The sequence below is a fragment of the Meles meles genome, chromosome 18, assembly GCF_922984935.1.
Source record: "Meles meles chromosome 18, mMelMel3.1 paternal haplotype, whole genome shotgun sequence".
In the NCBI taxonomy this organism is placed as follows: Eukaryota; Metazoa; Chordata; class Mammalia; order Carnivora; family Mustelidae; genus Meles; species Meles meles.
This window is the reverse complement of record NC_060083.1, coordinates 30828152-30942887: the sequence shown is the minus strand read 5'-3', so window position 1 is coordinate 30942887 and position 114736 is coordinate 30828152. Positions and strand designations below refer to the sequence as shown.

General features: G+C 44.2%; 1 protein-coding gene across 2 annotated transcripts; it reads left to right on the top strand.

Moving 5' to 3' along the window:
* Nucleotides 1-34623: 34623 nt before the first annotated feature.
* Nucleotides 34624-99245, top strand: YPEL2 (yippee like 2). Of its 2 annotated transcripts, none has more exons than XM_045986105.1 (5): nucleotides 34624-34806; nucleotides 54937-55250; nucleotides 88777-88820; nucleotides 89844-89952; nucleotides 94469-99245. In XM_045986105.1, exons 2-5 carry the CDS (start codon nucleotides 55134-55136, stop codon nucleotides 94556-94558), a joined length of 360 nt encoding a protein of 119 aa, XP_045842061.1. In that variant the 5' UTR covers nucleotides 34624-34806; nucleotides 54937-55133; the 3' UTR covers nucleotides 94559-99245. The 2 variants fall into 2 exon arrangements, with proteins under 2 accessions (XP_045842061.1, XP_045842062.1); XM_045986106.1 differs by lacking the exon at nucleotides 34624-34806 and adding an exon at nucleotides 34847-35149.
* The last annotated feature ends 15491 nt before the right edge of the window (nucleotides 99246-114736 follow it).

Genomic DNA, 114736 nt, shown 5'->3' with positions numbered 1-114736 from the left:
CTAGTATAAATAATGCTGTGATGGACATTCTTAGGTACACCTTATTCATTCCCTCCCAATCATGAAATCCTAGATATCAAATCTATTCACTTCTTCCCAACCCCACTGCCACATCCTAGTACAAGCCACCATCATCTCTAGACTGAAACAGTACAACTGCTTTCTTCTTTCCAATTTTAATAAAATTTATTTTTGAATAGCTAACATAGTCACTGGTTCATACAGTACAAAAGGGTCTACAGTGATATTTCTCTTTCCTCCCATCCCCCAATCACTGAATTCCCTCTCGGACGACATAGGAAATTGATGTTGTCATTCATTTTTGCAGTAAATATTTACTGAGCACATCCTGTAGGTTAGTCACTTATTAGATCTGGGGTATGGTATAAGAGTAAGCAAGAGAGACATGGTATATAGGCTCATGGATCTTACATTCCGTTTGAGAATATAAACAAAAAGAGCGAACAAATATGATAACTTCAAGTTGAAGCAAATATTCTGAAAGACATAGTACAAGGACTGCGAAAAGAAAAAAGTTGAGCTTATTTCAGGTAAAGGGTCAAGATAGGCCTCTTTGAGGAGGTGGCATTTACACTGAAATCTAAAGAAGAAGAATGAACCATGCAAAGAAAATGAGGAAGAGTGTTCTAAGCAGCTGGAAGAGTAATGCAAAGGCCCTGAGACAGGAAAGAGCTTGGTGGGTACTAAGAATAAAAGGAAGAGAAAGAACATAAGTGGAGAGGTTAGCTTTTCATGAGAAGAAGGACTTTTCCACCATTGTAAATGAAAATAATCAAGGCACAAATAAAAACAGGGCTTTATAGTTTGGGTGGTAGGGAAATTAGAATTTTTATCCAGTGGTTTCTAATTTTTCCATGACAGCTGAGCCACGGTCTTTGCTAAAACTCAGAATGGAGAAAGAGGTAGAAAAGTTTTGAGGAAAGAGAAGGCTTTCTTTCATAGTCATCTTCAGGAGTGGGAACGTGTTCCTATTAGAGAAACATTGCGGGATTCCTGGGTTGTTCTGAGGGCTGATATGAGGCTTGAGATACTGTATTTGAAATAAAATCAATCAACCTGGCTGTAATTTCTGGAGTCATTAACAAAAGAGTTAACCAAGAGGAGAAAAAAAAACAAAAAACAAAAAACAACTCTTGAAGGAAGTGAGTAGGGAAAAAGAGAGCAGAGAGTTAAGCCTTAGGATATGCCCAAAAGAGACAGAGAAGGTGTGGTCTGAGGAACAGAAGTAGGAAAGTACAGTGTCCACAACCAGGTGATTCACAGACCTGTACCCCTGGGGATAAAAATACATTATATGTTTATAAAAAAATAAATAATTAGGGGCGCCTGGGTGGCTCAGTGGGTTAAAGCCTCTGCCTTCGGCTCGGGTCATGATCCCAGGGTCCTGGGATCGAGCCCCACATCGGGCTCTCTGCTCCGCGGGGAGCCTTCTTCCTCCTCTCTCTCTGCCTGCCTCTCTGCCTAGTTGTGATTTCTCTCTGTCGAATAAATAAAATATTAAAAAAAAAATAATAAAATAAATAATTAAATAATTAAATAATTTAAAAAAAAAAAGGACATCAGTCTATCTGATTAGGGCCCTACCTTTAGGGCCCCATTTATTTTAAAGATTTTTTTTTTTTAATTTATTTGACAGAGAGAGATCACAAGTAGGCAGAGAGGCAGGCAGAGAGAGGGGAAGGAAGCAGGCTCCCTGCTGAGCAGAAAGCCCGACGTGGGACTGGATCCCAGGACCCTGAGATCATGACCCGAGCCGAAGGCAGCGGCTTAACCACTGAGCCACCCAGGCGCCCATAGGGCCCCATTTAACCTTAATTATTAAAGGCTCTACCTCCAAATATAGTCACACTGAGGGCTAGGGCTTCAACATAGGAATATTGGGGGCACAATTTAGTCCCCCTAAAATTCAGGGAATCTGTAACATTTGGGGATGGGGCAAAGTGGGAGAGCTGGAGATCGATAATGTGTGGGACAAGGTAGAGATGAGAAGGGTAAATTGAGGAAATCTGAGCGATTTGGAGAAGGAAACACCGTGGCCACCTATGGTGGGGCTAGGTTAGACAAGAAATCTAGGATGGCCCAGAAGTATTAGAAAGAAGCTGATGTTTATTTCTTAGTTTTCTAGGATAACTAATTGGAGATTTACAGACAGCTGATACCAAACAAGCCCCTAGACTGCTAGAGGAAAACAAACACCTTTTCAAACATTTAAATTCAAAGTAAGATTCAAGTAACAGTTTGAAAATTTGGGTATAGCTGAATAATGGTAATATATTACATCTACATAAGTATTTAGGTTTTATTCATGTTTACATAAATTCTCATGTATTTTTTACAACAACCTGGCAGAGTAGTTGATCAACATTCCCATATTTTAGATGAAACTGAAATTAGGGAAATGACATAGTCACCTAACTAGAACCGGTGTAACTGCGTCTTCTTAACATTCCCTTTCACTCTTATTTTTCTAGTTTGTCTTCAATTCACCATTCAGTACTGCGAGAAACATAAAAAACGTGGTCTAGGGGAAGGTTATAATGGGATACTATGAAAAATGAACTTTCTAAATAAAAGCTACAAAGGAGAAAATCTCAGGTGCTTGGGTGGCTCGGTGGGTTAAGCAGTCAGGTCATGATCCTGGAGTCCTGGGTTTGAGTTCAGCATCAGGCTCTCTGCTCAGTGGGGAGTCTACTTCTCCCTCTGACCCTCCCCCACCCTCATGTTCTCATGCTCTCTCTCTCAAATAAATAAATAAAATCTCTTAAAAAAAGGAAACTCTCCACATGTCAAATGCATTTACTATTCTCTGACACGGCTTCAACAACATTGGTAGTACATGGAAATGGGAATCAATGGCCAATATTCCCAACAGTAACTGATCTATCAACAGCGTGAGCAGATGGAAAACTGTGCCACCACTTTTGAGAGAATTAAGAAATCACAGCTAAAAACAAAAAAGTAAGTTAATATTTGTGAGTCTAACATCCAGAACTGACAACCATTAATATATGATTACATGAGCCTTTGTTTTTTCTTTTTTTATGATTTTATTTTTTTCAGTAAACTCTATACCCAACCTGGGGCTCAAACTTACAACCCCAAGATGAAGAATCACATGCTCCACCAGCTGAGACTTTGTCTTTTCTAGCGGGGGAAAAAAAACCTTATAGACAAATGTTATCTAAGTCCTATTACCAGTCCCATTCTCCTTCCAGTTTCACCAATGGGAACCTACTATGAGATCAGAGAGAGAGAGACAGAGAGAGAAGAGAGATTGGTATTGATTTTCTCTATAAAATTGCTTTGGGAGGAGGTGGCTGGGTGGCTCAGTCAGTTGAATGTCTGCCTTCAGCTCAGGTCATGATCTCAAGGTCCTGGGATCCAGCCCCGCATCAAGCTCCCTGCTCACTAGGGAGGCTGCTTCTCCCTCTCCCTCTGCTGCTCTCGCCTGCTTGTGTTGTGCTCTCTTGCTCTCTCTCTGTCAAATAAATAAATCTTTTTTAAAAAATTGCTTTGGGCTGACTGAGTCCCTTGACTGAAGGGCAAGCTCATTTCAAGTTGGCTCTGTCTCCAGCAGGCTCTCCTTTTAAGTTCCAGTAACAGCTCCCAAGCTTTCTACATTTCATGGCTTGGAGAGCCTCGGGCATATCACTATCCTTATTTCCTCATACCTTTGTAAATGATCTCTTATTAAACAATACTCAAACTATCCTAAATTGAGTGTGCATCTATTTCCTGCTTGTTCCCTGGCCAATTCAATTCTTCTCTTTAGCTGATTCATTTCCCTTTTTTCTGGGTATTCCCAAAGTCATCATTTTTAGGTCATGTGATTATGAAATAAGAAGCATATAGGCAGCTTTGCAAAATGAAACAGGATACACCTGGCCCTATTAATCACTTGGCACAATCCAAATTTAACCTACCCAGAACTTAGATAAATGATATCATCATGGAAGAAATAACCTCTTAGCTCAGGTGGGAAATGCTAAGAAGAAGTATAGCAACATTTTTCTCAGGAAAAAAGATGTCTTTTTCTAAATTCATCAGTTTTTGGAATCTCTCCTAAATAATTTGTTTTCAAAATTTATGAAAACGGGCATCTGGGTGGCTCAATTGGTTAAGCATCTGCCTTGGGCTCAGGTTGTGAGCTAAGGGTCCTGGTATGGAGACATGTGTCAGGCTCCCTGCTCAGTGGGGAGTTTGCTTCTCCCTCACCCTTTGTCTCTCTCTCCCTGCTCCAGCTCACTCTCCGTCTCTCAAATAGATAAATAAAATCTTCTAAAAAAATAAAATTTAAAGGGCACATGGGTGGTTTAGTCAGTTAAGTGTCTGCCTTCAGCTCAGGTCATGATCCCAGCATCCTGGGATTGAGCCCTGTATCAGGCTTCCTGCTGAAGGAAGCCTGCTTCTCCCTCTCCCTCTGCCCCTCCCCTGTTTGTGTTCTCTCTCTCTCTCTGTCAAATAAATAAATAAATAATTTTTAAAAATTATGAGAACAACAACAACAAATTTATGAGAACCATCTCACAATCATTACAATGGCTACTACAAAATTTTTTTCAGAAAATAAGTGTTGGCAAGACTGTGAAGAAATTGGAACACTTGTGCACTGTTGGTGGGACTATAAAATGGTGCAGCTTGCTATAGAAAAATAGTAGGGCAATTCCTTAAAAAAATAAAAAAATGGAATTATCCTATAGCAATTCCACTCCTGGGTACATATACAAAAGAAATGAAAATAGGAATTTGTTGCCAAGATACTTATACACCTATGTTCATTCTTCACCACAGTCAACGGGCAGAAGCAACCTAAGTGTCCACTGACAGATGAATAAATACATATAATGGAATATTATTCAGCCTTGATAAAGAAGGAGAATTGGCAATATGCTATTACATGGATGAACTCTGAGGACATTACATTAAGTGAAATAAGGCAGTCACAAAAATACAAATATTATATGATTCCATGTATATGAAGTACCTAGAATAGTCAACTTCATACAGACAGAGAGTAAAATGGCAGATGCCAAGGACTAGGGCAGGGGGGAATGAGGAGTTTGCTTAATGGATAGAGTTTCAGTTTTATAAGATTTGAAGACTTCCAGAAATAAATGGTAGCGAGTGCACAACAATGTGAATATGTTTAATACCACTGAAATGTATACTTAAAAATGGTTAGGATGGGGGTACCTGGCTAGCTCAGTCAGCAGAGGGGGCTGCTCCTGATTTCTGGGATTGTGAGTTCGAGCCACACACTGGGTGTAGAGGTCACTAAAAAAAAAAAAAAAAAAAAAAAATCTTTAAAAAAATGGTTAAGACATTAAATAAAGGTATGGTTCAAAAAAACAAGCTCAAAATTAATTTTTAATACATTTTTGGTGGTGGATAATTAGGGCTTTCTATCTATAGAATCATACCAAAAGTTACAAGGGGGCCCGTAATTTTTGGCAAAGCATGCTACCTTACTCATTTAAAAACAAAATGTGAAAGTTTATCTGTGTAAAACTGGTCAGCTGACATTTACTAAAACTCCACCTAAAACTTAAAAAAATTAAGATGCTAAATTTTATGTTATGTATAATTTGCCACAATTAATTTTTTTAATTTTTTATTTAAATTCTAGTTAATATTGGCTTCAGGAGTAGAATTTAGTGATTCATCACTTACATATAACACCCGGTGCTCAACCCGGGTACTCTCCTTAATACCCGCACATATTTACCATATGCCTCCACCTACCTCCCCTCCAGCAACCCTGTTTTTTCTTTATAGTTAAAGTCTCTTATGGTTTGCTGCCCTCTCTTCCCCCACCCCTTCCCTTATGTTCATCTTTTCTTTTTCTTTTTAAAAGATTTTATTTATTTATTTGAGAGAGACAGAGATAAAGAGAGCAAGAGCACAGGAGAGGGAGAAGTAGGTTCCCCACTGAGCAGGAAGCCTGATGTGGGGCTAGATCCCAGGACCCTGGGATCATGACCTGAGCTGAAGACAGATGCTTAACTGACTGAGCCACACAGGCAACCCTGTATTGTTTCTTAAATTCGAAATATGTGTGAAATCATATGGTATCTGTCTTTCTCTGACCGACTTATTTCACTTAGCACAATGCGCGTGAGCTCCATTCATGTCATTGCAAATGGCAAGATTTCATTCTCGTTACTGGTAATATTCCATTCACATCTTCTTTATCCATTCATCAGTCAATGGACATTTGGTCTCTTTCCATAATTTGGCTATTGTTGATAATGCTGCTATAAACATGGGGGAGCACGTACCCCTTCAAATCAGTAATTTTGTATCCTTTGGATAAATTCCAAGTAGTGCAATTGCTGGGTCATAGGATAGTTCTATTTTTAACTTTCTGAGGAACCACTAAACTGTTTTTTCACAGTGGCTGCACCAGTTTGCGTTCCTGCCAACAGTGTTAAGAGGGTTCCCTTTTCTTCACATCCTTGCCAACATCTGTTGTTTCCTGTGTTGTTAATATCAGCCATTCTGACAGTTGTGAGGTGGTACCTCATCATGGTTTTGATTATATTTCCCTGGTGATGAATGATGCTGGGCATCTTTTAATGTATCTGTTGGCCACCTGGATGTCTTCTCTATAAAAACTGTCTATTCGTGTCTTCTGCCCATCTCTTAACTGGATTATTTGGTGTTTTGGGGTGTTGAGTTGATGAGTTCTTTATAGATTTTGGATACTAACTCTTTATCAGATATGTTATTTGCAAATATCTTCTCCCATGCCATAGGCTGACTTTTAGTTTTGTTGGTTGTTTCCTTTGCTGTGTAGAACCTTTTTATCTTGATGAAGTCCCAATAGTTCATTTTTGCTTTTGTTTTCCTGTCTCTGGCAACATGTCTAGTAAGAAGTTGTTATGGTCGAGGTCAAAAAGGTTGCTGTCTGTGCTCTCCTCTAGGATTTTTACTGTTTCTTATCTCATATTTAGGTCTTTCATCCATTTTGAATTTATTATTTTTTTAAAGATTTTATTTATTTAACTGAAAAGAGACAGAGAGAGAGCACAAGCAGGGGAGCAGCAAACAGAGAGAGAGAGAGAGAGAGAGAAGCAAGCTCCCTGCTGAGCAGGGAGCCTAATGTGGGGCTCAGTCCCAGGACTCCGGGATCATAACCTGAGCAGAAGGCAGATACTTAATTGACTGAGCCACCTAGGCACCCCTGAATTTATTTTTGTGTATAGTGTAAGAAAGTGGTCCAATTTCATTTTTTTAAAGATTTTATTTATTTATTTGAGAGACACAGAGAGTGAGCAAGAGAGAGCGTGAGCAGGCAGAGGAAGATGGTGAGGGAGAAGCAGGCTCCCCACTGAGCAGGGAGTCCAAAGCAGGGTCTATCCTAGGACCCTGGGATCATGATCTGAGCTGAAGGCAGACACTTAACCAACTGAGCCACTCAGGTGCCCTGAGAATGATGATCTTAAGCAGGTTCTGTGCCAGCAGGGAGCCCCGTGTGGGGCTTGATCTAATGACCCTGAGGACATGACCTGAGTGGAAATCAAGAGTCAAATGTGGGGCGCCTAGATGGCTCATTTTAAAAAAGTAATAATAAATAAATAAACATACCCAAATAGAAACACTTCTATCCCCGATAGAAGTATATTTATCCTCTAATTGTGCTCTTCCAATTATTGGGAGCTCTCACAGCCACGGACAACAGATTTTTGGCTCCTCGATGCCCACTTTGGTTTCCAACTCAAATTCTCTATGCTTTGCTACTTTGCCACCTTTAATCTTCAAGAAAAGTCCAATGAAATAGTCATCTTGGGGCGCCTGGGTGGCTCAGTGGGTTAAGCCTCTGCCTTCGGCTCGGGTCATGTTCTCAGGGTTCTGGGATCAAGGCCCGCATCGGGCTCTCTGCTCAATGGGAGGCTGCTTCCCTTCCTCTCTCTGCCTGCCTCTCTGCCTACTTGTGATCTCTCTCTCTGTCAAATAAATAAATAAAATAAAGTAAAGTAAAAAAGAAATAGTCATCTTGTTGCACCAGAGTCATTCCTATCCCGATACCAGCAATAAAATGATTACACTTTTTTTTTGAAGATTTCTATTTATTTATTTGACACAGAGAGAGACACAACGAGAGAGGGAACACAAGCAGGGGGAGGGTGGAGGAGGGAGAAGCAGGCTTCCCGCAGAGCAAGGAGCCGGATGCAGGGCTCAATCCCAGGACCCTGGGATCATGACCTGAACGGAAGGCAGATGCTTAACCGACTGAGTCAACCAGGCGCCCTGATTACACTTTGTTAATGAATGTGATTTTAGTGTCCATGTTCTAACTTACTCTGCTTTTTCAGTACATGTCTTCTGGTCTTCTGGAAACATCAGAGGGTAAAAATGTTCTATTTTTTAAATCTAAAAGTTATAGATACATGTAGAGGAAAATAATGGTTCTTTCATTCTTCATCCAGTTCCACATCGCAAAGATGACAACTGTTCATCATGTGTTCAGAATATTTTCAAGTATAAACAAATCATTGTTTTTATCACAAATGATATCATACTATTTATATTGTTCCATAGCTTCCTTTTCTCATTTTGCAATCTATTCTGTGTTGTTTAATTATCCAAAAATATTCTATTCACAGGACATTTTGAGGCATCGGTAAAAACAGTGAGGGTTTCAACAGTGGATTGTGGATTTTCACATTTTTGTCTTGCCACTTCCTTATCCAATTAAAACTTTCTCACAAACCAAAGATTTGATATGTATAATATCTAAACATGAGCTAAGGTAAAACAAACTTAAAATCTGGCAAATTGCTTTTGAAGAGCTCCATAGGAAATCATATAAGTTAATGACCTTTACCATATTTTGAATTTCTGTTATCTTTCTTTTGGGTTCTTGAAATGAATTATTAGCACTAATTCCTGAAAAATCCCTGACCAACAGAAGTCCTCACAAGTACCCTATTTCCATCTGGGGTCAATTGCTTCTTCTTGTAGGAACTTCTTTGTTCCACGTTCTTCCTTTTGTATTCCATTTGAAATGTTGTTTATATTTTACTACCTGACCTATACTCCCCTACGTAACTGGTATTTGGCTTAGGGTAAAGTCTGAGATTCTGCCAGCCTTTGTAAAAATAACTTCTGTGGGGCACCTGGCTGGCTCAGTCAGTGGAGCTTGCGATTCTTGATCTTGGAGTTGTGGGTTCGAGCCCCATGTTGGGTGTAGAGAGTACTTAAAAATAAAACCTTAGAAAAAGAAAAAAACAACTTCTATGATATTTCTGACATATAGCACTCAGATTCTAAGTGGAAATGTCTGTATGTACTCTATGAGCAAAATCTCAAGGACTGGAAGAGTAGTCCCAAGAACTTTACTGTAGAAAGATCTGCACTGTGTTTCTACTTCATCAGGATTAAAAGACTTACACAATCAGAGAAAGACAATTATCATATGATCTCACTGATACGAGGAATTTGAGAAACAAGACAGAGGATCATAAGGGAAGGGAGGGAAAAATAAAAGAAGATGAAACCACAGTGGGAGAGAAACGATAAGAGACTCTTAATCTCAGGAAACAAACTGAAGGTTGCTGGAGGGGAGGGGTGTGAGAGGGACAGGGTGGCTGGATGATGGACATCGAGGCAGGTATGTGCTGTGGGGAGTGCTGTGAATTGTGTAAGACTGATGAATTACAGATCTGTACCACTGAAACAAATAATACATTATATGTTAATGAAAAAAGATTAAGAGACTTATGAAACATAACAGCTAGATGCATCATTCTGGATTAAATTCTGGTTTTGATAAGCCAACTGTAAAGGCCATTTGGAGATTGTTGAAATTTGTATATGGGTGTTAAATGAGATGAACAATTACTGAAATGAATAGGTCAAGATCATTAAATTGAAGCAGGTTATAAAGTAACAAGTATACAATCTCATTTTGGTAAAAATGCATGTATCTATATATCTTACCACAGAAAAATATCTCAAAGGAATATACAGTAAGATAATCTTTGATTGTGTTAGTATGTTTTTGTATTTTCTAATTTTCTACAATGCTCACAAACTGATTTTATAATACTAAAAGCTAATTTTTTGTTTGGAAATAAAAACTACAGTTTGTAGAAAAATAGAAATTTGAATTAAGCTCATTATAAAGATAGTATTTCAAACCAGTTAGAAAATGGGATTATACATATGGTATGTGACACCTGCTAATCACCTGGGAAATAAAAAATAAGAATCCCTGCCACATATGTTATTACAAAACAAAATCAAAATGAAGTAAAGATTTAAGTTTTAGAATGAAACCATAAAAACTTTTTTTTATAAAAATAGGCTAAATTGGGGCCCCTGGGTGGCTCAGTCAGTTAAGCGTCTGCCTTCAGCTCAAGTCCTGATCCCAGGTCCACGTCAGGCTCCCTGCTCGGTGGGGAGTCTGCTTCTCCCTCTTCCTCTGCCCCTCCCCCCAACCCTGCTCATGCTCTCTTTCTCTCAAGTAAATGAAACCTTAAAAAAATAGGCTAAAACAATGTTATATTGTAAAAGCCTTTCCTAAAAACAAAATCCAAAACCATAGAAGGAAAATATATATACATTTGACTACATTAAAAAAATGAAATCTTCTGGATGTATGATGTATCAATTATATCCCAATGAGCTGTTGAAAATTTGGACCATATATCCAAAAGTACTCTAAAATCAAAAGAACTGGGAAAAATATTTGCAGCACATAGGGTAGTTGAAGGATTAAGTTCTTTATCTTATGTAGAGCTCACACAAATGAAGAAAGAAAAGATGAAAAACCCAAAAGAAATAGGGGCAAACAATATAAATAGGCAAGTTAGAGAAAAAAAAACAAAAAACAAAACCCCAAACAATTCTGATGTTTGTTGTTGCTTTAAACCAAAAGTTTTGAGGCCATGTGGTCTTTAGAATTCTTTTCATGGTGCTTCTCTTTCCCAGAGCCTGTGACCCTTAGTTAGCCTTTTGATTGCCTGATATCTTTGCATTTTATAGTCTGGTTAGTTTAATTAATGAGAACCTGAGTTAATGAGATACCCAGGAGACTTCTGACCCCCACTAGAATATATCGCTTCTGCCTGAGAGCCATTTCATGTCACTGAACCCAGGCAATCTGCCTCACGAATGTGTGCCATTATTCACAGGAAAACTGAGAGAAATGGTGTGGCTGGTTCATTGCGAACTATTGAGAAAACTTGAGGCACCATATCTGACTGATATTGTTAGTAAAATTATCTTCGTTTTTTAATAAAGATTTTATTCATTTATTTGACAGAGAGAGACACAGCGGGAGAGGGAACACAAGCAGGGGGAGCGGGAGAGGGAGAAGCAGGCTTTCCGCTGAGCAGCGAGCCCTATGTAGGGCTGGGTCCCAGGATCCTGGGATCATGACCTGAGCTAAAGGCAGATGCTTCACCAACTGAGCCACCCAGGCGTCCCTGTAAAATTATCTTCAAAATAAAAGGCATCAGCATTATCAGCCTTGGAGTGATTTTTTAGCTTAATATGCATATTCCATTTCTTTAGTTAATACACACCTATGGAGTGTCTAATGAGTAGAAAATTCTGTGGTTGGGTCCTACCACCAGGAAAATCATAGAGAAAGGACTTAGACTAAAAGCTTAATGGTTCAAGGACAGTTGCTAACTTGGCATCTTATATTCAGGTACTACCCTAATAATAATCTATAAATTTTGTAAAAGTTGCTATGGAACAGCTGATATTTCTATGGTAAAATATGCCTTCAATCAAAACTAAGCATCTTCTATGGACCAGATGTTGCAGATTTAATAAGGAATAAGATACAGTCCCTACTCTCGAGAGAGATTGGTGGGAATGTAATTGAAGCCCAGGGGTCCAAGAGCATCTGGCTCCCGCGATCCCAAACAGATCAGGTGCAGCCACTCACCACTGACAAAATCCAAAGGCAGAGAAACAAGTGACAGTGAGACAAGAAAGGAATTTATTTCAAGGAGACCAATACAGGAAAGACAGAGGACTAGTGTCTCAAAGACTGTCTCTAAAGTGTCCAAAAATACTTCTTGGTTTAGAGAAGGAAAATGTGGACCAAAGGCCAGTAGGTACAAGCAGGTGGGCAGTAAAGGTCAGGTCATCATTGTTTTGGGCTCAGTCATGCGGTCTTGCTGTTTCAGGCAATCCTTACTGCCTGAGAGGATTTCAATTCCAATCATGAGATGCTTTGCAGCAAGGTCTTTTGCCTGAGTTTAGAGATAAGCTAGAAAGAAGAACTCAATCAATTAGAAAAGTTAAAGATTTTATTTATTTATTTGACAGACAGAGATCACCAGTAGGCAGAGAGGCAGGCAGAGAGAGAGGAGGAAGCAGGCTCCCTGCAGAGCAGAGAGCTCGATGCGGGGCTTGATCCCAGCACCCCGGGATCATGACCTGAGCCCAAGGCAGAGGCTTTAACCCACTGAGCCACCCACGTGCCCCTCCTTCCATGATTCTTACAGAAGTTCTGTGAAGTAGTCATGAAGAGACAGAAGTTCAGAGCTCCAAGAATTGCGCATGGTTGATGATCAAGTAAATCCCAGAGTATTCAAACAGGTTTTCTGATTGCAGAAAATCTCATGATCTAATCAAAGATTAATATTTAGTATCTGAACTTGGAGAGAACCTGGAGATTTGACTTATGTCTCTCTATTTCTTTTCTTTTTTATAGTAGGCAAAAGGAAATTTTCATTCTTCACCTGTAATGCATTGGTACTTAATATTTCGGAGAACCATTCATGTTCTGGCTATTTACCTCTTGGGACCACTTGGGCAATAATCTTTAAAAGATCTTAAATGATAGCATAACAACTCCTAAGTGCTCTTGTTGGACTTTTTGTTTTTGTCATAAAACTAAGTAATTTCCAGTACAGCAGAGATTTCTTACATTTTTCTTTTTTGTCTGCAATGTGTAGTGTAGTTACATGAATTTCACTTTCCCTTCGGCTGTTAAAGTCATGTACAAAAATCTTTCATTACACTGAGATTCTGTTGTGAATGAAGCTCGTCTTACTCACCTCTGCTCTTACTCTCTTTCTTAACTTGGTGAAATGCACATGAGGTAAATGACAGATCCTCATTAAAACTTCAAGTTGAGGGGCGCCTGGGTGGCTCAGTGGGTTAAGCCGCTGCCTTTGGCTCAGGTCATGATCTCAGGGTCCTGGGATCGAGTCCCGCATTGGGCTCTCTGCTCAGCAGGGAGACTGCTTCCCTCTCTCTCTGCCTGCCTTTCTGCCTAATTGTGATTTCTCTCTGTCAAATAAATAAATAAAATCTTTAAAAAAAAAAACAAACAAAACTTCAAGTTGAAAAGAGCAAGAAAAGAGAAACTGAGTCATGAAAATTTTTGGATGGATAACAACAACATTCTTCAGGGTTCATATTTAAGATAATTTAATCTCATATTTGCAATTAGAAAAATCAGCTGGGACCTCTATGAACTTCTTTCAGTATTTAGTAAATGAAGGTAACATAAATTTCTTTGTGTAAATAAGAGCATTCTGGTTTGGAATTTGTTTTGTTTTGGTCAGCATTTCCTTCTGTAATCAGCAGTCTGACAAACAACTGAAGGGGAAAAAAGCTTTGACTGCAGAAGATGTGATCTGGAGGTTGAGCAAGGTTGTAAACACTGACTCTGCTCTTACTGTCTGATGTTGGCCAACCTGAAAGAGGACGTCAGTTAGCTCCATTTTGACCGCGAACTCTAATTGATAAAGTTCTTCTTTCCAGCTTATCTCCAAACTTAGGCAAAAGACCTTGCAGGCAAAGCATCCCTTACCCCCTCAAGCAGTAAGGACTGCCCTGAGCCAGCAATATCTCAACTGTGATTGACCCCAAGACAATGATGACCTGACCTTCACTGCCCACCTGCGTGTACCCACTGACATTTGTCCCACATTTTCCTTCTCTAAACCTGGACGTATTTTTGGCACTTTAGAGACAGTCTTTGAGATTCTAGTAAATTCCTTTCTTGTTTCATTACTGCCTGTCTCTTTGCTTTGGATTTTTGTCAGTGGTGAGTGGCTGCACCTGGTCTATTTGGGATCCTGGAAGCCAGGTACTCTTGCACCCCTGTGTCCCGGCTACAGTACCCAAAATTGTGTTCAATACCACAGACTGAGGAAAACATGAAATGTAATATATATATAGTTTTCTTCTTAAGTGCGAACAGAGTTTATTATAACGTATTCACTCAACAAACATTTGAGCATTCACATTGTAGAGAGTCTAGGGACACAGTAGCAAAACACACACACAAGGTCTCTGACCTGAAAACCCATTTTGAAAATGTTAATCCAAATGTGTGTGGGTTGACTGAATCCCCATTTTGTATTATTGAACCCTAAGCAACCTTTTCTCTTTTACTAACTCTCCATGAAAAAGGACAATGTAAGAGCAGAAAACATAAATGTCATCTGATTCTAGTTGACTAAAGGTATTAGTATCCCTTTTCTTTCTTGGAAAGGGATCACTCTCTACTGCCTAGAAAAAAGGAATGCCAAGTACTACAGGTAAAAGCTATATACGTGCAATATGAACCAGTTTCGTTTTTGTGCTTTTCCATTTCCAAGATGTGCCCTCAGCTGCATTTTGGAAATATAAGTTCCTTCAACTGTTATTCTTTTTTTTTCTTTTTAAAATTTATTTATTTATGAGAAGACAGAGAGAGGCAGAGGCAGGTTCCCCTGCAGAGCTGGGATCCTGATGTGGGACTCGAACCCAGGATCGTGGGATCATGACCTGAGCTGAAGGTGGACGCCCAACCAACTGAGCCACCCAGGTGCCCTCAACTGTTATTTTTATCTTTTATACTTCTGTGTGACATCAAGCAGAGAGTTGGAAAACTTTGGGAAGGACCAGACAGTAAATATTTTAGGCTTCTCAGGCTATAGGGTCTCTGTCACAACTACTCAAGGCAGCTGTTAAAATGCAAAAGCAATCACAGATTCTACCTAAATGGATAAGTGGGGCTGTGTTCCAATAAAAATTTACTTATGGGGGCGCCTGGTTGGCTCAGGGGGTTAACCCTCTGCCTTCAGCTCAAGTCATGATCTCCAGGGAGTCTGCTTTCCCCTCTCTCTCTGCCTGCCTCTCTGCCTACTTGTGATCTCTCTGTCAAATAAATAAATAAAATCTTAAAAAAATTAATTTATGGACACTGAAATTTACATTTCACGTATTTTTCACACATCATAAGATATTATTCTTATTTTTATTTTTTTCCCAACCATCTAAAAATGTAAAAACCATTCTTAGATTGTGGGCCATATAAAAGGTGAAATTTGACCCCTGCTTCACAGTTGGCCAAGCCTTCATAAGAAGGACTGTTTAGTTCAGTTAATTAGGACCTGGTGATGTTGCCAGGTCTGTGGATTTAATCCTCACATGAATGATTATATCAGCTTTGCACTGGTGAACCTCTGTAATTTCAAGTTCCACCCTCAATTCCAGACAGTGGCTGGAAGATGCGGGCCATCAGTTGTCACCAGTAGAAGTCAGTGAAAAATGCCACTTCCTCATGCTTTCATTTCTAGCAAAGCATTATTCTCGCTTTTTCTGTCACTTGAAAATTTCTGAATTCCACTTCCTCAAAGTAAGGTGACACAAATCGTTGTGTGTTCTCACCCTCTTATTAAAGTAGGAAATGCAGAAATCTATCTTGTCACGTAGAAAAACTGACCCGTAAGCATTTTGGATAATTTTCTGAGAAAGTGAAACAGCTATGTTGGGCATATTTAATATTAACTTCGAACTTTTTATTGACCAGGATCATTTCATTCTGTGAATGAAGAAATTCCCTTAGGAATTCCCTAAGCCACTCCCTTAGGTTTGCTCTCGTATTGGGAAATAAGAAGAATATTTTGCTTCCTGTTTAGGTCATTTCTAAGCACTCCTGTACGACTTAGAGCTCTGTTTACCTTAATTAAGCATTTCAGACAGCTTTGTGCTATGTTCTTATGAAAAAGCATTAGTTTTCCTGACCTAGATTCCCTTGCCTCTTTCACATCTCTTAATTCTCTGCTTTTGAAATGGCTTTGTTTTTGAGGTGAAGCCACTGGCCATGGGGCATTTGTAAAGTGTATAGAGCCTTTGGGGAAGATTTATAAACAAAGTCAATCTTTGTCAGTTATAATTGTAAATTGGCTTAAATTCTTCCAGTAGGAACAATTTCTTGATTACAATGTAAGCAGGTTCAAGGCTATTCCAGCAAAGCTTTGTCACACGAGCTTTTTCTTAAAACTTGATGTTACTACATTGAGGTTTGAAAGAGTGACCCCTGCTGGATTCTTTGTGTAATCAATCATACCCAAAAGTTTGTGTAAGACCCATCCTGCTCAAGCCTGAAAACCTAGAATCATGCGTGATACTCTTTTTCTTTTATCTCAGCCCCATCCAAGAATGCTGTTATGTTTACATTCAAAACGCTTCCCAAATCGGATCCCTTCTTATTTCTTCGTACAGCGCCACAACCCTGACCCAAGCCCGAACCAGCTCTCTCCTGGATTACTGCAAAAGCTCTCCCTCCTTTTCTCTGCTCTGCTTCTTCCCTTGGTCTTCTTTAGTCTACTCTTAACAAAGCAGCCAAAGTGGTCCAGTTAAAAACTCAAGTTAGGGGGTGCCTGGGTGGCTCAGTGGGTTAAAGCCTCTGCCTTCGACTCGGGTCATGATCCCAGGGTCCTGGGATCGAGCCCCGCATCGGGCTCTCTGCTCAGCGAGGAGCCTGCTTCCTCCTCTCTCTCTGCCTGCCTCTCTGCCTACTTGTAATCTCTGTCTGTCAAATAAATAAATAAAATCTTAAAAAAAAAAAAAAGCAAACAGCCTTTTCTACCTTCTCATCTCTTTTCCCTCTTATTCTTTTTTTACCCATAGAACGTATCACCAGCTGACATTTTTTATATAACTAATATACTGGCTTATTTATTATCCCTCTCTCCCACCAGGATGCAAGTTCCATGAGAGGGAGGACTGGGTTTCATTTATTGCTTTATCTTTGAGCTTAGAACAATGCTTGGCACATAGATCTCAATAAAGATTTGTTAAATAAATGAATTGCTATATTGTAGCTTCAGCTCTGGATGTACTTACAAATCAATTTTTGTCTGGAACAGGAGATACTCTTCTTTCCCTATAATCAGCACTATGACTAATTTACAAACTGCTTACAGATTGTGAAATGGGGCTTGGGGACAATGATGTCAATCTTTGGGTTGAGTTGCAGGTTTTATTGACAAAGACATTAGTTGGTTGACTTCTGGGCCCAAAGCTAAGAAGGCAGAAGAGTGGGGGACATTGGTTCATATTTCTCACTCTCCCAAGATTGTTGAGTTGTTCAGTATTATTTTCTCAGAAGCCAGAAAAGGAAAATAAATAAGCCATTGTCTCCCTAAGCAAAACTGTCTTTTCTATAGGCAAGATTTTTTTAAAAGGTTTTATTTATTTGAGAGAGAGAAAGATAGCGAGAGAGGGAATACAAGCAGGGAGAGTGGGAGAGGGAGAAGCAGGCTTCCCACTGAGCAGGGAGCCCGATGTGGGGCTTGATCCCAGGACCCTGGGATCATGACCTGAGCCGAAGGCAGACGCTTAATGACTGAGCCACCCAGGCACCCCTATAGTCAAGATTTTTAACCCTGGAATAAGGTAGAAAAAATTAGTGAAGCAAAGCTTAAGAAATATGATATAGTGAAAGGGGACAGGATGGAGGAGGTGGTGCCTCCAGACCTAGAATGGTGTTGTTGATTCGAAAGGTAAAATGCAGGGAGAGGATGAGGAACGTATAACAAAAAGGCATTTGTGTTAGGGTAGAAGTGCAAGAATGTAGACATGAGAAATGAAATGGGTAGAGGATTTTGAGAAGTACAGGAGCATGAAAACAGTAATAAGTAAAAGTTTCAACTTTTCAACTATAAGCTTAATCATAAAGGTAGGACCTGGCATGGTTGGAAATAACATTTATCAAGTACTCACTATGTGTTTAGCATTTAACAGATTTTTCTCACTTAGTTCCTGCAACAGGTATTTAGGTAGGTGTTATTAGCTTTGTTATTTTATTAGGGGTCAGGCAAATGAGGTTCGAAGAGCTACAAAATTTGTTCACAGATGATGAGTGGAAGAGCTGGAATTCCTACCCATGTCTGATTTCAGGGATAAGATCATCCTCTGAAGTATTAACTCCCTCCTCTCCATGCCCACAGTTATTACTATTTGTGCCATTCATCATCACTTTATTATTTATTTGATCTCATCACTCCATTGCCTGTAGGTTGAGCTCCCTATGGCACGCAACACCCTTCACAATCTGACTCCCCACGGTCTTTCCTGTCTACTCCCTTGCCATTCTAAGCCATCCTTGGTGATGGAATAGTTTTTGTTGGAAGCTAGTTCTTTTTTTCTTTAAAAAATTTTTAAATTGGGGTGCCTGGGTGGCTCAGTGGGTTAAAGCCTCTGCCTTGGGCTCAGGTCATGATCCCAGGGTCCTGGGGTCGAGTCCTGCATCGGGCTCTCTGCTCAGCAGGGAGCCTGCTTCCCCCTGCCTCTCTGCCTATTTGTGATCTTTGTCAAATAAATAAATAAAATCTTAAAAAAAGATTTTTTTAAAATTTATTTTTAATAAGATTTTTTTTAGGGACGTCTGAGCGGCTCAGTTAGTTAAGGTTCTGCCTTTGGCTCAGGTCATGATCCCGGGGTCCCAGAATCACGTCCCGCATCAAGACTTGCCTTTCCCTCTTCCCCTCCCCCTGCTTGTGCTTGTTCACACATGCTCGCTCTCTGTCTCTGACAAATAAATAGATAAAACAAACAAAATAAAAGGCGTCCCAAGAGAGGTGTACACCATGTGAAGACAGAAATGCACAGAGAAAAGAGAGCTGTGTGGCTGTGGAGGCAGAGATTGGAGTTATTTATCCGTCGTAGTTTCCCCTCTTATATCTTTGGGGGGGGGGTATGTTCCAAGAACCCCTCTGCATGCCTGAAACCATGGGTAGTATTGAACCCTATAAAAACGATGGTTTTTTTTCCTGTGTAATACATACCTTTATTAAACAATAAAGTTTAATTTATAAATTAGGCACAGTAGGAGATTAGCCACAAAGACTAATAATCATATAGAACAATTATAACAATGTACTGAAATAAAAGTTACGTGAATGTGGTCTCTCTTAAAAGTATCTTACGGTACTGTACTCACACTTCTGGTGATGTGAGACGACACCTCGCTGACGTAGTAAGACGAAGTGAGAGGACTGACGCAGGCATATGACGTAGTGCTGGGTGGTACGGACCTTCCCAGGATCCGTCAGGAAGATCATCTGCTTTCGGAAGGCAGCTGACCGTGGGTAACTAAAGCCACAGAAAGTGAAACCATGGATAAGGGGTCTCGTACCACTGTATAAACCAAGAAATACCAAGGATTGCCGGCAAACAACACAAGATAGAATAAAAAAGGAAGAATTTCAGAGGAATCGGGGCCCTGCTAACACCTTGGTTTTGAACTCCTTGTCTCCAGACTGTGAGGCAGTACATTTCTTACATTTTAAGCAACACACTTTGTGGTCGTTTGTTATGGCAGCCCTAGGAAAGTAATACACGATTCCTGGAGAATAATTAATATGAATAAAAATATATGTTCAAGGATACTCATCGAATTATTTATTTAATTTTATTTAAATTCAATTAATTAACAAATAGTGTATTCTTAGTTTCAGAGGTAGAGTTCAGTGATTCATCAGTTACATATAACACAGTACTCAGGGACACCTGGGTGGCTCAGTCAGTGAAGCACCTGCCTTGGGCACAGGGCATGATCCTGGGGTCCTGGGTTCCAGCCCCACATTGGGCTCCCTGCTCAGTGGGAAACCTGCTCCCTCTCCCACTCCCCCTGCTTGTATTCCCTCTTTCACTGTCTCTCTCTGTCAAATAAATAAAATCTTTAAAAAACCCCAACCAAACAGTACTCATTATATCACCTCCCTCTTTAATGTCCATCACCCAGTTACCCCAACCCCCACGCACCCCCCTTGAATTATTTATAATTATGAAATTTAGAAGCCACCAGAATGCTTAAGCAATAGTGGGAATCATTAAATGAAATATATTTATAAGGTGCCAATAAAAATCATATTTTTGAAAATCCAGGTAAATGTTTCACAATATAATAGTAAGTGAGAAAAGGCAGGAAATAACACTGTATATGCCATGTCATTCAAATTTCATATTAAAAATCATAAATCAGGGGCGCCTGGGTGGCTCAGTGGGTTAAACCTCTGCCTTCACCTCAGGTCATGATCTCAGGGTCCTGGGATCGAGCCCCGCATCCGGCTTTCTGCTCAGCAAGAAGCCTGCTTCCCGCCCCTCCCCCGCCTGCATCTCTCTGCCTACTTGTGATCTCTTTCTGTGTTAAATAAGTAATCATAAGTCATTACATATTTGTAGAAAAAGCTGACAGTAAACACTATTTATTTTAAGATTTTACTTATTTATTTGCCAGAGAGAGAGAGCACAAGCACAAGCAGGGGGAACCACAGAAGCAGAGGGAGAAGCAGGCTGAGCAGAGAAGAGAGCTCAATGCAGGACTTGAACCCAGGATCCCTGAGCTAAAGGCAGATGCTTAACTGAGTGAGCCACCCAGGTGCCCTTTGTGGTAAATTCTTTAAAGGGCTAATAGTGGTTAGATTTTTTTTTCTATAATTTTCTACAGTTATAGCAAAGTATAGATGTTGGAAACATCAGAAGGAGACAGTATATATAAATTTGATGGTCTCGAAGAAAAAGATACAAAGAAAAAAAAAGAAATTATATGTATCCAATTTATACTATTCATTTCTCCATACAGCTGAGACTTGTTTTACCCTGGAAATATGGACTATTAGCGCAGAAGGTGGCAAAGACTTTCAGGCCCAAGCCTTTGTTTCGTAATGCAAAACCAAAGGTAGAGGCTATCAATTGACTTATTACATATTTATTTCCTTTATAGCCTACGCAGCCTAAGAGAAAGCACTTAGAAGATTCTAATGAGAACCAGAGGGTATATGTTCTCAGCTGAAATGCTGTTATATTTTGGGATTACCCAAGTGTCCAGCAATAAATGAGAACTCACAGGTCTATGGGAAAGACAAGAAGGGCCAAATGGGGACATTTACAGGAGGGAAACGGGGTGCCATAGTTGCAAGGGCTGTGGGCACTCGCAGGGAAGCAAGGCCTAAGCCAACATCATGCAGTTGAAGACTCTGCATAATTGCCAGAAATATAAGGTACATTCCTTCACTGCAAATTCTCTGAGGAGTGATGAAATCCAAAGCCTTTTTGTGCCTCTCCTCCCATACACAAATTTTCCTGGTTAAAGTGATCTCAAAATATACTTTACCTACAGATATGCATTGTTAGGAAGACAATTTGCCCACGAAAGCAACATAACCTAATTAAAACTTATTCCTTGGGCACTTAGGTGGCTCAGGTTAAGTATCGGACTCTTGATTGCGGCTCAGGTCGTGATCTCGCCATGCTCAGCAGGAAGTCCCTCCCCCAATAATTCCGAATAATTAAGCTAACCTTAAAATGACTCATTGCGGGGCGCCTGGGTGGCTCAGTTGGTTAAGGGTCTGCCTTCAGCTCAGGTCATGATCCCAGGGCTCTGGGATCCAGTCCCTTATTTGGCTCCCTGCTCTTCCGGGGCCTACTTCTCCCTCTGCCCCTCCCCAACTCGTGGGCTCTCTCGTACTCTCTCATAAATAGATAAAATCTTACCAAAAAAATGACTCATGGGATTGTAATAAAAATCGTTGCTTTTTTTTTGAAAAAGATTTTATTTATTTACTTGACAGACAGAGATCACAAGTAGGAAGAGAGGCAGGCAGAGAGAGAGAGAGGAGGAAGCAGGCTCCCCGCTGAGCAGAGAGCCCGGTGTGGGACTCGATTCCAGGACCCTGGGATCATGACCTGAGCCCAAGGCACAGACTTTAACCCCCTGAGCCACCCAGGCGCCCCAGTAAATAAAATCTTTAAAGAAAAAAAAAAAAAGAAATACTTTAAAGAAAAATACTATATGTCAACATCAGAAAACAGAACAATTTGAAACAGTATAATTGTCTAACTAGAACCGCTATAGTATGGTTTACCTTCATAATGGATTATCACAGACTTTAGGAAAGGTAATGGGAACTCTAAGGATATGAAAAAACAATTCAGACACAATATTCAGTTTAAAAAAGTGGAACACAGGGGCGCCTGGGTGGCTCAGTGGATTAAGCCGCTGCCTTCGGCTCAGGTCATGATCTCAGGGTCCTGGGATCGAGCCCCGCATCGGGCTCTCTGCTCCGCGGGGAGTCTGCTTCCTCCTCTTTCTCTGCCTGCCTCTCTGCCTAATTGTGATCTCTCTCTCTGTCAAATAAATAAATAAAATCTAAAAAAAAAAAAAAAGTGGAATACAATAGCTTATATTCATGGCACAAACAAAAAAAATATATATAGGAGAGCAATCAAAAGTTTTAGATTGCAGTTGTAATAGACTGGGTGTAATTTTTTTCCCTCAAAATTTAAGTTTTTTTTTAAAAGATTTTATTTTATTTATTTGACAGACAGAGATCACAAGTAGGCAGAGAGACAGGCAGAGAGAAAGGAGGAAGCAGGCTTCCTGCTGAGCAGTGAGCCCGATGAGGGGCTCAATTCCAGGACCCTGGGATCATGACCTGAGCTGAAGGCAGAGGCTTTAACCCACGGAGCCACCCAAGCACCCCTCAAAATTTAGTTTATTATTTATTTCAGAGAGAGAGAGAGAGAGAAAGAACATGTGTGTGTGGGCAGAGGGGAAGGGCTGAGGGAGAGGGACAGAGAAACCTTAGCAGACTCCTCCAAACTGAGCAAAGAGCCTGACACAGTTCTGAGATCAAGACCTAAGCCAAAACCAGGAGTTGGACGCTTAGCTGATTGTGCCACTCCAAATTTAGTTTTTTAAAAATTATCTGAAATGAAGAGTTTTATCACATAATCATCTTCTCAAAATACTGGCCCCAGTTGAGTTTCTTTCTCTACCTGCTCCTCTTCTGCTCAGAACAGCTTTCCATTTATTGTCCTCTTCTGTTCGGCTCCACAGCATGAGCTCTTGCCACTCACATTCATGTGAACAAGGTTGACCCAAATAGAAATGGCACATTCCCAGAAGTCACTTGACCATTTCCTCTGTGCTGTGACAGTGTTGAGCCACACATTTTATTGAAGAATTTGTCCTCTTTTTTTCACAAAACAGGGTCTCTCCCCCGACCCCATTATAATGGTTTTCCTTTGAGCATAGCTGTAGCTGTGCACCTGTGCACTGCCTGGACCACAAGGCTTCTCAACCTCTGCATCCTTGGCCTCTTACTACTAGACACCAGTATCATCTCCTCCTAAAAGTCTGACTGCTAAAGACATCTCCAGATGTTGCCAAATGGTTTAAAGGGCTGGGGAGCAAAACCCTGTGGAGAAACACTGGACTGAAGGGATTGCCAGTGGCGGAAGGTGAGAACCTGTAGTTGGCCAGTTATGCCCTCATTTAACCACAAGAGGTCTCCCTAGACCTCATTATGGTTCTAATCTGGCAATTACGGGGCCATGGCCACCACCAAATAGGTTATTTGTGGTGACTGGGTGGGAGGTGACAGCAAAAGGTTTACAACAAAAGCATGAGATCAATCTCCTGTGCAGGAAAAATTCCAAATAAATTATGTAGTTATTCCATAGTAAAGTACAGGAGTATGAATCCCAAAAGTGTGCTGTATGCAGGGACTTCCTACCAAAGAATACAGTATTGAAAGGGGAGTTGGGGGGTGGGTGGCAGCTGGGTGGCTCAGTGGGTTAAAGCCTCTGCCTTGGGCTCAGGTCGTGATCCCAGAGTCCTGGGATCGACCCCCCAGCCCCGCATCAGGCTCTCTGCTCAGCAGGGAGCCTGTTTCCAAACCCCTCTCTGCTGCCTCTCTGCCTACTTGTGGTCTCTGTCTGTCAAATAAGTGAATAAAATCTTTTTAAAAAATAAAAAAATAAAAGGGGAGTGGGGAAGCTGACAAACAGGACCTCAGCCAGGTGTTGGAGGTCAACATCAACACTGATAAATCATATTGATAGTTTATGTCCCCTTGAAATGGTACTTTACCTCCACGATCTTCCTCCCCAAACCCCATAATCTCAGCCTGATTGTAAGAAAAATATCAGACAAGTTCCAGTTGAGAGGCAGCCTACAAATACGTGACCAGAACTCCTCAAAGCTGTTCATTAAACAAGGAAAGTCTGCCCCATGTGAGACTCCCTGCTCAGTGGGGGTCTGCTTCTCCAACTGCCCCTCACTCCGCTCTTGTGCTTTTTCTCTCTCAAATAAGTAAATAAATAAGTAAATAAAATCTTAAAAAAAATTAAAAGGAATCACTTGGTGACTATAATTAGAAATGCCACCATTATGAACCAATCAGTATCAGGCAAGAAAATCAATGATTGATACCAAAGACAACTTAATAGAATAAAGGAGCCCAAATACTTAAAAACAATCTTGGAGATCATTTCTATACTAACAAGTAGGTAAATGTGGCACGATCGTGTCATGAGAATATCCACTGTTAAATCTCACTGATACCCCCCTTGAAGCGGGTTCTATAGTCCAGTACTATATTCAGGTGAGGAAGATTGAGTCTCAAAGGGATAACATAGTTGCTCAAGATCATGGAGCTAGTAAGTAGCAAAACTAAAATTCAGATTTTTACATCTGATTGTAAAGTCTTCGCTTTTGACTCTTGCGCGTTATTTTTGGCCTATATTTGGCAGCCGAGGTTATTAACCTTCATCGTAGAGTTAAGTATTGCATAATTAAAAGGGTGCTGAGCAAAAAACAGAAGTCTGGGGCCTTGGTCAGCTCAGGATATCAATTTCCTTACCAGAAAATTGTGGATAATGATACCCTCACTGGGTTATTTAAAGAGTCAAATGAAAGAATATATAAGAAATTGTCTTGCAACCAGTGAAGTGTGGCATTATATCATTAACACGTTTCTACTTTCTCAGCGTTTTGCAAACATGTCTGTGAGCTAATTGCAAAACGGGATGTGAGCAGATGATTGAAGGGAGCTTCAGAGCAGGAGGCTTACAAGAGAATTGTGTCAGCTTCAAACCTTTGTAAGATCTCAAGTCTGTGGTCTTCATCACTGACTGCACGTATCACCTGGGGAACTTTCAAAGCCATCCGTGCCTAGGTCCTTGGGCCCCAGACCAATTAAATTCAATGGCTGGGAGTAGGGCACAGTCAGTGCTGTGTTTAAAAGGCTCTCCCCGTGATTCTAATATACAATGAAGAGAGAGAACTGCCATTCTAATTGCTCTAAAGTCCAGTTCCATGGGGCCCACCATACCCTTCCCTGCACAGGCTGCTCCTTACCCCTGGAAATTGCTGGAGTTGGAATATTACCATCAGGCAGTGAGGCTAAAATAAAAGTCTGGTCAGCCAAGCTGCTAGGACAGCTGATGATCTTGCCATTTGACTAAAGAAAATGGATCTATTTTGGTTTTATTCAAAGAAGGAAGAGTCCAGTCATGGGAAAGAAAATCCTACAGAGGCCAGCTATGCAATCAGTTAGCACTCTGCCACCATCACCGGCCAGGCTAGCAGAGAGGCCGTTCCCAAGTCTTTGCAAACTCTGCTCTGCAGGTTGATTCATCTGGGCTATCATGCAGTCTGAGAGCCTTTGTTGGGATCCTGGGCCTTGGTGCCAGGCAGACTAAAGCAACAATCAGCTTACAAATTAGCAAATCAACAGTATTCAAAACCTGAGGCCATAGAAGAAAAAAGCTGTTGAGCAAGAATGGCATTAGGTATGTTACAGATTAATGTAATTCAGAGCTAGAAAACCCCTTCTTTTAGAAATAGGCCCATCCAGTTTCCTAAATGTACCTTCCTTTAGGGTCTTTGGTGGAAGAGTTTAGGTTACTGCCAACCACCGCTAAGAGAGAGTACCGAGAAGTCATCTGGGGGAATTGAGGGTCCCTGCCGTGTAGGGTCTGGGCATCACCGTCACAAATCCAGGAACTTACTATGTCATAACTCTCAGAAGTGAGCAGTCTCCTGGGAATAAACCCACATTAACCAAGCTCACAAGAAGTCCAATGCTGAATTACACAATGACCAGACATTAACACCAGATGGTACATTCTCTCCTTGTAAGAATGACAACATTCAGAGCCACATTTGAACCATAAATTATACTTGAAAGTCAAGGATATAATTAAGAAATTAGTTGGGTGATCGTAAAAGATGGTACCATCAAGCTAGCTAGAGCAGCTGGATTCACTCTATCTCTCAGTAAGCGTAACCAGTGAAATAGAATGAAATACCTCAGACTCTGGCTGGGCACCCTCTGTCTGGATCACGCTGGAGAGTCACTGACAAATTCTTGCTCTCCAGGAGTCAGTTTTTCAAACCAGAGATCTCCAAACTTCTTTTCTGGTTGTGTGTGCCTAACAGAAAAAAAAATTATAATCCATTTTTCATACTATCTGTAGATAATTTTGATTTTTTTTTTTTTTTGGTATCATCTTCTTGTCAGACCTGACAAGAAGGTTACTGCTTTTATTGAATAATGTAGCTGACAGCTTATATTAAAGGCAATAGAAATGTCAACCCTACCATTTTACAGTTTGCTTGTGCTTTAATTATTAGTATCCTCTTTAATTTGTGGTTTCTCTGCAGGAATTTTGTTAAGCCCTTGCCCATTTCGTGAGAGTCAACTAAGGGAAAACCTGAGTACTACTGACAATATAATCTGTAAATCCGCTGAACAGGGCTTAGTAAACTGCAAGGTGTTACACGCTATGCTGAGAGGCAAGCAGTGAGTGAGGTACAACTGCCAACCCTCCCGTTGTGGAATTCCCATTCTTCACTGGGATACCTCGGGAATGAATGAGGCTGTTCTTCAGACAACGTATAATACAGTGCATTCACGCAGAGCCTAGAATAATTTGCAGCTTTAGATACAATAGCTATATATAGTCATCCTTAGAACAATAGTTTTAAGTTCTAGAACAATAGTTATAGAAATTATGCCCTAATCCTTAATTGAACAGTGGCACTCTTAAATCTCCATCTACGAGTCCCTGGATGACTCAAGTCAGTTAAGCGTCTGCCTTCGGCTCAGGTCATGATCCCAGGGTCCTGGAATTGAGCCCAGCATGGGGCTCCCTGCTCTGCAGAGAAGCCTGCTTCTCCTTCTCCCTCTGCAGCTCCCCTTCTTTCTTTCTCTGTCAAATAAATAAATAGATAAAATCTTAAAAAAAAAAAAAAACAACCAAACTCTACCTACTTGCTGACTAGGTGAGTCTTTTGTGTAGATGTTCAATATCTTTCATCATATTTTGATTCTGCTTATTGTTATGTCCTGAAGGAAACTTCATCTGAAGATTTGGGGGTGCCTATGGACTCTATTGCTTTGTAAGAACCACGAAATGAGTATGAGGGAGCCATCGTTATCACATTTTACTATTAGGAGAATAGTTTTGTTCAAGCTCAGAAGCAAAAGAGCTGAACAGAGAGTTAATTTGGTTGAAAGGATCAGGATGAACTAGTTTTATACCTCTGTCTTCAGAGATTTCACATACAGGGCTCCCCAGGAGTGGGAAGCCTTCTACAGGGTTTGAAAACTACAGCTCCAGAACATGAAAAAATTGGTTGAGATGGAATTTTGCTATAATTAGTGCTGTGTTATAAGTAAGTCTCCAGGAACTAGAGACAAAGGAGATCCCACGTACAGTTTGTTTGCAATGGATTAAGAACAACAACAAAATTCTGATCTATGTTTTATCCTAAAGATATTATAGCATAAAGTTTTAGAATTTGAACTCTATAGTCAGACAGTGTTGGGTTGTTATTTTTATTTCCTCCACAGAGAATTTAATTTTATTTTTTAATAGGTAATGCCCACACATGATACTAAATGGTAAGGCTCTCCCTCTCATTCCCAAGCTCCCCTCCTCTAGTTCTTCTCCACAGTGGCAACCACAGTTACAAACTTCTTGTGTATTTTCCTAGAGGTAGCAAAGGCATATCAAAACATAGTTGTATATATTACATGTAAATATGTATTTTAAAACAAATGGTGGCATGCTCTTGCTCTGTACAATTGCTCTGCACCATGCTTTTTTTAAAAAAACTTAATTCTTGGAATTTGTTCACTTTTTATTCAATATATATTTATTTATTTATTGAGCATTGTGATAGATTGCAATATTCTCTAGTCCTCATGATAGGGTTACACATCCTACTGACTTTGGAGGCTCTTCTAGTTAAGAAAAGTGTAATAAACTTCTCTCTTGACTTAGGGTTTGGCCATATTTTCTTTGGCCAATGGATTATAGGTAGAAGTGACAGTGTGTCATTCAAAGTAGAGGTTTTAAGGGGCATCATATGTTTTCATGTGCATCTTGTATAGCAGTGGCCCCTAAATGAGAAGATACTAGAAGCCAGTCTAAACCCAACGTGTGTGACCCTCAGCCTAGAGCAGTGCCCTGCATATCAATGATGGAAAAAGAAATGTTTTGGGGTTACTTGTTAATACAGCCAGAAGCAAATTAATGCTGCTATGTGCTTAGACAATTTTCTAGGTGTTTAAGTTCATTAGGGAACAAAAGATCCTCACCCTTATGGAATATACAGACCTACATATTTCTTCTTCTTCCTTTTTTTTTTTTTTTTAAGATTTTATTTATTTGAGAGAGAGAGAGAGGGAGCAAGCGCACAACTGGTGGGAAGACCAGAGGAAGAGAGAGAGAAGCAGACTCCCCACTGAGCAGGGAGCCTGACATTGGGCTTGACCCCAGGAACCCGAGATCATGACCTGAGCCAGAAGCAGATGTTTAACTCATTAAGCCACCTAGGTGCCCCTAGACCTTCCTCTTTTTAATGGCTGCATATTATTCCTTTGTATAAAGACACTGTGATTTATTTAACCAATCCTTTACTGATGGATTTAGGTTATCTCAAAGCATCAGTCTCAAAAGGTAAAAATCATATTTCTAATACAAATGCATAGAAAGCATATATTCAAGTTTTATTTAACCTATAATGAAGAACCCACCAGGATGACAAAGTTGGTTTGAAGGAGAATATGAGGGATACCTGGGGGGCTCAGTTAGCTGAGCATCTGAATCTTGATTTCAGCTCAGGTCATGATCCCAGGGTCATGAGATTGAGCCCTGAGTTGGGGTCTGTGTTGAGCATGGAACCCGCTTAAGATTCTCTCCCACTGCCCCTGCCCCCTTCCCCATGCACTCTTTCTCTCTCTCAAAGAAAAAAAAAGAGAGAGAGAGAGAGAGAAAGAAAGAAAGAAAGAACATCTGAAAATTGAAAATTGTAGTCAGTGGATAAAAAGAAATTCTGAAATAAAATTGTTAATTTTTCAAAAAGATTATTTATTTCATTTGAGAAAGAGCAAGCAAGCAGGGGGAGTGGCAGAGGGAAAGAATCCTCAAATAGACTCCCAGATGAGCAGGGAGCCCAAAGTGGGGCTTGATTCCAGGACCCTGAGAACAGGGCCTGAGCTGAATCAAGAGTCAGATGCTTAACTGACTGAGCCACTCAGGTGCCCCTGAAATTGTTAATTTTCATACAAAACTGGCTACTGGCCTACAGGCTAAAAATAATTTCTGAGATTTTTTTCTACAGGATAGAGGAAATAATCATCTCCCATTATCAGTTTTAGAGAGCTGTAAAATGTCTGGCCTTTCATCAACAGCAAAGTTAAATTCCCTGGAGAGAGTTTTTGCTAATACGAACCATGCTACAATATACTTTTATATTCATTTTTGTGCACATGTGTGAGTGTATCTTAAGGATAAGTCCCTCAAAGTGAACTTTCTGAGTATATTAATTTTTACTTTTGAGAGAGGTTACAAAATTCCCCTTCATAGAAATCATACCAATTTACCTCACTGCGAACATTTTAATGGCTGTTTCTTCATATCTTCTCCAACACAATGTTATCGAACATTTTACTACCTGCCAATCTGATAGGATAAAAATAGCACCTCTTTATAATTTCAATTTAAATTTTTTCTTATTACTATGATTGAATATTTTCTTCATATCTTTGTAAGTTATTTCTTTTTCCTCTACCATGAATTGTCACTTCAATCTTTGCCTTCAGAAAAATGAGCCCTTATCTATCATAGGTGTTCCAAATTTTGTTTTCACAGTTTTAGACAGATTTTTCATCATAGCTCTGTTGTTCACTAGCTGTGTGACCTTGGGCAAATTAATTAACATCTCTGAGCTTAAGTTTACTCATCTGTTAAACAGGGATAATGACATAGTCCTTGATCTCATATTTGGAATCCTGAGAGAGAGGTTTTAAATTCCAGGAGCTTTCAGCACATACACTATATATCACACAAAACCCTAGGGAGCGTGAGCTCTTCAAGCATTAATATTCCCACAAGAAACATATGAATATACTAGATGGGATTAATAAAGCCTACAAATGATCTCATATCAGTTGAAGTTTGCCATCAAATGAGCTGCATCAATTTTTTTTCTTGAAAAGTGGTGCATGGAAAAATCTTCCATGGTTTATTATATTAGTTTGTTGAAAGTTAAAAACTGTGCAAAAGAAAGACATCTTCAACGGTATTGTAACTGATTGGGAGATACAACCTATTGATTAGACAAATATTGAGATGAGTCCACGTGGGAAGGACTGGGAATGAAAAGAAGCTCCATGAGAGTGCTATTAGCAGCTTATGAAAATAAAGGAAGAAAAAAATAATTGCTTGTATCCTGTCAAGTGTTTTTTTACCCTACAGATTTTACTTAATGAATACTAGTGTTCTGTTATTGTTCCATATGACCTCTGCCGAACTCACTTTTTGATTTTCAGAGCTTTTTGGATTTTGAACAGTGCTTAAGGTATAGACAACTGTGGTACCTTGTTGTGAAGATTGGATTAAATGAAACAAGGCATGTAAAGTGTCTAAAGTAGCTTCTAGAACATAGGAAGAATAAGATAAATATTATTGTTCCTGTTGTTTTTAAGATGGAAGTGTTATACCCCTAAACTCCTGTTTCTAGGCCCTTTAGCTTGGCATAGGGTTTTGCTTTGTCGGTAGTTTGATGTTCAGATGAGTTTCCTTGTAAAGGTGACTAAGATATTTGAAGAGGAGAGAAGCATTTTTATTCTTTGTTGGTGTGGAAGAAAGAAAGTGAATGGACTTGGAAGCTAGATAGATCAGGGTTCAAATTCCATAAGATCAGCTTTAAAGAGAGAGAGAGAAGAAATTACCTATCTTCCAGGTTGCTTTGAGGATTAAATACAACTAGATAGACTAGAAACTGCTCAGTGCACAATACATACTCACTAAATGATGGCAGCTTTTTTGTTGGAGTATGTTCCGGAGGACTTAGGTACAACACTTAACCCATTTACAGTCTGAAAAGCATTTAATCAGCCACTTTCGTGACTGAAAATGAGGGACTTGGACAAGGATCAGAGAAAGCATTTATTGTACATAAAGAAACAAAGCACTGTTACCAAGATCTGTCCACAGGAAGATGGCACCAGGCCCTCCTCTGTGATGTAATGTCATGGGATTTTACTTGTTGGGGGAGGAGGGGGTACAATGAAGCCCAGGAGGAATAACTTCCCCACCTCACACAGGCAGAAGGGAATGTTTCCCAGGTGATATAGTAGTGTGAGAGCCTGTAGCCTTTAGCCTCCAGGAACTTTCTATTGTACTGTGATTTTAAAATGCAGGCTGCCCTTTTATTATAGAATATCCTTCAAGTTTCAGGTTTAATGTCATACTGCAAAGTAAGACTGCTATCTGTTGATCAGTATACTCTGAGGACAGACCCTATCTTCTTCTGTTTGGATCCCTACTGGATTCAATTCAGATACAAACCTTGAGAAGGGGCCTGCCATGTGTCAGCTGCTGAAAACATAAAGACATCCGATAAGGTTCCAGCCCAGGAGGGACTGGCAGGAGGATGGATAACTGATAACTGAGTGATATAATGGGGCTATGGATAAAATACTATGAGGGTACTGAGGAGAAAAAATTAATTTCTCTAGGGAGGTTAAGGGAAACTCCTCCAAAGAAGTGACATTTGATCTGATTTTTGGTCTGAGTCATTCAGCAAAAGGCTTTGAGATGGAAGGATGAGAGGAAGAAGCGGTGGGGGAAGGTTGGGGGGGGGGTGTTAAGGAGAGAATAACATTCCAAGTGAAGGAAACTGTGGGGTTAAGGGTGTGAGGCTGTAGGCATATTTATTTATTTGTTCAGTTATTTATTGAACAAACAAATACTGGTTGAATGTCAGATCCTCTTGGCACAGGGAAAACAACAGGAAGCAAGATAGACAAGGTCTCTGATGCTCTCATATAGTTGACACTTGAGAGCTGGATGGGATAGAAACAGAAAACAAATAAATAAGTGTATACAGGAATTTCAGAGAGTGATATGTGTTATGATGAAAAGAAGGTGGGAGAAGGGGATAAATATTGGTCTGTTCTCACACAGTCTCCATTGGTCCCAGCTTCTCTCCTCAGCAGATTCTTTAGAATACTACCATGCAGGTAGGAAATTCGGCACATAATAGGCACTAAGAACGTATGTACTCAGGGGAAATTAGAGGTGCTTGCTTTCAGAGAGACAGAAGTTGCTTCTACTACTTTGTTCCACTTCTACCTTCATGCTTAGCAGCTCACCATACTTGGCTCTTTTTACTGGGAGTAGGCACGATCAGGCTTATTAAATTTTTTTGTTGTTGTCCTTGGCTGGCTGGCTGGTTCTATTGTCTCCTGGTCCTACCCTCCTATTCCCTTCTCCAGTCCCCTGCATATACACTGCAGGCCTGCAGGGGTCCTCAGATCTCCCTCTGAACCGCTGCACCAGGCTTGTCCTCCTTAGCTAACATTATCTTTTATTTAAACAGAAACAGTAGCCACCAATCTTGTTACATAACATCCCAGTATCCTAGGGTGTTAAACTAATGCAGCATCTACTGTTGGGGAGTGTTGATCTGGCAACACAAATATTCACTAGGAGAATATTGCTGAAATGTGTAACAAGTTTAACTTCTTGGCCTGCCTTAGAATTTTGGGGGGGAAAGGACTTTAGAAATCATGCTATCTCAATCTTCGTTTTCAACTGTAAAAATGAAGGCCTAGAGAGACAAAGAAATTTGCCCAGAAGGCACATCAGAGCTAGATAGAAATCAACCTCTTGATCCTCTAGAAAGAGATCATCGCATTTCAGCTAAAGGAATGTTAAACCTTTCTTTCCAAGTTTGTCAAATGCGAACAGTGACAGTGACATGGTGCTCCTGCTTACACCCGGATTGCAAATTTGAGGCTGATACGTAAGTAATGAATGAATTTGAGGCACTTTTGTTGTTTATACAAACATTTTACTGACATTAGGACTGGATTCACATCCAACCATGCAAGGTATATTAACTGAACTCGATGTGAATGCAATGTATAGTAACTGAATCAGATATAGTTTAAAGACAGTTGGCTAGAGCTGCAGGTGAAGTTAGAGCCACATGGGGGTCTACTCCAGTAACATTTTCAGTTTATGTGCAAATGGCTATATGGAAGGAGTGGAGTCAGCTGTACCTCCAGGGGCATCTCACATCCTGAGAGCTGTTCAATAAAACATGGGGTTTCTTACCGCTCTCTGAGGAACTGCAGAACCTTGGTGGTGAAGTGAAAAGGCTGGGATCCTCTCTTCCCCTCACCCCTGCCAGCATTCTTTCTCAAATTGACCTGTTTTCCTGCAGGGAGACTACCCCACTCCACCCACCTGGTGCCTTCCTGGATTTCCTGACTGCCTGGGCTTATTTTTTAACCTTCTCTTCCTTGAAAAGCACTGATCCAGAACGTGGGCTCCTCCCCTCTGGTCACTGACCATCTTACTTTTCTAGGCTAACCATCCACATTTCCCTGCTAAAGCTTTGGAAAATCAGCAGCAATAGGAGGCTGGACGCCTTCCAATTCCCCTACCACATCTTTCCTACTTATACTCTCTGAAATTATTGGCGGAACACCGAGAAGTGGAGAAGTGCCTTGCTTCGGGCTAGGGCCTGCGTTGGTTTGGCATTATCTTACTAAATTCTGCTGGCCGGGGTCCTGAGACCCTCTTCAGGTAACTTAGGCTCTGAGTTAGAAATGGCTAAGGTGTAAGGAGGGAGTTGCTGTCTTGGCCCTACAAGTCTAAGTACTGTACAGACTCCCCACTCCTAACCCTAGGTTCCAGGAATCCCAGCCTTGACCTGGGGACAAAACCCAAACGCAAATAAACGGTCTCTTCCCAAGCACCGAAAGCCAACCATCCTCATCACTGTCTCTCTGTTCCTTCAGCCGGTAGCCCTGCTTAGCCGAGCTTCGCCGGCAGAGCCGCGGCGGGCCAGACCAAGCTCTGGAAGCACTCCCCGCACCCGAGCCGGCCCAGGACAGGGGTGGGGGGGTGGGAGGTTGGGGAAGCGGGGGGCGGAGTTCCGTCCTTCGCTGATTGGCTTGGGGCGGATGGGCTGCGGCCGAGCCGAGCCAACCCGCGGCGTGTTGCTATGTGCTGAGGCGAGGGGATAGGCGCGGGGGCGCGTCCGTCACAGGGCAGCCCCCGGCCCCGACCCGGAGGGATGCGGAGTGGCGGCGGCGGCAGTGGCGGAGACTGTGGCTTTAAGAGCGCGCCCGGAGCCCGGGAGCCAGCAGGGCGGTCCTTCGCTGCTGCGCACCCCGGCGGAGCCGAGCCCAGCGCTGGCCGGACGGGGCAGCCTGCTGCCGGGTAAGCAGCCCTGGCGCGCGGCGCGGACCGGGCGCGCGTGGGCGTGGGGCGCGCTGTCAGCGCGGACGCCTCGCACCCGGCGCCGGGCTCCGGTCCCGAAGCCCCTCCGGCCGGCCCGGGCGGAGCGCGCGGCGCCCCCTGCGCTGCGCCGCCGAGGCGGGGTTCGGCGTGGGGTCCCCGTGGGGGCCGCGGGCGCGCGAGGCGGGAAGCGGGCCGCCGGGGCCACGTGACCGGTTTGTTTACAAACACTGCCGGCCCGGCGGCTGGCTGCGGAGGGACCCGTGGCGGCGTGGGTTCCCAGGTCGGGGTCGGGGACTTGTGCGAGGAGCCGGGCAAGTCTAGGGTGAGTGCTTTGGCGGGTGGGACTTGGACACCGGGTCGCTGCTGCTTCTCAGCATAGTTTCTGCGGGTTCGGGCTCCGTGGGGGTCGGCAGGGGTGCTTCAGGCGTTTTCTGTCCCCGGGGACGCTGGGCCTCCGCTGGAGACACTGGGTTCGGGGCCGCCGCCCTCGGGGCCCCCAGCCTGTGGGGGACTGGCAGCCCACGAAACTCCCAGGAGCGCTTGGCCGGCCCTGGGCCGAGGTAACCGCAGCCGAGTTCCTGCCTGGCCGCTTCCCGGCGCCTCCCCACTGCCCTTGCCAAGGGGGTGGGCGCCGAGTTCTCTCCTGCCCGATGGAATGTAGGGGCCTCTCCAGCGAGTACCTCCCAGGAACTGGCGCAGAGGGGCAGCCCCGACCTCTCACTGCTTCAAGTTCACCCTCCTTGGCCGCTGATCTCCTCTGGGTGTCTTGATTCAAGTGGTGGCTTTTCTCCCGTTGGGGGTTGGGGTAGCCACCTGTTCTTTTGGACGAAGCCCAGGAGACTGCCACCTCTGACTTCACTCTCAGCTTACAAGCACTTAAAAAGCCAAGTGAGTGAGTGTCCTCCGTTTGTCTCTGTTGCAAGTTAGCAGACCCTCCCATAGTCCCACCGCCATGAACGGCACACGAAACTGCACCTGGGTTTGCTGGGGTTTTTGCTTTTTGGCCTTGTCAGTTTGCTGTCTTGGAGTTACAAGGCTCTTTTAAGTGAGTCCTTGCTTCTGGTGAATCTAAGCGCTAACAAGACCTCTAGCTATTTATCTATTCTTTGCCCTTCCCCTGTTGTCCTCTTTTGGTCCAGCAAGATGGGGTTCCCTATCCTAGAGCGTTGGACAAGCAGGGAAGTTGTCTGCTTCCCTGTATCCCATTTGGTGACTGAACATGGGGGAGCAAGGAGCTTGGGGTTAGAGCTTAAGTGACTTGCCAGAGGTAACTCCTGTCACCCACTGGCTCTGGGGAGGGACTTGATCTCACGGGCTTGATGCTCTTCAGTACTCTCCTGGTTGTGAGAAATCCCAGGCTTGTAATCAGTGGGCTTGGATGACCACTCCCTAGCTTTCCTTTGACTTCTGGCCACAGGATGCAAGGATGGGCCTAATCTGAGTTCTATTCCTCTCCGCATTTCCTTAGCACTTATACTAAGGGTGAGTCTTGCCCCTGATGAGGAACATTTTAATTCCTCTGAACTGTGATACAAGTGGCTATAAGTTCTTTACCAGGGAACAGGTCCAGCCTGATGAGAGTTGCACCAGCTTCCCTTTGGCACCATCCCTTATCCCCAGCTTCATGGTAAGGATCTCAGGCAAGAGTGGGGGCCTTGAGGTTCACACCTCTTCTTAACTTATTTACCTTATTGGTTTAGGATTTGATAATAGAATTTTTGGGATCTGTCTTGGTATCTTGTGCTTGAACTAAAATAAAAAAACTTGAAGTTAGGGGTGGAAAATGGGAAATAAACATCATGTACAAGCGTACCGTTTTCCTTTTTCCCTCAACGAGAGTGGTGTCAAACTTTGGGATTCAAAGTAAGGAATACCTTTTACATCACTGCACTGAGGTCCACAACTGTGATAAATTCCAGGAAACAAATGTTCTCGCGACCTGCAGTGTGCTATTTTTTTCTCCTCCATTAAAAAACAAACAAAAAACCCAATTGCTGGTCATGGCCTGTTAATTTGATTTTTTTACCAAATGGGTGAATGGGTGATGACCCACCGTTTAAGAAACATTGCTCGACAGAGGTCCTCCAACTTGAATGTGCACAAAGATGACCTGAAAATTGTTTAAAAATGCAGTCTGTCAGTCAACTCTGGAGATGTTTATTCTCAGTGGGGTCCATTTTTATTAAGTGGACCATGAGATTGTGATGCAGGTGGTCAATGAGAAACCCACATCTAATGGGAATTGGGCGCAATGAACAATGAAAGGCATTATTAACTGGATATGAAGCATGCAAAGCCTTAGTCACGTATGTAACCTATTCTGTGCAAACTCTGTCACTCATCTGCTGGTCACACTAGCCTAGGCTTTGAAAAGTCCAAGAGTGTGTTTGCTTTTAGCTGCTGTGAAGCCTTGGCCATAGGAACCCCCCATCCCTCCCACACCACCCTGCTCAGTCCATCTGGGGACTGCTGTTTGGTGTTCTGTATGGCTGGATGTTTCTAGGTGTGTGGGATTGGGGTTGTGAGTAGTGCTGATGAGTATGCTATACTATTCATAGATTATTAAAATCATTAAAACAGGGGTGCCTGGGTGGCTCAGTGGGTAAAGCCTCTGCCTTCGGCTCAGGTCATGATCCCAGCATCCTGGGATAGAGCCCCTGCATCTGCTTCGAGCTCTTTGCTCAGCAGGGAGCCTGCTTCCCTCTCTCTCTCTGCCTGCCTCTCTGCCTACTTGTAATCTCTGTCAAACAAATAAATAAATAAAATCTTAAAAAAAATAAAATCATTAAAACAGTGAAAAATCAGATAGTTTTGAGGCAGTGACATAGTTATTATGCCTGGGGTATTAACAATTGGCCAGTAGAAAATGTCAGTGTTGTTTAATAGCTGGGTATTCCAAGCCATGTGGCCTGGGGGAAGGGCAGGCAGGCTTTTGTTTTTGTTTGGGAGTATGGGGGAGTCAGGGGTTTGTCAACAGTTGTTAATGATATTAGCATAAGTTATTAATAAGATGAGTTTTAATAAGTTTCCCTGACCTCCTTGCCTACCTCAGCCCTGGTTCGTTCCTGTGATGACATCTCTGCCCCTATGTGCAGGTGAATCTTGTTATCTGTCTCTACCTTCAGGCACAAACATACCCACACCTGATGCATCCCCGTGTTAGTTTTCCTCTTATTGAGTCCAGACATGTTGGTAAAAGAAATTTCCTTGAATTAATCAAAGCTGCATTTAGCTTCAAATAGAACTCTGTCCCAGTTCAAATTCAACAGTGGTCCTTCCTGCCAAAGGTATGCTTAATATGGGAATACTAACTGTAGGATTTTTGAAATGAATGATGTTCAGTATGGTCAAGCCACTCATATTTAGGATGTCTGTTTTTAAGCCTGTAATAAAGAAGAAAGCAACAAATGGATGGCAGAGGATAGGATGTCCTAGTATAGAAAAGGAGAGGGAAGAGATGTCCAGGTAGGACTCAAATGGAGGATCAGTGTCAGTTTCCTTTGTCAGTTATCTTGGCATTTCCCTAGGGTCCATCAACAAACCACTAGGTGCTCTGTTACATTCCCTTAGCCCAAAGGGGTCTAAAACTGTGGAAAGGGAGTCATCTTTTTTAAACTTGAGCCTCCCAATTGTGGAAAGCCAGGGCCTGCAGGCTAACGGTATTTTGTTAGAGTAGATAGCTTTTAATGATCTTTTCCTTAACAAAAGATGAGCCAGGCATCTTTAAAGGACCACACCTACCCGAATTTCCCTGAGATTTGGGAATAGAGCCCCTGGAGGGTTTAAAATAAAATCGGATTATGCTATTCCCCTGGTTAAAGTTTTCCAGAGGCTTCCTATTATCCAGCGCCCTTCCCTGTGGGCATTGTACGTCTTGTCTACTTCCTCCAGCCTCTTTCCCCTCATCTCCTACAGGTCCTTACCAGGTCCATGTGTGCCAGCTTTCCTCAGGTTTCTAAAATGTTGAAGGTTTGTTTTTGTCGTTGGGCCTTTCTACTGGTAGTTATTCTTTCCAGAATGCAATTCTCTATAAATTTTTACGTGATTGGCTCTTGGGTCTTGGGAGAGCCTCTCTCAGATCAATTATCTAGAGCAACAACTCCCATCCCTGCCCCTCTTAATCCCCTTAATTTTACTTTTTTCGAGGGACTTTAATACCATCTGGAAATACATTATCTGCTTGATGGCTACATGATTCTGTCACTGCTGACAGTACCTGGCCTGGGTAGCTCTGGATAAGTATCTACCCATCAGTGGAATGAATGAATACCTAAAGAGAGCCAAGGTTTTGAGTCTCTAAGAGTAGGAAGTAATACTTTCATTTTCAAGAGGAGAAGAGGAAAATAATTTTTCTCTCCCTTTTTCTGGAGTGTGATAGTGTTCCCTTGGAATTTATTTCAGGATTTCTGCTTTTCACAATATTTTTCACCCTTTTACACTTTTTAATAAGTCTCTAAAAGTTCTGTTGTCATTTTGTTGTGTTAATAAACAGCTCCTGCCTCCCCCAGTAGCTTTATTTTGTTTTCACTTTTCCTGACAAACAAGCATTTCTACCAGTAATCACACTTCATTAATACTAGGAGGCACTATTAAGTAGGGCTAAGAACCTGGGCTTTGGAACCAAAAGACCCGGATAATTAGCTTTGTGACCTTGGGCAATTTGCTAAAAATCTCTAAATCTCTGTTCTTTATTTGTAAAATAGGACTAATAATAATAGTTATTGTCTCACAGAATTGATAAGACAAAATGAGAGGATGTATAGGAACCCAGGCACAGAGCCTGGCACATAAACACTTGCTGTTAGCTTTTATTTATTTATTTTAAAGAGAAAGCGAGTGCATGATCTGGAGGGGGAGAGGGGCAGAGGGAGAGAATCTCAAGCCCCTTTTGGCCCACGTGTTCAGCCTGATTTGGATTTTCATTTCGTGACCCTGAGATCATGACCCTAGCCGAAACCAAGAGCCCCACACTTAACCGACTGAGCTACCCAGGCTCCCTGTTAGCTTTTAATAATACCACTCATAATTAGATTTCCCTCCTCTCTTTGGCGGGAATTCCCATCCCATTGATTTGGGAGTATGCAGTAAGAGGGAAAACCACCAGATCTTAAATTAGTGCCAGTAAATGAAGACCAAACATGTCACTGACATCTATCAAGACTAGAGTGGAAGTTAGGAATCCTCTAATCACAGGTTGTTGCCCAACTTTTGATAACACCTATGTGAAAGAAGTCATGGAAGTTTTTGGAAGGACACGTCGTCTGCCTGTTCCTCTGGCCATTCTTAGTTTATCCTTCGATTAAGCTAGGCTGACTGAAAGCTGCATATTTGGTCCATATTACCTCAGCCCCTCCAGAATTATTTTCACTGAGATGAACTTCGGTGTCCTGCCCTTTGCTTTCATGGAGGGACACAGTCTAAACAGCTTTATAACTCTAGTATATTTCTCATAAGGGATGATGTTGCTGCTCCCTTAAGCTACAGTTTCACTTAGTATCCCCTTTAAGTAGTTAATGGGAGAAATTTCGTTCAGGGGCAAGTGCCAGAAAAAGCTTTGCCTCTCCTGAGGAATGGGCATGATATTTCTTTGTGGACAATTGGAAATGTATAACTGATCATGTTTCTCTTTTCGCTTTGGGTGCCAGGAAGCACAGAGCCAAATCTGTGACCTGACTTCAGTAACCTTAGGGCCCCTCATCCTAATTTTTTCCTTGTAATTTGTATTTTCTCTAAAGTTAATGATTTATCATTCTTTTTTTAATTGGATAGCTGCTGATTTGGGTATTAAAATCATTTCAGATTTTACATTTTAGAGATACAAACATTGAGGCTCAAGTAGGCAAAAAGGACTTGGTTAAGACAGAGCTAATTAAGGCAAAACAGAGACTGTAAACCATACCTTTCATTTCCAGGCCCAGGGTTCTTTCTATTCCTGTACGTTCTTGAAGTATGTCAACTTCTGAATAACCCCCCAGATAACCCATAATGTCCTGATCCTAGGGAAGGCCTACCTCCTTTCTGTGATGAAGCAAAGGAACCTTCTGCCTGTGAGGTAAGAACACTGCCACTCACATTCCTGGTTGGGTCCGCAGCCCTGTGCTCTCCTGTTTCCTGAGCTACCGCCTTCCCCTGTGGTCTTGAGAATGTGGTATGTCCAGATTTGGTGGTTTTGATCTGAAACTAGATTGCCAGCTCAGAATGAAATTTGTCTCTAGTGTCTGGAGTTCCCTTGTCTATTTCTTACTAGGGAAGGAAGGCTTGATTTCCAGATGGCCGATGGGTGTCACTAAGGCAGAAACAGGGTCTTGTCATGAACAGGAGCTGAGTTTGATTCTGCTGAAGAAAGTGGCATTATTTTATCTGATAAGAAATGTAATAATACGAAATACTGACCTTACCAATGATTTGTTTTGTTTTCCCTGCTGTTTGGTTGTGAGTACCTGGGGCAAGAGAGGATAGGCTTGGAGCATATCCTGCCTGAGTCAGTAGAATTTTGATTTCTATTTTGGGCTGCTTAGAAGAGGAACCTCTGGCCTAGGGCTGAAAATGAACCTTGGTTTTACTTTATTTTCCCGGCTAATAACAATTCAACAGATAATGTAAGACCTTTGGGAGATGAAGATGGGATAAGCAATGGCCCCTGCCCCTAAGAGCATATACTCAAGTAGGAGAGATTAAGGCATATGTGTCAATAACCAGAGTATAAGGTACAAAAAGCTTAAAGTCATTATGGAGCTACAGAAAGAAGGGTGGGCATTTGGAGATGGAGGTGTGAAGAATGATGAGGATTTAAACATGCAGAAATGCTCGGAGGGAACAGTGTGTGCAAAGGCACAGAGGTATGAACATTAAAGGTAATGTATGGTGAATGTTCAGTAGGCACATGAGATGTTGGAAAGAGAACATTGGGATTTTGCTTGGGCTGCTATTGCTACAGTTTACTTATTTTTCCCCCAAAGTTTATTTTTTTAGCAGTCTCTACACCCAGCACGGGGCTCGAACCCACGACCCCGAGACCAAGAGTCCCATGCTCTACTGAGCCAGCCAGACACTCCACTATTGCTACAGTTTAGAATAACTCCATGGAAATGGACTGTTGGCTTCTATTCACAGAAATCTGTGGACAATGGTTAGTTGACATAGATAATAGACATCTTCAAAAATGGGACTATCCCTCGAGATTCCCAAACCTGGCTGCCATAAGAATTTCTGGTCCAACCACAGGCCTACAAAATGAGAATTTTCAGCTAGGGAATCTAATAAAAGCAAGCAAATTATAGTCCCCCCTACAGTTTTCCCAAGTTTTTTTTTTCTGATGTAGTCCCCCTAAATGACTGAGGCCTGGGAATCATGGAGGTAGTTGATTTCCTTAGCAGAAACCATCCATGCAGCATCTTTGACCTTTGGCCTCCTTCCCCTCACTGTATTTTGCCACTTCCTTTCCTTCACTTGTTTGTATCTCCTGCATGTGTCATCCATTATATTTGCCTCCTGTTTATCTCTTCTTTTACTGCTTTGGTCTTTTGTCTCTTGGGGGTCCCTCCCTAAATTGATCCACAGCCAAGTGGACTGTCAAGTAGCAATGAATTCCCTTTCAGTATTTGTTGTATTAATGGTATAAGCATGTGTACTGTGTATAAATGCAAATTAAATAGGGCATTTGGTTAGTTTTCCTTACATGATTCTTTCTTTTTTCCCCTCAAATCCTAAAGGAAACAAACGATCCCTATGTATGACTGCTGCCTTAAAGCTAAAAGTCCCTTAGGAAGATCTGACAGGAACTGAAAACTGTTTTTTTCTTGTGCCTGCTCTGTTGTCCTGCTTTCTGGTTGAGGTTATTCCCTTCCCTCATTTGTTGTCTCATATTTCTATAATTAAAAGTTGAAGTGGTGAGCCAGCCCTGAGAGTTTGAAGATGTTCTAAGAGCACTTGGCTCTTCCTCTGGAAGGTGTTCTGCTTCTTGCTGTAATAAGGGCTTAAGGACCAATGATGCCCATCTTCCCTGGCTCATCTGGGTTGAAGGATCCATGTGGGGTAGGGGTAGAGGTTTGTCCAAGGATTCAAATCCTGGTCCTGGTACTTTCTAGTGGAGTGATCTTGGGCAAAATGTTTAATTTCTTGAACTTTTCCCTCACCTTTCAAATAAGAGTAATCATCATAATTCCTGCCTCTGGGTTGTTCTGAGGATTACTTGAGATCGTCTATATCAAGTACTTGGCCCCTCATGGAACCAAGATAGGAAATTATTGTTATGAACTGTAGAGTCCTGGAGGCTTACTGACAGCAGATGACTACTCCTCCTACCTCCTCCCCTCACTTGCTACATTCCTTTGACCAACGAGTCTGCGCTCTTACTGTAAGCCAGGCTTTGGCCTGGGTAGGAAGGATGATTAACCAGAAGTGGTCTTGGGCCAGGAATGGCTCACAATCGGAGGGGGGGGGCAGGGACTTACCATAAACAACCAGCTTTGTGGGTGTTTCTTGAATTATATGAAAAGCTGCACTGGCAGCATCCGTGGTGCCCCTTGATGTGCCAGGCCTGAAAGGAAAAGAAGCTCTCATTCTTCCTAACATCTGTCTGCCGTTCCCATAACAGGAGAAATCCAGAAAGCTGCTCTAGAATCACTCTCTCTCCCATCCTCCTCCTCTTCTCTTCTTCAGTAGATGCCAATACTAGATGGCAGTTTAAGGATTCTTAGGACAGTATACATCCATCTTTGAGCTGGTGAAGCTTGGGACTTTAGACATACAGGCCTCCCTTTGAAAGTGCTTCTGCCTCCCCCCGCCCCTCGAGTTTTAAGTTCAGTTTCCAAATTCCAATTGTGGAGAGGCGGGGAGCCCAGCCACAGATGTCAGAGTCTAGAGTTTTGGATTTATTTGAATTGGGAGATTAAAGTGAGGACGCCAAAGGCATGCTGACAGCTGAACAACAGAATTGTATTGGCAGATTGGGGATGGATCGTTTGTAACTAATTGGGGCCCCAGCTGTGCCCTGGGGAGCAGCAGTTAAAGAGAAATCAAGGTCACGCAGTGCCCAGGGTCCAAAGAAGTTCATTTATTCAGTAAATAATATTTGACCTTTGAGAGTGTGAGATACAGATGACAGTCAGATAATCTCCCCAGTAAAAGCTGCAGCTGTGAAGAGTGTTCCGCCTGTGGGAGAGGAACCCGGGCAGTGGGCGTTGGTGGAGGCTAAGGGGACGGGTCCCCGTGAAGTCACTTCCAAAGATTGTCTGCCATCTCTTACGCTACTTTCCAGAATGTTGTTTTCTTGATAGATCTTCTTCTTCTTCCTTTTTTTAAAATATTTTATTTATTTATTTGAGAGAGACAGTGAGAGAGGGCATGAGCAACGAGAAGGTCAGAGAGAGAAGCAGACTCCCTGTGGAGCTCGGAGCCCAATGCGGGACTCAATCCCGGCACTCCAGGATCATGACCTGAGCCGAAGGCAGTCATCCAACCAACTGAGCCACCCAGGCGTCCCTCTTGATAGATCTTCTAAGTGACTGCTTTACACTGTGGTTCAAGTGTAGCCCTGTCTGGGGGCAGAGGGATGGACCCAGCCCCACTCTGGGTCCCAAATCATGAGAAAAAGGTATTTATTTTGTTTTCACTAGGATTGTCTTCTCTGAGCCTGTACAATGCAAGGACTGATGCTTAGGGCAGCAGTCTCTGGGGAACTGGAGGAAAAGGGCAGATAGATCTAGCCTTGTTTTGAACATAGAATCCAGGGGCAGGGTTTAGGGACCCCTTTCCTTGCTGACCTGAACTGTATCTGACAGTTCATTTTTCTCCTCCTCAGAGTGTCCCAGGGAGGTCCTGTGGGGACCACCCTGGGAGAAAGAACCTTTGTGGGTTGGAAGTCTGAGGGTTTCTCTGGGGGTCAGAAGTCCATGCCAGTCTGGGGAGGGTCCCTTGGGAAGTTACCTGGTGGCACTCAGATGGTGTGAAGGGCCAGGGGAGGTGGAATGGGAAGTATTTCTGCCATCGGACAGCACAGATAAAGGCATCAGACGGTCTTGTCATGTGTTGTGTTGGAGCCATGGCTCCACAGTTCTGAGTTTCATGCTCCATCTGCCAGCCCAAGCGAGTTGACATCACAGGGGTTTGCTGGCTTTTCAACTTTGTGGAGCTCTAATGGCATGCGAGTCCCGTGCAATGGCCAGAATTAGATATTTTAAATGCACTGGATAGTGTTTAAGTAAGATTAAAAATACCAGGTTTACAGGGCAACACAGTTTCACTGATGGTCACTCATTTTACTCAGTTAATTACCATTTATCAAGATTCTCTGGGGCGGGGAGGGGCGGGGAGACTCTGATATGCCTGAGACTAGGAGTCCTGGGGAAACCAAGGGGCGTTAAAGACTGGACTTGAGCTGCAGGAAGCTCCCATTCTGGGAGACAGATGGGAGCAGTGTGATGGAGTGCCATTCAGGCAAAAAGAGTGTTTTGCATGCTGGGAAAAGGGAAGCCACCACCTCAGCTTAGGGTCTCATTTGGGTATTAAGGGATGATCAGGCATTTACCAGGTGGCGAAGTTAGGTTAGGGCTTTGCAAGAGGCTGAACCAGCTTGGGAAAGGGTAGTGAACAAGCTTGGTCCACTGGGAAACAGGTTTGCAGGGAGGTGGGAAGGTGATAGTGAAGAGAGATAAGGAGAATAAGGAGAATCAGCCCAGTTTCTTAGCCCACTGGAGGGGTTGGACCTTGTCCTATAGGCTGCTAGGAAACCACTGGAGGTTTTGAAACATGAGCGATGTGATCAGATTGTGTTGTATAAATAGAATTCTAGAATGGGCTGGAGAGGTAGGAGCTGAGTCAGGGAGACCAGTTTAGGAAGCTGTCACATGAGTTCAGGATGAGGGAGGGGAGGGCTCACACAGTGCTGCTGGCCATAGATATGAAGATGGCTGTGGGATACTGGATTACAGAACCAACTGTCTAGGGGACTGAAGGAATACGACATAGAAGGGAGAGAAAGAGTAAAGGGTCTTGACTGCTTTGGCAACTTGGCCTTCAGGAGAAAGGAACAGGATTAGGATGAGGGTGATAGGACCCAGGGGTAGGGGAAGAAGGGTGCTGGTTTTGGAGGCATTTGGTTTGAAATGCCTTCCTAGGAGCCAGTTAGAGGCCTCCTTTAGAAAGGAATCCAGGCTTCAGGGGCAGGAGGCAGAGGTTTAGAAGACTTGGGTGTGGCTAAGCATGTACATGGGGAGCAGGCAGTCAGGCACATGGTAGAAGCACCTCCAAGGAGGAGGAGGAGGAGGAAGGAATAGTGGCCAGAGAGGTGGAGGCTTAGAGAAAGAGAAGCAGCAGGAGAGGCATGAGGTGCAGAAGGAGAGAGTTTGAGGGAAGAGTAGGCTGAACCAACCACAAGACAACTAACTGAATGCAACACCAGAGCCAAATGGTGTTAGCGTTCAAAAGTATTAGTGTTTGGACTTGGCATGCTGGCGGCTACCCATGTTTTTGTAACTCAAAAGCCTGGTTGTGATAAATGATATTCATGGAGCTTTGCCAGAAGGCTCTGTAGCTCTTCCATTCCTCTGGAGAGTCTGTATCAGTGGATCTAGCCAGATCATCAGAAAGCTTGTTTCTTGGGCTGCCCTGACTTGACCCCCATGTAGAATCCCTTTTACTGAATTGCCCTTTGGTGTTGACTTAGCTGTGCATTTTCATGGAGGGACCTCTGAGAAAGAATCTTGGAAGAGTTTTATGGTAGGAACTATCGGTGTGTGCTGAGGATCTTGTCCACTGGGTTCTTGCTCATGGTTCCCTCTGCAACCACCCACAAGAGAAATGTCTCTTAGAAGATCTGTAGCTTGAGGGCCGTTTGGGTGGCTCAGCTGGTTAAGTGACTGCCTTTGGCTCAGGTCATGATCCTGGAGTTCCAGGATCAAGTCCCGCATCAGGCTCCCCACTCAGTGGGGAGTCTGCTTCTCCCCCTGACCCTCTCCCCTCTCATGCTCACACACTCGAGCGCTCTCTCTCTCCCAAGTAAATAAATAAATACTTTAAAAAAATCTGTAGCTTGAACAACCAGTATTTATAGGAACTGTAAACATTATTAACTACTGATTTTTCTTTTCTGCCTTGCTTACTACAGAGCTCAAAGCCAAATATGCAATTGAAATTCAGTAAATATTTAGCAGCTTAATATAAGCATGCATTTCTCTGTCCTAACTCACCTTGTGTTCTTCTGCTTTTCTTACCCTAATTTAATCTATTTTAAAAGTATTGTTTGGGGGCGCCTGGGTGGCTCAGTGGGTTAAACCTCTGCCTTCAGCTCAGGTCATGATCTCGGGGTCCTGGGATCAAGCCCCTCATCGGGCTTTCTGCTCAGCGGGGAGCCTGCTACCCCCACCCCCCGCCTGCCAACTTGTGATCTCTGTCTGTTAAATAAATGGATAAAATCTTTTAAAAAAATATTGTTTGTTTTTGTAAGTTACCTTAAATCCTCTTTTTGGAGTTGGGAGTTGTATAAGAAAAAGGAGGAAACCATTGATGAACTTTAGTCAGGTGTCCTTGGTAATGAATCTTCAGACAGATCATTTGGGTTTTTAACATTATTTTTTATTGAAATTGTAACAATGCAAAGTAATACCTGAACTCTTCATAGCCAGCTAGTAGCAGCTACTTCTGTCTGATACCTGGTGAATTCCATGCCAGTGTCTGGATGTTCAAGGGGAACCACCTCCCCTCTCTGCAGATCTTCTGACAGATGCAGGCCTCATGTGGGGACCTTCCCAGGTCCCCACAGTGTTGAACTGAGGGCCATATAGTAGTATATTGCTCTGCCAACAGATGTTGCAGGCACATTTCTGAGTGGGCTCTGCATGACTGACCTGTTCTGTGACCTCGCTGAAATCAAGATCTTAGCACAGTGAAGGCTGGTGGATGGCTACGGGGCTCTGGGGCAGGATTTGGCTGGCAGAGACATCCTTACAGCATGGAATCAGGACTTAAAGAGCTGAAGGAATCTTAGAGCTCATGCAGGATTACCATCTGACAGATAAGCCCTGTGAAATCAAGACTAGGCCCTGTGTCCGGGGTAGAGATGAATGGTTGGCTTTGTTTATGAAAGACCATGGTTCCTTGACTGTCCAAGCTGACTTTTATTATCATCGGGACGAATTTGAAATGAAGTACCACCTGGGTCCGGTGCTATACAGTGGGTAACTATGAAATGATGACAGTGATTTTCCTGTGTGCTTTGCTCATCAGCTCTACGGTCGTTATAATAGGGGCATTTCAGTAACGTTGTTAGTAGTGGCCTCATGAGTCAATGTGGGCTGCCAGGGTAACTTTTCCAAGGCGGTAAGTGATGGATTGGTCTGTTGTTTGGAATGATACAGCAATAATGTAAGATCCCCAGCTAAGCCACAAGAACCTGCTTAAAACCACAGTGTACCTTTAAGTGGATTAATTTAGGCCCTAACCCTCTAACCACCATGAATCAACATGGGAGACAGAGACACTGCTCGTTTGGGTCATGTGAATAGGAACAGTTCCCACACTTTTTCTTCGTTGTTGGTGAGTACGATTGTAGCTAATTAGCAGTACTGAATACAAACGCAGGTGCCGGGTGCTGTGCTGAGTACTCTACTTGCAATGTCTCATTTGATTTCTTTTGTCTCCTCCACAAGGTAGGCAGTGTTGTTGGTCCTTTTCAGGCAACTTGCCCAGTGGTGAGGCAGTTAGTGAGTGAGAAGAAGCGAGACTGGACCCAGGTCCATTGACCTGAGCCATCCATAGTATATGAGCCATATAGTAGTATATTGCTCTTCTAGATCCTGTAAGCCCTCACTTATTTGATGGTGCAAGAAAATTGGGTCTCTGCTCCCTGGTCCGGGTTCAGGATTCTGGTGAGGTTAGGAATGGGGAAGGAGGACCTTCCTCCTGGGATAGAGGCCTTCCATGGACATTGTCTCTTTTTTCTGCCTCCCAGTCCTAGAAATGGCTCACCAGGTCCTTTTCCACTGTTGACTTTTATTGCCTCTAATCAGGACTTCTCCATTTCCCAATACAGGTATATATTTAACCTAGGCCCCACAAAAGCAAAGAATGGACCTGGATGTCAATGACGGGCCTTTGGTTCATACCCAGGACTTAGAACATCTGTAGTCCTGAGGAACCATAGTTCTGGGCATCTTGGCACAGGATCTGAGTGGGGGAAGTCAGGGAAGAATAGTATTTCATGGGCCTTGGGGACCCAGAGTAACTTTGCCTCCTTCCTCATTACTAGAGGGAGAAGGGAGGGGCCTCAGTCATGTCCGCTACCCACATGCGTGGGTGGACTGGTCTAGTCAGCAACCCGATGGGACACAGAGGGAGTTTAGTTCAATAATGGCTGCTACTGTGTGCTGCTGAGTCCAGGGAGTACAAGAATGTGGTCCCTACTCTTGGAGCTTACCTCTAGCAGAAGATACAGAGGCAGAAAAGGATAATTTTAGTTTTGATATAGTAAGTGTTTCAGTAGAGGTGAGCCCAGTGGAAGGACCAATAAACCCCATGTGGAGGTGAGTGGTGTTTTGTTTTTTCCCCTTAAGACTTTTAAAAAATTCTATTTATTTGAGAGAGAGCATGAGCAGGGGAGAGAGTGAGGGAGAAGCAGACTCCCCTCCGAGCAGGGAGACTGAAGCAGGACTTGATCCCAGGACCCCGGGATCATGATCTGAGCCAAAAACAGACACTCAGATCATGATCTGAACTGAAAGCACCCCCTGAGCTGAGTCTTAATGGACAAGTTAAAGGGCCTGGTGAGGGGCGCCTGGATGGCTCAGGTCAAGATCCTGGGGGTCCTGGGATCAAGCCCCACATTGGGCTTGGCTCCCTGATCAGTGGGGAGCCTCCTGCTTGTGCTCTTCCCTCTCTCTCTGTCAAATAAATAAAGTATTTAAAAAAAGTAAAAGAAAATAAAAGAAGTAACACCTCCAGCCACAGGAGAACACCATCCCATAGTTGTTTTTGCTGGGTGTTTGGTGGAGTGTGGGCAAAGACTGCCTGGAAGAGAAGTGGGGTGCGGAATCACAAACGACTTCTACTCCTTTCTAGCTCAGTGACTTTTGGCAAGTTATTCAGCCACTGGACCCTCAGCTTCCCCTACTGATACCAACATCCACAGGGTTATGAGCAGCAAACGAGAGGATGCCCGAGCATACACAGTGTTGGCACACAATACACACCACAATTACATAACTATTATTACTCTTAGTGGTCAGTTAAAAAAAATGCTGCTTAAAAAAAGAAGAAAAAGAAAAAGGAGACCTGAGAGTTACATTGCCACTTCTGTGAGGACACTCTAGCTTGTCCTTGGGCACCACAGGAGATGGTCCTATTGGGGTGATGTTTCTCCAAACCTAGACTTCTCTGCTCAAGAAAAGACAAGCAGGTGATGACATTGGAGTGTTACCCTAATTGCTGTTGAGGTCCTTCTAGGAGGTGGCTTCCTCAGTGGCCATGCTCCCACACACGGGCCCTAAGGGAATACCAAGAACATAGCATCTCTGATTTACACAACCCTAGAAGGTCTCTCCACGCTTTTCCCCCTGAAATCCACCTTCTGCATTTCATCCAGTATAAAAAGTGGATTTGACCATGACCACTCTCATGGCCTTCAGAAAGGCAATTCAGGGCAGTGCTTTAGAAGATGGGTTCTAGAACCTTGCTCAGGGATTTCAGATCTCAGTTTTATCCTACACAAGCTGTGTGACCTGGGGCAGGTTTATTTAACCTCTCTGGACCACACTTTCCTCATAAGAAAAGAATAATAATAATAGCAACCTCCGAAGGCTCTGTGAAGACTAACTAAGCTAATACTCCGCATGGGCACCTGGCAGGTAGGAAGTGCACAGTCAGGTTTCAGGCGTCTTACCACTAACAGCCAGCTGCCATCGGCACCCACGCATTGCTTCACACTCTTCTCTGCCATCTCATACTCTGCACTCCGATGTTTTAAGCTGACATTAAGGGTCTGCCCTGTGTCAGGGACTGTCCTAAGTGCTCCAGTTTAGCAACCAAATTCTTTAATTTCCCCCTAATACACTATACTTTACATACCCTTGCACGGTATTGCTGATGCTGTGACCTCAGTCTGAGGCATCCCTCCTATCTCTCCTCACCAGGCCATTGCTTTATTTGTTTATTTATTTATTTAAGATTTTTACTTATTTGACAGAGACAGAGCAAGCAAGCAAGTCGGGGGAGCAGCAGGCAGAGAGAGAGAGGGAGAAATAGGCTTCCCGCCCAGAGGGGAGCCCAATGCCCCAATGTGGGGCTTAATTAATCCCAAGACCTTGGGATCATGACCTGAGCAGAAGGCAGATGCTAAATGACTGAACCACCCAGGCGTCCCCTTCCCCCATCTTCTCAGTTTCTGTGGCCCCTTGTGTCGCACCTCGTTCATCAGTTCCGTCATGGCTTACCTGGAACATCCGTACCTCCTACCCCTCCATCCTGGGGCCACGCAGACATTTCTGTTTTGAGTTCCAGCTGCCTTGGTGGCTGCCTGTGGAAGAGGCCTGAGGTGAGACGGCCAGGTTCGCTGTGTGCTGCCTGTGCTTTTGGCTCTCCGAGTGCAGTATCTGAGGCGTTTGTTTTTAATCATAATAGTTCACATCTTTTCTTTCCATGCTGATCAGCAGGAGCCAGCTGGGGGTGGTAGCAAATCTTCCTTTAATTTCCACTGTGATGGATTATTGCTTCACTTAAAATGGTGTTTAATTTGTACATGTGCCCTGAGGCTTTTAAACATCGAGCTCATTTGACGATTGTTGGAAATCAGTTTGGACTCCACAGTATGTTGGACTCCATGAGTTGGACTCATGGAGCCTCATGGAGCCTGTGGCCCCATTATAAGTACCAAAATCCAAGTCAGAATGTGGTGAGTTCTACAGCCCCATACCGGTCATTTCTTCCTTTAAAGAAAAAAACTCGGGGCACCTGGGTGGCTCAGTTGGTTAAGCATCTGACTTCACAGCTCAGGTCATGATCTCAGGGTGTACTAAACAGGGAGCCTGCTTGTCCCCTCACCCTGCTCATGCTCTCTCACTCTCTTTTTTCTCTCTCTCTCAAATAAATAAATAATAAATAAATAAAAATCTTTTTTTAAAAACTAAAAAAAAAAAAAGAAAGAAAGAAAAAATCCATCTATTTTGCTTTCCTTCCTAACAACTGATCAGAGAAGCAGCTTTTAAAATTTTCCCTTAGGAAAGAAGACAGTCATAGGTGATTATTTTTGGGACCTCGCTGTCACCTCTTTCCTGTGACAGCCTGCTCTCTTTCTTCTCAGACACAAGGACCCTCTCTCGATTCGGCTTCAGCTTGCTTTCTCCTGACTCCTCTCATTGCTTCCAGCTTGCCCCATCATGGTTGAACAAGATGCGTATTTCAACAAGCCACTTTTTCCTTCCTTCCTTCTCAGGGAAGGAGTCCTGTTTTGGATGCCTATGAATTCCTGTGAGAGAGGGAGGGGAGCAGAGTGACAGCAGAGTCCCATGCTGGCTGGCTAGGCACTCTGAGGTTTCTCCAGTTCCAAGCAGCCTGGGACGTGGCTTATGGGGTCAGTTCTTGTCTTTAAGTTCAGAGCTATGGTGTGTGATGGATGTGTGCATGGGGATGGGTTTGTATTACAATATGTATGCATAGTACGGACCGTCAATGTTTATTCTTCAGAAGGTAGCTTTGAACAAATTTTGGAATTCAGATTTGAAGCTGAGCAAAACCAGAAACCCCTGCCTGCACACTTTTTTTTTGTTTGTTTTTTTTTGTTTCCTACAGAAGAGAAGTGAGAAAAGAAATAATTCTACTCTGGGGAAATGCATAATTTAGAAGCTGTCTGCATGTATAAGAAAACAGACTCTGTGGCTGCTCTGTAAACCCAGACTGGCAGCCAGGGCTCATGGTTTCCTTTTCTTCCTTCAGTGTTTTTATAACACTGATGGGACCCCTGCTCTGAGTGCTCCCCACTGGGCAGTGAGGGCTGTGGACTTCAGAAGCTGTTCTGGGGCAAGCCTCCAGCTCATTTCCCTGCCTGTTTTTCCTATTTCTTACCCTGACCTACCACCCCTTCCTTTCCTGGAGATACTGCCCTTTCTGAGAGTGAAACAGGGGTATTGGAAAGTTCAAGGGTATTTCAGGAAATCTCAGACAGGGTACTTGTCTCTTTCTACCGCCTATAACAACTCAACAGCCTCGACACCCAATACTATCAGAGGATGTCCAGGATGAGAAAGAGGGGCTCTAGATCCAAGGGGTCATGTGTCTTCCTTCCTCATCTTCTGGCCAGTCCTAACTCCAATGCCAGGGAAACCCATTCTCCCCTCCATAGTCTCCCAATACTGTGTATCCAAGTATTTCTGTAGTGTTCAGTGTCACCTGATTTCACATCTTTAAAAATAGTGGTGGGTGGACCAAGCAGGGAAGACACTATGCCTGGGCCCTTGTAGGTCTGATTTCCTTCAGCAGTTGGGCGTCTCATGTATAATTGGTCACCCTGAACGGACAGCCCTGCGTGGCTCAGTACTGCACAAGGGAAATGCGAGGTGAGCGGGGTAAGAGTAGTGACCGCTGTTTTCCTTCAGCCTGGTGCCGGGCAGTGCTGTTGGCCCCTCAGGAAGATGTACAGAGTCCCAGGGGTGTAGTGATTTTCAGTGACTGCTGTGGTCGGAAGGATGTCAGGGAGGAGGACAGCAGCCCTTTGGAAAGATTTAGTAAGGTTTAGAGGAAAAAGAGAACTATGATTTGCAGCTTTCTCTAAACATCCAGATGGATCCCAGACATAATCCCGCAAAGAAGATCTGATTTTGTTTGTCTTCCTCCTACGTCTCTCTAAATAATTTTATCTTCAAAGCGTGGTGCAGGCATTAATTAACACTGTGCCTCCCCTGGGAGGTAGGCAAGTGGGAACACCACCCTTGTCTGCGAAGCCCAAGGAAGAGGCAGGTCCAGTAGCTTCGGGCAGGGGAGCCCGAGAGGCACAGTGTACATTGGACCTTGGGGCTTTCCCCTCAGACCTTTACTTGGACTTAGCCCAGAAACCACCCACTTTCTCAATGTCCTTGGTTCCCAGTAGAATAGAATTGCTGAGGCAATGGCAGGAGAGATGTTTGGTGCTGTGGGATGACTAATGGAAACTTTGAGGGTTGAAGAGAAATTCTGGTAAAATTCACTGTCATTGTGAATTCTAGATGTAGGATTCTGATTATGCCATTTGTTTCATTCATTTGCTTGCTTTTCAGACAAAAATGTACTGAGCATCTATTTCTGGGCAAGGTATAGCAAAGGAAATCATTTTGCCTAAAAGAGCTGGCCAGCCACGAGGAAGCCTGCTGGTTGGGAGTTTGATCCTTTGTATCTTGCTTAGTCCCAAGCAAAGGGTGGCGTGGGGTTTGTTATCTCTGTAGATGGTGGGGTTTTTGTTGTTGTTGTTGTTTGTTTAAGATTTTATTTGATAGAGAGCGCGTGTGCGTGCAAGAGAGAGAGAACGGGGCAGAGGTAGAAGCGGACTCCCTGCTGAGCAGGCAGCCCAGTGCAAGGCTTGATCCCAGGACCCCGGGATCATGACCTGAGCTGAAGGCAGCTGCTTAACTGAATGAGCCACCCAGGTATCTGCTAGGTGGTGGTTTTAAGTAGTGGAAGACTACTGGTATCTGGAGATGGATGAGAAATACACACATGACTGTTGATCTAGTGACTTTGTAGAGGTTAAACTTTTCCTTTAGCCTTTATCTTGGTTGGCTCAGAAGAGGAGACCACTTAAGAGTCTTCTCCTTGGAGGTGGCACATCCTTAATCCTGGCCTCTTCTGTGGTTCCCTAAGAATGGTGATCATGCCAGTGTCTGAATGTTAGTGGAGGGTACCTTGGGTGACTACTGAGAAGAAACCTAGGTTGATACTGAACCTCCAACTCTGGACAAGCAGCAGCACTGAGATCCCCAGTAGTTCCTTTCTCATAATTGGGTGTCTTGACAATGATGGTAAGAAACAGAGAAGCGGTCATTTCTTCCTGTAAATGTTGCCCTCTCTCTTGGGTGGCAGTTGGACTTGACTTGCTTTGCAGGAAGCCCTGTTCCATCAACTCATGGTATTCCCCTTATCTTGACATTGCAGGCTGCTGAGAACCAGCCCTCGACCTCTGCTTGAGGGTCCTTCCTCTGAAGACATCACCAGTGTGTGGAGCCTGCCCCACACCCACCCCCTGCCAAACCACGGCCTTTACCTGTGTCTTCCGGTGTTTCCCGTGCGACCCATCCTGTGGGAGTGCCTCGTGGGCGACTCCAGAGTTCACCCCACGCTCAGCGGCGCCAATGGTGAAGATGACAAGATCCAAGACTTTCCAGGCATATCTGCCCTCCTGCCACCGGACCTACAGCTGCATTCACTGCAGAGCCCACTTGGCCAATCATGATGAACTAATTTCCAAGGTACATTCCCCTGTAGGCCTTCCTTGCCCTCCTCTGGGTGGGGGGCACTTCTGGCTCATAAGGTTGCATAGGCTTACGAGCTCTTCCGAAGAGCCCGAGATCCTTGTACTTTATCTTTTGTACAGAGAGGGCTAATGTGTGTGGCTGTCTCACTCAGCTGAGAGAGAACTCTGAGTTGGAGGGAGGATGTACTAATTTAATTCGTAATTTTGAAAGTTAGATGTGATCCATGTTGGAGGCTGGAGGGCTGGTGGCTCGCAGGCCAGACGGGAGAGGGGCTGAGCAGTGATTGGAACCTCTCACTTAGCTGGCTTAGCTCAAGTTGGTGGGTGAACTCCATGTAGAGTGCTGCCTGCCTGGAAAGAGAAGTCCAGGAAAGGTGGTGGGGGCAGGATACCTCGTAGGAGGGGCTTCTTAGCTGAGATAAGAGGATATTGCCTTCCAAGCTCCCTGGGAAGGTTATAACGCTGCTGAGCTACTAAAATGGGTGGCCTTTGGGGAGGACCAAAAGTGGCTTGGTAAAGAGCTGACCCACTCACTGGCCTCAGGGCTCTTTAGGGCTTCTGCATGAGGTAAAATATGGAGTGACACTTGATCATAATCAGAAGAAAGACTGGAACCTATTTTTCCTGAAACACTTTAGCAGCTGCTTCCTAAAAGTTGCGTTGGGGAAATTGTTAACCCATAAACCCAACATCCCAGTTGTGCAATCCAGGAACTGGCTCCTTCAGGCAGCATTTTCAGGGGAGTTCCCTCTCTCCTAGCTCTGAATTCCCATGGGAGGAGAAACGGGTTTTAACTAGGATGCATGAAAAGAAGAAAGATCATGGGGACCTCTTCCCCTTAAAAAGCACCCTTCCTTAGAACATGGACTCATGCCATTAAGATTAAAAAAACCAAACCGACCTTTCTATATCCAGACTCAGTTTAAAAAAAAAAAAAAAGGTAGTGTTCTTGATCTGTTAGTAAAGGTGGCATTGCTTTTCCTGCCTCTAGCTTGGTAGTCCCAGCCACAGAGGGATGAAGGATTAGTAGTTCTAGAACAGTACTGTCCACCTGGCTGATTTGACAGGAAGCGAAGGAGGCTGCTTGAACAACCATGTCAGTGGTTGTGGGGCTTCTCAAATCAGGTCTGAGGACAGAAGTGCTTCTAGGCCTGTCCCAAGATCTAGGGTTACCACAGAGCTTGAACCTGGAGCCCTCAGAGTCTTGGCCTCTGGCCTACTTTCACTTCCCTAGGCTTCTGCTAATTCTCCTTTATGCCGTTTATGTTCCAGCCAGCCTGTAGCTTCTTTCTCTATCAACGGACTCACCTTGTCTCAGATTCCTCTTGACTCTTTTGGGAAACCCTCAAGTCTGGAATTTTGGATGTGGGGAGGCTGTGTCAGTGAGGGAAGAGAGGAGTCCATCCCCTTTGCTTTGGAAGGGGGCCTGCAAACTTGGAGGGAAAATGTGAGCTGTCCTATTTCTTGAAATCTCCAGAGAAAATGGAAGCCAAGACATCTTTTTAATACCAGGAGGAAGTGCATATGTATCATAAGAAATTGAGGTAACAATAAAATGGATCCTAGCACCTTCTATGTACTAAAAACTGCTACTTGACACTTTATAAATGTGATCTCACTTAACCCTCATAAGAAGACTTTAAGGTAGGTGATGTTAATCATATTTTCTGGATGGAGAAGTTGAGACTCAGAGAGGCTGTCCAAGAATGCAAATCGGAGGCTCAAAGAGGAGAGAGCAGTTTCTTTGAGCGTGTTCAATCCAGATGGGCTTCTGGAAGAGGTGGTATTGAGCTGGGTCTTATAAGATGGACAGAGGGAACATGTGGAGATGGTAGTGGTCTTCAGCATTGATGTTTGAAGCCTGGTATTCAGGGCCTTGGACAGTCTGGCCTTTTTGAGTGAGGTTTCTTGCCAGTTCCTTGCTTTATGTTCCAACCACTTGGAACTAACCAACATCCCTGAATATGCAGATGGGGGTATTTCAGGCATCTGTGCCTCAGCCAACAGCAGCCCTTTCCCTTTACCTCTTTCCTCTCTCCCAGGAGCTTTTCTACATCCTTTTTCACCTGGGACCATGTCTCCTAGTTTTGTATCTTCCTGGTCAGGAACCTGACCCATGGCCAAGAGCTCACGAAATGATCAAATAGATACGGGTGGGGCGTGAGCCTTGGGAGAAGACAAGTGATGAGCAGAAAAGTCTTTGTTGGCCTCTTGTCCTCCTCCTTCCCCTTTTGGGGCAGAAAGGCTCATTCACAAGTCCAGGCCAAAGTCAGCACAGGCTTCAGTTTCATGGGCTACAACCGGTGCACAGATGGGGTGCATTAGAGCTTGATGATTTAAAGAGTTGGGTTAAATGCCTGGCTGTGGGGAGGGAATGAGGGAACTGTGGCCGGCGCTGCACAAAGATTCCTTTATTTCACTCCACAGCCACCCCCGGCGTTAAATAATCTATAGATTCTTAGGCAGGTCCGCTTAATGGAAACATCATTCCCCCAGCCCCCTCCTTGGAAAATGGGCCTTTCTTTTCATTTTGCTTCTCTCTTCCACTTAAGAAAGTTCAGGGAGAGAATGTTTCTCCTGTTCTCCTCTCTTGACATAATCTCCTATGCGGTTTCACAATCTGCCCAGTGGGAGTTAGGAGCTGGGAAGCAGATAACTGGAGCAGCAGTGTAATTAAATGATACTCTGTACTTGTAATAGAGCCTTTCATCTGGAAGCCTGACATTCTCTTGTTTGGTTTAAAAAAAAGAGGGGGGGTCTGACTTCATTATGGAGAAGGCAACACAAAGGTCCAGAGAACTAAAGCTCTGGGTATGTGGCTGGTAGAGAACTAGGTACAGGATTGGGACTTTGGGCTCCCATGGAAATGTGTAGTTGTAATGTTTTGAACAATTAGGGTCTCTACCGATGTGGTGAAAAAAACTGCCACCAGCCTTTCTGCCTTCCCAGCTTACTGTAAACCCCCAGAGGCCTCATTGCCTGCAATCAACTGTCCAACCTCCGAGTCTCAGCTTCTCACTAATAAGATGAGTAAAGTAATAGTCACTGCTGTGAGTAATGCCTAGTAGCTAGCACTTACTGTGTGCTCACTGTGTGCCATCCCCATGACAGTGCTGTGAGGTAGGCATATCTTATTTGAAGGTGGGGTGAGAAGGGTTACCTCACTGGGTTGTCATGAGACTGGATGAGATCAGGGGTGTGTGTGGGTGGTTGGCAAATCACAAAGCTCCTGTGCAAATAGAAAGTCCCTTTGCTTCTTTTGGTTTTGCTGTTCAAAGGAGGTTTGGGGGTGGTGGAGGGATTATTCTTGCCTGATACCAAGCAAATTTAGTCTAGCCAAGATAGTTTGACTTCAGAACTTGGAGTCCAGGAGTTGGATTTCTCAAAAGGCCGTAGAAGCAAAGTTGTGTGTGTCTGCTCAAAGGTAACAGGGCATTTTCTCTGTAGGATGGCGGTGGGGGGCCTCTTTGAATTGATGACAGAACTATCTAGGGAATGTGCTGAGACATCCTACATTTTCTTTCTTAGGGGTGTTGTGGTCTAAATGCTGGAGCGTTTGCATGCGGAGGTACTTGAAGTTGGCCCGAGGAATTGCTCACGTCGTAGTTTCTTGCTTAATGGTGCAAACCCCATTATAAAAATATACTTTGGTTATAAAATAATAATAGTTTCAATTGGAACAACTAGTTGCCCCAAGTGAGAACAATCTATTGCTCATTTCAGTGGAAACTAGCTGTCATGAAAAACTGGATCTTCACAAAGCTTTTCCATGACAATTTTCTGTCTGTAAGCCTTCCTTTGCCTCCCTGCTGCTGACCCATCACCCTTTGATGGCACTGTGGAATAGGCTGTTTGGGAATGGTGAATTGGATTAATCTCTCATTAACTCACTTTGGGGATGGTGGCCGTATTCCAAGACACAGTTTGCTCTAGTGTTCTGGGACCCTGGAGGGATGGTGTTGTGCGAGGCTCTGGAGTGGGTGCCCAGTCCAGGGGGAAGGCCGAAATCTTTTCCTCAACCATCTAGAGCTATGTAAGTTATCACTGTGTCAGATCTTCGGGTCAGATATCTCCTGGTAACAAATACAAAATTCCCGGAATTGCAGGTCATCTAGCCCAGCCTCTCTTCATGCGAAAATAGGCCATGGGAATAAATAAAATGGAAAAAAAAAAAAAAAAAAAAAAAAAAAAAAAAAAAAGAAAATAGGCCATGGGCAGCTCAGTGACTGGCCCGAGGTTCCATGGCCTCAGAGCCAGACCTCTCCATTGCATACCCCGTGGCTGTGCTCTGTGGGAGGGGCTCTGGCTGTTTTCAACCACTGGACCTCCTCCTGAGGCTGGGAGCTTTTAGGAGGACGGTTCTTTTTCGTTCCCTGTTGGGCTCCACTGGGCTTACAGTAGTAGCATTTTGGTTTTCCCTGCCTGCCTAAATAGACGTAAGATGGAGCATTGCTCTGAGAGAAGTAGCAGGGAGGAAGATGTTCTGAAGCTGCGTATTGGTCTTTTGGCCCCCTCTGCCTGCCATTTCCCACTCTGAGGCTGCTGCTGCTGCTGCTGCTTCTTCTAAGATTTTATTTATTTATTTATTTGAGAGACAGAGTGAGTGGGTGAGTGAGAGAGCGCACAAGCTGGAGGAGGGGGAGAGGGAGAGGGAGAAACAGGCTCCCCACTGAGCGGGGAGCCCAATGTGGGACATGATTCCAGGGCTGTGGGATCATGACCCAAGCCAAAGGCAGCTACTTAATGACTGAGCTACACAGGTGCCCCCTGCCACGCCCGCTTCCAAGCACTAGTGCTCCACATCAGTGATTCTCGAAAAGACTTGTACCCTAACTTAGTGGCTTGAAGGTGGTGGACACGGAGGGGTGCTGGTATGGAGGTGCAGAGACCTCTTCCATCCTTTCCAGTCTACTAGTGGGGGTGCGCTTCTCTTAATTCATGCCATCCACCAGCTTGTCTTTAATGTATAATGAATATCCTGGAAAACTGATGCAAAAAATAAATACAGGAATAGAATTTCTAAAAAGCCACTCATTACTTTTTCTCTAAGTGTCTTGAAAATGTTATAGTGAGGTTTCGATTGTATGTAGCTGTATAGATGATGGGTGTGTCACATTAAGCAGAATAATTCACGAAGAATATGGACGAGAAGATGTGGCTCTTGAAGACCATCCTGAGCTTTCCTGACTTGCAAAATAATGTTGAATTCTAATTTTATGAATTAAGAGGTTTTTGGTATCCAGTGGATATGTGACAGTGATTTTTACAAAAACTATAATTCAACAAACTTAGTATTTCTTTTGAATTCCTAGGAGGAAGAAAAACTAGATTGTATATAAACCTATAATTATCTTTATCATAAAAAGTGAAAATTTTGTTTCTAAAATAGGAGGACCTATGATTGTACCAGAGTGACTGATGGGTTTTAAGAAAAATGACATTGAAAACAACCATGCTGGTAAGACCCACACCTCAGTGGGCACCTTTGCTTCTTTTGCAATGTTCGTAAAACGTCATTGAATGTTTGTTGGTTTCCTACAGAGCATTTCTGAGGTATAGCAAAGGCAAAAGTGATAAATTATGGAAGAGTTCCAAAGTTAGCCAAGAAGCCCCGTTAACACATTCAGTCAGTGTTTATTGTTGTTGTTGTTGTTTTTAAAGCCCCAACATGGGGCTTGGACTCCGGACCCTGGGGGCAAGACCTAACCCGAGATCAAGAGTCTGGACACTTAACTGACTGATCTACCCATGTGCCCTTATATTCAATCAATCTAGCTTTTGTAAAAACAAAAACAAACATATTTAACCTTAAATTACTGACTTCTTTTTCCCAAGTATCTGACCTTTGAAAGCCCTGATCTTCTTTTTTTAAAAAATATTTATTTATTTATTTGACAGAGATCACAAGTAGGCAGAGAGGCAGGCAGAGAGAGAGAGGAGAAAACAGGCTCCCCGCGGAGCAGAGAGCCCGATGCGGGGCTCGATCCCAGGACCCTGGGATCATGACCTGAGCCAAAGACAGAGGCTTTAACCCACTGAGCCACCCAGCAGCCCTGAAAGCCCTGATCTTCTAGAGGAGGGCAAAAGGGTTACCTGTTGGTCCCTCGGGAAGGGGTGACAGGTGAACCAAATCTATACAGAAAATCTGCAAACAAAGGGATGTGGTTAGATGACTGTGTTCCTTGGTGAAAAGAAACCATTTGGAGCTCCTAAAATACAGTATCTTATGCTATCTTCTCTCCATGGGGATAGAGATTGAATTGCTTCAGGATGAGATAAGCCGTAAATTAGTCTGGGATAATTTGTATAGCATGATTGTTTGAACATGTGACCACCTTAACTGAATCTCCGAGGCCACTGGCATGTGTGGGTAATGGCAATGGGCCCTGTGCCTAGACTTGTTTCATTGGCTCTGTTCTGTCATTGCACATATACTAAATATGTACATATGTGTAGCGCTCTAGGAGGTATTAGAATATTACCCTCAAGGAACTTGGACTCTATCTGGGAGATAATAGGTTCATAAGTCCTCTCTTCTTGAAGTTTGTGTTTCACCTTATATTTATCTTAGAGCAGTTATCGCAGTGTAACAGTGCATGTCTCCATTAGCTTGTGAACTGCTTGAGGAGATAATTGTGATACCATCTGTGTTTCTCTAGCACTCTGCACAGCTCCGAAAGACTGCTGTAGATTTTCAGTGAATATACGAGTGAATAACTATTCGTACTCTAAATTGGAGAGACAGACTTAGAGGATCTTAACTTGGGGTCCATGGACTGGCTTCAAGGGATCCTTGAAATTACATGTTTAATTCTGTGTGTAGTCTGCTTTTCACAGGAGGGTTCCATAGTTGCCTTCAGGTTCTCAAAAGGTTGATCAAAACCTTAAGATTCATCTGTCTAGAAGTTGTGAAGTTCTGGGAAGACTTGGTAGAAGTGACTTTGAGATGTGCCTGGTAACAAGAACCGAGACACGTGGAAATAGATGGGGAGGGGCCAATAAAAAGAACAGCAAGAGTAACGAAGTGGAGTCAGGAAGCATGTGGGGAGCAGCCCATTCTTTTAGGTTAGATACTGAGGAGCTGTGTGAAAACAGATCGAAGGAGTAGGTTGAAGCCAGATTGTTGGAAGAAGCCAGATTGTTAGAAGAATAGAAGTCCTGATGTTCTACTGCTGGCAGTTGGGTACGGCTGAAATTTCTGAGCACGTAATGCCACCACCAGAGAGCTTTGTTTGCTGTGAGATGGCAGATACTGTCATGGTATGGTCGGCAAACTGCTGGAGAGAGACTGGAGATGGAGGCTTGTGGGTGTTTGGGGGCACGTGGTCGTGGTTCAGCGAAGATTCGTTGAGCATTACTTGAGGAAGAAATACAGGCATTGTAGGGCTTTTAAAAAATTCTGTCATTTATAATCACAAATAAGAGCAATTGAGCTTAGGAGGTCACAGTCTTTGGATGGAAGGCCAGCCTGTCCCATAGTCGTGCCTGCTCCCTGTGGAAATGAATGATGTAGGCACAAGTAGAATTGCTCACCCATTTATTATCAGAGGAGCTGCTAGGGACCAAGTCTGGTGAATCATCTGTGCTTTTTGCTGCAGACTGCAGGCAGCTGGAACATGAATCTGCTCAAATGCGATCCTTTCTATGTGGTTGCTTTAAATACCAAAGGGAAATGTTGACTTGAGCTATGAGGCGTACCCTGAAAACTAATTCTGTGGTTTGCAGATGCCTGTAAGGTTCCAATCATAAGATTGGTTTGTACATTAGTGTTTTGGCATTCAGTAAGGATGCTGATGATTGCAAACTTGTGTACTTACTCAAAATCCAAAGACACACTTTTCAACAGGGTGTTTGTACTAGGTGCAGGACCCTCCCCATCCCCCCTATGTTTTTATTTGAGCACTGGCACTCAGTCTGTCTCTGGGGTGGTAAAGCTGTGCCATTGCTGCTCCGGCTCTTTTGTTTTGGGGGCCTGAACAGAGTCCAGCATCATATTCTGATAGTTCAGCTCAATAATACTCCTTATTTCAAACAATATACTAGGCTCTATGCCAGGTGCCAGGGATAGGGAGATGACGTCACCATGATTCCTGTACTTAGCCTGTTATCTTCGGGATGCATGGAAATGTAAGGCTCATTGTAGAGGGCAGGAGAATGTTTGCAGATGTGGTTGGGTACCAACCCTGAAAAACACAGGATGAGAAATGTACATTGCTGTCTACTGTTTCTTGAACATCTGTGTGGTAGGGATTCCTTTTTACTCCATCACTTAACTTTACAAGATCCCTTCAAGGTGGGAATTAAGTAACTTGCCTGAGGTTATAGGTTACCAAGAAGCCGTGTGGAATCCAGATCTAGACAGGTCTATGCCCTCTTTACAATAGCTTGACAGTCATATCTAGGTAGCTCCTTTTGGCATCAACTATTTTCTTTTTCTTTAGATTTCTTTATTTTTTTTTAAGATTTTATTTATTTATTTATTTATTTATTTTTTTTTTAAAGATTTTATTTATTTATTTGACAAAGATCACAAGTAGGCAGAGAGGCAGGCAGAGAGAGAGAGGAGGAAGCAGGCTCCCCACTGAGCAGAGAGCCCGATGCGGGGCTCGATCCCAAGACCCTGGGATCATGACCTGAGCCAAAGGCAGAGGCTTTAACCCACTGAGCCACCCAGGTGCCCCTATTTATTTATTTTTTAATAGAGCAAGTGAGCGCACACACACAGCAGTGGGGAGAGGCAGAAGGAGAAGGAGAGAGAGAGAATCCAAGTAGACTGCACTTAGCACAGAGCCTGATATGAGACCTAAGCAGAAACAAAGAGTCAGACTTAACCACTGTGCCACCCAGGCTTTCTACTGTCAACCGTTTTCTGATCTCTCAGTAGTGTTGGTGGTAAATCCTATCCTGTCTTCCTTCCTATCATTTCCTTGACTGAAGAGTCCTCCTTTCTCTTTTATTCACGTTCTACCCGTTCCTAAAGAATAGATTGAGTAGTTTCTAGGACGTCTTGTTGGAGTATGGGATTTTTCTCCCTCCGTTGAACTCCTAGGGAAGTTCACTGCCTGGTTGTTCATTTTGGCAATTAATAATGACTGTCTTGGGGCGCCTGGGTGGCTCAGTGGGTTAAAGCCTCTGCCTTCAGCTCAGGTCATGATCCCAGAGTCCTGGGATCGAGTCCCACATCGGGCTCTCTGCTTGGCGGGGAGCCTGCTTCCCCTTTCTCTCTGCCTGCCTCTCTGCCTACTTGTGATCTCTCTCTGTCAAATAAATAAATAAAGTCTTTAAAAAAAAAAAAAAAAAAAATAATGACTGTCTTATAATAATATGGTTTGTGTTACATGCACTTTTTACACATAATTGTCTTGCTTCCTACTAAGATTCTAAATGACCTGGAGTCAAAGACTCTATAGAACGTTAGAGCTTGAGGGGCCTTTGAACCTGGATTTTCTACCTCGGGTCCTATTTTACAGATTAGGAAACCAAAGCCCAGAGAGCCTCTTGACTCTGTCCTTTGCCACGTCCTCTCTGCCAAACTATCTACTGCCTTGCACGTAACTGATGCTTGTAAATGCTGGAGGCAGGCCTGGAGGAGAGGGCCAGTGGGGGCAGAATGAAAGCATCACGGCTGTATGATCTTGGCCAAGACCATTCTTTTCGGCTTTCCTTTTCTTCAGCCCTCCCAACGAGGCGTTAGCTCAGACTGTCATTCAGGCGCGTGTCCTTCCACCTCTCCCATGTCCTGCTTCTAATAGAGCAGCAGCCAATGATACAAGGCAACATAATTTAGCAGATAACAATGTAATCTCAGAGCCAGACTACCTGGATTCAAACCCTGACTTCTGCATTTAGTAGTTACACAAATGAGTCACCTCTCTGTGTCTTAATGCCCTTTTTAGGAAAATGGAAGTAATAGTCATACTAGATACCTATAAGATTTTTGAGGAAATTACTGAGGTCATCAATATATGGTAATTCCCACGGTGCCTGACATGATAGGAAATACTCCACAAGGGTTGGTAGTTGTTACCTATGAATATATTCATTAAGCAAAACCAGAGTGGCAAACATGCCGGTGCCCCTAACTGCCTGGTGTATTGGCTCCGTTTTTTTTCTGAGTCTCAGCTATTGCCCTTCAGCTACACAGGATCATCGAATCTCTGGTTCCTTGTAATTCTGAAGGGACCAGCAGGTCTCTGGAGATAATGAAATAATCGCAGTAGCCTCCACTCTCTGGACAGCGATGGGGTTGAGCTTCCCCACAAGCAGCCTTGAGGCCGCTCTAGAATTTAAGTGGAAAATCTGCCCCTGCTCTGTTCCCTTCTGGTCTGTCAGGTGGTGATTTTTCCTCCGCCCCCCAGAGCCAGCAGTCAGAGACCTCACTGCTGTAATAGCAACCCAAGCAGCCTTGGGCGTTGGTGCCACGGCTAGAGAATGGGTGGTCAGTTTGGTTCACCCTGTGATGCTTCCTGGTGGGGATGGAGCAGAGGTTCTTTTGAAAGAAGCCATTTTCATTATTTTTAAAAAACAAAGCCGAAAAGAATCTCTGATACCTTTGTTTCTAAAGCCTTCAGTCAGGTTCTTCGGGGAGGGTTTGACCTGGTGACCCAGAGTGTTGTCTCTGGGGTCAGGGCTGCCAAGCCAAGGAGAACTGTAGCTCTGGGCTTCCCTCCCCTCCCTTGCCTATTGCTAGTGGCTGGGCTGTGACTCAGGAGCAGAGGGGGAGGAGAGGAGGAGAGGAGGAGATGGCTCCGCCAGCTGCTGCTAAAAACAACAACAACATCTCATCAGTCCGTGAACTCTCTCCCCTCCAGACCACAGTGATGTCAAGAACAGGTGGCACGGGCTCTCCCCTCCCCCGTGCCCCCCAACACCTTTGGGTCTTTGAAGGGACAGTTTATATTGTCAAAAGGAACATGATCTATCTTTGGGGAACCAGGAAAGTCCTTTTTCTCCATTAGGGCTGGTCTCATCACTAGCATCTGCTGTAACTTGTGCTCTCCCAACAGACGCATGAGGGGACAGAAACATTATTCCTTGCCAAAGCAAAAGATCCCAGAGTGAAACCTCCCGCACTAGACCCTATGGTTTGTTCCGAATTTTGTGAATTCCTTTTGTGTGTTAGATATTGGGGAACACAGTAGCAAACAGGCGTATGCTCTGCCCTCACCCAGCTTGTGTCCAGTACCCTTTGGTCACTGGAAAGCCCATCATCTGAAGAAGCAGCTGGTGGCAATAGAAGTGGGGATCCCTATCCTGAACCTGCTCCCCAGGGCTGTCCGAGGCAGCTGAGAAGCCAGCATTTCCATAGTGCTTTCCATCCAGTTTGCCTGATTTTCATGAGCTTCCCACCTGTGCACAGCTTTTCCCCCGACTGTGCAGTCATGCACTGCAGTGTCAGCTTGGGCTACCCCAGCCTAGTAGAAGTGCCAGGTAGGCTCTTGAAGTTCACGGTGGCCAGTGAATTAGACCCGCTGTTCTCTGATGTGGCTTTGAAGGAATGTCTGTTCTCAGGAACAGACCTCTAACCCTTGGGTGGTGGTTGCTTTGTTTACTTCTGAAAGTTGCACGCTTTTACCCTCAGACCCTCCCCTCTAGACGCAGAATGTTCCAAATGACAGGCTCTAGAGAGCCCTTTCAGGTTCAGCCCTCAGACGGATTCACCCAGGTGACGGAAGGAGAGAGGAAGCAGGAGAAACCCGACTTACTGGACCTCCGTCAACTCCAAGGCCCCGTATTTCCTGATCCCTGCTTCAGCAGGAGAAAGAAAAAGCAAAGTATATATCTGTGGGGGAGGAAAGCTCCTCCCTGTCTGTCTCCCTCTCTGTAAAAACAACAGGCCAGTCAGCCCTGGGCACTGTGGGGGCAGGTGCTGGGTAAATACAGGAGGAAGGAAAGCCGATAAGATAAGGGCTGACAAATCTAGGTCACCGGGCTGCTGCCAGGCACCTGTGTGACTGGTCACCTTGAAACTGACAGGAGGGAGGATGGACTTGGGTTCCGGGGCACAGACAGGCTCACTTCCCAGGCCTTTGTTTGTGTCTTTATTTAATAAACACTTGCTGAGCGCTACTATATCCCAGGCTGTGTGCTAGGTGTTTCAGGCCCCTGTGTGTCTCTGTCAGGCAAAATCTCTCCTCCTAGATCCCAGGCCTGTAACCAGTGCTAAAAAAAGAAATGACATCATGCAAAAGCCAGTTGGTCCACTAACTTGCAGGGTGGGGGCAGCCAGTCTCTTGCTGGGGGAGGGGGCTCTTAGGAGTCTTCCGTCCCTCTGCTTTCAGCTAAATCAGGGGTCAGCAAACTTTTCTGTGAAGGCCGAGTAGTAAATATTTTAGGCCTTGCTGGCCATATGGTCTCAACCACCCAACTCAGCAGCCATAGAGACATAAACAAACTGGCATGGCTGTGTTCCAGTTAAATGCTTATGAAACAGGTAAGAGGCTCAGTTGGGCCCTTGTGCATTATTTGCTGATTCCTAGGCTACAGAAGAGGATTGAGTGTTGTGAAGTGAGTGTTGGGGAAAGGGGTTAAGTGGTTTCAGGAGGATTCTAAAACCGTCACGGTGGCTGGCTCCAGGTGGTCCGGGTGCCCTAGGAGCCAGTGCACTGTGCTCATTGACTAGTCCTGCTTGGCACTCTGGTATCATTCAGCTGCTCAGGCCCGACTTCAACCTCAGCCCCAGGTTCCCACCAAAGTTACAAGGTGACTAAGCCAGACGGTGCACATAGTTTCACACAGTCTCATCACCCTCATGGGAAAACTGTGTGGGGCCCCACAGATGGAGAGTCCGTGGCATCCTTTTAAAAGCCCTGAATGAAGGGTTAAGCCACCTCTGCTCCAGGCCTGGCTCTGCCACAAACTCTTCAGCATGGCATTGAGTAAGTCCTGTCACCTCTCTGACCATTCAGCATGTGTGGAGTACTACTGCGTGAGGCCCTGGGGAAACGGCAGTGGATACATGAAAATGTTTGCCCTTAAGGAGCTTATGATCTAGTGGGGAAGGCAGGCAGATAAATTATTATAAGTGAAACACCATATATAGTGAAACACCAGCTTTGAGGAGGTAATTGTTCCCTATGCTATAGGAGCAAGGAGCAGGATGAGTTTTTTCTAAGTGAATCATCGTTCTGATGAGAGGCAGAGAAGTAGCCTAGCAGAGATCGGGTATGAGGAATTAAAGGAAGAGATGGAGAGGCTGAGAAGGGGAAGCAGGAGGTCAGCAGGGGTGCATCGCACAAGGCCCAGAAGGCCCAGCTAAGGAATTTGGATTCAGTTCTGTATGCTGTGGGGAGCCACGGAAAAGCACTTTGGGCAAGGGAACGATAGCATTTGATTGAGATTGGACTAGAACGTTATATATAGCATGGCCTAGTTCATAAAACCAACTTACCCACCTTCTGGAAACTGTATATCCATGAGCTTTGTGTGGACATGAAGGTTGATAGTGTATGAAGTTCATAAATGCTGAGAATTAAACCAGTGCTATAATTCATAGGCAGGCCCGTTTCCTCCCTGGCGATGCCTTCAGTTAAGCAGCATCCAGATAAATCATTAGCAGACACCAAGCACCCATAACTCTGAGAAGAGGGCCTCTCACAGTTCTCTGGTTGGCTGGAGCACGTCTTCCCTTTTGCGTGACCCTCTTGGCTGGCTGCTTGAAGCTCACTGAGTCAGCATGAGGTGGCAGTTGCAACCCCACATTTATGGGTTTTTCTATTACGTTAAAGTGAGAACTGAGTTGCAGAACTCAAAAGGCTTTTGGTGGAGTCATGGGGGTTGGGAACAGGGGAGAGTGAAGGGGAGAGACAGATGTTAGCATACGCCTGAGGGTGGTAGAAACTGGCCTGAGAAAATAGGGATTCTTGGGCACAGGTTCCCAGATCTGACAGCACATCAGCATAACCTGGGATAAAAAGGCCAATCTTCACGACCTACCTCTAGAAATTCCCATTCTGTAGGTCTGGATGTGACTGGGAACAAAAGCTCTGCGTAGGGGCAGGAAACAAGTCACTTTGGACACAAGATTTAAGGAGGCACCCACTCTCAGGGCTGTCCAAGTGTAGGGGCAGTACCTCCAACCAAGGGCCTCCTTAAAAATGCTGTGCCTGTTTTCTGGCTTGCCTCCCCCTAGTCCCAGCCTCCTCAGCACTCTGAAAGTAGCCAGGGCTTACTGTCTACCTTCTAGCCCTTTCCATTCCCCAATGGCACAAAGGGCATTTTTGTTTTGTTTTGTTTTTAAGATTTATTTATTTGAGAGAGAGCGCGTGGGCAATGCACAAGGTGGGGCGGGGAGGGGGTAGAGGGAGAGAATCTCAAGCAGATTCCCTGCCAAGCACTGAACCGACCCCTAAGTGGGTCACTGAGCCACCCGGGCACCCCACAAAGGGTGGTTTTGACTAAAATTTGTTTGAAAAAGGAAAGTTCTTCGGAGACCGTCTTCTAATAGTGGTGGTAATAGTCATCATTTTACGGAGTGCTAACAAAATACCATTAGCACAGTGCTGGGCACTGTTTCTGTGACTCGCATCTTTTGTCTCAGACTGACCCAGGGAGAGATGTACTACCATTGTGACCATTTTGGGGTGAGGAAAGCAAGGCTTAGCCACATTGAATTGTTCGAGGGGACCAAGTTAGGAAATGGCAGAACCAGAATTGGAATTCAAGAGTGACTCTCAGTTCATACTTCTAAGAATTTCTTGCTCTAAATTCGCTGAGAAACTCAGCTCAGCCTACTCTCTTGGTGCTTCTGAGGCTGTATGCCTGGCTCTGAATCTCAAGGTAACCACCTATTCCTGGGGTCTCAAACTTGCACCCACATGGCACTCAGTGGTCTCTGGATTGGTTTGTTTGTTTGTTTGTTTTTCAAGATTTTATTTATTTATTTGCCAGAGAGAGAGTGCGCTCATAAGCAGGGGAACAGAGGAACAGAGGGAGAAGTAGGCTCCCGCTGAGCAAGGGGCCAATGCAGGACTTGATCCCAGGACCCCGAGATTATGACCTGAGTGGAAGGCAGATGCTTAACCGACTGAGCCAGCCAGACGCCCCTGGTTTGTTTGTTTGTTTGTTTGTTTTTTAATAGAGCCACGGCACACGGGAAGGGATGGAGAAAGAGCATAGGTGATTCTCAGCAGGGGTGGAAGTAGAGTTATTCTTTCTTAAGCTGTTTACCAATTAGCTCCTTTTGCTCCTGAAACCAGAAAGAAGAGGAACTCAAGAGTCAGCAGGGCTCAGAAGCCCTAATTAATTTGTGGTCCAACTGGGTCAGGGAGAGTGACCCTGTGCAGTGGCTCCCCCACCCCCCCAGGGACATGTGGTCTCCAGCTCACTAGAGTAGAGCTCCACAGCACTGAGGGGAGGAATTCCACCCTGGGAGAGAGATCTCCTGCGAAACACTTGTCTGCCTACTCAGTCCCTTCCTCCCTGACCCTCTGGCTGGGCTCCTGCTGGTGTTAAGTTGCCCCAAATACTCAGTCTCTTATTTCACATTGTCAGGCAAAGATCCCACAGCCAAGGTGCCCTTTCGGCTTAGCTTTCCCATTGGCTGGTCTCTGACAGATAAGCTCCTAAGAGGAGAGAAGAGGGAGGGTGGAGAGGTGGGTAAAACCTGGAGCAGACCCTTTTGTCCCTTTGTCATGTGGCATAATGGGTCCTGCTGCTCCCCAGTATTGTTTCATGGGGCAGGCCCTGAGTGGCAGCCATCCATCCATCCTGTGCCTTTTATTGGTAGATGGGACTTCACTTGGCTGAGGCGTAATTGTACATGTGCTCAGACTTTACTGTAGGATGGAAATAGGAGGCTGAAAGTTTTTAAGTGTCAAGAGACAAGGAAACTCTCTGTTGGATGTGTGGGCTGGGAGAAGAGAATGCCGGGACTCCTGAGCCAAGCTCTTGTTTCTGCATAATCTGCCACGGCTGTGCCTGACTCCCTGTCCAGACTTTTGCAGAGATGTTTCATTCCTTGGGCTGGCTGGAACTGAGACATGAGTGCTGCTACTAGTCAGGAGGGGGATGAAGCCAACGGACAAAATGTTCCTGGGCCTGGATGACCAGCCACAACACAGGCTGAGTCCCTGGGAACTGAGAAGAAACCTTTACTCTTTGGTTAGCCAACCCATGTCTTTTTTTTTTTTCTTTTTTCTTAAAAATTTTTTGAAAGTTTATTTATTTATTTGACAGAGATCACAAGTAGGCAGAGAGGCAGGCAGAGAGAGAGAGGAGGAAGCAAGCTCCCTGCTGAGCAGAGAGCTCGATGTGGGGCTCGATCCCAGGACCCTGAGATCATGACCTGAGCCAAAGGTAGAGTCTCAACCCACTGAGCCACCCAGGTGCCCCTACCAACCCATATCTTGAGTAAACAGATGAGTTACTGCCACATGAACTGGTTTTAATTTACCTTTTTGAAAAGGTGGATGCACTTGAAATAAAAATGAGCAGGAAGTTTGCACAGTTAGCTTTGCCCGGCTCACTGCTCTGGGGAATGAACATGTACTTCCAGATTTACACACGTCTTCTCTCTTCCCTGACCTCTGCAGCCAGAACAAATCACTAAAACCCAGGTATAGGGATTGTTTTGTTATGTGGAGTTAGTTGATATTTCAGGCAGGAAATTTCTTCAAGATGAGGTCCTCAACTGTGGCCTCCAAACACAGCCTTGCAAGTCAATACCAGCGCACTAGAACCCAGAAACTGGGCATGGATGGATAAGCTAGTGTTGAGTATCCAGAGACTGTTTTAAAATGTGTACAGAAAGGTAGCAATTAAATGTTTGTCTTGGAATAAGCCTGGCCTCTGCATTCTCCCAGGAGCCCTCGCCTAGGGAAGATGATTAAAAATAGATCTGAGTAGCACTTCCTGCTTGGCAGATGGCTGATAGCAAATGCTAGGGCTTGCAGCTGACCTTTCCTTTCTGAAATCTGCTCGGTGTTTCCATGATGCTAATTGAGTCCCTCTCTAGACCTAATCAAAGAGCTGGCTGCAAAAAAAAAAAAAAAAAAAAACAAGGTTTGCTGTCCTGGCTGGGCTCAAAGTTCATGGAGCAACTTGAAAGTGCTAAAATTTGCATGGAAACACCCACTCTGTGGTCCAACTGACTGGTCCTTGTTTAAAAACTAAAAGTTCTGCTTTCAAATTTGCTGCCTGTTGCTGTTAAGGATCCCACACCATCTCCACCCCCATAAGTAGGGAAAAATTAGTGGAGGGGGGAGTGGTAAGAATGCCCTGTGTAAGATGTGTGCACAATAGACAATGCTTACACTCAGCCAAAAGCGAAGCAGGGATTTCTTGAAACTTAGCTTCCTGGAGAGGGTCTGTCCCCATCAGCTGTTGTCTTTCCTCGCTTATAAAAAACACAGATAATACTTGAGACAATGCCCTAAGGTGATAGCAAACTATGGAAGACCCAAGGTACAGTTGCAAACATCTAGGGACCTTTGCTGAGTTCTCATGGAGTTATTAGCCTCTCCTAGGAAGGAGATGGGGATGTAGATGGGTCTTGCTGAGACTAGGCTAAGTGCTCTTATTTCTTCAGTGGGAAAGACCTCTGCTCTATCAGCAACCCTAGAATGTTCTCATCCTCTTCAGTTCCATCTGTGTTCCCAAAAACTCCTTTCACATCCATAATGTATCACAATGATATGCATTGTTTGGTACATATTTTGTGTATTTTAGTCCTGTTTTCTAGTTAGCTGGATTATAAGCACCTTCAGGACAGAGCTGGCATGCTCTGTTTTCCTTGGTGCCAGGCAAGGTCTGGGGCCATCCATAACTGCTTATTAGATACAGTTGTTGACTTATAATTATGGAGGCACACAGCATTCCTCATTATGATTTATCGCAAGATTCTAAGCTACAGCCTTACTATTGGACATTTAGATTTCCCCCACTTCTTATTTTATTTATTTATTTATTAAAGATTTTGTTTATTTATTTGAGAGAGAGGGTGAGAGAGCACACAAGCAGGGGAGGGGCAAAGGGAGAGGGAGGAGCAGGCTCCCCCCTGAGCAGGGAACCTGATGCGGGGCTCAATCCCAGGACCCTGAGATCATGACCAGAGCTGAAGGTGGACGCTTAACCGACTGAACCACCCAGGCACCCTTTCCCCCGCTTTTTAAATCATAGACTACATTCATGTGACACAAAACTGTTTTGTTCGGAAAATGATTTTCCAGTGCCTGATATTTCACAATCTGCCTGGGGCTTTTGTGTTGGCCAGGGAAGAAGGTTGAGCACCAGAATATGTGAAAAGGATTAAGTCTCTATCTTGAAGATGAGAGTCCTAAAATAGGAATTGTCAGATAAGATAGGCCAGCTGATGAACAGAAAAGACTTTTTATGCAGATAAACAGGAAGTTTAAAAACACGAGAGAAGAGGTCTAACTCTGAGTCAGAAATGATCGTTTAATGTGTGAGGCGTTTACTCTCTTGAGAACGTGGACTCACAGAATGTTCATCCTCGGAAGAGACCTTACTCAACCCCCTCATTTCACAGATGATGCAACTCCCAGTTCAGAGGATCAGAGATCTGCCCAAGGATATCATGTTGTTGGAGGCAGACGAGCTGGCCTTGTCTGGCAGGGGTGGGAGTGAGTGAGCTAGTTCTTCTGACCCAGTCATGTTCTGTGTCTAGAAGGAGTACCTGGAATCACCAGTGCCCAGCTTTTGCACTTTGGCAAGCACCTCATCCTCATTTATATGCTCCTGTCTCTTTCATAAGAGCCTTTTGGCTGTGATTTCTCCAAGCCCCACCATTGCCCTTTTAAATAACATTGTCTCATCCTTCATTACTGTTTCTCATAACTGGACTCCTAAGCCCAGTCCCTTGGGCGAGGGCGGTGGTGTATGATATAGGGGTAGGTGTAGATGTGTGCGACTCTGCTGGCTGGAGGAAAGCCCGATGCTGGACAGCTGCCACAGTGGGCAGCAACACGGTAGTTCACCTGCTTTTGCGTGTGCAGTCCAAAGTCCAATTGTGTAAGGCCCAGTGCTATGCTTAGCTTTTCCAGGAGAGCAGAGTGTTGAAAGTGTTTAGAGAACACCTAATAGGAAATGAAAAATGAGGTTTAGAAGATAGTGGTAAACTTGGTAAGGGTACAGCCACGACACACACAGAAATTAGAAGGAAGTGGTGGAAGAGTGCCGCCATTTATGAAAGCCCGTTCCGTGCCATCCCTTTGACCTTCTGTAAGGTGGGTGTTGCAGTCCCATTTGGCAGAGGAGGAGCTTGAGGCCAGAGGTGAGTTTACAGAAGAGCACATGGTAGAGGAAGTGCCACAGCTGGAAACTCTATCTAGTTCATACAACTATATGATTCTTCCATCATACCAAGCTCCTAACCTGCGGGAAGTTCAACCGGTACAAGGAAACCTTGATGTGAACTCTAAAGCTGTCACTTTTGGCACCAGAGGATATAAAGATGGGGCATTCAGGAAGCTCTCAGGAGACAGAGTTCAGCTCATACAAGGAACTTTGGTAGAGTCAGAGCAACTGGAAGTAGGATGGGCCTCCTGGGGAGGTAGCTAGTACCCTATCCCTGGAAGAGGTTTGGTAGAAATGTGGGTAAGAGCCATGTATCAGATGAATGGCTGATCTTTGAAGATCCTTCAACTCCCAGTGGTCTATGAAATTAAAACCGGACAGAGTCATATGTATGTTTTGTTTTGTTTTGAGATCCTCTGCTGTACCCAGACTGCAGTCCACTGCATGAAATTCCTGAAAACTGCAATTAGTTAAGTCTGTCTTTCTTTTTTAGCTCACTTTTCTCGGTTCTCTTGCTCATTGCCATGACATCCAGCTGCCAAAGAAGGAGGTTGTGAAATGAGAATCATTCATTCAGAAGTGAGCTGGGAAGGCTGTTTTCAAGCTGGGTTGCAGAGAACATTCCTTTGGTGGTCTTCAGTCAACCTTAAGCATTGTAGGTTTACAAATTTAATTTTACCTCTCCACTCAAGAGTGGCCAAGCTCTGGTGAAGTTGTTCACCTAGCACAACTCACAGGAATTTAATTGGTAGACCAGAATTCTAATTCATTAATTTACAGTGGAACAGATAATCCTGAAAGCTCAGACTGTGTGTTGTCTTCCTTGAAGGTAAACCCACTTGAGCGAGAGAACTAAATTTAGGCAGTTGCTAAGTAAATACGGAATCAGAGCAGAGGAAGCTGAATAGCCTGAGAGATTGTCATCAGTTCTGACAGCTTGATCCATCCTTCTTCATCAAAGAGACAGATTTTCTAGGTGAACATGCTCTAGAAAAATCTTGGAACTTGGAGTCAAAACCATAGATTAATTTTCTGACCTTGACTTAATAAGCTATATGAAATGGGAAAGTCATTCAAACAGCTCTGGGTTTGTTTCCTCTGTTGTGTTAGAGATTGAATCACCTTATTTATGGGAAAGGGCTTTGTATACTGATGCCCTATATGCATGTCTGCATTAGTCTAATTGTGTTAGGTTCCTTTCTTTTAGGGAGTCCCTTGGACAATACCCTTGGTGTCCTATCTTCATTCTCCCCTACACTAGTCTGTGGGTTTTGCCCCCTGACTTCAGATATCTTTTGTGGTGTAAGGACATCGCCATCTGCCAGTGTCCAGCTGGCTTTGGAAACAGAAGTGTGGATTGAAACAGAAATCCAAGAAATTGGTATTTGTCCTTCCTGGGTATATTAACTTGCATTATCTATTTTAGCAGCTCATAGTGAATTAATTTCAAGAGGCTGTGGGTTTTGAGAGAAATTTGAGTTCCATTATTTCAGCGCCCTTGAAATTTTAGTTTTGTATTTGAACTGAACTGCAGAGGGCCCCAGTATTTATCTCTTGGCTGCCATTGCATTCTGATTCGACTACCTCTACTCTCTTTTTTTTTTTTTTTTTTTAAAGATTTTATCCATTTATTTGACAGACACAGATCACAAGTAGGCAGAGAGGCAGGCAGAGAGAGAGAGGGAAGCAGGCTCCCTGCTGAGCAGAGAGCCCGATGCGGGACTCGATCCCAGGACTCCGAGATCATGACCTGAGCCTTCGGCAGCGGCTCAACCCACTGAGCCACCCAGGCGCCCCCTACCTCTACTCTCTTAACTCAGAAGCCAGTCTCCATGGAACAGTCCTAGTGAGGGTGACGACATAACAGCTTTCTTCTATGGAGGGTGGGGCTTGTCTGATTACAGGAATCCTCTGCTCTTCATCTTTCTGAAGAATGCATGTTTTCTGGGCCTTCTGTATGGAGAGCAAGGAGCGAATGCAGGATGTTGAGTGGGCAGCATCTGTTTTCCCACTGGCTGCATGTTTATGTTGGCATCTGCTGTCCTAACCCTTTGCCACAAACTAGGGAGTCTTATCTGCTCTTGGTTCAACAGAGAACAACCCCACGGCCCCAAACCACATCTGAAGCTCTTAGAACAGCTGGGAGAGGTGTGGGAGAGGAGCTGTGGGGCTCTGTGGCTGTTGGGGGTTTGGAAGAGAGTCTGGGGAGGCTCTGGCAAGACAGCCCACCCCTTCCAGAGTAGTCATGCATCTCTCATTTTAAATCCGGATGGCCAGTGGTGGTGAAAGGAAACAGACGTTTATTAACTGCTGTTTCATGAGCCACGCACTGTGCTTTATGTACAGGCATTCATTGAACACAACATCCCTTTAGAACAGGGCGTTATGGACTAGGCATTAGCTTTCTCCCTTTTGTAGATGGGGCCCTGAGGCTCAGAAAGATGCAGTGACTTGCTCAAGGCTACACAGCTTGCTCCAAAGCCTGCATCCTTTCCAGTGAACATCGGCAAACATCAAGAGGGAGCAGACTTTGCAGGCTCTTTCTCTAGTCCGTTCTCAGTTTCCCTTCCATTTCTCTGTAGTCTGTGTCCATCCCTAAAAGCAGCCTGTTTCGGGCAAGTCAACAGGAAGGTGAATTTGAATGGTCTGACCGTTAAGTTACTTAGATCCCAGAATATCCCCCTTTAAGCAATAAATTGTGGCGCCCAGACTTCAGCACCTTTTGTTTTTGCCGTTCAGTCCTTGCATCATTTGCATCATGTATGCTCCCATGCCCTTGGAATTTTATGACTCCACACAGCAGATATTTCCTCCTTGAGAGCCAGTGCCTTCTCAGCCCCTCCCTCCATCTGTTGAGGGAATGTGAGGGTGAACTGAGACCTACCAGAGCTCAAAGGCAGGGGACGAGGGGTGTAGGAGGCCATACTTCTGCCCCTAGGCAGCCCACCTTGCTTCCTAGCTCATCTCAAGGTTTCTAGACAGATACGTGAAAGCTTTTTGTAATCCACAAACACATATAAATAAATGGCTTTGATCTTTCCTAGTGACTCGTGTGGAAGTCCTACAGAGTCAGGAGAAATTCTTCCCTTATAATTAACCCAAGTCTCTCTTATTTCCATTTATGTCCATTTCCTCCTCCTCCTCTTATGGCAGAGAAAATGGAAGAAATCCCCTTGAGTCTTCTATCCCTCTTAGCTAAAGGCTTACTGGCTCTAAGTTGCACTTGGGTTCTAATTCTGGAAGTTTGCATCATTTTTATTGTTCCTTATTATCACCCTTCCCACTTTCTCCATATGCTTCCTCAAGGGTGAAGTCCAGACAGGATCCAGTATTATTTTGCATGGGTTTCAGTTCTTTGGAATGGAGCCTGTGGCTTACCCTGACCCTAAATGGGAAACTCCACTGGGCCTGACCATGGATGGAGAAAAGAATGAGAAAGGAAAAAGGACTGACTGGGCCCTCCCAGGCAGACTGTCAGATCTGCTGAGGCGGGATGTTTAGCCAGCATCCCAAGGGCAGGGGGTTTTGCTAACCCTCCTTTGTATCTCTGTCCAATACTTCTGCTGTCTTCTTGCGCAGATGGTTGATAGTATAGTGTGTAGTGCCCTTTGCAAATATAGGAAGACAGAGAATAGATTTGTGGGTGCCAGGGCTTGGGACTGGGGGAGTGAAAGGTGACTGGTAATGACATGAGATTTCTTTTGGAGAGTGGAAATGTTCTGGAATTTTAGTAGTGATGATTGCACAACCTTACAAATATATCAAGAACCACTGAATTGTATACTTTAAGAGGATGACTTTTATGATAATGGGAATTACATTTCAGTTAAAAAGAACTCAACTTTGTGTACTAATAAGTTCTTTTATAACTGTATAGTCAAAGAAAATTGTAACAAGAACAAAATATACGTAAAGCCTTGAAGTTTATGAAGCACTTTCTTTTTTTATTATTATTTTTTAAAGATTTTATTTATTTATTTGACAGAGAGAGGAGACACAGCCAGAGAGGGATCACAAGCAAGGGGAGTGGGAGAGGGAGAAGCAGGCTCCCTACTAAGCAAGGAGCCCAATGTGGGACTCGATCCCAGGATGCTGGGATCATGACCCAAGCCAAAGGCAGATGCCTAACAAGTGAGTCACCCTGGCGTGCCTATGAAGCACTTTCTTTCATCACAGCATCTCCTTTATTTCTCATAGAAAGCTGGTGTGAGTACTGTTTTATTGTGCCCATTTTACAGATTAGGAAGTTAAGTCTCAGCAGTTAATTGGCTTGCTCAAGTTAGTAGCATGGGTGGTACATGGCAAAGCCAGGACTTAAGCTCTGGTAGTCTGCCTATTTGAAGCCCATGTAATTCACACTGCCTGTGGATGGGAGGTCGGAGAAGCAAGTACTAAGTGCTTTAAAGGATTCACAAAATATGACTGGAAAGGATCATGGGGAGCTTCATTCTCATCCCTTCATTTTTATGGAGATGTTGAGTTGCAAAGAGTAGAACCCTTGCCCTTTGTCATAATAGTAGAGAAATAGGGAGATCAAAGTCACCAAAGAAAAGGATTTGAAAACCCAAGTAGATTAGGATCAGCCTTTTCATCTCACTTGTCCAGCCTCCTGAAAAGGCCAAAGAGGAAAGAGAGGGAACTAACCTTCCTTTTACTCTGGACTTCATATACCTTGTTTTACTTATTATCCTCAAAAATCCTGTAAAATAGGCATGGTTTCCATCTGCAGATGTAAAAGATGTCAAAGGTGGAGAGACTGAATATTTCTCCCCTTGTCAAGTAGGTAATAAGTTGTGGTAAAAACAGGATTTGATCCTTATCTTCTGATTCCAAGGCTAGATCCTCTTCTCATACGCAGATAGGCACCTAGCTCCCAGGTGGTACAGCTGGGTGGACAGGTAGACATCTGCTTCCCTCATATCTCTGCCCCTCCTGAGGCACATGCTCCATTAAAAATGGTTGACCTCTAGGGCGCCTGGGCAGCCCAGTCAGTAAAGCATCGAACTCTCAGTTTTGGCTCAGGTCATGACCTCAGGGTCATGAGATGGAACCCCACTTTGGGTTCTAGGCTGGGTGTGGAGCCTCTTTGACTCTGCCCCCCCACCCTTCAATCTCTCCTACCCCCAACCTCCCCTCCCCCCAAAAAAAGAGAAAAAGAAAAACGGTTGACCTTCCCAGTGAGAGGAGAGGGCCTAAGTTGGAGAGGCTGTGTTTCATGCTAGGACGATTTCATGCCTGGGTCTGCTCCAGGGTGAGGACCTGTGCCTGGTACCAATGGAAGGAACCCATATGTTTGCTCTTTTGCCACCTCCCCCCGAAAAGTATTCATTTTCAATGGTCCCCTTGCTTTTAAACGGAATTACTGCCTTCAGACTTTCAAAGGGGCCAGAAATCAGTGGTTTTGGATACCAAACAGGAAACTCAAAGCCCTTTCCGTTCCTTTGAGCTGGCTGGAAGGGCTGGGCCTGGAACTATTACTTTCCTTTAAAGGACAGAAGAAAAGTGTTGTGTAATTTTTTGAAAAAACAAAAAACCTTTCCTGGAGTCCTGAACACCAGCCTCCGTTGATACACAACATGGAAAAGAACTGCCTTGTTGCCTGGTGGTAATGACAGCAAACAAATGTGTCTGACAGTCTGTTTGGGATCTCCTGGTCTGAAATTCTGTTTGCTTCATTCTGATTGCTTCCTTAACTTCCTTTCAGTCTCCCCACCTTGGGTACCACCCTCACTCGAGGGAGTGCCAGGCCGTGCCTGGGTGTGCCAGGCTGGACCGGGCCCCACAGGATACAGTAACCCAGCCGGCGCTATTCTCGTCTGTTTGCAAGATGCCTGTTGTTCTCAGTGGCTGTTTTTCCCATCATAAATGCTGCCTTGGCAGAAGCCCAGGGTGGAAGCCATGGTGGAAGAGCTTCCAGAGTTCTATCCCAGGAAATTCAGCTGGTCCTGGGTGCCAGCTGAGCCAGCAGGTTCACCATTATCCAGGAGGGTACCTGAGGGGGTGGTGCCTCCAAGATAGCCCTTTGCATAGTGTGGGCCTCAGCCAGCACACTTCGTGAAGCGGCCTGGGGGAACCATAGTGTCCCTGGGCTGCACCTCTGGGTCTGGCTGGCATTTCTCTTCTCTGCCATGTGTCCTCCCCATCCTCTACTCTCTAGGAATTCTGGGCTATGCCAGGCTAGGGGAAATTACTCGTAGGCCTTGCCCTGAAGCAGGCAGAAACCCCCAGAATGGTCCCCAGACTTTTAAAATCACACATCCGTACTAGTAAAATGTTTTGAGTATATACTCCTAGTCTGTGGATACTTAAGAGAGGTATACACATACTGTTATGAAATATATACATAATAAACCCTATATTCAAAGAAATGATTAATAATTAAAATTTAGAAAGGAAGAAAACACTATTAGAAATTGGTTTTCAAATCTTACTGAAGCTGTGTGATTTAATACGCTCTTTTAAAAAGATTACTGGTGGGGCGCCTGGGTGGCTCAGTGGGTTAAAGCCTCTGCCTTCGGCTCAGGTCATGATCCCAGGGTTCTGGGATCGAGCCCTGCATCGGACTCTCGGTGGGGAGCCTGCTTCCTTCTCTCTCTCTGCCTGCCTCTCTGCCTACTTGTGATCTCTGTCTGTCAAATAAATAAAATCTTTTTAAAAAAAAAAAAAAGATTACTGGTTTATCACTTTCTGATATAGTAATCCTAAAGTATGTCCTAATGAGAGTATTTTTCATACTTTAAAAGTTTCCCTTGCCGAAAAGTTCTTATAAGAAAGGCAGATTCAGATGCAACATTAGCATGTTTGTGCTTATGAAAATCATGATCCCCACGTTCCAACCCATTTACCCGATTACACAAAGGTTTTTGCAGAACTTTGCAGTTGGCTCTTTGGGATACTTTTGAATAGATTAGGAAATTGTGTCTTCCTAATTGTCTAAATACAGAAATACAGTGTATGGATGGGAGATTGTAGAGATGGCTTATTTTTTTAATTTTTATTGGATTTAAAAATTTTTTTTAGTTTTACAAAGTAAAATTCACTCTTTGGTATACAGTCCTCATAGGTGATAAACACTTGGTCTTATAACCACCCCCGTAATGAAGATAATGATTCTTTCTCCCCCATTACTCCTTGTAGTCAAACTCTCCCCCCACCTGTAACCTTTGGCAACCAGTTACCATGGCCTGATGCATTTCAGATTCATTCATGTTGGTATGTGTATCAGCAGTTGGTTCCTTGTATTGCAGACTGCGGTTACATGGGTGGCACCATTTTATCCATTCACCAACCGAGAGACATTTAGGTTGTTGGCAGTTTGGGACAATTAAGAATAAAGCTGCTCCAAAAACATTCTCCTGCAGGTCTTTGCTTGAACATAGGTTTTCATTTAACTTGGTTAAATGAAAACACCAAACTCTTGTCCAAAGTGGCTGTACTGTTTTGCAGTTTGCAGTGTATGAGAGAGTTCCAGTTGCTACACATTCTTGACTTGGTTTTGTCAACTTAAAAAATTGAACCATTTTAATAGGTGTGTGGTGATACCTCACTGTGTGTATGTGTGTGTGTTTTCAACTTATGACTACCATTTTGTTATAAAGGATACAACTCAGGAACAACCAAATGGTGGTGAAACAGAGCAAAGGTTGAGAGTAGAACTTTCATGCCCTTTCGGAGCATGTCACTCACTGAGCGCTACAATGTGTTCACTAACCTGGAAGTTCTCAGAATCTCATTATTCCAGAGTTTTTTGGGTTTGTTTTTTAAAATTTTTTAATAAATTCAATTAATTAGCATTTGGTATATCATTAGTTCCAGAGGTACAGGTCTGGGATTCATCAGTCTTCTATAACACCCAGTGCTCTTTACCTCATGTGCCCTCCTTAATGTCCATCACCCAGTTACCCCATTCCCTCCCCTCCAGCAACCCTCAGTCTGTTTGCTATGATTAAGAGTCTCTTGTGATTTGTCTCCCTCTCTGAATTCGTCTTGTTTTATTTTTCTCTCTCTTCCCCTGTGATCCTCTGTTTTGTTTCTTAAATTCCATATATGAGTGAGATCCTATGATAATTGTCTTTCTCTGACTGACATTTCGCTTAGCATAATACCATCTGTAGTTCCATCTGCATCGTTGCAAGTGGCAAAATTTCATTCTTTTGGTGGCTGCATAGTATTCCATGGTATGTATGTATATATATATATATATACCACATCTTCTTTATCCATTCATCTGTCGATGGACATCTGGGCTCTTTCCATAGTTGGGCTATTGTGGACATTGTTGGGCTATTGTGGACATTGTTGCTATAAACTTTGGGATGCTGGTGCCCCTTTAGATCACTACATTTGTATCTGTGGGGTAAATCCCTAATAATGCAATTGCTGGGTCATAGGGCAGCTCTATTTTCAACTTTTCGAGGAACCTCTATGCTGTGTTCCAGAGAGGCTACACCAGCTTGTATTCCCACCAACAGTGTAGGAGGGTTCTCCTTTCTCCGCATCCTCGCCAACATCTGTTGTTTCTTGACTTGTTCATTTTAACCATTCTGACCGGTATGAGGGGTGGTATCTCATTGTGATTTTAATTTGCACTTACCCCAGTGACTAGTGATGCTGAACATCTTTTCATGTGACTGTTTACCATCTGTTTATCTTTGGTGAAGTCTGTTCAAATCTTTGGCTCACTTTATTCTTTATTTAAAAATTTTTCAAGGTTTTTTGTGTGTGTGTGTGTGTTTTTTTTTTTTTTTGCTGGGTATGATACACTTTATTGGTGATACACTTTATTGATGATTGAGGGGCTCCCTGAGTCCCTCTCTTTCTTTGGGGTTCTGGGGTGGAAACTGCCTAGAGGTCATGAGATTCTCATTATGCCAGTGGTGAGTTGGGGCAAGGACTCCCCAGCAGCTGAGGGCCTTTCTGTCTCTTCTCTTGCTCTCCCTGGTGCTGGTGATCCAGGGAGCTTTTACTCCTTGGAGGCCATATGGACCATAACATCCACCACCTGGTTTCTGTTGCCAAATTCACTGTCATACCAGGAAATGAGCTTGACACTGTGGTCATTATGGAGAATGCCAGCCCCATCATCAAAGGTGTAAGAGTGGGTATCACTGTTAAGGTCTCAGGTGGCAATCTGGTTCTCGACTGTAGCATGGAATGCCCTTGATGGGGGGCCTCTGATGCCTGTTTCACCATCTTCTTGATGTCATCATATTCGGCAGCTTTCTCCAGGAAGCGCAGGTCAGTTCCATGACTGACATATTGCAGATGGGGACAGGAAGTCCCTGCCATTGAGCTTCCCATTCAGCACAGAAATGACCTTGCCTACCTTGATGGTGCCAGTAGAAGCAGTGATGAAATTCTGGGCTTCCCCTCAGCCATCACAGCACAGCTTCCCAGAAGGGCTGTCCACAGTCTTCGGTTGGCAGTGATGGCATGGACTGCGGTCATGAGTCCCTCCATGATGCCAGAGTTGTCATGGGTGACCTTAGCCAGAGGGGCCAAGCAGTTGGTGGTGCAGGAGGCATTGCTGACCATCTTGAGGATGTTGTCATACTTCTCATGGTTCATGCCCGTCAGAAACATGAGGCATCAGCAGAAAGGGGCAGAGATGATGACTCTTTTGGCCCCACCCTTCAAGTGAGCTCTGGCCTTCTCAGTGGTAGCAAAGAGCCCAGTGGACTGGACTCTCTACAACATACTCAACACCAACATCACCCCATTTGATGTTGGAGGGATCTTGTTCTTGGAAGCTAGAGATGAACTTTCCATTCACGACAAGTTTCTTATTCTGAGCCTTGAGTGTGCTGTTGAATTTGCCATGGGTGGAATCCCACTGGAGCATGGAGACCACGTAGTTGAGACCTATGAAAGTGTCACTGATGGCAACAGGATATCCACTTTGCCAGCGTTGAAAGCAGCCCTGGTGACCGGGTGCCCAGTATGACCAATTCTGTTTACTCTGACCTTCACCATTGTGTCTTGGGGATGTGGCTGGCACTGCACCAGACGATTCTGATATCTGTTGAATGGGTTAGGAGCAGAGAGCTACTTTTGCTTATTTTAAAATTGGGGTTTTTGTTTCTTATTGTCGAATTTTGAGAGTTCTTTGTATGTTTTAGGTACAAGTGCTTTGTCTTAGATGTGATTTCTGGGTATTTTTTCCCAGTCTGTGGCTTAACTTTTCTCAGGTTTGAAATTTTGATGACATTGAATTTAACAGTCTTTGTTATAAAATGTTTATGGGGCAGGATCTCAGAAATCTTTTCAAACACAAAGATTTCCACCTGCGTTATCTTTAAACATCATTCGTTTTGATCAATTTGTACAGTCGTATCAGTTCTAAAGTACAAAGATCATATAAAATGGATACATTGCCAGATACTAGTTTTCTCCATAGCATAAGTACCTTTTGAAAAGAAATTATATTCCCATTTCCTGTTAAAATATCACCTATATTTTGAAGGGACAGATTTTTGTGGGTATTTTCAAAGAAAAATATTTTCTTTGGAAAGTATTGCAGAATAAGAGTGCCATAGTATTGTCAGCTACTTTTTACAGCAAAGGCCAGGGAGTTTGGAATGTTCAACTTTTTACAGAAGAAAAATGTATGAGTTTTTTACATTTTTTAAGTACTTCGATGTAAGTGAACCTCTTGTGGTGTGCTGTTCTATACAAAAATTGCAGGGATCCTACTGTTTAAATATCCTGTTTTTTAAGATTGTATTTACTTATTTTAGAGAGAGAGAAATAATGAGCAGGGGGAAAAGGAAGAGGGAGAGGGAGAGGGAGAATCTTCAGACAGATTCCCTGCTGAGCACAGGGGTTACTAGGGGGCTCAGGACTGGAGCCGAAATGCACAGCTGACTGAGCCACCCAGGAGCCCCAAGTATCCCGTTTTTGTCTTTTTTTTTTTTTTTTTTTAAGATTAGTCTCATTACTGACATCGTTTTGCACAAAAAACAGCGGCATTCACAATATGCTGAAAGCAAAGACTGAAGGGTACCACTGTCACGCCACACGCACATACAGTGAGAGCCCCACACTTCCTTCTAGATACCTGTGCACACAAGACAGTAACCCAGGGAAGAGCCCAGTGGCAAAACTCTATGACTGTCCCGTGAAGCTTTTTTTTATTTTTTAAAGATTTTATTTATTTATTTGACAGAGAGAGGGAGAGGCACCGTTAGAGAAGGAACACAAGCAGGGGCAGTGGGAGAGGGAGAAGCAGCTTTCCCACTGAGCAGGGAGCCCGATGCGGGGCTTGATCCCAAGACCCTAGGATCATGACCTGAGCCAAAGGCAGACACTTAAGGGCTGAGCCATCCAGGTGCCCCTGAAACAACTTCTTTTTTTTTTTTTTTGAGATAAAAATATAAAAAGATAAAAGTAGATTAAAATTTTAGGGTTCCCCCCCACTCCGATTGTCTTACATACCTTCTGGGGATACCTCTACCCTGGGAAGTCTTACAGTGCTGCTTCTCTCCCTGCATTCCTGATGGTCTCTAGGTATAGTAGGTGATCTGCGTTTATTGTGGAAATAAATGCCTTGTCCTGTTACAAATAATAGAGGTGTGTTACTTTGTGTTGTCATCTTCCTGTCTGCTTTCTTCTAGAATTTATTTTCCCATAACCACATGCTTCCAAACTCCAAACTTGAAGTTTATAACAAATATTTCTTAGAAGATGATGCTCCTGATTATCCATAATGTAGAACCAGGAATCATAAGAGAATATAATTTTGGAGCTGTTAGGAGACTTGGGAGGTTGACAAGTCCAAATCACTTATGAAAATCAAACCAAATAAAAAGGAACTACGGTAAATGCATAGAATGGAATATGACTCTTAACAATAAAAAGGGAATTTTTTTTTAAGATTGTATTTACTTATTTGAACAAGAGAGATGAGGGGGAGAGAGGGATAAGCAGACTCCACGCTGAGCATGGAGCCCGACGCAGGGCTCCATCTCACGACCCAAGATCATGACCTGAGTTGAAACCAAGAGTCAGAAGCTTAAGTGAGGGCGCCACCCAGGTGCCCCAGGGAATGAGCTTTCGATAAAACGCAACAACATGGATGAATCTTGGAATCATTATGCTGTGTGACAGAAGCCAGACAAAAAGCACGGCATATTGTATGATTTCGTTTATAAAAAAGCGGAAAATGCAAGCGACAGTGACGGTAGGGTCTGCCTGTGGATGAGTGGGAAAGGAGTGAGGAGGGGACGGAAGGCAATACGAAGAAGGACAAGAGGAAACTTGTAGGTGTGACAGTCTTGATCCTGGTGATGTTTTCACAGGTGGATACAAATAGTGCACTTTACACAGATACGGTTTACAACGTCACTTACACATCAGTAAAGCCACTTAGAGAAATAAAGGAAACCAGAGGCAATTCACCTGTGGAGTAAATATTTAGTAAATGCCTGCAGTATGCCAGATTCCTGTGCTCTGTGCTAGGGGTTCAGAGAGAGTGAAGACTTGGCCTATACTTTCAGGAAGCTCACCATCTAGTGAGGAAGTTAGAAAATAAACATATAAATTAGATCCAGTATGTTAAGTGCTATGAAAGAGGAACAGACGGGGAACAAGAGGAGTCCTGAACATGGGTGCCAATGGGTGCCTCTTCCGGGGGAGGGCAGGGAAAGCCTTATGAAAGAGAGGAAGCTGAGCCAAAGCCGGTGTAGCATTGGTCAGGTGGAAGAGCCCCCCCCCCTTCTGAGGGAGCATTGTGGCCAGAAGGGTGAAATGCAAGTTCCAGGAACAGTGTGTGGTTCAGCCTGACTAGAGCAAAGGACACTCTAGCGAAAGAAGAGACTCTAGAGGTTGGTGGGGCCAGACGGTGAGACTTTGCTTCCCTGCCAGTGCTTGGGTGTCTTGTTCTGCAGGGCTGAACTAACAGGTGGTCTTAATCCCTAGTCTGTGTCACAGGGACACTGTCTCTTCCAAACACCTAGCATAGACCTCCAGGTTTTTATGCCTGCTTCATGCTAGCTTGGGAGTTCTTCTGTTCCCCAGGAATGTTTCAAAACCCAAAGGAAAGAGCTGGTTTAGGTCTGAGCGACAGCTGGGGGAACATCTGCTCGCTTCTTGGAGCTACACCTGGGAGCACAGGCCTCTGGTGCATTTGCATGTCGGAGGCAACCAACAATTCAGCTGCCCCAAAAGCAGTTTTCCACAGGCCAGAAATGTTGCCTTTGGTTCTGGCGGGTGGCACTGATCCCTAAAGTCCTGTATTTCTGACAGTGGCTGTCTGGTGTGCAATGATCTGTGTCCTGTCTGGTTCTCTCCTACCCTCTGGTGCTCTGTTAACCAGTCACCACTGGATTTCTCCAGCCACGGAGTAATAGAGGTCATGGGAGAGTCCCTTATTTGTTTGTTTGTTTTTAGAGTGGTTTTCTGAGAAGACTAAGAGGTTGGATTCAGAGTACGATTGTCAGACCACATTAAAAATGCAGGCAGTGGTGCAGAACACGGATGGCTCATGTCAGCCAGACATTTCAGTGTAACCAGAGGAGAGAAACACGGCGAGGGCCTGTGTTAATGGAAGTAGATGCCAGACTGCATGGTAAGGTCTGGCTCACGTTTCTCCTATTCCCTGCCACCCTTCAGCCGGAAAAGAGCAGCTCATATTTAAGTTAGAATTTAAAATGGGATTGCTGCTTAATGAGCTTTCCTGTGATCTAGAGATCAAGTTGCTTACACATCGAAAGGAGAGCTCCCATGCTCCCAGTTGGGAGGATTTTTACTTTTAGGGCAGTTAGGATTTATAGCCGGTGAGAAGTACAGGTTTGGTGGTGTATTCCTTCTTGCCTTGGGGATTCTTTGCCATCTTCTCAGGGGTGGACCAAGAGGACAAGCAAAAGTGCTTGCACTGATTTCCCTAACCAGTGGGAGGAAAGCTGTGGCCAGCACAGATCCCTGGAATCAAGTGGGTCCAGCAAAGGCCAATGTCGATTATCTGGGTGGATTAATAAAACTGTGATAATTGTGGAGTTTGGTTTTTCTAACTTCTCACCTGGGCTGATGTTTGAAAACAGTCCGAGTGTGGGCTGGCCCAAGCTCTGTAGCTCTGTAGCTCTGTAGTTTATTGTCTCCTCTTGTCCTCCCCCATGCTAGCTGCCAGCTCCGCTATTAAATGGCTCAGAGCCTTTTTTTTTTTTTTGCTGTGTCAATCCTGGAAGGTCATGACTGTTGTGATTTGGGGCTGGTTTCTCGAATGGGTGGGTGAAATGGATCTCTAACTATCGATTTGTTTTCTTCCATTTCAGTCGTTCCAAGGAAGTCAAGGACGAGCATACCTCTTTAACTCAGTGTGAGTGTCTCTGGTACATCCATGGTTTGGTGCAAATTTTGTCGGGTGGGGGGAGAAGGAGCGCTCAGTGATAATTAAACAATGGTCCCTGCCCCCCCACCCGCCATGATAAAAGCCCTACAAAACATTACTCTCCACAGTAGGTAGCCAGTGATCTTTGGGGAATTTTGGGGGGGGGGGGGTGGGCAGCATCTTTGACTAAAAATAACACACTTACTACCCACGGTAGGCACATCAGAGGGCTGTAGGCTCATAGGGAAGAATTTGAAGTGCCTCCGAGAGCCTCATCATGGAGGCTTCAGAACCAGGTCTAAGATGAGTCATCTGGGAAGAGAGGGGGTCGAACAGAAGACACAGAGATCCGCTGCCGGAGCTGGACTGGAGGAAAAGGCCTGGGCAGTGAAGAGCCTCCCCACTGCAGTGGCAGCCTAGAGGGCTCTCCGTCACTGCGGGGCATGTCATTTAGAGCCTTTTACCTGGAAAAGGAAGGTGAAGCTCACACAGGTGTGGTGAACTGGGAGAATGGCAGTCTCGCATGTTCAGCTGGAGATAATACGGGGCTCATTCGTCCTTGCAATCAGGGACAAGACCGTGCAGACGTCACATTTGACATCTTCAGCTGTGTTCGGTCATCAGTGAGCTCTGAGCTGAGGACCCATGCTCCTGGCTTTGGTCTTCACAGTGTGGCCATCACTTAGTCCCCTTAGGTCACAAGGTTAGAAGGATTAGTTAGAAACATTCCAAGCAAAGTCTCAACCATAAAGACTTTTTTTTTTTTTTTTTTTTTGTAGACTCACTGAATCAGAATTTGCAGATCCCAAATGCATTTCAATGGAGAGGTTTCCACGTGGCTACATTTTAGGGGCTGTTACCACGTTTGGTCATAAACAACGCCCTTCTCAGCGTTGGCTTCCCTTGAGGCATCTGTGCTCAGTTATTTTCTTGCCACAAGCTCAGCTTGAACGACCGAGACTTAGTGTGTGACTAACTACCCGTTCTCTCTTTCTCCGTCCCTTGGCACAGAGTTAATGTGGGCTGCGGGCCCGCAGAAGAGCGAGTGTTGCTAACAGGACTCCACGCAGTCGCAGACATTTACTGTGAAAACTGCAAAACCACTCTGGGCTGGAAATATGTGAGTACCGAGGAGTCTGCTCGGGTGGCTAGAGGGCTGTGAAGGGAGTAGCTGAGAGCCTCGTGCTGGAAGATTGCTTTCTTCTCCTGGCTTCCTGTGGCCTTGTGGGGTTATCTTAGTCCAGGAACAGGCAGTTGAACCCAAAGAGCAGCTCCTGGCACACTCCTGTCTACCACACGCATTCTTCCCTTTCCTCTGACAGTCCTGTTCTCTTACTCATTCCTTCGCACCTGCCCCTGAGACGGACAGATACACACACACATCTGCTTTACAATTTTTAAATTATTATTATTAATAAAAACAGCACATAACGTTTCCTTTACTGTGGGAACTTACCGTGTTCCACGCCTGTATTATTTTATGTACTCTTCACAGCATTCTTAGAAGGTAGGTCATATTTTAATCCCTATGTTATGGATGAGGAAACGAAGGCATAGGGAGGTGAATAGTCTATCCGATGTTTTCTAGCCATTACATGGCCATACTGGGATGTAGGCATCTGGGAGTCTCACTACAGAGCCCATCCAGTAAATGTCCCCCAAACATCGCTCAGGTCCTAGGCCCTGTGCTGGCATCATCAAACATATTAATTAATGTTCACTTTAGCTATAGTCATGGCTGGGATCTCCCTACTGGACATTGGTTCCTTCATTGTTTAACTCAACAGGTATTTTTAATGTCTTCATGACACCTAGAGTGAGTGGTCCTTTGTCAGAGTGAGAGGAGGTATGGGTGATCGGTGAAAATAAACTTCTGTTGTTACTGCTGGTAGATACATTAATTACTGGCAGATATCTTGACATGCTTTCTTCTGTCCAGTCATGGTAGGGATATTGAGTCTTCCCGTCTCTGGGAGGACAGTTTATTCCACGTAAATGCCATAAATTCCCTGTCCCATCAGTTGCCCAGGGCCAGTGTGGGGCTGGCTCAGATGATCTGTGGTTAGGTAGCTTTTAGTTAGCTTGGGAAGAGCCTGGAGGAGTTGTCAGAACTGCCCATAGAGTGATAATGTGTCGGTGTAGGTTTGTTGATTATGCAAAGACGCCACTCTGCGGGACTCCTGGAATGGGGGAGGCTGCCCGTTATGTGGGAGCAGGGAGTGCAGGGGAAACCTCCTTGCCTTCTGCTCCCTTTTGCTGTGAACCTATAACTGCTCTAAAAATATGAAGAAGTCTATTTAAATAAAAGAGATGTTGGGGCGCCTGGGTGGCTCAGTGGGTTGGGCCGCTGCCTTCGGCTCGGGTCGTGATCTCGGGGTCCTGGGATCGAGTCCCGCGTCGGGCTCTCTGCTCGGCGGGGAGCCTGCTTCTCTCTCTGCCTGCCTCTCTGTCTACTTGTGATCTCTCTCTGTCAAATGAATAAATAAATAAAAATCTAAAAAAAAAAAAAAAAAAAAAAAAAAAAAAGAGATGTTGAGCAAAAGAAGCCCGACATACGAGTATGACTCCAGGGGCGCCTGAGTGGCTTGGTCATTAAGCGTCTGCCTTTGGCTCAGGTCATGATCCCAGGGTCCTGGGATCCAGTCCTTGCTCAGCAGGAAAACTGCTTCTCCCTGTCACATTCCCCCTGCTTCTGCTCTCTCTCTCCCTATCAATCTCTGTCAAAAACGAAAACGTGATTCCATTTAACCAAAGTTTAAACTTGTGCAAATCTTCACTGCCACAGGGAGAGTCTGCCACGGAGCAGCATTGTCTTTACATCTTGTCTTCCACATCTCCCTTGAAATGTTCAGAATTAGAAAGAAACCCTGGATGGCGTGTTTCACGATGCCAAGAGGGTCACAGATCCCTCTGGTTTCCCTGATTGCTTCTTATGGGAAACCTGGCCTTGGCTGGTTTCTCCCTTGGATGGCCGGCAGCCCCCCTCCGGGTAATCTGGGGACCACGGTTTTGGTTGTGATGATTCAGAGAGGTTCTGTCCTTCTGTTTCTCCAACCTCTTGGTCATCTTAATCCATTGAGGATGTGCAGGATTACAGACAAGATAAATCTGAGTTGGTCGGTTTTGCTCCTTACGTCAGGTAAAATGATTCAGTCCTTTGACAAAGGTTTATTAAAAGACTTCGTGTTGTTGGGGCGCCTGGGTGGCTCAGCGGGTTAAAGCCTCTGCCTTCGGCTCAGGTCATGATCCCAGGGTTCTGGGATCGAGCCCCGCATCGGGCTCTCTGCTTGGCTGGGAGCCTGCTTCCTCCTCTCTCTCTCTGCCTGCCTCTCTGCCTACTTGCCTACTTGTAATCTCTATCTGTCAAATAAATAAATCTTTAAAAAAAAAAAAAAAAGACTTCGTGTTGGATACAAACGTAAATGCGATCTAACACCTGCCCTTGAAATTGTTTATAGCCATGATATCACGGAAGAAAACTATAGGTAAACAGATAAAACAGCCTGACAAGCATAGTGATACACACAGGACAGTGGGAAAACCTCCATCTCCCCAAATATTTACTGATTACCTCTCATGTCCCAGGCCCATGCTCCAGTCTTTCATTCCATTATTTCTTCCGACCCTCACAAATCCTGTGAAGTACTTTTAATAATTCTCCAAGTTTTGGGAACAGAAAGTTTGCATTTATAAACGCAAGTGGTTAAGTGATGCTTCTGGGGCCAGGGTTCAGTCTGGGATGTTCTGCAGACTCCAGGTAGGAGTTCTGTCCAGGTAGGACATTTTGCAAGTGTCCTGTGGCTTGGGGGCTGTTGAATGTTTTTCCTTTTGGCTTTTTTGTTGTTGTCATTGTTTAATAGGGATATATTCTCACTTTCCTAGTTTTCTTTTTACCTCCCCCCTATCCTGAACACACGACCATGGAACAATAGGTCTTATTCTCGAACCGCATTCCTTTGTTGTGTATACACACACAGACACACACACACACACACACACACACGGAACTGAGGAATAATGAAGTGTCAGGGAAATGACTGCTGAGTCCACAGCTCTTGTGTGTGTGTGTGAGATGTGTTTGCACATTTTCCCTCAGCGCCCCTCCCCTCTCCACTTTGTGGAATGATTCCTCTCTCAGCGAGAGGCTCAAGTGTGAGCCTTGTTCAGAGTCCCAGATCCCCGGAGCTCTAAGAAGTGAAGATGCATTTCATACAAACGTTGCCCAGAACTTAGAGGAGGCAGGAGCGTTGGGTCCCTTTCTGAGCTGGAAGGCCAGGAAACAAAGCTGCTGTCCACTGCTTCTGCACATCAAGCTCAACCATCTAATGACGTGATGACCAGTGCTTTTCATTCGATACACCAACGTGTTTTTATACATCTACGCCTGGGAATAAAATACCCTTTGAGCCTCTACCTGTGCAGGGCATTTGTTGTTGTTGTTTAATACCCCCTGTGTGGCTTACTAGCCTGCAAGCCCACCCACAGTGTTGTAAATTTAGGATGGTTATCTGCCAGGTGGTTTCTGTTGCATTTTTCTCTCGGGAGGCCTGGCAGCTGGTGGGGCTTGAGGGCTGCCAGGTTCTTCAGGCTGGAGTCCGTGGAGCTCCTTACTCCCTGGAGAAAGGCAGTGAAGGAAAAACAGACTTAACACACTTGACACAGAAACAGCAAGATAAACAAGAGAGACACCTATTTGGCTCCCCAGTACTTAGTACTCTCCCTGAGTGTCTTTTCTCTAAGCGGAACAATGTACATTTGAGGGTTCTGCCATAGAAACTTGATAGATATATCCATAGAGCACATTCCTGGTTAGCATCCCAAACCAAGTTCCCTCAGATTTTACACACACACACACACACACACACAGCAGTTTCTTATTGAAGACCTATTATCTGGCAAGCAGTCTTCTAGGCATGAGGGATACGGCAACGAACAACGTAAATGAAGACCTCTGCCTGCCATGAAATTTGTGTCACTGTGGTGAGAGACGGTAGCTACAATAGATGTGCAGGTTTTACTGTGGGTTTGAAAATGATAAGTGTCGTGGAGAAGGAAGAAGCAGGAAAGGGAGGGGGGAGAGAGAATTCAGGGGGTAGAAGTTGTGCTTTTAAAGTAGAATAGGTTGGGGGGCTCCTGGGTGGCTCAGTGGTTTAGGCCGCTGCCTTCGGCTCAGGTCATGATCTCAGGGTCCTGGGATTGAGTCCCGCATCGGGCTCTCCGCTCCGCGGGGAGCCTGCTTCCCTCTCACTCTCTCTCTGCCTGCCTCTCTGCCTGCTTGTGATCTCTCTCTGTCAAATAAGTAAATAAAAAAATCTTTAAAAAAAAAAAAGTAGAATAGGTGGGGAAGACCTTGCTAAGGTAGTGACATTTGGGCAAAGCCTTAAAATGATGAGAAATCCTGAAGAAATTCTATGGTAAATATTGAGAAAAATGTTTCAGATACTTAAATTGCAAAATATTGAACTTGGTTGTAAATATTGAGAGAGTCCCAGTGCTGCCTCAGAGCTGGAGCTCAGTGGCATGTTCGAGTGGCAAGAATACGCTCATTCTGGGTGAGGCTGGTCCTGATTGCTCCCGTGCTACAAGTCACCTACTTGTCTTTGGTCATTCAGCATCTTTTCCTTTGTGTCTCCTAGGAACATGCCTTTGAAAGCAGCCAGAAGTATAAAGAAGGCAAATACATCATTGAGCTAGCACACATGATCAAGGACAATGGCTGGGACTGACCGGAGGGTATCCACCTAACCCAGTGTCCACGTGAACGCCATCCAACCGAACATTCTACCCAAGCGTGAGAGAGTGACTGAACACTTGGTTCCATCCATTTAGGGGCCTTGCCATCTGGGGCATTCTCCCACCCTGACACCGTCTTTCTGGTGACCGGCCTCTAAATCTTTGTCTCTCTGTCTCTTTGCTTTGTATCTGTTTGTGAGTTGATCCTGGCTTCTCTCTCTGTTCTAGTGTTGGCTGAAAACAAAACAACAAAAGGAACAGATACCCGACCGCATGGCGGCAGCCCACCTTGATCAGGGCCCTAGGGCCCATAGAAGAGCTGCCTGATGGCCTCCTGTCGGGAGAGCAGTGGCACAGCACGGGGGTGTGAGGAAGAGGGGAAGGAGAGAGCCTTGAGGGTCCCAGGGGTGGGCAGGGGATGGGCCGCTGGAGGTAGGAACAAAATTGTGCTGCTCCCGGAGTCCTGGTAACTTAGGCTTGAAATAATCGACTTGTCTAAAAGGACAAAGAGAAAAAAAAATACCTCATGACTGCATTCTCTCTGATCAGAAGCTTCTGTTCCTGATACCGACAGTGCCAGGTTAGCGTGTGAGCCCAGAAACTAGCCCTAATTCCAGGGGGTCAGGGGCCTGGTTCTCTCCTGGGTTGAGTTGGGGGTGTCGTGGAAGCAGAGGGTGAAAAGCCCAGGTGGTTTTGATAACTCCGATGCCTCACTGCCCCTTCGGGTAATCTTTGCCTCTTCAGTCACCGTTGGTGAGAAGAGGGGGACTGCCATTTTCAATGGGTGCAAGATCCACACATCCCAAAGGCTTTGGCCACCAACCAAGTAAAATCAGGAACTGAGGAGGACAGGGAACAAAGGGGGTGGTAGTTTGGGAGCTCCTACAGAAATGGCTCAGATACTGCGTCAGAAACAATAAAAAGTAGAACCAGTTAGCAATTCTGACTATCTAACCTTTTTTCCTGACCCTTAGTAAGAGAAGAGCCTTGTGGCAAGGAAGGGGGTGGGGTGGGGCAGTGCTGGGAATAGTTTAGATTTGAACCATGACAGGTTAGTGCATCTTTCCCCTTTGGTATGCAGTGGCTTCAGTGAGATCAGCAATTCTTTGTACATAGGGTTTTGGGTGTTTTTCTCCAGTTCTATCCTTGTAGACTTGTGGAAAACAAAGTCCCAAGGCTTTGAGCTGAGTGATAACCTGGCCAGGAGATTCCTGGTGCCCCTGGAGCTGTTCTCGGACTTGACTGCTTTGTGTGGAGAGAAATTGTCTGAGTGGTCCATTAGTGGGAAGGGCCTGGGTGTGATAGGCAACATCGAGTTACAAATTCCAATTTTAGCCCCTGCCTCCCATCTCGCAGCCCAAACCAAAGTTCTTTATATTAAGGAAATGGAGAACAAATCTTACGAAGTCTCCTGAGAGAAAGGAGTTTGTTACAGTTAACCAACACTGTGCAGTGTATTCTACCAACAGCTAAGCCAGTACACTGTGCACGACCGAAACTCATTTAACCGAGTTAATTTTATTGCTTAGACTGAAAATGTAATTAATGTTAAGATATGTGCAGGTTATGTTAGGTAATTCTCAGCATCTCATTCTCTAAGTAGGCTCATCCTATAGGAAAATTCACCTTAAAAGTCACAGAAGAGTGAGTTCGTAGGGACAAGAACTGTAAAATTGATTCATCAGGATTCAAACAGCCAGCGAGGGACATTTCCAGAATTCAGACAAATTCCCGTAGGGAGTGAGTCCATGGTGGAAATGCCTTTTCATGTCCCTGTGGTCTGATTGCAGAAGGGGGGCCCCAGAGCTGGGAGCTAGGCGTGGTCCTGCCCTGGAGGGTGACTGACGCAGGATTGAGGGGAAGCTGGGTGGCTCCAGACTTAGCAGTAGATGGCTTCTGTGACACAAAAGGATTCTTAGAAATTGAATCTTGTTTCCAGAGGCTTTTAACCCACATTTTTTGGTACTTCAGCAACCCTGGGAGATTAAGTGCTCCCCACGTTACTAAAAAGCAGACTGAGGTTCAGAAGAAGTATTTCATTTCCACTCCCAAAGAAAGAGTTCTTCTGGCTCCCAGGGCCAAGATCTCAATGAAAAAATTTTCAACTTTCACATTCCTAAGCTGGCTTGCCAGCACAAAAACCATAGATCCCCCTTTCTGTCTGTGCTGATGGTCGTGGCCTTCACTTAGAGATTTTGATTAGCCCCTTTGCTCAGGGAATGTCCTGGCTGTTGATACTCCTTTCCATAGAAAGAAAATGGGGGTTAAGCATGGGTAGGGGTTTTGTCTTTGATACTGAAAATGGAATGTGGTGACATAGAAACCAGACACGGGGTGCCCTAGAATTTTCAAGGGGTAGAGGAGACCGATGTGCCACTGTTCTTCCTTGGGGATGAGGCCTCTGACTGTTGCATGGATCAGAGCAGGCTCCAGTTAGACCCAGGTTCTGGTTTTGTTTTTGGTTTTGTTTTTGGTTTTCCAGTTCTTACCCATTGAGCATCCAGTGGGTGTGTGGCACCATTCTCGGTGCAAAAGATCTGAGTAGAATGTTGGTTTTTCCATAACTACAGGGGGAAAAAACAACTCATTAGGCTTTCCCTTTGTGTCAATGAAACCAAAAGTGCTTCTTACAACTTCAGCTCCATTCATGGTTTGTCTACCTAACGTCAAGCAGTATTGGAGAGACTGCAGCTGAGTGAGGGAGACACATCAACTCATGGCCTCAGTCAGTTCGTTCTTTAATTTCCTCACCAAATTATTGACTCAGAGCATAACCAAAGACCTCATCCATTCACCCCTGGCAGGTTCAGGGAATTGGAGTTTGACGGTAAAGCCTCGGCAGGGTGCAGGGAGTAGGGCAGGGGAAAGGGCGAAGTGAAAGGGAAAGGCATGACGTTCTATACCTCAGCCAGCAGCTGCCTTCTTTGCAACTGAAGTCCAGCTGGCCAACCCTCTAGGTCCATCTCCCCTGTGCTGTCCTAGGTCGTGTGGCCTCGGTGGCCCTGGATACACCGAGACCCCAGGATGTTAGTCTCAGGCTGTGGTGGATTGATTTGACATGAATCAAATACAGCCAGACTTGATGGCCCCAGATTGTCAGCTGGGCCTGACTGAGTGCTGCCCCAACTCCGAGACAGCAAGATCGTGGAGATGGGATAAATCTTGGCAGGTGGGTCAGTGTGTGAAAAAGAGGTGTCCCCTTTAGAAAAAGATTTTCAAGTGGATATATATATGAAAAAAAAGTTGCTTGTGAAATATACTTTTGTAAATAATATTTAATTTTTTAAATAATATATTTGGTGCTGTTTTCTCAGATCCCCTGAGAGCACTTTTTATTTTCGTTTTTAAATTCTATGGTTTCCTCTGCATTTCTTGAAGTATGTATTAAGGGAAACAAGTGATCACCAATATACTCTTTTTAAAAAAAAGATCTGTATCACTTTTGTCTGGACAGAGGCAATAAAGCAATGCCTCTCTGCTCTACCCCACCCCCCCCCAACCACCCATGGAGCAGACTCTGCAGTTTCATTACCAGGTTGAGAATTGAAATAGTTTCTTGCACCAATATTGGCTAAGAAAAAATAAAATAAAATCAGATATACAGCTTAGTGATTCCTCTTTTTGGAAGAATTTCCAACAAATCGGAATCTTGTTTTTAATGTATGTGTGTGTGTGTGTGTGTGTGTGTGTGTGTGTGTGTAAAAAGCACTTTGGACTGTGCCTCCTGTTTTCTTTTTTATTGGGGACAGTATACCTACAGTTTACACCTTGGGCACATAAGGCTTTCTTCTCTTTCTTGCTGGTTGTTTTGTTTCTGAGTGGACCAACAGCACAAACCATGAGGATTTTGATTTTCTGAGCATGGAGCTATTGCCGCTTTGCTCCTTTTTCTTTGTGTGCTCAACTTTCCCAGGTGGTAAAGGAAATTTGTTGTTTGTGAAGGTCAAACGGAATCACATCTGTGTGTTTCTAACTGACATGTGCGTGTGTTCCTTACATACCCTAGGGTTCCGGTTGTTGTAGAAGCCACGTCTGGTTTGGGTTGAAAAAGAACATCGGTAAAATAATATACATACCTTGTAAGTAAACAGTTTATTTTAAGGCCATACTGCCTCAGGTTCAGGAAGAGGCTGGGAAATCAAATCTTGAACACAATCAACTTAAAGTCTGCCTTGCATGAGGAAACATGCTGGTGGTCAAGGTAAAGGAGAGAGATGTTTCATTTTCCTAAGCAAAATACAGTCATGAAATCTGCCAGCAGTGAAAGGTAAAGCCAAGAAGAAACAAACTATTCCCATCACCAAATTCAATCTGCCTGTATGTTTTTATATAACATTTTGGTGAAAGTGAGAGTCGGTTCCCTTTTCAACCTGCAGAGACGATCTTTAAATACGGAATCTGTCTATTTATGCTTGTGTTTACAAACTGTATTTGTTGGGTTTGGGTTTTGTTATTTTCCCTATCTTTTTTTCTTTTCTTTTCTTTTTTTTTTTTTTTTTTTGGTGGCGTTTTTCAGGTCACTTTGCTTCAATAACAAAGATAATTATTTTCAAATAATTTGTCTTCACCTTTTCCTGTATTTGTACATAGTGATTCAGTATTAGAGAAAAGTGCATTGTTTCTGTCATATTTCCAATCTGTGTTGGTGCTCATTTGAGAAAATAAAGTTTTCAAATATTCTTTGGAGGGCTCTCCTGTCGTAATTGACCCAGCATGTTTTATTGTGACTTTTAACATTGAAAGTAACTGAAAAGCCTGTAGGTCATTTGTCTAACCCCATTCACAGAGCTCTGACTGACAGACCCTGCGGGGCTGTTGACTGCAAGGACATTTGGCCAATTAATGAATAAAAATCAGGTCTCCTGCTTATCTGCAAATGCTTCTCTTATCTTCAGATATCAGAAATGCCTGAGTGACCTTTAGGATTTCTGTCTACTAAGCCCCATGTTCTTAAACTCTGCAAACTTTTCTGTTTATACCAATTTCTTTGGGGGAAATTGGATTGCATTAAGTGAAGAGATAAGAGTTGTAAAACCACAAAATGAGGTGGCAAAGAGGCAGCATTCTCTCTGAATAATTGGCTAACAATGGGAAAGAAGTAGTCGCAGTTATAGTATATGGAAGATCAAGGCTTTTCACTGAGCAGATATTTATTAAACATCTGTTAGGTTCTGTAGGCACTGGGTGAGGCAGTTGGACCATTCTAGTAAATCGTCTGTTTTTCTTTCCAACTCCAGTATCTTCCATATGCATAGCCTTGCAAAGCCAGGCAGCATCCACAGTTGTGTATTGTGGTGCCTTCATTTAACAGACTAAATATTTTTGCCTAGACTTCAGCTTTTTCGAAAGCTTTCCTCCACAGCTTACAGTGTTCTCACTTATAAAGGCAACTTAAATAGTGAAGAAAGAGGATATTACAACCGCCCAAATGTGTGTGTGTGTATTTGTGTGTTTTCACATTGGTGAGAGTGTTTTAAAAGCCTGTTCTCTATAAAATAAGAAATACCTTGTCTTCCCATGAATTGTCACCTTCCCAGTCTGGGCCTAGCTGCAGTTGACTTTTATTTGTCCTTGAGGGAATTATCTTATTCCCGTGACCTGTTTTGCTTCAGTGGACGTGTCTGTTATCATTTCGTTCTTGTTTGCCTTTGGCAGACCGGGAGGAGAGAAAAGATAACATGTGTGGGAGACAACTGGTTCCAAACCAGCAATGCTTGGGTCCTTTCCCTTCCAATCTGCAGTGGCTGTCCAGGACATCAGGCCTGTCCCTAGGTGGGGTGCTTTGCCTATGTGACCTCACTTAAGATCATGACTGGGAGGCAGTTCCTCACATCATCCCAGGAGTCCTCACCACTATATGGGAAAGCAGTGATAAATGCCGATTATTCCCATTTTATAGATGATGCAACTGAGGTCAGGAAGGTTTCAGGGGAATGACAGGGTCAGGAATCACACATAGCCTGGCTTCACCATTCTGTGTTCTTTCCCTGCGCTGTGTTCCAAATGTCAGCCTCTCTCTTCCTCCAGTCTTCTTAATTCTTGTGTGGCTTCACAGGACAGTTTCTCAGTCTGCCCATGGTGACTGCTTAGTATGTGAGGGGTCAGGGAATGTGAATCAGCAAATTAATGTTAAGCAGAGCCACAAAGTTCACTGCTACCTGAAAAGTATTGTGTTTTCCACAGCTGAACGTAAGCTGGGCTTTGTTGTTTTTAATACTCTGTGGTAGATCACATGTGTAATCCTTGGCCCCTTGTTCAGTAGTAGGTACTTAAGAGCTGCTTGGTGAACATTGAATTAATGTGGATTCAAAATCTGTTTAGTATGTTGGTATCCCAAAGAGGAGAAGAGAGGAGGTTAGCACGGAATGTTTTCCTGCGTCAGGTAAATGGTTACATCAGGAACAGTCTGTTTACTATTTGCATTTATTTATTCAGCAAGGACTTTTTTGGGACATCTATTATGTGCCTAGTCTAGTCAGGAAACTAATCCCAGGGAGCAGAGAATCAGTGGTACCAACTGTACCCAGTGGGAGAACAAAGGGTTATGCGTGGCCCTCCCTAGCTGGGGAAATCTCCAGCCACATCAGCCACCACCCTCACCAGCAGCTGTTTCCTGTAGAAGCAAGTGCACATAAATCCTTTCATCTGAACCTAGAGCAGGGCACAGGGCAACCTCTGGAGTCAGTGCGCCTGATTTCAAATACTGTGTCACTTAATAAAAAGGTCATCTATGGAAAGAGCTCAGCCCAGTGCCTGGCACATAGCAAGGAATCAGTAATACAATGGTTGCTGTGATTACAGAGTGCTGTTATGAAGTGGCCTGTTAAATTATATTTTTATTTCCATTATTTGCTTAATTTTGCAACAGTCCGGTGAAGCAGGTACTCCCACTTTATAGAAGACAAAACTGAGGTTCCGAGTGTAAATAACATGCTCATGAAAGAGCTGGGATTTTTAAACTCTTGTTCTGATTTGAAGCCCTCCCCTAACCCCCGACTCCTCCGCCACACGCCCCCTCCATTCTGTGGCCCCAGCCTACTATTCAGGAAGCAGGAATAACCACCAGATATGAAACTTCCTGACAGATGAGACCAAGCACACACCCAGACTGTCATGAGTGTTTTGTTGACTCCCGTTTTATTCTTTTTTTCACGAAATAGAAATTCTGGCTTTTCCATTGGAAGCCAGGAGCTTAGAACTGAGGAAGAATTGAGTTGTATCATACCTTTAAAATATTTTATAGGATTTCAGGCCTGTTGATTGCAGGGCTTTCATTTTAAGAGGAAGAAGTGTTGCTTTCAGTTGTTCAGACTGGTAGAAAAGATGGAAATGAAAACCATGCCCATGCAGAAGTGACTAAAGTATCCTAACATATAGCACATTTCTGTGGGGAACGTTTGGGGGTAACTCTCCAGGCCAGCTTGGAACAAGCTGAACATCAGAAGTTCATGTGGCATGAAGAAACTTCTAATCGGCCCCTCTCCTCCCCAGTTGATAATGGGATCATTTTAATGAGAGACAGGAGAGCTCTGGGAAAGCTCTATTTTTCAAGGCCCTAGCAAATCATTTGAAAACTATGACAGAACTATTGAGCTGTATTTATTTTGAATTAAAACTATGCAAATGGTTTACTCCAAGCTCAGAAATCACCAGGGTCGAGTAGAAAGAAGGTTGGCTTTGGGGTCGGACAGATGGGCATTTGAAGCTTGACTGCATGCTTATCTGTTGATCACTTTGAGGAAGTCCCTGCAGCTCTCGGGAATGGTTTCTGTGATCTGTGAATCAGATATACCAGCAACCACACTTAAGTTATTGTCAGGATCAAATAATAGCCATGAAGTGCCCAGCACATTGCCCAGATCAAATAGGCCTTACCAAGTGTCACTCGCCACTCCCCTGTGGAGCACTGTTGGCACAGAGGATAGTGAGGATCCAAAATTCATCTGTCCAGCCCACCTCAACAAAGGAGGAGAGGAGGTTTAGTCAACACCTGGTGTTGGGCCTGGGAAGTAGGAGACTGACCTTAGAACCCAGCACCCAGGTGACCAGGCTAGTGGTCCCTGCTCCATGCTACTTGCTCTTAGCTCTATGGTGTGAACATGTACGGAAAGAAAAAAAAGGGCATCGGCTAGAAAAACATCCTTGAATTTTAGAATCTTGTTTGAGAATTTTTATAGTAACTATCTTCGGTGGTCTTCAGTCAAGCATAATTTTTTTTTTAAATATTTTATTTATTTGACAGAGAGAAATCACAAGTAGGCAGAGAGGCAGGCAGAGAGGCAGGCAGAGAGAGAGGAGGAAGCAGGCTCCCCACGGAGCAGAGAGCCCAATGTGGGGCTCGATCTCAGGACCCTGGGACCATGACCTGAGCCGAAGGCAGAGGCTTTAACCCACTGAGCCACCCAGGTGCCCCAGTCAAGCATAATTTGCTCTGTGTTCTTGCACCCTGGCCTGGATAGACAACACACAGAAGGACAGAATGCTCTCAGATCTCACTCACCTCCCCAGGCTCCCCTGGACTGCCTGTCCCTAATGCTAGTTTCCAGAGCAAGGCCCGCCAGCACAGCAACCAAGCAGGGATGTTTTATTTATGGCTTTAATAATGGAGTCTCTTGGGAAAATTTGGTTTCCCATTCCCAGAAGCAAAAAAAAAAACAACCCATCCACAGAATGTTCTTAAGACTATTACCATTTTTTTTTCCCTACCACATTCTTTGAGCCACCTTAATAGACTTTAAAATGTCCCTTCACAAAAGTGGGATAATCTGAGCTGTCATTCATTTGTCTTGGATGTTGTGTACCAGACCGGCACAGTGTCAAAAATTAAGAATACAGGTCGATAATGCTGCCACCGGTGACATAATCCTATGTTGAACATGCTGTGTTTATGACCCAAACTGCCGCCAACCCGGAAGGAGCTTGTTTTAGCTTTGTCCAGTTCCCCATCCCTGATTTCTGCTGCCACTGCAAGACCAGCACCCACTTCTCCTGGAGGCACTCAGGCTTGAAGTTGTTTCCATGGTGACGAGACAGCCCCAGGACTTGGGTTTCATTTCATTTTCTATCTCAATGATATTATAAAGAAATTGCACCAGTGAGAATGCCAGCCGTCAGAGGGAGGAAGATTGAGGAAAGGAAGAGCCGCTGACGACCTGGGACCCTACCTATCAGAAGAGCTCCTGTGGGAGTTTGTGTTTAACAAGGGGGTGTGGGTAGTCATCTTGCAAAGGAGAAGTCAGAGTCAGCGCAGAGATAACTGGTTAGGACCTGTTGTGTCCAAGGTCTCGGATATTTCATCTTGCCTGGGGTAGATCCAGGGTCAGCCTGAGGGAAACTTGGGTCGAAAAAGCTATGCCATGGGGCAGGCAGAATTCCACACAAGAATGCCTGTAAAGATCCTTTCTGCCTGTGGGCAGGTGGGGACTGAAAAAGCAGGCTTCCGGGCTCAATTTAGCTCTGTAACCTTGGCTACTTGGTTCCCTTTTGAGGCTCCGCTGACGATCCTTAGGGTCATAAACACTAAGTGTGATAATGTACGCAAGTGCTGAGATGGAGCCTAGCTCCCTAGAGCTGAAGAAACCTTTTTTGTCGTTTCAATAGTAGTGGCGAAGCAAGGCAGGGGTGTGTGTCCTTCCGAGCAGAAAAATGCATGTGAATCACTGAACAAATGAGAGGAATCATAAGATGGTTTAGAACTATCCTTTTTCATTGCATACATTTTCTCAGCATATTTTGGTTGATATTTCTTCATATTTGGCAAATAGTATATACCCCAAAGACAGTAACTTACACCTTCTTTCCACAGGTCTTTATGAGCCAGACTTTGTGCTAGAGATAGACAGGGAGTCTTCTCAACCCGTTCAGGGAGTACTTGTTTAACAGCCGGTAGGGGGGTGGGGGGTGGATAGTTGCCCAATAAGGGAAAGGTCAGAGCCACCATTGCTATTACTGGCTTGGACCGAAAAGTTTAGTTGTAGAAAGGCTTCTCAGAGACCCCTTGTGCTGCCTGTCTTCCACTGGGTCCCTCCAGCTCCTGGTGCAGGCCTGTACTGTGATCCTTATCAGATTCCGAGGCAGGAACCCAGAGTCTTCATGGTTGACTGCACTAGCAGCTCAGTTTATGTTTGATGAACAAATACTCACATGGATATAAGGATGGTCATAGAACAAAAGACTTATTCCTTTCAACCCCAACCCAAGAGGAAACTAGTATTATTTATTGACTCTTGTGGGAGGGAAAGATTGTCTTAGCTCTTAACTTCATTCCACTGGAAACAATAAGGTAAATGAGAGAGTAGTTCAGAAGATAGGAAAGGTCACTAAAGCAGGCATGTGTTTCACATCTCATGGTGGGAGCGAAGGTTCTCAGATGGTTTCATTCCGTCCAACCTAAGTACAAGGGGTGAGCAGCATGGGATGGCCAGCAGTCATTCATGTAATAGCAAGGAAAAGGGTCTGTCTACATGGGGTATGTTGGACGGAGCTGAGCAAGGTTTTGGGGGCACAAACATGAATCATTTCAGCTGGCTGCCAGAGGGTGAGGTGCAGTCTGCCGCCCAACGAAAGTCCTCAGCCATATGACCTGGGGAGGCCATGTATGGGCTCACTCAGTCATAGGCAGGGCAGTCAGTGAACATGGACTCTAATCCTCTCCATGGGGTCTCTTTAGGTTTAACCTTTTTGTCTCTAGACCCCACTAATCTCTCTGATCATTTTCTTTCCCTCTCTCATCCCTATCTCTTTAATCTAGGGAATCTCTTTCAAGTGAGGTATAGAGGCAGGTATATCTTGCTTTCATTTAAGGTATTTTCTCCCAAATGCTTTGTTCTTGCCTGGCGTATTTTTTTCTTACCTTTGATGGCCTAAGATTTGAAACTCAAAGCCAAAGAAATACAAATCGTTTTTCAAGTCACATATAGTTTACAGATTGCAAAATTTACCCCCTTGAGGTATGCGGTTCTGAGTTTTAACAAATGTTTACAGTCACATAACTGACCATCACAGTTAAGATATAGAATAGTTAAATCACCTCCAAAAGTTCTTTCATGTCCCTTTTATAATAAGCCCCTCCTATCTCCAGCCCCCAACAACCACTGATTTTCTGTTAATGTAGTTTTGCCTCTCCCAGAATGCCATATAATGACATAACTCATTCAATCTGTGTTTTTTTAAAAGATTTTATTTACTTATTTGAGAGGGAGAGCACACGGGTAGCGGTGAGAGGCAGAGGAAGAAGGAGAAGCAGACTCCTCACTGTGCAGAGAGCCTAATGCAGGGCTTGATCCCAGGACTCAGGGATTATGACCTGAGCCAAATGCAGCTGCTTAACTGACTGAGCCACCCAGGTGCCCCAATCTGTCTTCTTTCAAAATGCTTTAACATAATACTTTGAGATTCGTCCATGCTATTGCATGAATCAATAGGTCATTCCTTTTTATTGCCGAATAGTGTTCCATCATATGGCTATACCACAGTATGTTTTCCAGTAATGGACATTTGTGTTGTTTCCAGTTTCTGGCTATTAGGAAAAAGCTGCTATAAACATCTATGAACAGGTTTTTGTGCATATTGTGTCTATATTTTTACTTCTCTTGGGAAAATCAGATTGCTGAGTTATGTGGCAAGTGGTTGTTTAAATTTAGAAGTAACTAACAAACTTTTTCCAAAAAGGTTGTGTCATTTTGCATTTCTGCCAGAAGTCCATGAAAATTCTGTTTGTTTATATTTCAATTTAGTCATTCTGATAGTTGTAGATACTCACTCTCTCTCTTTTTTTTTTAACCCGATTTCTACTGCCACATTCCTCTCATTGTATAAATGTACAGAAATTCTTATCTGACCAAACAAGGAAAAGAGCGAGAAAGAAATTTAAAAAGTGGATTTTTAAAAAAAGATTTATTTATTTATTTGTCAGAGAGAGTGAGCGCACACAAACAGGCAGAGGCGGAGACAGAAGCAGGCTCCCTGCCGAGCAAGGAGCCCGATGCAGGACTCGATCCCAACACCCCGGGATCATGACCTGACCCGAAGGCAGCAGCTTAATGGACTGAGCCACCCAGGCATCCCTAAAAGTGGCTTTATATGATAAGCAAAAATATCTTTTACTTCATCAGAAAACATAAAGACAAGAATGAAAAAATAAAGTAAGAGAGCAGGTGTTGGAAAGAGGGACCCAGATACAGGATCTCAAAAGCTCTCTAAAGAGACTCCTTTCTGTCATCTATCTAGGTAGGAAACAGTTTGGCCAAATTTTCTGATTGATCCATTTTAGAAAAACCTACTTCTGCTCTGGGTATAGATTATAAAGCCAGGGGCTCCTGGATGGCTCAGTGGGTTAAAGCCTCTGCCTTCGGCTCAGGTCATGATCCCAGGGTCTTGGGATCGAGCCCCGCATCGGGCTCTCTGGTGGAGAGCCTGCTTCCTCCTCTCTCTCTGCCTGCCTCTCTGCCTACTTGTGATCTCTGTCTGTCAAATAAATAAGTAAAATCTTAAAAAAAAAAAAAAAGATTATAAAACCAACCCCTTCTATTAACTCTTGTATTCTAACCTCGTGTCCTTCAAACCAGAAATGGGAACTTTTGCAGAAAGATGGCTGTGGCGACAGCCACATGTACAATAATTATGAAGGGTTGTACATTCAAAGGACAACCTTAACCCTTGATCCCAAATTATGTATTTTCTTAGTTCTTTGGAAGGTGATTTGCCATGAAGCCTTTGAAACCTTTTGAGGAATCAGTCTTGTTCTTTTCCTCATTACTCCTCATTCACTTCATTGGCACACACATTTTCAAGATAATCTTGCAATTTATAATCTTGGCCATTTAGTTCAAGGCCCCAGTGAAACTCCTATAACCTCGAAAACAGGCTGCTAGAGTCGGCATCTAAAAAACTCGGATCTGAAATGGAAACTTCCATCCCTTCCTTCTGCATGAGAATTCAAAGAAGATACGTCTTCCAGGTATGTATGAAATACACACTGGGGATCTGTAGACCCAGAAGTTGCTTCTTGTACTCCTCTGTGTGGCCAACACCCCGTAGACTACCTGTCAGTCTCTACATCCTGCTGCTTTTCCTCCTTCCTCCTTTTGCTGTTCATATCCAGAACTGCCTACACCAGTCCCCTCTGTTTTTCCAAATGCGAGAGAGAGCAAGACGGGAGAAGGGTAGGAATGTTGAAGAACTGAGGTACTCTGCTGACTGGTTGGCAATGCTTACTTTGGTTTCTAGGCAATAAATCATAACTTACAAGCAAAAGGCCACTCCTGGTTTCAGCTACCATCTGGATCCATATTCCCCAAGGCTCTGTCTCCAGGGTGACCCAGTACTATGGCAAAGGCAAAACCTGCTGAGATGGAGTGTCCATGTTTGAGAACCAGACTCTAGACATTTGGTTCAAAGAGTGATGGTGACCCAATGGGGTCAAGTGAAGCTGTCAGGAAAATAGCTAATAATAACAGATCATATGTATTGAGCACTAGCTCTGTGCCAATCATCAAATGCCTCCTCATGTTCTTTTTTCATTAGCTCTCCCATTAACCCTATAATGTAGGTCCTATCATTAACTCAGTAAACCATAATGCCTAGCTGGCTCAGTTGGTGGGGCATGTGACTTGATCTCAGGGTTGTGAGTTTGAGCCCCACACTGGGTATAGAGATTACTTAAAAATAAGAAAATGTAAAAAAAAATAAGAAGAAAATTTAAAACACCCCAAGGTTTAGTGAGATGGCGACTTCCTAAGGGCCCCCAGCTAGTAGATGATAGACCCAAGTTTTAAACCTAGGTAATGTGACCCGAGAGTCTTCATTCCTAACCGCTCTACAGTATAACTACCACTAGACCCCCGTGGCAGTGAAAATCCCCAGGTAGATCAGTGCGACAGTGGGAAAGTGTGAGGACAAATGTTTTCCAGATTTCGAGACCTACTTTGAAAATCAAGTCATCTCAGCAGTCCCTCATTTATTCATTTAACGGTGATTTTTTAATATGTATAGGTGCCGGGGATACAACAGTAACAAGATAACTGTGGTTGCTGCCCTCATGGACCTTACCATCAAAAAGAGAGAATTTGTAAAGAGAAAATTGCAATTAAAAAAAGATGATGGGTTTCATCAGAAATGTGGAGGGGCAGTACCAAAGAGGAGGAAGAGGTACCAGAATCTGGTTGTGAGAGTGAGAGCATGCTTCATTGAGGAGGCATCTTAGGAGCCAAGTCTCAGAGAATAAAGAGGAATTACCGAATAGACAAGGTATGTGTGCATGCAAGTACGTAAGGAAGGGTGTGGTGTTGCACCCAGGAGAAAAGGAGGAAGCATTGTGGGTAGAAAGGGCAGCCCAGCCCCACTATTCCAACCTGATGATGCCTGCAACACAGGGTTCAAGGTGAACAGCAGGAGAGGAAGAAGAGGCTGTATGAGGTGGGTGAGGCCAGCGTGGGCATCAAACTCCAGTTTGGTCAGTTATGGAAGGAAGGGTGAGAGAAGGGCAGAGAGGCCAGATGGGAACAGGGAGATAATTTAGGAGGAGGTAGTACTATTGCTGATGAGAAAAGACACAGCATCTAGCCAAGGGCAGTAACCGTGGGGACAGAGAGGAAGAGATGAATGAGAGGATGTCTAAGAAGGCAGAATCCAGGGTGCCTGGGTGGCTCAGTGGGTTAAGCCTCTGCCTTCAGCTCAGGTCATGATCTCAGGGTCCTGGGATTGAACCCCACATTGGGCTCTCTGCTCAGCGGGGAGCCTGTCTCCCACCCCCACCCCCCGCCTGTCTGCCTGCCTACTTGTGATCTCTGTCTGTCAAAGAAATAAATAAAATCTTTAAGAAAAAAAAAAAGTAGAACCCACAGGACTAGAGTCTTGTCCGGTGAGGCCACAGATGGGTTCAGGGCACAGGCTGTGTGGTTTCTGCCTGCGCTGATTCCATTCACTTCTAGCAGTGTGACTTGCCAAGTCATGTAAGCCGTCTGCCTCAGCGTCCTCTCTATAAAATGAGGATAATAATAGTATTTACAGCACAGGGTTATGGTAAAGATCAAATGATAATACTGAGAAATGTAAAATATTTGTAGAAAGGATAAATAATTGAAAAATGAAGAAATGGAGAGGAGATTGGAAACAATTTAAATAAAAAATTAAATTAAACAAAGCAAAAAAAAAAAAATCAAATGAGATCCATGTGCCTACAACAGTGTCTGGCTTAGTAAATGCTCAACACATTTTCTCGTCATTATTTTGGTGATAGAAAGGGAGGGATCCGGGCTGGGTCTCAGGTTCCCAACCTGGGTCACTGTGTCAGCACGAACGAAGTACAGGATCCTCTCCTTGAGCAAGTCATAGTGTAACGGAGCACCTACTAGAAGCACGGTGGAACTGATCCTAATAGGCCACCACCGAGATTTGCTGTGCTTATTTAGCCATGGAAGTAAAAAGTGACGCTGCTGAGGAGCTCCAGGTTCTGGGCTGCCTGACTCACAGCAATATTTTCTGCCTTTATTCTGATCACGTTACCCCAGAGATATTTTTCAAACATCAGAAATGTTTCATGTGATCCTAATGCTCTGAAAGTCATCCCAGATCATTGAAAAAGTGCTAAGATAATTTCTTCAAATATATGTATTTTAATTTAACCAAGCTTTCTAGAACCTTCTATGTTTGTCCCTTAGACACTTTAGCATAGAAGTAAGTATATTGTCTTCCATCCATCCATCTATCCATCCCCATCCACTGATCCGTCAGCCCACCCAAACCTCCATCCACCCACCCACCCATCTATCTACTCACCCACACTGTGTGATACAGTAATGAAGAACATAGAATCTGGAGCCAGACACACCACTGTTAAGCTTTCCTAACTGGTAGCAGTGAGACCTTGAGGCTGTCCCATTACCTCTCTGAACCCAGTTCCTTGTTTGTAAAATGAGGATTCAAACCAGTATCTCCGGGGGCCCCTGGCTCGCTCAGTGGGTAGAGCTTACAACTCTTGATCTCAGGGTCCTGAGTTCAGGCCCCATGTTGGGTGTGGAGCCTACATTAAAAACAAATAAACAAAAAATCCCACCAAGTATCTCTTCACAGAACTCCTGTGGGGAGTAAATGAGACAATGAGTATAAAGAGTGGAGCACAGCCCTGTGCAGGTACTAACGCTCCAGGACTGGTAGCTGCTTTTACTGTTCTGCAAACCAAGCACCAAGCCAGACACTGAGCATACAGCAGTGAACAAGAGAGTTAGGGGCCCTGCCCCAATGAAACCACCAGTCTAGAGGAGGAGAAAGATACGAGTACGTAATTTCTCCCAAACAATCCCATCTCTCTATATAGCACTACTCTCTTCCCAATTTATTAGGTTCATAATTGAGGACTCATCTTTGATTCCTCTCTTTTCTATCAACTCCCATATCTAACCCATAGGGAAGTCTTTTTAGCTCTACCCCTAAAATATATCTCAAATCTGGCCAGTTTTCACCATTTCCAACGCTACAATCTGGTCCAAGCATTCACCCTCCTTTCCCTGGGATTCCTGCAACAACTTCCTCAGCGGGTCTCCTTTCTTGTACTCATGCCCCTTACAGCATATTTCCAAGAATAGCCACAAGGATCCTTTCAAGGCATTAAATCAGACTTCGTTGGTCCTCCGCCTTAATGCCGCAGTTAGAATAAAATTCAACCTTCAAGGCTCTACATACTCTAGCACCTGCAGCTTCAATGCCCACAACCATGTGGAAATTCTTTCTGTGCCTTGAGGGCATCAAGCTTGTTTCTGCTCAGGGACTTTATACGGAGGTCTCCACTGCTTAGCATGCTCTTCTCCATGTCCTCCCATGCGGGCTCCTCATCCATCCGTCTCTGGTCAGGTGTCAGCTCAAAGGCACCCTCTGAAAACCCCACCTCAGTACTCCTGCTCTGCCTCATCATTCTGTTCTTGTTGTATTTTCTTCATAACATTTCTCTCTGTGTCCTCCCTTTCTCCCTTCCTCTTCTCACTGTTTTTGTTTCTTTTTCAATCTGTATGTTTGGCTGGTCTCATGCGAGGCAGGACTTTGCCTTCTCGCCTCCGTATCCATGTGCCTTGAATAGTACTCAGCACATAGTAGGTGCTTGGTAAATATTTTTTAAGTTAATGTATTGAATGAATGAAGTAATTCCAGTAAAATGTGTGTGATCACAAGAACAATACTGCTGGGGCAGCATGGTGACAGCTGCTCAACGAGGTATTGGAAAGGATTCCCATCTGTCTGAGAGTTAAATTCAGTCCTGCCTGATAGCAAGAACTTGGACTACAATTTTCGCAGGATTTCTTCCAATCTGAGATTCTGGGATCCATGCCCTTCACTATGTCCTGAAGCGTCCTTTCACCTGGTTCTTAGCAATACATAGATGAAAAAGCTACTGTGGCCAAGTGGGTGGTGAAAGGAAGACCTGGGCACTTTCTTTGTTTATTAATTTTTAAAATTTTTAATAAACATATAATGTATTTTTAATCCCCAGGGGTACAGGTCTGTGAATCACCAGGTTTACACATTTCACAGCACTCACCATAGCACATACCCTCCCCAATGTCCATAACCCCACCACCCTCTCCTGAACCCCTCCCTGCAGCTATCCTCAGCCGGTTTTGTGAGATTGAGTCTTTTATGGTTTTTCTCCCTCCCGATCCCATCTTCTTTCATTTTTTCTTTTCCTATCCCCCAGACCTCCACGTTGCATCCCCACTTCCTCATATCAGGGAGATCATATGATAATTGTCTTTCTCCGATTGACTTATTTTGCTCAGCATAATACCCTCTAGTTCCATCCACGTCATCGCAAATGGCAAGATTTCATTTCTTTTGATGGCTGCATAGTATTCCATTGTGTATATATACCACATCTTTTTTATCCATTCATCTGTTGATGGACATTTAGGTTCTTTCCATAGTTTGGCCATTGTAGACATTGCTGCTATAAACATTCAGGTGCACGTGCCCCTTCGGAGCACCACGTTGTATCTTTAGGGTGTATACCTGGGCACCATTCTTAATAGAACAATCTATTCCCTTCCTAAATGAGGCACTGCCAACATTCTACACAGGTTATTTTATAGAGGATATAATAACAAAGATTCCTACTGATAGTGCACCTAGTACATTCCATTCATCTGGCGTATTTCTTGACTAATTCTTATACTGACACTGCCGAGTAGATATTATCCTCCTCATCTTGCATATGCAAGCCTGAGGCCCAGAGAGGAATCCTTACTTGTCTAAGGTCACAAAGCTGGTAAAAGGGGGAGCTGGGATTCAGACCCAGGTCTGTCTGGCTCTGATGTCTACATGTCCACAGGGTCTAGAGGGTCAGAGAGCTCCTTCAAGTGGGGAGTGGATGGTGTGGTATGGACCTCGCTAATGCTAACTTAGAACAGTCCTGATACAGAGTTCTAGAAAGAAGTCTCTGTAATGAGCCTGCTGTCCCAGCAGGAATGGTGAGTTTTATCTCCTGTAGGTCAGAGCAATTTGGCATCTGGGGATTCAAGGGCAGGATTGTGGGGACTATGGAGAAAACTGTTTTCAAACACAGGAAGGGCTTCTCTGGGCTGTGTCAGGGAGGGTAGTGTGCTCACAGTGATGAGCACATGCTGGGGGACAGGAACAAGGAAGAGGTTGTAGGGAAGCAAAAAGTGTTATCAGAAAAGCCCTGGACAGAAAACAGATGGGTGTCAGGGCGGAGGAGGAAGGGAAGAGAAGTAAATGCATCCACAGCAGGAGACTTGGAAGAAGGGTTTTGTAGCCCCTGTCCTTCTCCCAGAATGTTCTTCACTGCATCCCTGGCTGAGATAAATTTTCATTCTTGGTAGAGCCTTTCACTAAGAGATGAGGAAACTCAGCTGAGCAGTGAGAGAAGACTTTCGTGGGCAACTGACACTGAAATCCCAAGCCCTTAATTGTCAGCATGTCAGAGAGGGCTGCCTTCATCTAAATGAGACACGCCCCCCCCCCCCCCCCAGCATGACTCTCTGTTACTGGACCTGGCACTTCTCTCAATAGCATTTCTCACAATGTGTAATCACGTATTTGTTAATTTTCATAGTCATTGTCAAGCTCTCCCCTTCAGCAGATACCATCTTTGTTTTATTCACCAGTGTGTATTCAGAACGTAGAATGGTGTGAGGGAAATGTTCAAGAACTATCTGTCGAGCAGCTAAAGGGGTGAGTGTTGTCCAGGCGGCTGATCCTTAAATCAGTGGCTTTTATGGCATGTGGATAAACTATGGTGTACTCATCCCCACCAACAGGTGCATATAGGAAAATCAAGGTAGAGTTAACACCAAGGATAGGTTCAAAGAGGAATTAAGGATCGCTGTCTAAGAGCTGTCATAGGAAGTCCTACTCCTTGGCCTACTGAGGTAAAGGGAATTCTGGCTGCTTTTATGGAAATGAGCCTAAGTCATTTTAGCCCCAGATCTCTCCTTCCTCACACCAGTCCCCAGTCAGTCCCCAGCTGAGGGCAGATAGTGGTGGGGCAGGTCATGCTAAGACTTGCCCCACTTCGTGCTGCTAGGAGCTCTGGCTCCCATCAGATATATGCTGGCTGTTGGCAAGGAGGAAGGAAGCAAGCCGTAGCAAGAATGAAGTCCACCCCTTCCCCTCAGACTTGGAGCCGGAGGCTGAAGGAAGCCAGCTGGTACCAGGTTAAAGAGACCACTATTTGTCACCTAATAAGCAAGTGTTTAAAGAGCGGGGGAGGGGGATGATTATTCCTCAGTAGCTTGGAAAACAGGGAATGCATGAAATTTTGTTTCTCCTTTGGCCTTGCTGATAGCAGAGTTCACTCGAGAGGTTTGGTTGACCTGATTCTTTTCAGGGAGACCTTAAAATATAGATAAGCACTTGATAAGTGGGACAGACATATGCCGCTCCCTATCCCTGGTCTACCCGTTCTTCCTGATGCCCTCCCCCTGGTTTATGAACCGTGATCATTGTTCCTAGGAAAGATAAAGGGAGCCAGGAGACTCCTCCCTGTGGCTTCAGCAAGATACACTGCAGGCCAGATTGGGCCTCAGTGTGGGACTTCTAAGTGGTGTGAATCTGGAGAAGGGAAACAAAGTTCCACTTGTTCCTGTGAGCCTTCCTATCAAAGATGTTTACACCGTGAGTCTGCGCAGTTAGAGATGCTGGTCATTTTTTGTCCAGTAGTGTGA

What these genes read in the sequence shown, in the direction of transcription:
- YPEL2 (XM_045986105.1), top strand. Translation starts at nt 55,134, where the DNA reads ATGGTGAAGATGACAAGATCCAAGACTTTCCAGGCATATCTGCCCTCC. An exon ending in GCATACCTCTTTAACTCAGT is followed by an intron (nt 88,821 to 89,843) that starts GTGAGTGTCTCT and finishes CCCTTGGCACAG; the next exon opens with AGTTAATGTGGGCTGCGGGC. An exon ending in CCACTCTGGGCTGGAAATAT is followed by an intron (nt 89,953 to 94,468) that starts GTGAGTACCGAG and finishes TGTGTCTCCTAG; the next exon opens with GAACATGCCTTTGAAAGCAG.